At 39.4% G+C, this 144,179-nt stretch overlaps 4 protein-coding genes across 5 annotated transcripts; 2 read left to right on the top strand and 2 right to left on the bottom strand.

The window, feature by feature from the left end:
* Positions 1-24,988: 24,988 nt before the first annotated feature.
* Positions 24,989-30,907, top strand: BET1 (Bet1 golgi vesicular membrane trafficking protein). The gene is made up of 4 exons (XM_062494982.1): positions 24,989-25,122; positions 28,157-28,272; positions 30,170-30,226; positions 30,743-30,907. Exons 1-4 carry the CDS (start codon positions 25,104-25,106, stop codon positions 30,896-30,898), a joined length of 348 nt encoding a protein of 115 aa, XP_062350966.1. The 5' UTR covers positions 24,989-25,103; the 3' UTR covers positions 30,899-30,907.
* A 1,318-nt stretch (positions 30,908-32,225) lies between these two features.
* Positions 32,226-109,025, bottom strand: LOC134053088 (probable acyl-CoA dehydrogenase 6). Its single transcript, XM_062507921.1, has 9 exons — positions 108,903-109,025; positions 96,988-97,108; positions 62,290-62,419; positions 57,650-57,756; positions 51,501-51,668; positions 46,175-46,348; positions 40,129-40,290; positions 39,851-40,001; positions 32,226-32,996 (listed from the first exon to the last, which is right to left on the bottom strand). The coding sequence occupies exons 1-9, from the start codon at positions 109,023-109,025 to the stop codon at positions 32,906-32,908; spliced, it is 1,227 nt and encodes a 408-aa protein (XP_062363905.1). The 3' UTR covers positions 32,226-32,905.
* A 149-nt stretch (positions 109,026-109,174) lies between these two features.
* On the bottom strand, positions 109,175-112,802 carry LOC134045272 (guanine nucleotide-binding protein G(I)/G(S)/G(O) subunit gamma-11). Its single transcript, XM_062494971.1, has 2 exons — positions 112,479-112,802; positions 109,175-109,577 (listed from the first exon to the last, which is right to left on the bottom strand). Exons 1-2 carry the CDS (start codon positions 112,572-112,574, stop codon positions 109,452-109,454), a joined length of 222 nt encoding a protein of 73 aa, XP_062350955.1. The 5' UTR covers positions 112,575-112,802; the 3' UTR covers positions 109,175-109,451.
* Positions 112,803-116,030: 3,228 nt separating this feature from the next.
* On the top strand, positions 116,031-122,148 carry TFPI2 (tissue factor pathway inhibitor 2). 2 transcript variants are annotated; one of them, XM_062494959.1, is made up of 5 exons: positions 116,031-116,267; positions 116,370-116,549; positions 117,022-117,201; positions 118,419-118,592; positions 121,047-122,148. In XM_062494959.1, exons 1-5 carry the CDS (start codon positions 116,186-116,188, stop codon positions 121,145-121,147), a joined length of 717 nt encoding a protein of 238 aa, XP_062350943.1. In that variant the 5' UTR covers positions 116,031-116,185; the 3' UTR covers positions 121,148-122,148. The 2 variants fall into 2 exon arrangements, with proteins under 2 accessions (XP_062350943.1, XP_062350934.1); XM_062494950.1 differs by having other exon boundaries at positions 121,044-122,148.
* Positions 122,149-144,179: the final 22,031 nt, after the last annotated feature.

Below are 144,179 nucleotides of genomic sequence, written 5' to 3'. Positions count from 1 at the left end.
GTGAAAGCATCATCTGTCAGCCACTGGAAAACTCAAAACTTTGCTATATAAAGACCAGACTAACACAGTTCGTGGTGCTATTAACAGCAAGGAAAAATCAAACACTATCTTCAGTTTCCACTAAAAAGATTTTTCTCCTCAGCTGAACTTTAAACAAAAGCTGATGTCACACTTCACAAAGGCTTAAGTGGGAGGTTTTTCTTGCTGTCAAGGTTACCAGTAGTAGACTTGTGCTTCAAATGAAACTAAGTCCTGGAGGACAAAGAAGATAAAATCCAGAAAACTAGCAGAGTTGTACTCTATATTTTACCACATAGTGCAAGTTTTGATGTCAAGGAAAACGAATAATTCAATTCCAGTGTAGACATAATTCTAAATTCCAATGCACTGAAATTGTATCCACAGCAGGTGTATCACTGGCCAAAATATTAGAAGCTGCATTGCAGTCTGCCTCCACTTACTCCCCAGCTAGATGTTTCTTTTGCAAAATGAAAACATAATGTAACACAGCAGAAGGAAATTATATTACAGTAAGGAAGTTGTTACAGGTTTGTTTGGGATAGTTCAACTCAATGAACATCCAAGGAAATTAAGAATCCAATATTCAAGATATATTTGACCACTGTACAAACTTATTTTGATGCAGCATATGTAAATACTTGTTTTCTGTCAGAAGAGTGGCTTATTTCAAGATTTTTATCCACTGACATAAATCCCTCTTTTCTGCCTACGTAGTCAACACTATTAACTTTTTATTGTTCTACTTGGAGATTAGGAGTCAAGGAAATGAAATCAAACACAGGAACAATTCATTTTACAAGGATGCAAAATATGAAGTGCCAGTCTCCGGCATTCAAGTGGTATTGGCGTGGTGCATTAAAGCAAAGTGTTTTGGAAAGAGAGGAATTCTAGTCTCAAGAGCTCATGCATTTTCAAGTAGAAAATTCAGAGAGCAGTCCCCAGGTTTCTGGCATGCCTGGATGCAAAGTGGGCTGCTGAGAAGTCAGCAGCAGCCTCCTGGCTCCCTTTGCCACCTCCAGATGTTTCAGCATGTACATTTCTGTGGTGTTCACATTCCAGCTGTGCACTGATTCCAGGCTGCTATAGCAATTCAGGATTTGATCTTGAATTGTTGGAAGCAAATGTTTTCTGTTGGATGGAGGCTTCATTGGGCAGCAATGCAACATTAATATAAAGGTTAAAAATGACCCTTAGATCTTTATGTGCTGTTAACTTCACTTGAGGCTGAATAAACTTCAGGGGCAAATGCAAACATCACTTAGGAAGCATGTTTAAAATAAGGCACAGTAACAAGTCAAACACAGTGTCTAAAATATGAACAAGTTCAAGTCAGATGTTTGTCTCCATTAAATCCATGTTATTTCAACTTTCCAGTTAGATACTTTTATATCTTGGCACCATAGAAAGGCCAATATTTTTGTATTCCCTAGACCTGCACAGAATCTGGATGGATAAAGCAAAGGCTATATAGTTCATAATTACAAACTCATGCTTCCTAAGATAAATAGTATGAGAGTGCTTCAGTAATATATAATCATTCACTTCTCTGAGATTTATTGTAAGCTGCCAGAAATAGTATCTCAAAGTCAAAGAAGACATACTTACTCCAAGTCTTCATGTAAACAAACTTCTACCAAGTCAACTGGTAGGTTTCTTACCATTGTGAATGGACAAAAATGGCATTTCAGAGATCCCAGCACTTTAGAATCATTACATAAATTAGGCAACAGAAGAACCTGTCCTGTCAAAGACAGAAAGGTTAAACCTTCCTGTCAAAGCAGAAAGTTATCTTTCTTCAGAGCCAACAGGAGCTCTTTTCAGAGTGTTCCTCCTCTCCCCCATCCCAAGTGACATCAGATACTCCTCAGTGTTAGGCTCCCAAAACTAATTCTCCAAGAACCGCCTAAATAGCTCAGAAATTGGTTTACTTACCTAGGACTGATTCAAGCCACCAGTGCCCTTCAGGTGCAAAATTAAGCCCAAATCTCCCACAAATGCCAAGCTGCTGGCAGTTACAAGCAATAGTTGTTTGATCAAGCTTCTTAGAGGCTATATAAATGGGGGAAAACTGTAATGTAATGATTTCTACACATATTTTGAAACATGAAGTTAAGAGGTTCCTAATTAAAAATAGCTTTTAATTACCTTTGTAGGCATTACATAGTCATTTTGTAGCATCTCTTTATGATAAATACTCTTGAAAATATTCCTGAGAACATAAAGAACACCTACTGTTAAACACATCCAACATACAAACCAGGAGGTTTCTCTGGATAGTTGTAAAATAGTAAGCATTGTAAGATTTTCCTTATTCTGAGGCAGTGCACTCTGTTGGCTGTACTCTGAAGTACCTGGGAAGATGAAGCATTGAAACAGAGCCAGGTTCATAGGCCTGCATTCCCTTCTCTGCAGGCATCTTCTGGAAGGAAATGGTTCCTGCAGTGAGAACAGCTGTCCCCATCTTGGAGAAGCACACCTTGAAATGCTCTAACACATGACAGAAAACAGCCTCCACATGTCTTTGCACTAACTAGTTTCCATCCAATTTTCATCAATTTTCCTAGAATGATGCAGTGGAAGAGGCCAGAACAATTTCATACATCTGACGTCCTCTTTTACGCTTCATTGCAGTGCAAAACAGCTCAATGTACTGGCACCAAGCCACAGTCAACATTCAAATTAAAGAGAATTTCTCTGCCACACAGAAAGCGTCTTTTTGCTTATGCATTTCCTTCAGCTCAACTTCTACAGAAACACTGTAACTCAAGGCAGATGTGGAAGCATTAAAACTCAAGTTTCTGGATAAATGCTCATGCTTTTTAATGCTCTCTTCCTAGAAGTTAAGCTGAATCACAGGAAGCGTTGTAAGAACAGAGTAATACACCACCAGAAGGTACACTGGATCCAGAGCTTCCTTAGAAAGCTTACAAGCACAGGATTTAACAGATGAAGAAAGGCATGAATATCACTAAGATGAGAGAAAGGCAAGAAGAGGGAGACAGGAATATACAGGCAAGTATCAACAGAGACTACTGAACAATTTCAGGACTTACCTGGCTTGAGTCTAAAATTTAATGCTTCATAAATCTGTAATAATTTAATGTGAGTTGCAGTTTTCAAACAACAGCAGACTTTCCTTGAAAGACAGAAGAGTTCATTACTCATCATAGAACCAGAGGATTATGGAATGGGTAAGGCTGGAAGTGACCATAGTGGGTATATGGTTCAATCTCTCTGCTCTAGCAGGGTCATCCTAGAACACATTGCACAGGATTGTGTATAGATGATTCCTGAATATCTTCAGTGAGGGACACTCCATAACCTTTCTGGATAGTTTATTTCAGTGCTTGGTCACCTGCACAGTAAAACAGTTCTTCCTCATATTCAGGAGAAGATTCCTGTGCATCAGTTTCTGCCCATTGCCTCAGGCCTTCTTTCCTGGCAGCAGGGAAGAGCCTCGTCCATCCTCTTGACAACCTCTCTTCCAGTACTGATAGACATGGATCAGGTCTCAGTTTCTCTTGTCAAGGCTGAACAGACTCAGTTCCTTCAGCCTTTCCTAATAAGATAAAAGCTCCCGTCCCTTAATCATCTTTGTTGCCTGCTGCTCAACTGACTCCAGGAGCTCAATGTCCCCTTTTTACTGAGAAGCCCAGAACTGAACACAGCACTCCAGTTGTGGTCCCACTAGAGCTGAGCAGAGGACAAGCATCACCTTCCTTGACCTGCTGTCGATGCTTTTCCTAGTGAACACCAGGCTACCATTGGCCTCCTTGACCACAAGGGTACTGCTGGATCATGGACAGCTTCTTGTTCACCAGGACTCCCAGGTCCTTCTCTACGGAGCTGAAGTACGACAACATAACTCAGTCAATTCTACTCTTTGACTGAAGTAGATTTGGCCTATTATGAAATAAGACATTACAAAGTGTGGGATTTAGCAGGATTTAGCACCTACTGCTCACCATCAGACATTCCTTTATGCAACAGGAGAATCACCTGTTCCTTTATGGAACAGGTGGGCACCATATCTGCCCACTCCCCACTTTTCTCCTGCTCTGTATGCGTTATGACTTACTTGAGGGCCTGTTACTTGACTTGATTTCATTTGAAACTATGTGTTGAGAAGTATTAAAATCAACATTATTGAAGTTTTTTCTTCAAATGAGAGATTTTCAGTAGAGATCAACTTTGGATCCATTTCATGCCTAAGAACCTGTACTCTTGTGTGCAATGGATACATTCCATGGACTAGTATTATTATTCCAGAGCATCTGGGCAGTCCATGTGTAATGGAATGCTGCAGCAAGAGCTCTTCAAACAAAATATACATTGAACCTCTCATAGCTCACAACCAATAGTAGGCTGGAGAAGAGCATTCATTGAAACAGGACTACAATGCAGATGCAGACCCAGGAATCCTGAGTGGAGACAAAAGGTCCTTACAGGGACTCCTTGGTGCTTTGTAGAACCTGCACCTCTGGTTCTTTCTTTTGCTGTTTCTCTACTTCCTAATAAAAACTGAAAGTACCTCTTTAGAAAGACTGCTCCAGAAACTACTGGAAAATGGGAACTTAGTTATCAAAAACAGGCAAATTGAATCAGGTGGGCAAAAGTTGCAGAGAGTATCAAACACCCAGTAACATGAGGTTAATCGACCTTCTCCCATGAGCTGAGAGATGGCTGAGGAAAAACCCTTTGCAGAGGTTGCACAAATATGTTCCTACCCAAAAAGCACTTACTCATGCAAGATACATGGTTTGGTAGATAACAAGACATTACCATACATAATTATCACTTGCATGCACAAGTGCCTATTTGTTTAGGCAGTCATTACACGCACAGAAATAATTTGCCTGCATGCAATTGAAATCCTGTTATCTTTGCTCTTATTTGTGGAACATTTCAGATATTTATTTGCTTAAATTTCTGTGAGGAATCTTAAACAAACATTTACTATTTTATAAGAAGCATAAGATTAAAATACCAATTTTCTTTTGAATGATTTCCCTTAAAACTCTGAATGGTGTATCATTTCTAAGATGTTCCAGCTGGTACATGTCAGAAAGAATAAAAAAACCTCAAAACAAAAACAAAAACAAAAACAAGCAACCCCCCCCCAACAAAACAAAACAAAAAAGCCAAACAAACCCCCCCCAAAAAACGACACAAAAATAAACAAACAAAAAAAAAAAACCCCCAAAAAACAAAAAACCCAGCCAAACAAAACAACAACCCCTTCCCCCAAATATTCTGTCACCTGTAACACATAACTAGGGATGAAGGATCATGACTTTATTATTAATTGATCAGGAACTTACTAAAAAAATATGGAGTAGTAATTCACAAGCAGGAATGACTTTAAACTGAGAGAAGGTAGATTTAGAAAAGATATGAGGAAGAAATTCATCACTGTGAGGGTGATAAGACCCTGGAATAGGTTGTCCAGGAAAGTTTTGGATGCCGTATCTCTGGAAGTGTTCAAGGACAGTTTTGATAGGACCCAGAGCAACTTTGTCTAGTGAAATGTGTCACTGCTCATCATACAGTGACAATTAATCAACAACTTCTCCAAGATGTGAATGAGGTAGAGTATATGGGATTTTGTTCTACAGCTGTCTATTTGATATATTCTGCTGAATTTACAAATACAACAGTGCTCCAGTATAAAAAAAATACTTCAGTTAGTCTTTAAATTTGGCATCACAACTATTTTGCTGTTCTACAGTGCAGCTAGGAAGAAAACGGCTATTTAAATTCAAGAAAGAGTCAAACCAGGAAAGCAGGGCAAGTTAGACAACTTTTTAGCCACTGGCAGAATGACACTCTATATCCTTCTAGTTCCTGATGGGGTCAAAACTTCTACATGAGAACCCACTGAGTTTGCACAAGGTCCGCAGCTCATGCTGCTCTTAGCCACCCAACAGTGGGTACTGGTATTTGTTTAGATCAGCTAAGGAACATAGTCTGCTCCTTAAATTACCCTTGCTACCCTTGGTTGCACCATTAGTATCTATATAAAGCAGTTCTGGGATTAGAAATACTGGAATGACTTTCATTGACAGTGAACATCTAAGGTTTAAGAATTTGGTGAGGAAACAGAGCACTGCTTTTGTGTGCACAGGTTTGGAGTAGGAATTTTCTTTATGGAGTATTTATTTTGCTGCACAGTTGCACTGATCAGCCCTGTTGCTCATCCCCTTTTTGATTGTCTTTTGACTGACCTATTAGATCTGGAGTATTTTCAACCTTTTTTGGAGAATCAAGTTTTGTGACTACCAAGACCGTATTTTCAAGTCACATACTTTGCAACCAATAGTGTTCCTATCTAGATAATGTTGACTGGAAAAAGTAATTTTGCCATAAAATGGTGTGTACTGAATCAAAGTAAGCCATTAGTGATTATGCACATTCCTAATTGGGCCTGCCTCGCCAAGATGTTGAGCACCTTAATCTGTTAGCTATGCTTTCAGTGCTTTGCATTTATAAACCAAAATTGCCCAGATAATTCTACTCTAAATAGACAACAGCTTTTTCAGCCGTCAATGAATCTCAAGGGTGCTTTATCCTGACGTTGTTGGGGCTTTCTCAATTGGCAGTGAAATTGAGGACTTTCTGGTGAAAGACACTTGGGCTATTGTTTGGAAAGCTTATTGAAACAGACAGCCACAAGGGACTATTTCCCAGAGACATTCAAATTGTTTATCTGGAATACTTTGGAGGAAGCTATTAATCTCAGTAACTTTTTTTCCACTGATGGCCACACTGTGGTCATGAACTCTGTAAATAATCAGTTACAATTGCCTTGCCAAAGTATGTTTTGACATTTGAACTCCTTCATTTCTCGAACTTCTCTCTTCTTTGTCCCATAGGTGAAAGAATGAACCTGAGACTGATCTCTGGGGAAGTGCAGTTCAGGTGAAACACAATGAACACAAACTCTCTGCTGAGAGCACAATCAACCTAATGCTTTTAGTCAAGGTTGCATTTGTTACAGAGTGGTGAGGACAATGAAAAATCATTTCTTCATATAGGTTTCAAGCAAGGCACCTTTAGAAAGCTATAAAACCCAGATGATGAGTTACAGCAATCCATGCTTCAGCACAGAAGGGGGAAGCACTGAAAAAAAACACGTTTCATCACAGCCCATGCTGATAAACAAGCAAGAAGTTATTTGTTCAAGTTGTCTACAACAGTGTTAGTGAGAAGTAGGTTAGCACAGGATGATGAAGTTCTGCTCTTACTGGAGCCTGTGGAAAGTCTTGAATTTGGATTTGTAGTTCATGATATTGACTGGACTGAATTGTGGATTGCAGCTGCAACTGTGTTAACTGTAAAACTCTACATGGTGAGACTTTTCCAGATCTGACTGAATACCAAATATTATGAAAATTAGTATCTTTTGAAGTAGGAACTCTTAAATTATAGTTTTCCATTGATGTGTGCTGAGAAGAAATTACAGCAGAAGAAACAGCAAAATTGTTTACACAAACAGTTAAGTACTACTAAAAATTACCATGGAGATGCAAAACATTGCTTCCTTAATATGAGCTCAGTAGGCTATACATAACCATTCTTCAGAAAAATAAAAACATTCAATTTACGAGCTCTGCAAGTTCAGCAACAGGCCATACTGTCCAATACTGGTCCAAAACCTACAACAATTAATTTTCAGCACAGCACGTAAGTGAACCAATCTGAGTACATGCTGATTTCAAACAGTCCAATTTGAACTTTAGCCTCTGTGATCCTCTGGATTTGAAGGTAACAGAGTGGTGTTTTGTTAGGAGCTCTGTAGCAAAAGAATACACCTGGTCTTTCATGTGTAGAACATACTCCAACATACTTAGAGTTCCTAAACCAACCTATTTCTAACTACAAGTAGTTTTAAAATGAAAAATGCACCCATGAAAGCTGATGCACTTTGCTAAAAGTATTTAATTCTAGTAAAATAATAAAAATGAAAGAGATGTTTTGTGGTTATCCAATACATATTTTTTGACGTTTCTGTAAACCAGAATTCAGCAATTTTTATGTTTCAGTTCTTTCTTCTGTAAGTCAGACTATAATTACAATTTACTTAGGAACAAGGTAAAAAGGTCAAGTATTACATAAGGCAACATTTTTAAGGCAACAGATCCCAAATAATTTTTTTCCTGCCTCTCAGTTCCAGAAACCCTTATGCATCTCTGCCTCCAAAACAAGAAAAGGAATTTAAAAAAAGAAAACTTCCCTCTTTAAGACATGGTCTGTTCTGCTTCCTTATATGTCGCTGTGGAAATGCTTACCCTACACCAGTCTGTATCCAGAGTTGGCTTAAGAACCATTTTCTATTTGCACCAGTGGCTCTGGTCCTCTAATTATCCCTTCCTCTATCCAGGCTCCTGGTCAAGACAAGTTTCTGCCACACCTCCTGGATTTGCCATAACCTTAATTTACCTTTGATTTAGTTCCTTCTGGCTTACAAAGCATCCAGTACTTTATAATTATTACTTTACAATTACTCCCAGGTTTAACAAGAGCTAGAGTCTACATGTTTTCTAGCTGAGGGCTGGCAGAGTAAGCACAAAGCAGATGTAGAAGGAGAGGATGATAGAGGACAGCAAAAGCCTTCAGTATAGCAGAAACACCAAATCAAAGCAAGGCCACATTTATTGCTCTGTCTTAAGTAACAACAGAGGAAACCACTTTCCCCTTGAGTTCTCCCCAGAATAATTCATCAGCTTCTTGCTTTGTTAATGTGTTTATAGACAGTACATAGAGCTGAGTCAGCCATGGTCCCACTGCTAATCTTGAGGATTACTCATGGGTTTTAAAATCAGCAACAGAAAATTCTCCTATGTATCACGAGCTTTTCCTTAACACATTAAGCAATTAACAGTCATCTAAATTAGGCCTCAAACCACACTGGATTCAGAGCCATTGTTGATTAGAGCAAACGAAACAGATCTCTTTGCTTGCAGAGGGCATGTATGTCTCACTGCAGGCACACCTCTGCGTGCCTGAATTATCATGGGGTGTACATTTCTAAGCCATTTTTATTTTTTATTAGTATCTAGTTGAGGTTAACAAAGGACGTTTGTCAGCTAAAATGAACAGAGAAAGACTTTATGAAAAGGCAGCTAACAATGTCCTGAATTAAGCCTCATTAGTTGAACCCTTCATCCTATACTCAGTATTCACCTTTATTATTTTTACTGGAATCTTAAGATATAAATGCATAAAAGATTAACACCTTTCAGTTTTATCCAAGAGTACACAAATTATGATTAAGTAGTACAGAAAAAATACCTGGTTTGAGGGTAGTCTTTCTTCCCTAATAACAGATAATTCAGCTTATTTTGTAAAAGATAGGAATTCTCTGTTCCTGAATTTTATTTTTTCCCTGTGACATTTTAAATGGGCCTGAACAAGTGATTTGTACATTATGTGCCTTAACTTACTGCATCCACAGAACTCATGCCAGATACTGTCAATAATAATCCAACAACACACTGCTTGGACATACTGCAGACATTAATCAGGTTATAAAGCTGTAAACTCTTCAGTCCAGGCCACAACACAACTTCATGAACACTGAAAGTGTGAGTCCAGATTTTGTATGATTTTTGTTTACATCAGATTCTAGAGTCAGAATTGACATCAGCTAGTAGTCAGCTGAATCTAGTCCAGACTGCAAGTTATGAAATATGGCAACAACTCATTTTTCCTATATCCCATACTGTTTTCTGCTAATAGAGAGGGAAGCAGTACACCCAGGAGGGGAAAAAATATAGAAAGAAAACCCAAATAAAACAGGGTTAAGGCTTCGCCTTCAGCCCTGGAAACTCCCACCCATAACCAGCTGTCTCAGTTTTAGACAATGGTCAGGAGACTAACCACTTCTCACACATTCCTGTGGCAAAAGAAGTGCAATCATAACACAGTCACCAGATAATCACACACCTATGGCCACTGCATGGGTAAAGCTGGAAGGGACCCAAACAGAAGTTTGGTAACACAGTAAACTTACCACTTCTAGACTTATGCAGTATTATTTTCTGTGAGTTCTTGAAGCATTGCATTTTTCCTCTCTAGAGCAACTGTGTCAAGTAAATGCAGAACCATGTGGCTTTTTACATGAATTTAATTTATCTGCTGTTAGCTCATAATGACTTGCTAATAGCCCCACATTGGAAATCATAAGCACATTGATGAGAAAATAAATGAGCTCAGTAATCACAAACATGCACCATAATACTCAAAGGAAAAGCAAAAGCTATTTTATGGATTCATAAAACATACACACAGACAAAATCCCAAACTCCCAAAAGCTGGACTATATTTTAATGCTTTCTCATTTGAGCTAGATAACAACAATTTTTTTTCTTTAAAAATAAAAATCAGGTCCTATTACTATCTGGTACTTCTACTACGTTTTAAATCTACAGGAGGATGCTTCAATGATAGTACTATCTATTTAGAGTCAGTCATCTGACAGAAAACAAAAGCACTATCTCTATAAGGTTTACCAATGCCTGTTTCCAAAAATAAGACATCTCTTTTGAAAGTGAAGGCTACCCATATAGTAGCTTAAACAGCAGATATTTTTTTAACACTGTTACACAAAAAAGTATTTTTAATACCTATTTTCACATTTTTCTTCACAAGTGTCATACCGTAAGAACTTCCCTTACCCTACGGTACAAACATTTATCAGAAAAAAAACACTTCTGAGTCACACTTCAATTAAAATTTTTTATACACCCACAGGTCTTGGAAGGTGTTCCAGATCGTAATATAGAGAGCTGTCAAATTTAGTTAGAAGGAAGTGGAAAAAAGTGGTGGAATCAACTAAATAAGTAAATGTTATTGCCTTTCAGTGTCTGGCAGAAATATGTATTATTTTTGTGGAGGATATTTCTAACTTTGGGAGAAGTTACAGTGTTCTTGATCTTAATTAGGATTTTTTTTTTTTTTGTAATTCAAACTTTGACGTATTTTTATGTATACTCTTCAAAGCATTTTTTTTTATTTGCTGGTATATATCCCAAATTGGAATGAAGACTATGTATGAGGGGACTTCTACATCTAGGATTTATGCAGAGTGACTTAGATTTCACCCTTCCAGCAACTCACTTTTTCATAACTGAAATCTGCTGTCTTCATAATAATTACTCCCTATGTTTTATTCAGCTTATTAAAAGTCAGAATACCAAAAATGATGCCTATAGTCTATGAGCAAAACTTCATCAATACTAACAAGATTTGCTAAGAAAAAGGTGGGAGAAAGGAACCTTTTAGTGAGCTCTATACTATATATCAGCTAGCATTTTCAAACTGCTGAAGAAGCAATTTTATTTTATTAAAATATAACTCTTATTGGTAAACATCTCCAGAAATCATTCCAAGGATAAAAACACACAAAGGCAGATGGGGAAAAAAGTAATTAAATTAGATTTGCTATAAAACCTATGGGTGATAATATGAGACTAAATAATCCATACAGCAATCAAAAGAAGTAGCCACATCAGGGTATTGGCTGCTAGTCACCAAAAGTCCTATGTATGTGATGTCTAAATTGAAATACCCCAAGGAGGTCAGCCTTGTCCAAGCAGAAGTGTTTTTGAGTCTGTGTAGAAGGACTCAAGGGGCTAGAGGACTGGGGGGCTTAGGAGATTAAGTGTGTGCATTATGAGACAGAAACTGTGGAGTGGTTCTTAAAATTGCAGTTTGGGATTTGAAAGCTAAATATTGCCTAAATCCCTCTTTCAGAGACAAAGGTTTTTCTCTCTCTCTCTCTCACTCTCTCTTTTTTTTTTTTTAATTTCCCTAATTAAACTTTCAATTTTTATTTTCCACCACAGTACAGAAATACCAGAGTTTCTTGCATTATTTACACAATGTGAAGGAAATTATTGTTTCAGACAGAGCTGCAACCTGCCCTTTGTAAGAACTGAAGATGAATCAATTCACCCCATAGCACTTCCAAGCACCTGCAGATTTAGACACTCACTTCAGTATGTGATAATGCATAAACAATCCCGTGTGCAGGAAACCTGATGGTCACTCAGAGCAGACATTTAATACTCCACAAAATATTAGAAAAAAGGCCTCAAAAGTAGTGAACCCTAGAGAAATAAGGTATAATTTACATTTGCAGTTGAGAAAAGCAGTGGTCTTTCTGACAAAATAATTCATAAACAATTATATGAAATACATATGTCCTTCTACATTATTCATCTGTTCTGAGATTGTTTCAGTACAGAATAATTGCCCTTGCATGTGGAAGCTGACACCAAGAAGCACACTGCAATAGTTCTGTAAACCACAGAAGAGATTTGCAGCCTGGGCCCTGAGCAGATACAAATAATAAATCAGCTATGATTCCTGAATTTAGTGGACAAACACTGAACAGACAGTGAAAAGCCACACAATGTAAACGAACAAAAAACCCCAATATCTAGTGGATTCTAACAACACATCTATGCATATCTCTGATGTGTAAAATAGTGAGATATTAAATATTAACAGAAGAAACAATGTATTTCCTTTTTGACCGAGTAGCAGTCAAAAAATCTTTATTCAGCATAGATGAAAGGATTAACTTTTTCACTCCTCTGTCTAGCATACTACAACCTAGGTTTATAATTACTTCTGTCTGTAATTTTTTAGGACTTTGTAGCACACTTGAAGTTCCACATCCTTTCAACTGTCCATGGGTAAATATATCACATTTGAGGTTCTCATTTTCATAAACAATTATTGTTGCCCTTTCTTTATGGAATACTGACCTGAAAGAGATTTTTTCATGGTTTTTGTTAATTCTCTCTTCATCATCCATAAGACTACTTCAGAATATTATCAATAAAATTCAGTTGTTACATATGCAAGTACCAGTTTGTGGATTTTTCTTCATTTTAAATGAATTTTTAAAACTAAATTATATCCATTCGTGGTTTTTTTTGGGAGTGACCTGGCAACAGCCCCAGGAACACTTTTCACTTGCAGGACATACAGCCATGCATATGTTGGTTTGCAGACTGCTTGAATGTATAGATCACAGCTATGGGAATACAAGCAACCCTTTTTTTTTCAGAGCATGGAAACTGCTCCCAGAGCCTCCTATTTGGTTTCTGTACAGTCACTGTTGCACCCTCCCTGCTGCTGCTGGGTCCAGCATTGCCATCTCCTGCTTTGTGTGAGTCATTCTGCAGCACAAAATGAACCTCTAACTTTCTAATTGTGTGTGATAGCTCAAGAGATTGCACTTGTGCAAATTCAAAGACCAGTATACTCATAACTATCTGAGAACCTAGCCCTTAATGAGTTAAATTAGATGGTCAGTGCTGACACAACCACAGGATACTCCACCTCATTCCCTAATCTTCGGACTAGGGTACTGCAAAAGTTCTGCCAGTTTATTCCATAGGAGGCATGTGAAAAAATGTGATTGTGAGTTTTCAGCAAGTTTTTTACTTCTACCTCTTCCACTGACCATGTGGATCTTTGTGGTCTGTGGATCTTTGTGAGTTAGCAGATGGCAATTGAACAATTATTGATGGGAGATGTCCCTGCTGGGATACTATACACAGGGTATAAAAGGTCCAAATCTGTCAAATGTAAGAAAAAGTGCTCTAATTCAGTGCTAAGAAACAAACAGCCTAACAGCCTGATTTCCCCTCAATGTGCCATTATTAAATGACAAACTCAACTGACATCATTTGAGAAAAGCAGAAAATAAACTACATACAATAGATTTGTATATTAAGGGCTATTCATTTCTTCTCATTGAAGACATTCTCTGCCCTAAAATCTGTGTTATTTCTTGATGCTATCAGAAATTGCTGCTAAATAAGTTTTTGATTGCCAGATTTGCCTGGTATAATAGATGTGTGCAAGCTTTCTATTTGTTGCCCTATTGACTAATACATACTCAGTATTAAGAAAGCTTTTTGGTATCTCAGATTAAATGGTTTCTAAAAAATAGATAAAGCATCCAGCAGAAACCAGGTGATAAGTGGAGCATTTGAAATGAAGCAGTGAATTCTGTCAGCAAACTGCTGTGTGTTTGATAAAAAGGCTGGACTGGAAACACAACTGAAAACTCAAATTAAAAATATGACTACTTTTGAAATTCCTTAGCAGATTTCTCCCAGCGAAACATATGAAACACAGTAGGAGGCAAATATTAAGATATAACTGAACCATACCTCTGTGTTCACTTGAGATTCCAGGAATCTCAATGCAGACTCTCAGGTAACCACTCTGTACAGCAGTGTAATCACTGCGTAGTTCACAGCTCTGAAGTAGTCAAAAGTCCTTGAGGCTTTCTCAAAAATGCTAAGCCTGCTTTCAGAGTTATCAATACATTATCCCCTTCCTTGGAGATATTCAAAACCCTTCTGGGCATTGTCCTGGCAGCTTTTTGGCTGCAAGGCTCTTTGAGCAGGGGGTTGGACCAGTTGTCCTCCAGAGGTCCCTTCCAATTTTGAGACTTAAGGAAATTCAGCAAAACAAATAATTTGTAGTACTTGATGCAATATCTCAGCTTATCTGGGAAATTTTCATATTGAAGATAAAGAATGCATCAACATGACATATTTTAACAGTGAACTGACAACTTCTTTAAAATGCTAACAAAAAAAGTTAGAAGATAAACATATTTTATGAAATAATAATTATTAATAGGCACTGGCCTAACAAAGCTACTGTAATTTTCAACCTCCAAAATGGCTACAGTTTGCTATTTTTATGTATCTTGAGAGAAACTTTGATTAATTTAACAAAGTTCACAGCTTTTCTGAATCAATAGTTCAAAAGAATGAGTAAATCTTTCAAGAAAGCATTTAGGACAGAGTCATTATTCCTCACAGAAGAGAAATGTGTCTGCTAGAATTGAGGAAGGTGTATCTTTTCATCTATGCTATTACATGTACAAGCCAAAACCTAACACCTGAATCTGTTTCACATTAGACATCTTTCTGGTCCTCTTTTGGAACCTCTTTCAGCCATTTGTTTTCATTTCAGGATCAAAATTCTGTGCTCTTTAAGGTCAATTATATGTCTTAATACCTTTTGGTTCAGAAATTCCACCCAAGTTATATGAACACAGGCTAAATAAAAACTATCCAAGGAGGAGTACTTACAGATTTTACTGAGTTAAACCTACTGAAAGACATTGAGTAATGACATCTCACAAGACAGCATGTGAGAAATTAATAATCTGATGACTAAAGCAAATTCAGAGCAGATGCTCATGAAAAGTCTTTATTATAATAAAGTAGCAAATATTACCAAATATTAAGGACTTTTGAAGGGAAGAAAAAGATTTACATTTCTTTTTGCCAGTCTACTAGCTTTCAAACAATTCAAAGCAAAAGTTTTCAAAGATTTTTATATTTATTTCCAAATCTTTATAAGAGCCAGCTACCATGAAGGAGTGTGTAATATTAATATCATCATTTAAAATCTATTTCTGTTTGTAGTAGAGTTTTTCCAGTCAGTGAGGATACATATAAAATTATTATTCTTTTTACATGAGAGGACACATGCTGAGGATTAAAAAAAACATACTTTACAAGGAAAGAGAGTGAGCAGAAGAGATGTCCTTCTCCATCCCTGGCACTCCTGAAAATGCTAGTGAGGTCTCTTTTCCTGCCTCTGGTGGAACTCAGCCGATTCTTCAAATCATGTTTTTCAGTGCTTCTCAACACCACTGAGTTATTTATTTTACTTCCAATCTTGCACACTGTGGTTCAGGTTAATTTGCATAAACCATTTCCATTTTTAGGACATATTTATAAAGTCATCTACATAGCTGACAACTGCATTTCAGTGAAAGATTCAGAGTGTGGATGCTGGTCTTCTGCTAATTGAGGTTAGAAAGGCATTACTGATGTAAAAATAATATGATGTAAAAATAATGATACCCCGTAACTCAGTACAAACCTACGAATAATTCAGCTGTGGAAAGAAAATAATCTTTTCAAATCCATTAAATGTTATTTAAAATCCTTGTTAGTATTCCATTAAATAAAATCTTAACTGTCGGTGCATTATGGTCTCCCAGAAAGAGATTTAATTGTTTTGCTGATCACTCACAGCATGTGTAAACAGTTTTATTTGATTTCAAGGTAATACCCTCCAGAGTCTCAGGAAAAAAAAAAAAAACAAAAACAACAAAAAACTCTAAAATTATTGAAGGCAGTTAGATGGACTATTTTAAAAGCCTTGTCTAGAATTGATTACTATCCAAGTTCATATAAGAGATGCCTGAAAACCAGTTTTGTATAAAACAGTTCACTGATGTAACAACTGATTTACCTCTTAGCAAAAGTCACCCCTACAGGAACCACTCTCATTTTCAGCTGCCTACTATATTCACATCCCTTACGTGTGAGTGTCCAGCAGGATTCAACATCTTTTGAGAATTCTGCTGGGTAGGGACAGTTGAATATCTCAGCTCCCTAATAAAATAAATAAAAACCCTAATAACACACCAGTGGAGGGAAAGGTTTTACAAGTTCTTAAGATCTTTAGGCTACAAAACCAAACCAAACCAAACCAAACCAACAAAAAAAAAAAAAAAATTGGAAGAGAAAGAATTAATTGCCTTCATTGCTCACAGGAAAGCCTGAAGTGGACTACACATCAGGCAGCTCCCAAGGTCCCTCTCTTGCCCCTTCCTTCTCTCTCTGTTCCTTGGCATCAGCACCAAGGCTGCTCCCTGACTTGGCCAAAAGTGGAGACGATAGGTGTGCTCATCCCAGCACCCTCGCCATGGGCTCCCAAGATGCTGAAGAAACTCAGCCTGAAACAGCAGAGAAATGTGCAGCTCTTCTGTCTTCAGCTCTCCTCAGGCAGGAACCCCTGTGCTTGTGAACACATCAGGGTGCAGGGATCCTTCTGAGTGCTGCTGGCTGCTTCCCTTCCTGCTGGCAGGGCCATAAGGGAGAGATGGATTTTCACTTTGTGACAATCACTAGGTGCAGGATGCAGGGAAGGTCAAGAAGAAGTTTGGAAAAAAACAATTCTTAGTATACAAGAAAAAAAAAATCTGCTTATTATCTGTCTCCATCTAAATTTTTTAAAAAATTCTTATGAATCTGTTAAAAGGTGATTGATATCAAATATTTCTCTATAATTCCTAAAATGAGCTCTTGCTCCATAAATTATGCAACTCCTAAGAGTAGATTCTTCTTGACAGTAAGTGCACACACAGAATTTGTATTTATTCCATAATAAAACATGGCTTTGAAGAGCCTCACACGAAAGCTCTTTGTATATAGCTGTCTGGTGATGGATTTGAACACGATTTTGCAAACTTGTCTGCACATCATGTGTTTTTTTCATAAAACTGGAAATTCTAGTGCAACAACATCAGAACAAAGCATATAGCTTCTTTTATCAAATATACATTATTCCTAGCAAAAAAAAAAATCTACTTTATTATAAAGACATATATAACATATATATATTTTATATACTATGTTATATTCCTGTATTTTTATTCAGTTTGCACTTCTACATATATTTTCCTTCAGATGGCTTCCTTGTTGCTAAAATGTGGCATAAATTTAATGTTCACAGCGGGATAACATACTACAGGAATCATAAGAATTATATGGCATCTAGGAGAGCTGTCGTGCCTTTCTATAAAACAAACAAGATGAACCATATCATCTGACTCTATTGTAATACAAAAAAAAATAGGATAATTCCTCTCCTACTGACTCTGAGGAAGGAATCATGTCTCCCTATGTAATCTACATGATCGATCAGGTCATCTGTTTCTACTGCAACACAAATTGTGGACATTATTTTCTCACTATGAATAACACTTTTCTAAGCTACATTTCAAGGCATTAGAGCATATCAGTAAAAATGATTAAATAAACCTCTTGCCATCCTTGGCAAGAAATTAACATTTTAGTGACAGGGAAAAAGAGGAACAGAGATGTTTTTCACTCCATCCCAGAATTTATTTTCCAAGTTTAGCATCCAATCATCCTTCCTCTCCGTCTTGCATATCGCTTTCTAGAAACATTTTCTGAGCTGTCGTTTGCACTTTGTGCTGCAAGAGAAATGAGGAAATACTGTCCCTTTCCCAGCAGCAGCATGTGAGCACACACTGAGTCTCACTTCTCATGTACCACCATGTCAGGAGGCACAAACCTAGAATTAGAGCCAGACCTGCTCTTGGCAGGTCACCAAGACTTTCTGTGAGACTTGGCCCAGGATATTTTGTGTTTCCTACCATTAAAAAAGACCGTGAGTCATATCCAGGAGAGGCAGATTCAGTGCCATGTGCACACACACATTGCCTTGCACACACAGCACATGCTGGGCATGTTACACTTGCATCAAACCAGCTGCACACCAGCAGGGGCTCCAGTCTGGCATCTGGCACAGGATGAGCTGACCTACATGTGCCAAACAAAGGCCAGGCACGAGAACCTGGTGCCTCAAATCTGCCTTTTTCGCTGTCTGTTTTTGCTGTTTTTTCCAGGCTTCTTTCTGTTCCTAATTTCTTAAGAACTGTAGTCTCTGGAATAGGCCTGAAGCAATTTGGACAATGCATTTGGACAATGTTCTCAGGCATGTGGTGTGATTCTTGGGACTGTCCTTATGGGACCCTTTTAACTCAGGATATTCTGTGATTAATACACAGTCAGTCACATTGTAGTTTCCATTGATTTGTCAAGATACAGAAAACTGCATCTTGTAAATTTGAACGTGTGGCCAGAACTTTTGCTGTGGTCTGTGATCTATGCTGACCTGTGAAGTAGGAATGTGGTATAAAGTTTATACTGCTGACATCAATGAACAGGAAGCCATCAGAGGAGCTTTTGAAGCCAGATTCATGACTGTATATCCTGTCAGGAAATAGGGATTCTAACTGGGGTACTAGTATGCTTCATTTAGTAATTCCTAAAGTACAGCTTTTAAACATACATGGAATACATAATTTAAAAGACAGTCATATTGAATAATAACTTTTATTTTAATGAATGAGGTTATCCTAGTAATCTCATTTACAGAAACATTATCTTTTTAACTAAAGACTCATTAATATAAAATTCAGATATGCTGTCTATATTTTCTTTTACACCAATGGAGTATATGGACATTCAGCATTGCTCTAGTAAACTAATATTTGTATTTTAACTTCATGAATTTCCAACAGAAGTACAAGTAATTAGCATTTGGGTTCAACTCTGAAACATCCCTCTGAGTAGCTTGTTGTGTCTAGTGCCCTCTCCATCATTCCTGAACCCTTCCAGGAAAAGACATTCTTTAGAAGCCACCAGCCAGACTCTTCCCCCTGATTCAGAGCTTCAGGGAAGAGATTTGGGTAAGAGGGTTCAGTTAAATAGTTGGATTCTAGGTAAAATTATTAAAAAATACCAGCCCATATTTACTTGGCTATGAAGAACTACAGATTATTCAAGGATTATCTGAGCAGCAGGGATATCACATAGTGTTGACTAGGATGGACAAACTTGAATAAGGTCTCCTTAGCAAAGCATAAAAGGGGAGGAAAAAGTATTTAAGAGACCTGCTTAATTTGTCACAAGTCAAAGAGCTGGGAATGGAGTTCCAACAGGCCAAGGACAGCACTGAGAGTAGAAGACAGAAGAGCAGTCCAGCAGACTTTGAGACAATCCCAACCAGGACCCAATCCACAACCAGCTAGTGGACCTTAAACCAAGGAGCAGGTCTCTTAAATGCTTTGTCCTTCCCTTTTATGCTTTGCTAAGGAGATCTTATTCAAGTTTGTCCATCCTAGTCAACACTATTTGATATCCCTGCTGCATCACTGGATATGGGCTGGCGGACCTCAAGCCATCCACAACAGGATGCCGGTTTCATGCACTTGAACTGGGGTTAAATGGGGTAGAAACCTTTAAACCCATCTCTAGACCTTTTGCCTAACATGGTCGCTGAAGTGACAGAGGATGGTGGTTATTGTCCAAGTATGGGTTTCCAAGTACAGTTTGTGTCAATGCAGATGGTTTTGCATGTGGTGGCATAGATGTGCAGAATATAATTTAATTCAAGCTCATAAATCATGTCTCTTTTGACCACACAAGTGAAGATGACTTTTCAAATTCTTTTCAAGTAAATATGAGTTCTGTTGGTGAATGGTCCACAGGAGATGGAATCTTTCTTCATTGTGTAGCATAAAATATAACTTAAGTTTCATTTTAGATAGATTTACAGAAAACCATGAAGAGAACCTAATGGCTTTTAATTCTGAGACACAGTGATTCTTTCTAAACTATAATTACTTCAGTCTTTGATCCCATGCCATAAAAATGATGTAATTTTGTTAGTAGTTTCATTAAAAAGTTAGATATTGTGCTCAGATTTTCAGTAGGTTAAATTAGCTTTTTTTTTAGAATTGTGTTGAGGCATTTTTGTGGAGAACAGTGTTACACTTTCTTCCAGTTTGCTACACTGCATCAAGGAAACAACATAAATACAGAAATTTGTGTCCTTGTGGCCCAGTGTAGTGCTATGCAGAAACACACAAGAAAATTCAGAATGAGCCACCACGGGTAAGGAAGTCACACTGTCCCATTAGCACTGTGCTCTGTCCAGCACAGGTAATTAACCCAGCTGCTGCAGTCTAAGAAAATTATCTTTATAAAGGTGCTTTGAATGGGCAATTTGCTTATAATGGTCTTTCTGGAAAACAGGTGCTTGCAAGACCTTTTCAGATTTATATTCAGGCATTAGCTTCTGTAATTAGTCATCAAATAAACCGATTTGTTATGATTTGTCGACTTGTGAGAAAACTAAAGAGAGTTCTCTTAGAAAGGAAGTACATGATGGTTTGTTTTTTATTTCTTCAGTAATTCTTCAGTGGCCAAGCACAAAAGTAGAACAAAGCTAGCTCCAATATCCAGGAATCCTGATTCGCATTCTCAGTTTTGCCTTGTTGGACAAAGAAACAAGCATGATGTCTGCTTCAGTTGTCTTGAAAAATATCTTGTAGGAAAATGCTCTGCAAGTCTGCAAAATAGCACTCTCTTCACTGAAACTCATCGTGCTCAAGCTCTCTGTTCTCACTGGATTCTCTGCTTTAACTGGTGAAAGCCTTTCCCACATATTTGAAAGGTCAAAATAAGCATAGCACAGAGCATCAAATTACTATTTAATTGCATGTTATGGAGGATTGGGGTTGTGTGTTCCATTCATCCCATACATTTTTTTATTGAAATGAAAAATTACTTTGACTTCTATTTTTTTATTTTAAATGTATTAGTCCTCCTCTTTAGACATTACAGTTATTAATGCTCAGGCTGCTGCCATGGCTCTGAATTCTTATCACTCACTCAGCTGATATTATTACCCAGTCAAAGCTGACATCAGAAATGGTACCTTAATATTAGAGAAAGAAATCATGACTGGAATTATTCATAGATTACACAGCATACACTACTTGGGAGACAAAGAATCAGCAGAGGCGGTTTTTTAATAAAAATTTATAGCTTGGTCCAAAGTCAATACAAAAATTCTCCATGACTTCAGTAAATTTTGACTCTAGCCCTACATAATGAAATTTTAGGAGGGAGACAGCAGTTGTGTCCGTAGCCTCTCTTCTCTATTTTGATGTAATTTAACAGCACTGACAAGAAATTTATAAAAATACAGCAGAAATTTCTGGGTGTGTTCCCTCCAGAATCAAACAGGAGCCAGAGCAGTTTACAATAATAAAAAGCAACTGAAAGAGAGAATACGAATAATCACAGTATTTTTCAATTAGGTAAACAATAACAATAATTAAATTACATTGTGCATGAGCTAATATAAAGCTCAGTATTTCCCTAATACAACTTACACCAAAGTGAGAAGAAAGATGCCTTCACTGTTAATAAATTTAAAAAGTGTTGTAAAGGTGAAAAAGACCATACTTTCTCAGTAGACACTTTCTGCTGATGCATGTACAGATACTATTTCTTTCCCCCAGGTGGTTCTTTGCTGCTGATGTGTGTCTGACAAACTAAACTTCCTGGGGGACCTCTACTGTGACTGTAGAATGGACATGATATTGAAATCAGGAGCTAGAAAATGGTGTGGAATTTGTTTCGCCACAACTTTATAGAAATACAAACTGGAAATTTTGCTCTAAGCATATTTACTGAGTTGTAAAATCTTATTATAAGTTTATGTGATTTTTTTAAGCCTGTAAGCATACACATATGCAAAGCTATGAGATGGGAAGATTTTATAGCTACAAAGTGTTGATGATCCTCTGAACCTGTGTATGGAAAGGCTTAGGATGACTAGGCAGGGATAAATATGATTACGTATATTCAAAGAAGCTCCTCTGATTCCCAGCAACATGGTTTTATAAAAGATTACAGGAGGTCTCAGAATCTTGTCCAGACAGATATCTTCTTGGTTATCATCTAAAAACAAACAAAGAAAAAAACAAAACAAAAACCAAAAACAAACAAAAACAAAAAAAAACCCAAAAAACAAACAAACAAACAAATAAGAGGCTATTTTGGCAGATACTTGATAGCTCTCTTACTAAATTAACATAAAAAATAATTAGAATGCAAAATGAGATTCAATGAGTCCAAACCCTATTCCAGAAGGAAGGTGCCAGCTACGATGGAAGTGCTTTAAGACCAGAAACAGTGATGGCTCTCTCTGGCAGTATTTAATAAAGTTTTGAATCATCATGATGGGTGACACCAACAGGTTTGTTGGTACTTGCAGTGATTTACATATGGTCTCATAATTAAGAATTTGAATGATGACTGCACAGACTATTAATCCGATGATTTGATGGTTAATTCTTTGCTTGACAGTCCAGGTGGCAATGAGAAGCAGCCTCTTCCAGCCACTTAAAGTCTTTCAGAAGGTGTGGTTTTACACAGTATTTGGTTTTCTTGACAGCATTATTTGGAGAATACAACAAAAGAACAAGGCTGATGACATACTAAGCCCACTATCAGTTTTGTCAGCTTAACAACATGGGATCAAAGTCCTAAATTATTTGACTGGGTTTGTTGGAACAGAAGCACTTTGAGAGTTCTCATCTGATAAAGAGCCTCAGAACAAACCAAGAAATTAATTGGCAAGGATACTGATGAAAGATGCTGACATTACTCTTTCTTGAAGATATTGAGCCTAATTAAAATAGTCTGTTGTTTTGTGCTGTTTCTCTGTCAATAATATTTTAGTTTTACTTAGAAATGTCAGCTGTTAGTTAACTGCACAATGGATCAAGATTTAATTAGCAAGTGGGTTTTTTTAATAATTGAAGCTTACTGCTTAACAAAACATTGATTGAAATATTTGATACTGAACATTAAATCATGTGATATCTGCTTTTCAACTTGCTAATGATGCCTGTGATTAGTCAGGCTGTTTTCACAATCTGTATTTGTTGAAAGTAGCAAGTTAATAATGAAGACTAAATGGTTTTTAAACATGTAAAAACAGTGAAGTCATTGTTATTTATTTAATAATTTAGTTTAAATCATGTCATTATTATATTATGTTAGTAAGAGTCATGGGTTATCAGTTGTACATTAGAAGACTGATTTTACAGGATATTTGAATCAGATTCCCTGTGTTTGTTTGTTTGTTTCCTTTTTATTGCTTTTGCAGTGGAGTCACGGAGTAATCCACTAATAAAATCTATGGGATGTTTGCTATATAAATGTATTAATCTAGTTTAGTTTGAGTCATTAACGGGAACCAGTAGAAATCAGTAAAGAGTCTGTAAAAATGGTAGCAGTGATAGGACATTTGGTAGGATATGTGGAATGATCTTGTTATAAAATACATACCTTTTGGTTTTTTAAACAGCAAAATGCTCACTAATATTTTGGAGAAAGGAGATTGACATGCACATTGCCTCAACAGGGTCTCTGACAATGACACACCTGTAGCAGGCTACAATGAAGAGTGTAAAAGCATTGACAAGACATGTAAGCTTGAAGGCTTTATTTATTTATACTTCTTTAACGTGGTTTTTCTTCCTGTACGTTGTCACTGGTTAACAAAACACTGATGAGCCCCTCATTTAAAACCATTTGCTGACTACTCATTTAGGCTTCCTGGCAGGAAGAACTGCAGATGCTACGAAACAGCTGCAGCCACACCTGCTAGCTACTCATGCACAGCTGGTTTGCAAGGCTGAGGAGTTCAGGGCACGGTCTCCATGCAGGGAGCTGCCAGGGAATGGGCCAGAGAGCCAACAGCAGTACAGTTAATCACATCAACAAAATTGTATTTATTTCACAGACTTGTTCTGTGAAATCATTAAGATGAATACAAGCCGTTCCATGGAAATAGAACATAAACATTGTGAATATTAATGACACCCATTTGACCTCTGTGTCCAGCCTCTGCTGTGACATGGAATCATGATTTCCTTTTTGTAATGCCAGGAGATCTGCAGAATTAACTTTCCTATGAAGTACTTCCAGTGTATGAAAAAGCTATAAATTCAGTATGACTAAAATGGATTTGGAGCATTAATCATGTCAGTATCATTTTCATGCTTTGCTGTAAGAAACTGTGGAATTAAATGTGATATTTATAAATTGCATATAGACTCAAGATGTTATTTCACAACATTATAAGGAGATTATATATCTATACTCTATGAGTTGTGAACAGGTTACATGTGGTTATATACGGTACAAAACCCATATGTGCTAAAGCGTTGCAAGAAGTGAAAGAATGAAGGCGAAATTATCTTCCAAAGAAAATATTTAAATGATTCAATAATAATGTAATCTTCAGTCTAAGTTTCTGTATGCTGCAGTGGCATGCCTGTTTCTTCTAAATAAACGGTGAAGGGGAAAAAAAGAAGTGAAAAGCTCCCGTCAGCAGTGATTTTTAATTTTTTTGGAAGTGTGTTTCGGCCCTCGGCCGGGACTACAGCTCCCAGCAGCCCCCGCGCGGCCCCGTCGCGCCCCAGGCGCGCTCCCAGCGGGCCGCGCGCGCAGCGCTGTCGTGGCGCTCCCGGGTGAAGGGTCCGTGGCCGAGCCCCGCTCCCGCCTCCTCCTCATCCTCCTCTTTTTCCTCCTCCTCGTCCCGCTCGTCCCGCGGCAGCGTAGGGCAGAGCCATGAGGCGTGCGGGGCTGGGTAAGCGCGGCGGCGGGGCCGGGCCTGGCCGGGCCGAGACACGGGCAGGGCCCGGCCCCTGTCAGGGCTGGGGGCGCGGGAGGCCTGACAGGAGGTGCGCCCGTGGTGCGCGGTGGTGGCAGGGCTCGGAAGCTTTGGTGGGGAAAGGTCATCGCCCCTGCCTCTTCCTCTTGCCCAGCTGGATTTACGGAGCAGCGCTAGGGTTTGTGTATTATCATGGAGTTATAGGATTTAGATTGGAAGTGGCTTCAAAGACCATCTAGGTCCACCCCCCGTGCCTCTAGACCAGGTTGCTCAGAGGCCCGTCTGGCCTTGAACATTTCTAGGATGGGGCATCCACATCTTCTTTGGACAACCTGTTCCAGTGCCTCACCACCCTCACAGTAAAGCCTTCTTTTCTAATATTGCATTTAAACCTACTGTCTTTCAATTTGAACTCTTTAACTCTTTCCCCTCGTCCTGTCACTGCATGCTCTTGTAAATACTCTTGCCCCACTTAGTTGTGCTGTTGTTTGCTTGTTCTAACACCATGTTAGTTTGAGCTGTGTTCCCATGGATAGGCAGATCTGTTGCTCTTCTGCCAAGTCCTTTCTAAATTTAGAAATTGTTTGGGATTTTTTTAAGTACTTCTGTATGTTTTCCTACCATGTTTATAGGAGTGAAAATGCAAGAATCCCAACTTTTATAAATTTATTACGGATATAATCTGGTGCAAATTGAGAAATCCTTGCAGAGTTCCTGCTGAGTGTTTTGAGCAGCTTAGGCCTCATTTTTCAGCCAGGAGTCATGTTGATGACTAGAAGGAAACTTTGAACTCCCACGTCATGTTCTACAACCATGTGGGTGCTGTGACGGCACTGTAAAGCTTAGGAGATGTTTACACCTCTGAAATGCATGACTGAGTTCTGGGGCTTCCTCCTAGAAAGTATTCATGGCTAAACCAGGTGTGTCTGACACTACCCTAGATTTACTCCTACACTTCTGGTATTTTCATTAAATAAAACAAGTATTGGGAACACTTCTTAGTGAATCAAGAGAGGTATTAGGATGTTTATTATTAAAAAGTGTACATCTGATAGTGCTTAGGTCTTCAGTCCTTTCCTTTATCAGACTGATGGCTCCCTCTTGGTTGGAATGGAGGCCACCCAGCTGTGTGTTGTTTATGAAGAGGGGATAGATGCTTACGCAAGGAGTTCTGAAGAAGGAGCATGCCTGTTTTCAGGCTGTCTCTGGAAAACAATGCCTTAGGGATCATCCTGAAACTGCTTTTTTAAAAACTTCTGGAAGGTTAAGCAGACTTAAATATCTGTTATCAGCTGTAGTAAAATTTTCTGCTTTACCTTGACATTTTAGCTGTCACTTCAGACCTGTTTTTTATTTAATAGGCTGGAAATCGAAGCTGAGTACCAGCACCTCTGCAGATGTCACCAGCTTGTCACCTGGTACCTCTCTCTTAGCCTGCAATTATATTGGATCATGTCCCTGTTACATGTCAATGAGCAGTGTAGCAGGACAGCCAGTAGAACTGCCACACTGAAGTTTCTGTGCTTCCCATGGATAGTTGTAGCCAAGATTCTTCTTTGTGCTTCCTGTGACATAGAAAGAAGCATCTGTGCCTGTTGAAAAGCTTTGGGGCACTTGTTCATGTCTGCATTGTCACAGGCCATTTATGAGACCCAGTTTTGGTGTTTTGGCATGAAGCTGTATGGTATATTAACTTATAATCAAGATCGTATGTCACTTGGTAGGAAGCACTGTAGTTAGATTCACTTGTAAAATCAGACACAGTGAGAACAACCCTGACTCTATAAGTCATAACATTTTACTTACATTTCTGTGTTAGGCATTTGTACTTTTAATTTAGGTCAGGGTAAAAAGGCTTCTTGACTCACTGTGGTGAAATAAAAACATGCATTTCATTGCAGTTACATCTTCCTTGTAAGGGGAAGAGGAGGGGCAGGCGCTGATCTCTTCTTTTTGGTGACCAGTGAAAGGACCCAAGGGAGTGGCCTGAAGTTGTATCAGGGGAGTTTAGGTTTGATATTAGAAAAAGGTCCTTCACCCAGAGAGTGGTTGGGTACTGGATCAGGCTCCCTAGGGAAGTGGTCACAGCACCAAACCTGACAGAGTTCCAGAAGCATTTGGACAACACTGTCAGGCACGTGGTGTGACTTGTGAAGATGGTCCTGTGCAGCACCAGGAGTTGGACTTGGGTGATCCTTGTGGGTCCCTTCTAACACACAAAATTCTGTGATTCAGTCTTGTTGAAGATCTCTCTAGCTTAACTTAACAGAGTAACAGTTTACAAGTACAGATGAAAAAATCTTCATTACTTAGATCTAAAGTCTTTATCTCTCATTGTTTTCAGTTCTTAGATTGTAGACTGATTTTTGTCTTGACTGGACATGCCTAATTCTCCTGTGCCCAATGCTGCTGTCCAACTGCTGTCTGTAGGAGATCTTTATTAGAGGTTGGAGGAAATGAATGTGTGAGGCTGAGCAGCTTTCATTCCCTTCTCCCGCTCATACTGTGCTGACTCAGTTGTCTGGGTGACAGTCCTGAAGCTCCATCACCCAAAAAAAGGCAGGAGCAAGAATAAAATTGCAGAATGGTGACTAGAATAGCAGTGCTCTGCTCAGAGGCTTGGCTTCTGCTGTAAGGTCTTGTTTATAAAGAAATTCACATTACCGTAGTATAGTTTCTCCTTTAAAGGTGATATTTTGAGTGATGTTTTTCTTTGTTAGAGAATGATCTCAACTTTCCTATTTTCGGTTTGATTTACCACATGTAATGGCCTCAATGTTTCATTCACATCTCCATGTAGTGCCTGGATTGATTTCCATAGAACTCATCTGAAAACACTCTCAAGGACAAAGAAAATTACAGCCATTCCTCAGTTTCTCTTCTTTTATTTGCATATTGAAGGGTCGCTTATGCATTTAGAAAAAGGTTGAGTCCCTGCTCCAGGAACATGCAGAGAACACTTGCCCCAGTGGTGTTGTCTGTCTCTGACTCCTGACTATTGTGTTTACAGGTGATGGAGCAGCTGCAGGGAGCTATGGCTATACCAACAGTGGCTACAGTGTTTACGAAGAAGAGAATGACAGGTTGACAGAAAGTCTGCGTACAAAAGTCAGTGCCATTAAATCGGTGCGTATTTAACTACAGCGCTGTCACCACGTTCGTTGAATTCTATTATACGAGTCAGGGAAGCGGTAGACTGAGTTTAAAACTGAAATTTAAAATTGATGTGTTAACCTGGTTGGATGTCAGGCTACCACCAAAGCTGCTTTATCACTACTCAGGTGGATGGACAAGGGAGGAAAAAGTATGATAAAAGGTTCATGCATCAAGATAAGGGCAGGGAGAGATCACTCACCAGTTACCATCATGAGCAAAACAGACTCGACTTGGGGAAATTACTTTATTGACAGTCAAATCAGTAGGGTAATGAGAAGTAAAATGCCTTGCTACGTTTCCCTTTTTCCTGGGCTCAACTTCACTCCCAGTTTTCTGTTTCTTAACACTAAGTGGTGCCGGGGAATGGGGAATAGGAGTTGCAGTCAAAAGAATATGTAATGTGGAAACAGCTCTTAGAAATAGCATGCTGACTTCCTCTGAAGGAAAAGTTTGGTGTTCTGATGATTCTGACTCAGATTGAGGACTTCTTTCAAGCAAGTCTAACTGAACAACTTTAATCTAACTGAGATTAAAGTTGTGCGGATTTCTTGTTCTTAAAAGCTTGAAGTTTTATAAAACACATTCCAGGGAATGTTTTAGTCCCGAACCCACTTGAATTCTTACTGCTAATACTGTTGCTTAAAATTGGTTTAGTCTCGGAGAGAAATCAGACAGGTTTAGAATCAGGATATGGAGCAAGTTAAAGGGGTAAAAAAAGAAAGCTGTGACCTTTGTTATCAAATTTCATTTCTTATCTTCTGCTGTGGTATGTTACATTTCAAAATCCATGTATGTCAACAGAGCAGTTCATGGTGCCCCAAGGAACTCTTTCTGGAGTTGCATCTTTTAGTGCAATGGGATAATCTTGGCATATGGAACAGCCTTCACATAATCTTCCAAGAAGTCTCATGTAAAATCAGTTTCACTCTTGATTGAAATGCATCAGTACAAGATAATGAGATTGAGGTTTTGACATGTGAAAACAAACAGGTTTTGGCTAATCCAAAGCATGGGGGCCTGGAGTGCATCTCCCTCCATCCCGGGAGTTGAGCAGGTTGTTCAAGGCCAGTGTGCTCATACCAGAGGAATAGCTGCTAAGAATCAGGCTCAGTGCCAGTTCTCCCCTGTTTAACTCCAGAGCAGCTTTCAGCCAAGACTCGTCTGGCTGGCTCAGAGGCATCACCTTTGTGATGCTGCTGCTCCAGCTGTGCCTGATCTCATACCTCCCTAATTCCAGCCCTAACCTGACTTCACTTTCTGGCTTGGACATGTCTCAGGCTTCTGCCCAGGCTGTTGCTGCCCATGGTCACTGTCTCAGGACTGGCTCTCCCTGGCCTGTGCAGCTTTCCTCCATGTCCTGCAGTGCCCTTGTGTTCTGTGGCACAAAGCAGAGGAGGGCTACACAAGTTCAGTGAAGGAAGTCCCGCTTGTAGCACAGCAGCAGCTTGGCAGTAGAGATCTATTTGCAGGTTACAGGTGTTAACTCCGGCAACACTTTGAGTCAAACCAAAACTGCCAGCAGTTTTAACAGTTGTTCCAGGAAATAGGTAATTGCTACTTCAGGCTTACTAGGTCTTGAGTTTTTAAAAGTCCATGCAATAATTCAAATAAGACATTATCTGGAAAAGGGGAAGAGGAACACTGAGTACTTTCTGTGACTCTTTAGACTCAGATGAAAAATCTTTATTTCCTTAAGTGTTTATTGATAAAATACTGTGCATGTTATTATGTTTTTTGAAAGTATCAGGTATTACTTTCACTGAGGAAATGCTAGTCATGTAATGTATTTTCGATTGGGTTCTCTATGTATTAACTGATTATTCATATTTAATACTTTTTGTTTTTTGTTTTTGGGGTTTATTTATAGCTTTCTATTGAAATTGGAACAGAAGTTAAAAACCAGAATAAAATGTTATCAGAAATTGTAAGTATCAAATAACTAACTTTCTTTAAATACAGGTCAGGATTAGAAGTTAATAATGTAAAGCATCCTGTCTTTTAGAATGAACATTGGCATTAAAATGTTGACAGCTTATTGTTGTAACATGTGACTGATTTGTCAGCAGTGTCAGTATTTCTGTTCAAAAAGATAAGATGTGCAAGTACATTATGCTTCATATTTGAGTATAGGTTTTCAATTAGCAAATGTCTAATATCATTAAATATATTTAATTGTATTCAAGAATAGAAGAAAGAAGCAGAAAATAAGGTGGTCAGAAATGACTTTTTTGCTTACACTTTGCTTTGGCTTGGGGTAAAAATAGCACTAGATAAGTGGGTAAAAGTTTTTCCTGGTTAATTTTTGCCTGTAAAATTATTTTAGTTTTGGAAACTTTGAAAAAACAGGGAAAACTATATTTAGTGACCTATAAGGGTATTTCTTTTCTCAGAATAACATGTTTTTTGTTCTTTTCTTTGCTTGTTTTTTTTTTTAATGTAGGAGAATGATTTTGACTCTACGGGTGGACTTCTAGGTGCAACTATGGGCAGACTGAGAACACTTTCCAGAGGAAGCCAGACAAAGCTGTTATGCTACATGATGCTCTTTTCATTATTTGTTTTTTTTGTAATATACTGGATTATTAAACTGAGGTGATGCATATTACCTCTGGTTTACATTGTATAATTTCAACAATAGTCTTAGTTAATGAAGACATTGATTTGAAGTGGCACATTTTGTGGATAAAACACAGTGAAATCGTTGTAAATTGCATTAACAATTAATGCGAAGTTATATATAGTTTTCTCAATATATCAGAGTTTTTCCATCATCCCCTGTTTTGGGGGGATTATATGTAAATATGCAGAAACTGCTAGCGTAGAGGGATGGATTTTTTAGGCGAAAATTGTTTTTAGAATTGATTGAAAAAATTCAAAGAACAATGGTTATTTGAAAATGAAGTAATTGCAGAATTTCAAGGCTTTCATTCTGCTTTTCATTCGGGGCCATGCTCTAAATTAGAGCTCCAGTTTCAGGCATAAAGTAATTTTGGTTGCAAGACCACAAAGAATATGTGTCTCCTTCTAAATAAATCTTACCTGTGGATTTTTAAAAGGCTGGCCTGAAGCTAGAAAATGTAATAGTGATACCCCCAAAAATTACTTTTGTGGTTAGATGTGATAATGTTTAAGAAGCTTAAACTTTGTGTTTTGGCAAGAAGTTACTTAAAACTGGATTTTTATTTTTTAGCTTAAATGTGACAGATCATGTTTACACATCTACTCTTTTAAGCAAATGCCTTTCATCATTGGGACCAACCAATATGGACAAAGTACAGATGTTTTCTTTATATTTAAAGTATTTCAAACTGAAATGATTCCATTGAATCACTCGAACTTTTACCATTAGTATGTTTACTTTTCAGTTAGTGATAGTCCCTAAATCTACAGTTCATGATGTCTGAAACACAATGGCAGATAATTTGAATTTTATATTAAAGTGTATTATGACACATTTGTTGGAGGTGCAGTTGCATTAGGACACTTTATTTTGAAGACTTAGCTTTGGCCCACCAAGTAGTTTCTAATCATTGAGGCTATTATATTGCTGAGTTTAAAATTTTTAAAAAAATTAAGTTTCCTAGATATTGAAATTGTATCCACAATTCTTAAAAAACTTTTCTAGAAATACTGTATGATGTCTTACCATTAATAATCAATTATGAACTTACAAATAAAGTTTCCTGTAGTATTATCCTAGCTAATGTTGTTTCTATCCATTTTTTTTATACTGTAGGATACCAGTGTGGTTTTTTTGAAATGGTGCTGTATTTAAGGAGCAATTTTTATTCTTTTAATCATTAACACAGGCTGCCTCTTCCAGCTTAAATGGCTGTTCTAGGAAGACGAAGTAATTAGGCACAGTTTCCATATTAATGTGTTTATTTTTAATACGTTTCTTAATAATTATGCACAAAACATGATACATTGTTGCTGAGGTTCAGGCCTCCACAAGCTTCAGATACACTTAAACAGTTGTTTGTAGAATTCTGCAAATAAAAATTTAATACTACTCCCATCACCAAAAGTCCATGACAGAGTGGAATACAAATTGATACGGATTTGGCAAAGATGACAGAGCTAATTTAGATGATTGCTTGCTAAAAGTGAAAGATAGGGAAGGTATACCTGTACTTGAGAGGAAAGGCACAGTTCTGGGGTTTGATTAGGGCAGGGAATAATTTGTACCATAATTGTTCATCTTGAAAGCAAAGTTAATGCTGAAATGAGATTAAGCTATATAGCTTCCATTCATATGGAAGTTCTGTTTCATAATTGTCAGCTTAGATGCTCTAAAGCATTGATAAAGCTTGATTAATGAACACATTTTTTTCTGTGTTCTTAGCATGGGTCATTGGAAAACTTAAGTAACCACTGCAAAAATGGAATGCACGAGGCTGCAAGCTTTCAGAGTGCTTCTTATCAACAAAAATTTAACACCGGAAAACACAGAGTGGTAATGGTGAAAGACCCTGATGTGCATTTTGATGGCAAAATTACTGATCTGTTTTCCATTTGAAGCATTCTGGCTGCTTGTCACCTTCAGTGTGCAGCACAAGTCATGCTCTTGCTTCCTTAATTTTCAAGGAAGAGCAGAGATGCCTCACTTTCTTGGAAGTGTATCCAGGTATTTGCATATGATGGAAAGCATGGTTTCATCTGTGCCACCTCCTATTGACATCAATCTCAAGTCCCTGCAAAAATATAAAGGGTAGATTTAAACATTTGCATGTTGTTCTGATGGTGCTCTGCTTGCTCAGAATTACTTACACATTGCATGCAAATTCCACATGCCTGCAGAACACCTCATCCACTGGCTCCTGGGCAGGGGATCTGAGATGCTTCCTACAACACCCCTGCTGGGCCTGTCCCAAACCTGTAGGTGCCTAAGCCTAGAGTTGAACTGTAGGAGGGGAAGGAGCTTTCCCAGGAACAGCAGCAAAAAGTGATGCAGCACTTAAATTTCCTTAACTGTGATAAAAGAGTTGACCAGCACGATGTATTGGAGAATTGCACAGAAAGGGTACAATTTCCATTCATGGTTTTTAACCAGTGCAGGTTTTCTTAATGGCTATGTAAGATCTGGTAAAAACCATATGAGTATTATGTAATACCTTAGTGTTACATAGTAGTATATTACAAGTAGTGTTGTAAAGTATTCTAGTATAGTTTTCTATAGTCTATAGAGCTTCTGTGCTTTAAAAATGAATGGCTGCTTCAAGAATATTTGCTCTTTGATTTGGTATTTCTAATCACACTCATTTAAAACCTGCCATTACCACCCCTAAGTCATCCTAGCAGCATTGTCTAAGTTCCCAGTGCTAGCCAGTGCTGACTACTGCAGCCTCAAGCAGTTTTACTCTCAAATATTTTACCAATGATGAGAAGAAAAAAACACCACCAATAAAACTACCTGAACAATTCTAAACTACCTCTACTTCCCCACCTTCCTCTGGGCCTTGCTGAAGGCAGCAGACCTGGATCAATGATAGGTTGTTTGTTCTTAAGCACTGTGGTGCTATCTGCTTTGTCAAGCTGCAGAAAGCCCCTGCCAACGCTCAGCATCTGGCACCTTCACTGTAACAACAGCAAGTAACTAATCCTCAGAACTCCTCTGTGATGTCAGTAGAAATCCTCTCTCTGCAGCAGGAATCCTGGACACATGGGGCTTGTTTATATAAAGGTGTAAGCAGGCAGTGGTAAAATCTGGCTTTGGTGGTGTGTGTGTGATGGACAAGTCAGGATGTCATGTGTAAAGACACATCTCAGAATAACAACACCTTTCGTATGCTTTGTGCTTGTGTGTATTGTTACAAATTTGCTGATAATTATATTTTTGTCTCTATGGGTGAGATAAGGAATATTTCTTACAGAATCTACAGCCAGGTGACCAGCTGACCTCTCCTTCAGGGAGACAGGACAGAAAGTTTTCCCCTAATTTAAGAGGATTAAGATGACAAAAGACGCAAATGATTTTAATAATAACAGTTCTCTTCTGGGAAAGAAACTTGCTTTCATCATAAGAAAACAAAACCCTGGGATTAACTATCCTGCCAGAAACTCTATAAAGAAGCTGGGGAAGAGGAGAACATAGGAAAGTCTGCTTGTATATCAGTTATTTAATGTATGCTTATGGTTTAGTAATTCACATTATATCAAGAATGCATTATTAATACACCACATAAATATTTCAATATGTAAAAATATTGGAATTTAATTGCTTTTGTAAGGGACATTGTTAGGCTACTGCTGTAAAAGCTTTTGATCTGGCACAGTAACATTTTGCTTTTGATTTCTGCATCCCCTTTTTGTTGCTACATGACAGAGCAGCACATCCTGAACTACCTGCAGCCCTGCTGAGGTGAGCACCAACCTGTGGTGGCTTCCCCCTGACCAAAGAACCATGAGGAACCAGCCTGCACTACACCAACCAGTTTGTAAAGGTGTCATTTTGAGGAAACAAACCTCTAGCTACTCACTGAATGCTGTTGAATGCTGTTTTCTTTAGAGAGTGGGAGGTAAGCTGAGGAAAGAGAGAAATCCAGCTATTGTGTTCTATCCCTCTAAAATATTCCCTGCGAAGAGTTTCCTTCATTCAAGAAATCCCATGTGTCTGAAATGCTCACTGTAGATTCTAAGACTTTACTCAACCATATCAAGAGACATAAGTGGTAAAAATTAATCCATGTTTTAATGAATAAAAGCAAACAATGTCAAGGTAAAAAACTGCTCTTAAGAGGGAGGGTGTGGAGCCATTCCCACCCACCAAACTCAATCCAGGTTATCAATAACTTCTAGTTAGGTAGCAACAGGAAAAAACAAAAAAGCCTTCCACACTGTCAAATTGTGTTTCCCATCTTTACAGAAGTCATGTCATATAGCCTTCAGAAATGTGTCAAACAGTGCTTCAAGGAGAAAAAGAATGCTCCTTTTAATCTTGGACTACCCTAATTTGAAGGTTATGAGATAACAAAGTTGTTCAAATTATTAGGAACCTTCTAATTAATAGCCTGAAAATGTATTTCTGAATAGTGCAATCCAAAATAGTCTGCAGTTTAACATCCCTCTGTTGGCTGGTGTTGACCCCTCTGCAGCCTGAGTAACATTTGGACCTTGTTTTGCACAACCTAAGCCATGCCTATTACCCTGCCCCTAAAACTTTTGGTCCCAGTTTTCCTGAAAATCGGGGCTGGTCCTTATCCCAGTCTGAGCTCTCCCTTGTGTGCTATTTCCCTAGCCATAAAGCAGAGACAAGTACCTATTCACAGCACAAGCAAAGTTTTAGATCTTGCAATGTGCTATATGGAGCTCATGGCACACTAAATCTGTCTGTAGCCTCAAACTGGCAAAATGCTATTGTGTTTGCAGTTGTGCCTTCCAGTACCATTTATTAGAAGCTGGGCCTGCTCTGAGAGCTGCTCTACACTACATTTTCCTCTGGAAAAAAAACAAAAAACAAACAACATATGGAATTGGATTGAAGTCCTTTCTGTTCCCAATCAAGAGAGGAGCCTGCTGCACTATCTATGATGCAGGTATCTTCACAAAACTTCAAACTCCTGCCAAAATAAAGAAAAATTTACTTTCCCTTTTCTGGCAGTGATCAGTGCTGGTCAGATATGGGAAAACAAACAAGTTTTGGTAGCTTAAGCCCTGGTTAACCCTAATAGCCTGGCTTTATGGCAGAGGTCCTTCAGAGATGCTGCTCTCCACTTCCCTGGTTAGAAATCCTTACCAAGGATTACCAATTAGTAAATCCTTGCCAAGGTTTGCATGGCTCAGAGTAGCGCTGCTTCCCAGGCCATTAATACACTGCTTATTTTCAGCACAAACGTGATTACAAAACCTTTAACCTTTTTTTTCTCATAACTAACCATTTTTAGGTTTTAACTGCTTTAAGGTTTTATTCCTGGCAAGAATTTTCTCCAAAAAATGTACTGATGAACCCTCAAGCCTAATATTTTGTGACTTCTTCCATCTTCAGACTCAGCTCGATTACCTACAGACTGTCCAAATTAAGCAGAATCTGAAGGAGGCCTTGTTCTAGAGTGAAGAGTTTGAGCTGGTGTCACCCAGTGCAGCAGCCATGCCTGCCAGCTCCCATGACCCTGTCCCTTCCCCCTCAGGCACATTCTGAATGTCAAGATGAGGGAATGGACATCACCTTGGCCTACTCAGAGCATAAAGCGGGGTGTAGAGCATAGCTCTACTTTAAAGTCATCACTGTACAGTTATCTGCTTTGATTTGCTGTCTTAAAGGTAGATGTCATGTGCTTCATCTCCTAAATTCCTTCTCAAGGTACTCATAAAAGTCAAACAAAGTGGTAGACAGGCATCTGTCTCAAAGCCTCTGCAGAAAAAGGTGGAAACTGCAGATTTCATTTCACAGATGACAGGGACTGGTATTAAGTCTTGTCTCAGCAGTTAGCTACAGACTTCAAAGCAAATTGTTTTTGTCAGCAGAAATGGATAGGTTTCATTTTGTTTGGTACAACTATAAATTGCTAAAATGAAAAAAAATCTGATTAACCCCTCCGCAATTGTCCGGACTCACTCAAGTTTAGACATGTTTTGTAAAGAATGGAAGATTATAAACAATGAAATAAAAAATGAAACTGAATGAAGTATTTGAACTAACTTTTTAAATATGTGAAGCAAAAAAAAAAAAAAATCTAGATGGAAATATATTATTTACTTTAAAAATCCTCTTTAAATTATACAGAATTTTTTTAAACTATCCTCAATTACAAAAAGACCTTCGTATTGCAATAACTATGCAACAGTTGAGAAAAATGGAAATGTGTTTCTGTTTCACATGAGTAGTCAATATTTTTTCACTACTTTCTTGAGTCTTTCACAATGTAGCAAGTAAAGAAATGACAGCATTTTCCCCATCACAGCCCACAAGAGTAAAACTTGTAAGAACCGGAAGCAGTTAGACATTGTGTATAATAGTTTGTAACAATCTTAATTTTAAAAAACCCAACAAACCAAACTCTTTTAATAAGACCACATAAGTTCTTTCCATAACAACTGAAGTGCACATAGTTACTATTAAAATATATGGATCACTACCTGAAATTTTTTAAAACTCATGAAATCTGAAAAATTGCAATAAACTTGATACTAAAAGGTTTCTTTCCTGTGATCTCTCATAACCTGGGTTTTCCATATAGATGACGGGTTTGTTGAATAATTGATTTTTGCCAAGTCATGATGCCTTTAAGTCCTTTCAGACAGAGGAGAGAAAAATAAACAAGCATGACTCCAGGCTAGTGCTTTCCTTCTTCAGAATCCTTCTGTTAGGGTACAGCTTGGAAAGTCTTTATGGGGTCTATATTGGCTTGTATTTTTCTGTGAAACCTTTAGATATTTGGGCTCTAAGGCTTTTGCTTTTTTTTTTTTTAACCTATTCCTATTAGAATCTGTACAAGTGAGACATTTACATATATAAAATCAAGCCAGTATAGACACCTACATGGAGAAGCAGTTCTCTTTATGTCTTCTAGAGAACAGGTGCTTAAGAAATGCCAGTTGTTCTACAAAGTTTGAAATGTCTATGATTAAAGGACAGATATGAATAAAGTAATTTGGCAAACAGTTTTGTGCCATTTCTGTTCATGATCTCTAACTGACATTAATAAGTGAAATTCAGAGACTTCATGCACTAACCATGCATTGTGCTGTGTGTTCTTTGAGGAGTGACTAACAGCCCGATGTGTCTGAGACTAACCAATATTTATTTGGAAACTTCATAAAGATTATGCTACAAAAATGTTTGTCCATTAGGACTAGATGTCCTGCTGTACAATTATACTGCTGCTACTGGACAAACATCACAGTGACGTGAACAGTTACTCAGACTGCTGTACTAAAAAGAGCAGCTTTAGGGAAGTTGCTGCTTTGCTTATTATTACAGTTTAACAAGATTCTGACTTGAACCTGTAATTGTTTATTTAGGTAAAACTCTCCTTGTCCCTTCCTGGACCTTTGATTACTCAATGGTGGAATTTTAATGATTCATAGAAAATTTCAGTATATAAATATCACACTGTCTTTAGCCTTATTTATAACAGTGTTTGCTTTAGAGATAGAAAGAGACTTTTTTTTTTTTTTTTTTTTTTTAGCCAGCTGACTGTGTACACCAACAGGAAATACTCTGGATTTCTTCTAAGGAAAAATGTGACTGTGCTGGTGTACTTGGAAACCACTCTGGAATCCACACAGAAAAGCTCACAGTTAGCACTACTATATTGGGCTAGAAAATCTTAAAACTACGTACACATTAATCTGTACAGACTACAACATTTACAGTAAGTGCAGCAAGACAGGGATTAATTTTATTCAGAGTGCCTATTGCAGGAGCTCTTAACATTTCCATCGCCAGTGACCATTAGTTGTTAAAATAAGGCTGTGAAAAAAATAACTAAGGAAAACCATTAGATTGACAGCTGGTTTAAAATTACCATCATAAAGTAGTCTGTATCTTTGTAAGAAAGCTTCAGAAGTCCACTTGTCAAAAATATTGAGGATCTCTTGACTTACTGCAATGGCATTCCTGTTCATAAAATTATTTTAAAAATAGAAAAGCTATCTCAACCTACCTGAGGAGAAACAAACTTTTTGCAGATTTTCTCAAGTGTTCTGCTCTCACTTTACACAGACACCTTTAGTAAAATTTCCAAGTAACTGAACCACTGATTTGGCTAACTTTGGATTAGGTATTGTCTATGTAAGGGCTTAACAGAAAGCTGTTACTGCAAGAGAATTCCAGATCAATTTTGGTACTTCTACAGAATGTAAGGCACTGAGGCCAGCTACCAAGAAAACTGTTTCCTTAAGGATAATTTTGCTCTAAATAGATAAGAGATGAAAATTTGAAGGGACTTCAGTTGATTTGCAAAAAGGCCTCTGTACCATTTTAATTATCTAATGACTTTCTAGAAGCAATTAGATCTCTCATGTTTCTCACATGGTATCTAATGTGACTAAGAGGGTGGAGACTGCTACAAGAACAGACAACTGCAGAAGTGGGGAACTCCAGTTTCACACATATCTGGGGGAAAAGAGAAAGCTGATTTTCATTCACCTTAGAAGAAAGCTTCTGGTATTAGTTCTGTTCTTGTAATCAGGATTACAAGCAAATAAAAAGCAAAGAGAAAAAAAAGCCACTGGTTGGCAACTCAGTTCTCCCCCCCTTATTTTTTTCTACTCTGTGGTAGATACCAGAGGACCATAAGGGAAAATACTGAGTTTTCTGCTTTCATTTGACATTTAAGCTAACCCTTGGGTAGCTCAAACTTTATACCTATAATGCAAAGTGAAGACTTGGCAAAAGAATAGCAACCTTTGACACTTGGCGTCCAAAGTTAATTGCACTGGGTGTCCTTGCATCCACAACCCACTGCAGTGACATGCTATGAAGTGGAACAAGACCATTCACACTGGTGAGAAGCTGGTGTTCTTTTTAAGTAGGTGATTGTTTAACAGGGCATTTAAGAGGCTAAATTTCAGTTAAAGCCACTTTGTATTTTCATCACTCCCTTACCTGTAAAACCTAGTCACAAGAACTTCACTGGTGAATCCCATTCCTCCCCAAAACTGGAGACAGCTATCAGTCACTTCACGGGTCAGACGTCCTGCCTTTAGCTTAGCCATGGAAGCAAATTTTGTCACATCGTTGCCTTCTACGTAGAGAGCTAAATAAAAAAAAGGAGAGAGATAAAAAAGCAGTCGCTCTGGAAATCACCTCCACATGTTCCTTTAGCCTGAGGAGGTTCTTTGCACGAAGAGAAGCCCATCTGGGATGCAGATGTGGGAGCTCACCCACGGCGCGGTGCAGCAGCGAGCGCAGGAGCTCCACTTCGGTTGCCAGCTCTGCCAGGCGGAAGTGCACGGTTTGGTTGTGCAGGACAGGCTGGCCAAACACCTTCCGCTGCCGGGTGTACTCAATAGTTTCCTGTATAATAGTTTCCATTGGTGTCAGGGCTGGAAGAAACAAAGCACAGAACAAGACATCATTTTAGCCAGATCTGTTTAGCTTCTTGTTGAAAAAAGTGGTTTTTTCACATTGAACAACCAACATACTAGGTTTTTTTAAGCAAATTGTTCTGCACACTCCTTTTGGGGTGAAGCTTCAATTCTGAGAAGAGTCTGATACCTCCTTGTACCTTGAAGACATCTATCTCACTTTCGCCCCAAACTGCCAAGACCTGGAGGAGAAGGAAGTGAGTAGGAAAGAGAGAGAGTCATAAAAGCAGTACCAACATGATGAGGTAAACTTTATGCTTAGTTTGTCATTTGGAGCCCTAGCAAAAGCTTGGGGCAACTCCTACTTTCTATGACACCTGTGTCCTGAAAGTTTGTTAAAATCCTGGAAAAAAATCTGAAGGCAGACAGTGTAGTGTGCTTGTGAGGAATGTTGTAGAAATGTAAACTGAAGGAAGCCTTGAGGACAAGGCAGAAACCTATTCTGAGATCAAGGAATACAAATAGACTGCTTATTACGTCTGCATTCTGTGATCAGATCCCAGCACAGAGAAGAAAAACTTCACATCCACTTTAAAAAAAGCATTAAATAATTCTCCTAAAGGAAACAGAAATAGGGCACTGCTATGAAACAGGTGAGAGAGGCAGCAGATGATACTTTAAAGCAGAACTAGTCTGCTGCTTCTTTTTGTGCAAACTGAGACATAGCCCGTTTTAAACAAGAAAAAAAAAGGAAACGTTTATTTTCCAAGGTAAACCAACCTTGAAGTAAATGAATAAGCTATCAGTCTCTTGAGGTGTAGCTGGGATAACAGCAGGTACAGAATGTGTGGAGAATTTTGTTTGGAAAATGGACCTATCTTACTATGACAAGCAGCAGGACATGATTTCACAAATATATCTGTATGAGAAGGGTCACATTTCCTCTTTTCAAAATACACATATCTACATCCATTTGCATTTAGAGTCAAAACCACAAAACTCTGAATGTGAAAAGCAAAATAAACCCAAGCCTTGAACTGCTATGAAATCTCTTTTCCTACCTGCCAGTTACACACGACAGTTCCTTGCAGGAACCTGGTGTGGTTCCACGTACCTTTTTGCTTTGTTTTCAAGATCATTGCTATTTAAATTTCATCTCTGGACTGCTCTCCTGTGTAGATTCTGCATCCCACCAATTCCCCCTGCCATGCTTATTCACCATCACTTTCATAGAGCACCACTTTTCACATGATGTCTCCACATTCCATAGGGTGATCAGCTTTTCTCATTACCTAAATATTTTCCCCTCCTTTCTCGTACAACTAACCTCAATGCTTATTTTTCAGAAGAGCATATACAGTAATGTCCTCATTTCTTCTGTGTTAACACACTATATTGTCACCCAAATGCTGGCTTTCTGGACAGGAAAATAAATTTCTGTTTTCAGAAACATCTCTTGGATAGAAATAAAAGACAATGTCACACAACACTGTAGCATGTATAACAGCAACAGCTTTTTTACTTTTTTGTTCATGGTCTCCAGCTTGAGAAATGTAAAGAAAGAGTGAGGAGTATCCAGGTACCACTTGTCCCTTTCCCTCAAATTGAAATCTGGGAAGAATACAGTGAAGTCTGAGCGCTGGGTGGGAAACTAAACAGTACATGCCATTGCTAGGAGAGCAGAGGGGAGGTGGAAGGGATAAAGATGAGGGATTAATCTTGTGTTGGTCTGTCAGAGCAAGGTGCTCCAGCACAGCTTGTGTGGTTCCCAGTATCCAGCACCAGGGAAAGAGGGGATGGGAAACAGCAAAGAGGAAGCAGGAACAAGATCAGATGGGAAAAAACAGGAGAGGAATTGTTTATGTCCTGCTTGCAAAAGGTCTAAAGAATGTGAAGGCACTTTGGCCAAACTCTACTCAGGCTGTCATCACACATCATGGCTCAGACTGGGGTTCTGGGAAAACTCTTACAGCGTACACCTGTCCAATTCACTGCCTCCTTCCTGCCCCTGCTGCTCCATCCTCCTGTTTCCTTAGCTGCCATTACTACCCTTCTTAGTTCAGGAATTGTCATTTGCACACAGAAACAAACAGAGGAAATCTAAGGACTGTCCTGGGCTTCTTCAAAAGAGGCCATTAGGTCAAGGGTCATGATTCTCTCCCTCTACTCTGTTCTCCTGAGACCCAATCTGGAGTACTGCATCCAGCTCTGGAGCCCACATTACAAAACAGACATTGATCTGTTGGAGCAGGTCCAGAGGAGGGTCCTGAAGAAGATTACAGGGCTGGAGCACGTCTCCCATGAGAGCAGGCTAAGAGTATTGGGGTTGTTCAGTCTGGAGCAGTGCAGGCACTGGAGAGTCCTTATTGCAGCCCTTTGATATATAAAGGGAGCTTATAAGACAGATGGGGACAGAGTTTTTACCAGACCCTGTAGTATCAGGTCAAGGGGCACTGATTTCAAACTGAAAGAGTATAGATTTAGATTGAACGTAAGGAAGAATATTTTGGAATTGGAACTACATAATCTGTAGGGTCCCTTCCAACCCAAATCATTCCATCATTCTATGAATCTAAGAAATTCCTTATGAGAGTGGTGAGACACTGGAGTTGTGGGTGCCCCATGGCACATCCATTCCCTGGCCATGTTCAAGGTCAGAATGGATGGGGTTTTGAGCAACCTGGTTTAGTGAAAAGTGTCCCTGCCTGTGGTGGGGGGGTTGGATGCGATGAACTTTAAAGGCCCCTTCCCAAACCATTCTGTGATGCTGACGACAGGAATTCAGGGCTCTGAGCACAGCTCTCATATGGCAAAGCTTGGCTGTGTAGCAAACAGCACCAAAATGTAGCACATTATGAATACCATGACAGCCAACAGCTGTGTTCAGCAAGATAACAGCATACAACACTTTGCCAGTCATACAAATTCAGAGAAATGCCATTCATAATATGGAGCCTCCTTCTTTTTCTGTGTATTTGTTTCCTTTTTTTTATACAGTGTTCCCCACATCCTCAGGCAAACTTAGCCCCATGGGTTTCAACTGACAGAACATGCAGGAAATGTCGCTCTAGAGCAGGAATAAGAAATGCGTGGCCTACCACACAGCTGAGAATTGTGAAAGCACTTGAAGTTGCCAAATGCAGAATAATCTTTTCCTCGTATCTCCATCCAACTTGAAATTTCTGCTCACTGTAAATACACTTTGTCTTGTTGCTATGTCTCCTCTCAAAAGAAAAGGAAATTAATATATTTTTCTTAATGAGTGAGCTGTAAGATGAGCAATCTGATTCTTAAGAATGTGTGTTGCCCATGCAAAAGGATCTGTCTTCCTGCTTACTGGCCATGACTCAATGGTGCTCATAAAACTGAAGTCTCAGGAGCAAACAGAAGTCAGTGCCATTCTGCTCTCACATGCGCATTGAATTCCCTCTTTGTCTGAGTTAAGCAATTCACATAACAACTGTTTGCTTTTTTTGCCACAGCAACATTCTTCTCCTGTGATCAGTGCAACAGGTCCTCAAAAGGACAGCGTTCACCAAGTATCACAACATGGGAGACACATGGCACCTCTCTTCCTTCAGTGAAGCAAGAAATACAGTGACTTTGACCAATGCCTTTGATAATGTGTCACTCAGAAGAAGAGACCACACCTGGAACCAAATTTTGCAATTCCAGGAAGTTAATTTTCCATTTGTATTTTAAACCTGACTGAAAACAGATTAAAAAAAAAAGAAAAAGTGAAGAAAGATACTGGCCACAAAGAAGATAATTAATAAAGAAAAAGAAGTCTGTGAAGCATGTGATACTTGAAACTAAAAATACATAAAACCCCCACCAAACAAAGAGAAACAGAACAAAATACCCCAAGCACAACACAAAACACCTAGAAAGGAAAAACAGACCAGAATGGCAGTCAACTGCCTTTTTCAAGTTAAAGGAAGCAGTGAAAGTGAGGATGCCAGGACATATCCCTAAAACATTTAAAAGCAGACTGATGATTTTCAATGTCACAGTTATGAACTGGGAAGGAATAGAAATGTCCTACTGAGGGGCAGAAGGGAAGACCAGGATTAAAAATGCAGGCCTAATCACAAAACTACTGAAGGCACTTACATAGTTTCACACATCTGAGCCTTCAGCAGAGCAGTCGTGGTTGATCATATGTGAAACCATTTGCAGGACTGAAAGTTAACACCTCTAGATACTGTGGTACAACAAACTGCACCCATCATGTGCTGGGCTCCCTTCTGAACGCTAGTCACTCTTTTTCTTGTTTACCACAACTGGTGATCCCTGAAGTTTGCAGCTTGGCCCAAACCATGGACCCATTGTCCCTGCTGCCAGTGCTTTTATGTATTTCATATCAGATAGTTGATAAAAAGCAAACCCAAGGAGTCCAGCAAGGTTTACACAGGAGCCACTGCAGAAGGCAGCTCCGTCTCTTGGGTGAGCTCCAAGATTCTTCCTCCCTGAAGGCCACTGCCTGGCCATAGCAGACAAGGAGAGATGCCCTTCCCAGGCTTCTCATCCAGGGTAAGGGTTCACCTGCTCCTGCTGCATTGTTTTGGACAAAATAAAAAAAGTATTGAAACCTGGTGTTCCAGTTCCTGGCAGAGCACAGCAACAGCCAGGCAGTTGTGCAAGACTGGACAGTACCAAGCTGCCCGTGGTTTTAGCAGGAATGATCTAACCTGCCAGGCCTTGTGTATTGATGTGCACACGTCACTTTTGCCTGGGGCATGACTAAGGCTGCCTGGGGAGTCTCACTGCAGCCCAGAGCTTCTGATGGTTTGTTTAATTTAGATCTCAAACTGAGCATAAAAATGCACAATGCACATCCTTGCAGTCTGTACACACCTCAGTTAAAGCAAAAGCAGTGGTAGGATCACAACTCCTTCTTGCCTGGGTCTGCAGTGACATCCTTGGCAAGTTTAACCTCCTGTCCTTTGCTAAAACTACTCTCACATGTACTTTTTATCTCAGGCTGAACTAAGAACTTTGTCTCAAAAACCAATTTTTTTTTAAGAAGGCATTTGAACTCTGAAATATTTGGTCTTGGATGAACCCAAACCAGTGAGTGTTTTTTATTTGTTCACTGAATCAAAACACCACTTCTTAGAATGCTCAATTCTCCAGCCATACACAGACAGTGACAGACAGAGAGTGCACAAGAGCATGAATACAGTGACATCATTTAGACAACCCTGGAATCTGAATAGGACCAATCTTCTTACAGTGAAACACATTAACTTGAAGAAGTAAACACGAGGGGGTAGGAAGAAAGTTTGCAGACTGAAAATAGACAATTCAGACTTCAGTGTAGTTTCCTGGAATATCCAGAATCCATATAACCCAAATACATGGATTTGAGTACAGCCTGAATTCTGAATAACAAACTCTGTGACAACATAATTTCAGGGAAAGGAATGTGGTGCTGTACCATTTATATCCAAAGTGTACCAAGGTAAAGCAGATCTGCAAAACAAAGCTCTGACATCCTGCAAGAGCCACTCCTTTACACAGCCAATAAGTTAATTTTCTGAAATCCATGATAAGCATCATAACTCACTGTACTACAGGAAAAGTCACCATCCTTCTATTTCATGCCAGTATTTTGATAGCCTTTGCACTATATTTGTAATGTACATAACATGATGCTGTATTTTCTTACCACAGAGAAGCACCAAGAAAAAGAAACAAGGCAAAAAGAGCCTCTGCAATGGGTCACAAAATATTTCCTGCTTCAGGTTTTCCTACAGCCTGTCGACTGTGTCCAGGCTATGATGGATTTCAAAAACAGATCCTAAAAAGTCATCACAACTTACAAGAAAAGTGCTGTTTGTCATGGGAAGAGTGACCCCTGTGTCCCTGCCCTGCTGCAGAAGCACGAACCATGACTTACCGGTGGCTACGCCCCACAGCCGCTCCTCTTGGAATTGCAACATCTGGTACGTAAAACCCTTTCCTTCCTCACCGATGAGGTTTTTGCAAGGGACCCTTACATCTTCAAAAAAGATCTGAGCTGTGTCCGATGATCTCATACCCAGTTTGTCTATCTTTTTAGCAATATGAATGCCTGAAGAGAAAGGCATATGAGAGAGATCACAAAAAACAGAAGCACTATGAACAAATACAATGTTTTCAGAAAGAAAAGTCTGCAGATATGAATGCATGTTCCAAGACAACAGTGAAACCTATGTTTAGGAAAAATATAACAGTATACTGGAGAAAAATATTTTTACTATTTTAAAATGTTTTTCCACTTCATTAAACCAGAAAATCCGAAACTTTAAATGTAAAAGGCCCATTTTTTCATTATGTCCCCAAATAATAAATACTTAGAGTCGTAATAATCCCACTCCACACAGGTCTTCAAACAATGCAATATTTTTTTTTGTTTATATTTGATTTTATCTAGCATTTCAATAAAATGCTGAAATCCAAGTTGGCAATATTTGCCAAGTGCCTGCACTGCTATGAAACACTACACAAATATTCAGTAAGGACAAAAATGGAGTTACATTTTAAGTTGCAGCTATGAGTATTTCTCCTCCTGGAAATCCTCTTCTTTCCCTCTCATCTTCATTCATCCTCCCCTTCCTAGCCTATGCTGCTTTTTTCTGGTACAGTGATCACTCTGAGTTTTCATGTGTGTATGTGAGGAGGGTTTGCTTCTCCACGGACCTCTCTACACAGCACTGACTCTGACCCCACGTGCCCTGGTGTGTTGAAGATGAGCCTGGTTCCTTCAGGTCTGGCAACACAAGGGTTCAGCTACCTCGTCACAGGACTCCTCCCTCAATTCCTCCAAACTGTTTTTTCATAGCTACAAAGTTCTTTCTTGCTGTTGTTCAGATGCAAGCATGGCTTACCACTGTGCCATGAGAGTTTAGCAGGCACCCAATGTTTTCCCATGGCAATTCACCTGTCTTCTTTTATCTCCCTGTTGATCTGGAGCTAATTCAAATAATCAGGGTGAAAATCAAGCACGTTTCAAAAGCAAAAGAAAGACAACAACCAGGCATAAGGATTTGTGTACAACACTTTAATTACATCTGACAAGTCTGTATATGTAGCAAAGCAGTCCTCCAACTCAGCCTATGTATCTTTGCCAGAAAACCAAAGCTTTTTACTACTCACGTACATGTTATTCCAACCAGCTTTGTGATGAGCAGGTATTCTGTTGTTATTTTCCTCTTTTTTTCTTTTTCAATCCTCTACTACTCTCTGGCATGGCTCAGTAGAAGCTGATTGGTCACCACACAGATTGTTGTGGTCCCTCTGTACTTTTTGTATCTTGTTATTCTTCACAGCTTTCAGAGAACATCTCTTTCTGAACTAATACAGATGTCTCAACTTCTACTCGCAGGAGGCCTTCAGCCATATGGAAAGGACTTTGGTTTTGTAGGCAGAAGTTGGCAGCCATTTCCTTCAAATTTACTTTCTCTGGCTGCACTAAATAAGGTTATGGAAATTTTCATCTCTTCACAGAGATGAAATACTGACAATATTTACAGATGCCAAGACTGCTCTGAGAACAAGGTCCACATAGACTTCCACAAGTTCTGCTCAGATTTTTTTCTCCACCAACCAATCTGTAAACAGATTATGTATTAGGAAGACTTGCTTTGATATATGTTCAATGCAGGAATAAAACCAGGCCAGCTGTATAAAAATTCTTGACTCTTGAATTGAAAATTATTCAGCAATTTGTACTCAGCCAAAAAAGCATTTGTGGTTTGTTCCCATATTAAAACCAGAGCTAAATAACCACACACTGAGCAATTTACAAGCCCAGATGAAATATGGAACATTGTTTCCCATTGGAATTTTGCTATTTGGTTTCTTTGAGAGTCGCAGAGATCATGTGTGGTCTAAAGCCAACTGGCTTTATGCAATCACTGCTCCTCACCCATGCACTTACTGCTCTTATTAGTGGATGGTTTAAAAGGAACTCTCCTCAAGAAAGCACATCTGCTGCCAGTTTATTATTTTGCTAAATCAATCCTGTTGTTTACTTTCCAGATCCACATACAGCAACAACTATTGAAGAAAGCTCTCACAGTCTTGGTTAGAGGAGCTAAATGTGCTACTGATTTCTACCTGCAATTGCTCCAGACTAGGCTGTGTGTTCAATTTTCCTGGGTCCAGCAGCATCCCCCTGTGTCATGCCCTACCAGTTTCACTCACTCTTAATTCATGGTTCTCACCTACAAGGAGACCAAGCTGCATCAATCTCATGTGATACTCCTTCTGAGACAAGCATGTGCTTCATATCATGGAAGAAAATCGTACATAATCATCTCTTTGGCCACTGTGGGGACATCAAAATCTCCCTTCTTTTAATTATCTTCCTTCTCTTCCTAAGGGGTACTACAAATGAAAAATTACCAGAAGCAGTAGAAATTATGGGCCCAGATAACTCCTGGAGTTTGTGTGTATTAAATAAATCACACGTAACAACTCACAAATCTCAATTTAACAAGGCCAAGCCCCTGACTTACTAAAATCACTCTATCAGCCATTTGAGCCACTTGCACCAGTATCACTGAGATGGATTGCTACTTCTCTGCCTGGGCAGTTCCCAAGTGTCTTTGATTTTTAATTTTCCCCCATTCCTCCAGCTTTCTGACAATCTCGTTTATTTCCTATATTCTGTCTTGAGACAAAGGCAGTTGCTCTCTCCTGACACCATTTAGTGCCATTACAAATGGAAACAGGCACATTTTAAATTGCAATCCAAGAAACACGCTCTTTCTGTTTTCCTGGTTGCTCTTCTCTTTATTAACTCCTCTTTGCTATCTTCCCTAGAGCTATCAGAGGACTCAGAGGACAAACCAGAGGACAAACAGTTACCAGATCAGGGCTGTGAGCCATTTGTCTATACACCTTGCACACAGACATCTTGCAAGTTGTTAGATTCTCTTTCATTATATGAAAAATTCAGCTGCTGTTAAAATACATTGTTATTGCATGAGGAGTATTCACCTAATTTGTATATCTATTCTGGATCCAGGGTGCTATTATCCAAATTTCCTTTATGAGAAATGTATTCAGCAGTGTCTGTCAAATCTAGACCGTTATTTATTTCTGGCTAGATTAGAGAATATATATACCTAAAATTAGAAGAAGCAAATCCTACTTTGTCAGTTCAATAAACTACCAATTGCTGAAATTAATATTTCACTTTCAGACTTGGAATCCTTTTTTGTCTCCTTTTTTTCTTTTTTTTTTTTTCTCCACCATACTATATAGATACAAAACAACTTAGATTTTAGCAAAAATACACCACAGATCCTTCCTTACCCAGCCATATAAGCTGGTGCCTGCAGAGGTGAGTCACACATAACACATTTGCTCCCCATTGCAGTTGCTTTGAGCTTTGACACACATACATCCACAGATGTTGGAGAGCACATCATTCGGTGATGTCCTCCAGACAGTTCCTGTACAGCCTTGGTCTGCTGGTCTCCACTGAGCACAATCTTTAGCAGACAGACATCCTTAGGATGTATCAAACCAGATGGAGCTTCCTGAAAAATCTCACTTCTGATATGACTCACCCACTGAGCACAATCAACAGACTCAATGCTTCATTTCTAAAGGTCACCGATCTTGGTACTGTGACCCCTTTGGAGGTAAAAATGCATATCATCACAGAATTAAAACACATGCATTTTGAAGAGCACAAATTTTGTTCCTACGAAGACTTCTACACTCCTGCAGATCAGCTTAAGATGTCTCAGGCAATTTTTCTATTCTAAATCTATTTAATGCAAGTAAAGAAGGTCTGTGTATAGTCTGTGAGACCTAACATCTCCGCTCTCTTAGAGCTGAGAGCTTGTGTCTTTTTGGAGTAAGCAAAGTTGCTGAAAACCTCTAAGTCAATTTCTATATACCTTATCTGCCACTAACTGTGGCTGCTGGTTTGTTGTTTTAGGAAGGTTGATCTCAGAGATGTAGTACTGCATTTGTATGAAAAATCACAAGAAGGACTTCATTCATTTATCAGCAGATAGCTAATAAGTGAATTCTCCTGGAAATTCAGAGAAATTCTGGCTCTAAGTTACATGTTTGCTCATCACTTCTCAATAAGGATGAAGTTCACAACTAGTGAAGCAGCTCATGTTTGTCTTCTATGAACGCCCATTCAAAGCCTGTCTTGCAGGACCAGAGGTAGTAAAGCTCACAGTTCACTCAGAACCTGCTTGATTCCCAAGGCAACTCACTTGCTCGACTTACTCCATGCTGAAATTCACTTAAAAGACATTCCCTTAAAAAGCTCTCATCATCCTCTTTTGCAACACTGGAAACCTAGGTTTTGTTTTCAGTCTAATCCCTTTAGTGAACATAGACATTAACTTCAGTGCCTTGGTGGTGTTACTACATGTGAAATGCCAATAACGGCACATATTTTGTGTGTAAAATACTCTGAACTGAATGAAAAAAAGAGCCCAGAGTATAGATATTTTATATATAAATGCATTAATATACACTCTTCTACATTTAATAAACATTAAATTGTATTAAACTGTTTCTTTGCATAAAAGAAATATCATTATTTTTAATTAACTATTAAATATACTATCTATTATATAGTACATAAATTAATGTGGCATATTTAAATATTAAAATGAGTGAAAAATGAAAAGGTTTAAAAACTTCTGAACATGTCAAAACTGCAAAAGATCGCCACCAGCACAATCTTAACTGCATCCTCTCTGGCTGATGTTCTTTATGCATTTAGCATTCATGCATTCTGCAAAGTCTGCAGATTACTTATGAACAGACACTGTGTGGATTGTACCACTGAAACTGCTACTTATAGTTCAGGATGTATTTCTTCCATGTCTTCACCTGAATTGCTAGTCTTATTCAAAACCAAATCCCTACTTCCAGGATATTTGAATCTTTCACTCCTGCCCACGTTTAACTCTTAGACTATTTTTATAATTTATCTGGTAGTATTGCCCTGGTGAAAGGATCCCTTTGCACAGCACAGCCATGAAACACTCTGAAATATGCCTGCAATTCTCTTCAGCAAACCACTAGGCTTGAGAGGTACTTCCCAAGTTTGAAATCTCTAAAATCTTTATTGCCATGAAAATGTATCTTCTCTAAACAGGTTCTCTAAATATATTTTTGGTTAAACATATTCCCTTCTTGCATTAGGCATACAAAAACCACCAATAAAATCAAATTAGAAGACAAGAGTTCTGTGTTATTACCAGGAAGGTTCATTGGCAGACATATGAGAGATTTATTTTGATGGCGAGGTCCTTCGCTGGTGTTTGCCAGGAGGCACATCCAGTCTGCCTGGCTCCCGGATGTAATCCACATCTTACCACCATTTATGACATATTCATCGCCTTTCCTCACAGCCGTTGTCTTGATATCTGTTTCAAAACACAGGAAATGAAGGGTTATTCTTGTGAAGGAGGGGTATATTGGTCCAGGTATGACTGGCAGGTCACTCCCTGGCTCTCAGACAGAAAACTATTTGCTTCTCCCTTATACCCCCTTGTCCAATAACCCTTCCAGGCCATAAGGCAAACCAGTCTGGACAACTCTTGGAAGGGAAGCCAGGGAAACAGGACCACTTCTCTCACCTTCTTTTAGACGGAGTCTTCATCACAGTGGATGAGAGCTGAAAACTTCCTAAGTAAATGTGGTGGTCAAAAACTTGGGACAGAAGCATTTCACTGTGAGGTGATCAATTAGAGTTTCTCTTACTGTGTACCTTAGTCCTGAGGAGGCCATTAATTCCAGAGTCATGACTTAAACAAACACAAGCCTCAGTATCTGTGAATGCATAAACATAAACCAACATGCACCTCCTGCATGCCCTTGGTCACGGTGCTGCAATACCTTCAATGCTGGTAACTATTAAAGGTCAAGTATGAATGCAACAAGTGTCTGGACATGAAGGAGTTCTAAATACCTTCTATTTATACACCCTGGCAAAAAACAATCTTATTTTCATCTGTGATGGTTCACATTATGCTGCAAGCAGCCCTAGCTGCAACAGACAGCCAGAGAGAATCATTAGTTATTATTTATTTTCCAGCAGAGTTTCCAAAGGGCTGCCTTATTTTCCCCGCAATTGAACTTCTTTCACAAGAACCCCAGTTGATGAAGACTCTCCAGCAGATATCCAGCTATAAGTAGGTGATGATATAAGAGAACCCTACCACACTCCTAATAGCACCTGTAAATCTAACAGGTAAGACTATGAAATCCATAAGAGACCATCCATGGAAGGGGGATCATAGACTTGGAGGGCAGGAGCCAGACACCAAGCAGAGTGGGCAGGCAAGTTTAAGTCATCTGTTCACACTTTCATACACAATCACCTCAGTCTGCATATGCACATTCTTCCCTAGGACTCTAAACATAAACCAAAAGCAAACCCAAGTGTCTGATCTCCATTTAGGAATTAAACTGGGACTGAGGTCAGCATGGCTTAAAATTAGTTTTGTTGATGAAGGCACAGGAGAAAAATGATGGGAGAAAATTGTATAAGGTATAAAATAAGGACGTATGGGATATAGCTATAGCTAAAGGAATGTACTAGCTGATAATGATGAAAAGCAAGGGAAAGAGATAGCAATCATGTGGGTAAAATTAGCAGACACAGAGGAATTCACCCAATGAAAGGACTGGCAAATTTGTCCAAGGGACTCAACATGAAAACTGTATAACAATGAATGCCAAGAAACTTAAGTAATCTAAAGTACTGGCACTCATAATACATGGACTCAGACATTGGACACTCATATACATGGAGACTAAATAATAAATGAAGGACACACAAGTGCTGGAATAAGAAAGAAATACGACTGTACTGAAATGGTGTGACAAGGATGGGAACATACACAGTGATTTACATCACATATCCCTTTGTTGTGGAACAGCTACTGAAGAGATTAGATAGAAGGCCCATAGAAGGTCTGCAAAGGAACAATGAGCACTGTGATGTTGCCACAAATGTAAACAGTTCTTGCAGGCATGGCGTCACAGGGGCCTAACCACACAAATACATATTCAAGAACAAATGCCTTACTAATGAGAATGTTCAAGTACTCCAGATTCAATTGTTCACCGTTTGCTTCAAACACTTAAGAAACAACTATTTTAAATGATCTTCTGAAGAATTGATTCTATTTAATTAGAAGAAAGATGAACAAATCAATACATAAGTTTTATGGCTAAAATATAGCAGGCTTTGAAAACCTACTTAACAATTTACTATGGTCAAGTGGACTCAGGAATATGGCTATGAAGACAGTTTTGAATATTTGACTAATTATTTTTCCTAATAGAGCATAGCTCTTGGGAACAAGCTGCTTCAGTAGGTGCTCCACGACTCATTTTTGCAGGCCCACACCACTGACCCTCACACAACACACTCTGAGGAGCCCTTCTAGGAAAGAGCACAAGGCATCACCAGAGGTGAATGATACAGCTGGTGCCATATAAGCAACCAGCGCTGGCCACATCACTGCTCAAATCACACATACTCAAGCCTCAATTTCCTTCTCCACTGCACTCGAGTCCAGCCATGCATCTAAATAGATTTGACTAAAAGTAAGGTTGGCTTCAACTTTAAAGGTCAATATTACAGTCAAATATAGCCAGCACACATCCTTAAAGTAAAAGATGAAGAACACATATCTGAAATTCACGTCATCATTGTAGGAAAAAACAAAACAAAACAAAACAAAACAAAAAAACCCCCAAAACTTTAAAGAAATACCTTCAAGTCTAACAGAATGAATAATCACTTTAAAAACCAGGAAATTACTTGCTGGAAATGAACAAGATTAATCATGAAAGTAAGCTACAATTTGGAGGTCAGAAGATAAGTACTGCAAAAGGTTCAACTAAGTTAAGTCATGCAGATGAAAACCAATAAAATCAATTAAGATTGTGGTGGCAAACAAAACTGTTTCAGCCACAGAAATGAAAAGAAGCTGGGGAAAAAATGAGGCATACAGAGGATACCTCAAAAAACCAAATATTTCACAAGAGATTACAGACAGATTCACAATATGGTTGACAAAGCAAAACACCTACAAGAAGGACTGCACAGAAACTGAAATTAGTGGAAGTGAAAACAGAGGTTGCTGGTTTTGGCAATCTGCCCAGCCTCAAAAAACATTTGGAAAAGAAAGAGAATTCAATTTACCCATGGTTTCTTATTTAAACCCAACCTGATTTATTATGAAATTGGATTTTCTAGAAAAAAAATCCTGTTGGACCCAAGCAAGTAAAATTGACACTACTAGGTAACTATGAGTTAAAATTTGGAAAGACAAGAATTAGAGCAAAAGTGGAAATTTGTCAAAGCAGAAATTGCATCACGTTACATTAAAAGAGGAAGTTCTGATGTGCTGGGAGAGTATTAGTTAAGCCCCTCCTTGGACACCAGCCTCTGGACGAAACCTACTGAATATCTGCATTAATGATCTTTAAAAGGATAGGAATACACTAATTAAATTTGTTTGTGATAGAAACGTGGGAGACATCATCAACACAGACAACTGAAGTATGGCCCAGCAGGAAAGGAATGATCTTGAATTTTCAAATTCAACATGCCAAGTACAAGTACTCAGACACGAAGTATTGAAAGTAATTGCTAAATTTTGCAATGTTTCAATAGTAAACTGGTAATGAAAATGATCCACAGGAGTCACAAGTCTGTGATTAACGAAGGTAATTAATTAGTGAAAGTATGAGAGCCTTAGAAATCACAGGATTCACAAGTCTGCAAGCTGTTGTGTAATGTCATGTATTGGAGAGTAATACTTCTACTAGGCTTGGAAACTTATTTGTGCCGTTATAGACACCATGTGAAATTCTGGGGCTTTATGCTCAGAAAAGACAACTTCAACCCAGAAGAGCAGAAGGGCTGGGTTCCACTGAGACAAAATGGAGCCAGATATTTATGTTGAAGAAGTAGACATGAAGAGCATTACTACTGCAGATACCTGGACATAAGTTGAAGAAAGAGGACATGTTTTCCATTATGTGTTTTTATATAGCCCCACAGACTACATTCTATATATTGTGCAATTGGAATGAAATATAATGAGACAGTATCATTCAAACTGACACAAATGTTTATGCTTTGTAGTACCAGAATCCTCACAAGACACTTCCTGAACCATCTGTACTGTTCTGTTTTTTTCTTCTCAAGCCAACTCTGTGCTAGTTTTGGTGCACGTGGTCACTACTATGGACAATATAGAGCAACTACTCCTGAAAGCAGACAGGTGTTCCTTCAAATTGACATGAATTTTGTATTAAACTAATAGACACAGTCCTTTGTGTTCTGCTGAATTCTGAATAGGTTAGTTTGAGGCACATTTCAGTTCTCATGTAAACATTGTTTTCATCTTCTGTGCTCGTATCACCTTCAGTAATTTTGGAACTGCAGGAAAAATATGTCAGAGATACCTTACTCTGTGTCATTGTTAATTTTAAAATATACTGGTTCACATGGCAGATGCACATCCCCAACATTCTCATGTGAATGGTTGCTATGTCCCTTCACTTCTCTTAGGGAGACAAAAATCCCAATAGCATGCGCAACAAAAGGAAGCACCAAGTGGAGTTGCTACACACAGCTCACTCTACTTTACAGCTGGGCCATCTGGAGATGGTGCAAAATGGTGCAACTCAGAACACAAGCTACTGTTGTTCATACCTAAGTTGCCCATTTAATTGCCTTTAAGAAGCACTGTAAGCTGAATTTGGCATTTATATGAGGGATCAAATCTTCCAGGGCAGGGGAAGAAGTATTTTCATTTCATCCTGCAGTATGCCTCCAAGCTGCAGCATAGGTTCGTTAGATAAGCCCTTTTTATTACAAATTTGGGTTTAAGTGTATCATATCACTTTAACTAGATGATAAACAAGATGCTGCTGAAGGAATATTTACATTACTTATTATCCAGTATACTGCATCAAAAAAATTAAATTCCTATTTAGAATTTTCTAATAATTATCTAATTAAACTAGAGGGATGTTTATTAAAATAAATGTTGTTGTGTTTCTTACATTAGCAAAATTCAAATTTATAATTACTTTAATAAATAAATTATTAAGTACTATTATAAGATTTATTATTTACATATTAATAATATTTAAATTATAAAAACAATAGTGCTAGTTTAAATAACATTGACATTTAATATTTTATATTTATTATTTATAATTATTAAGTATTATTAATAAGCACTATTCAATTAAAAAGTCTACTAAAAGTATGAAATTTTTCTTTCGAAAAAATTCAATTAAATCCGAAAGGAAAACAGCAATAAATGATGCAGGAATATTTAGTTCCATTATTTCATTATCCACATTAATATTCTGAAATCTACCTGCTGCATCCTTGCTCAAGCACTAGATATTTGTCTATTTGCCATGAAAAAGCAACAATAGTTTGGTCAAAGAGATGGATATAAGATTCCTCAGATAAAAAATGTCTGTCACACTTGGCAATCTGGTCTGCAGGAAGATGCCTCAGTAATTTGTAACAACATGATGTGTTCAACTTAGCCGTGCTCTGTCCAACAACTAAACCTCTAAAAGTGGCCACTTATCATTCCCTTTTCATGATTCATCATCAGAAGAGACATATTTTCTTTTTTTACCACATCTGTTTTGATTTAATTTTTCTAGTTTTCTACTGCCTCAGGCACTTCATAGTAATGGTTTCATTTGTCCTTGTTTCTAAACATATACTTGCACTAAACCAAGAAAAACAGTTGCATGCAAAGTAACTAAATCATAAAGACAATAGAGTTGACATGGCAAATTCTTCATTAGCTCTAAATAAAGCAATCAGCAGTTGAGAGACATTTTTGCTTCACAGGAATGACAGAAGGGGCTCAGGTGAACTAAGGATGAACAAGAGGAAATAATTGTGAAAGTGATGCCTTGACAAAGTAGTCCAAGTTCTAGGACAGCTGAACAGGTTATGTTCCCTGCCATTACATCCGGAGTTGCACGACTGACAACGGCTGTGCAGCTGATGAGGTGCTGGAGTGCTCCTGCCAGTCGTAAGCCTGGACAGAGTAGGCCAATACTAGAAGAAAACTGGGGCCAGCATAAAAGCAGAATTAATTTGTCATGCTCAGCCTATACAAGGTTAATCCACTGATTCACCTAACAAATACGTTAAAATTGATTGCTTTTGGATGCTTGAGAAGTATGCGTTATGCTCCTGGAATGTTACTTTTTGCCCTCACCAGACTTTCCTTCCTTTTGTTCTTTACAAAGGATGGGGGCAAAGTGAAGGGTCAGGAAAAACAGATTCTTCCTACTAAAACATCAGGCAGTCTAAAACTGGGAGTTTGCCAGGTTAACTTACTTGCGACATCCGACCCAGCTCCAGCTTCACTGATTCCCAAGCAAGCCACAAAATCACCAGCTATAGTTGGTACAAGGAATTGTTTTTTCAACTCATGAGAACCAAACCTGCAACAATACAATGAAAAATATTGGACATTACCAGCTTATGAAGGTAAATTCTTTCTAGAAGTTAGTTAGAAATTCTGTTCTACCCACACAGTGTTCTATTTTCCTACGACCAGGTAAAAGCTGTCCCAGAGCCAAACAATAGAATAGACACCCTCCAAAGCTGTGACTCAGAGCTTTTACCAGTAGTGCAGTCACAATAATTTCAAACTAGTTTTAAAAAGTATTCAGGCATCTTACTCCCACAGAAACTCGTGGTCTAGATGCCAAAAATCTATCTTTATGACTGTTGCTTTAAAAGATCCAGATGTAAATAAACATAAACCCTGAGGATTTTCCTCAATTCTCCTGCACCACTATGCAGCCAGTCAGGATGGAGGACCTGCTCTCTGTTTGTCTTCCGACTTTTGCACCATCTCTTCGCCAGGTTTTATTGGTGACTGAAAAGTTTTGACATGTGATGGCCACCATCTGCAAATATGTGTATTTAAATTATTTATAATTCCCATCTGCATTTAAATAACACAGTAAAATCCATTAATGCCTCTTCTCAGCTGCTTTTTTTATCTCCACAAAAATAAAAAAGGAAACAGCAAACTGTTGATGGTATTTTTACTCTAAAATTTCACTTGGCTGTATTTCAGTTCAGTTCAGTTAAGAGGCACACACTATTTTCCCATTGTTTAGAAAATCGTATCCATTCAAAATATGGTCCATCTCATTTTATGATTAACATTCGCTGATTTCTTGCAGTGTGAATGGCGACTTCATGGTCTAGTTCTCAAACCTCTCTTGTGTGACTGAAAACTTCCTTGGGTCATGAAACGCCCCCTGTGTCCAGGAATCCATAAATTCAAATTTCTCCTCAGCCTCCTCTTTGTTGTGAGGCTTCTCAGGTCATCATCACCACTTGCCCCCTTAGGCTCACTGGGTGGGGCCTCCTTCTAAAACCTCATCCCAGTACTTCCAAAGGAATGGTGCCATTCAAGCTAAGACTAAGCCATCCCCTCCAACCAACCCTGACACAAAGGACATGGACAGCCAGAGAACAGACTGGGATCTGGCAGACACTTCCACTTGGTGTGCACAAGGAGCTCAATTCCTAGTCCTGTCCCTGCTAAAAGTCACAGAAGCAATCTCAAATAAATACAAGAAGAAAGTCTGGAGTGCCTAGTCCTTCCTCTGGCATACTGGAACCAAGTTCCCATGTCTGTTAGGCAACATACTTTGATTTTTAATTTCCCATGGGACATGATCAAGTAGGGCTAGCTGCACATTCATTTGTCAAAAAAAAAAAACCAAACAAAAACAAAAGGCCCAAACAACAACATGGAAAATCAGATTATGAGAGCAGATAGTGGTGATTTTTGGCAAGGCCTTCTCATGCTTGAAACTTTGCTAACCGTTAGCATTTCAACAGAGGATTGTCACAGCAAGCATTTTGCTTAGAATAATATTTTTGGTTTGATGTCTTTCTTTGTTTTGAGCTCCAGAAATCAGTTCAGTTCTTTCCAAAAATGTGATTACAGATGTTATTTTGCAATAAAAAAAAGTTGGGCAACACTACTTTTAGAAGATGGTGGGTCTCTGTGCCTTGCAGGAGACAGCTAGCTTCTTGCTCAGCTGCTAGCTTTTGTGCTAGATATATGTCACTTCTGTAAAATTCTACCCATCTCAAAGGCACCCCTGAAAAATCTCAGGTTTGCACAAATGCAAATACTGACTTCTTCCCGGTTTAACAGCTCCAGAATTAGAAAAATCTGTTTTCAAGGAGATCATGTTCTGGCTCAAGACAGACCCGACCATGTCTGCTTTCTGGTTGGGGCGTACCCCAGAGGATAATTTCCCATGTGATTAACTGGGCAGTCTTAGCATCCCTATAAAATATATTTCTATGCATTTGGGTGTCTTACACACACACACACACACACACACACACACACAAGTCTACAATGAATCTTGTTGATCCTGTGTAACACAGAGGTCCCAAGTGTGAGATTCTGACACACTGACTCGCATGAAAGTGGTTCATCCTTTCTTGCTCCATACATTGGTGGAATGACATGAAAACAAAGACCAAAATTCCTGTGGTATACAATCTCGTAATTAGAGGGTAAAAGGAAAGTAAAACTAAGGCAAAATACAGACATAACACTTCTGTGATCCACACAGTTATGTTTATATGTTTGAATTGTCAGCAGCAGCTTCTCTCCTTTGCAGCAAACAATAAATCAGATAGTAAAACTAACTTTTTTGATATTAATTACCAGCTATGCTGTTAACAAGGGTGAATAAAGAATTAGTGATGAAATAGAAAAGCGCTCTCTTCCCACTAAATAATAATTATCCTTGTTATTTGCCTATAAACAACAGGGTGAGGGGAAAGTAAAGTTCACTGCCTACTGCTGAGATAAGCAGCACTAAACAGATCTGGTATCACTACAGATGTGACACCCTGCAGGTTTGTCTATAAGCTCTGGGAAATGAATATCATTCACTACCTCAGCTGGGAGCTGCTTTCTCCACTCTATTTGTAAGCAAGCAAGGGAAGTATTATATCTTTATTATATATAGCATTTGAAAGACCTGGCAGAAAGTTATGCTCTGAACCATCAAAGGTCAGATCACTGCTGACAAAGCATTTTGAAGGCTTTGTTCTTAAATTTAGAAAGTCCTACTCTTTCACATAGGGGATTCTGGGAGGAATCACATTCAGATAGTTTGTAGGTATACTCAGTATGTGCTGGATGAACGTTGAACAAAACCCAAAGTTATGAAAGCCAACAAAGAGCTACAGAGGCTTTCATAGAGGCTGATGGTTGATTCCCACATAGCTGTTTGATTTGTGCAATGATGCATAGTCAAGATGTAAAATTTGATTTATCTCTACAAATGTGCTTAGAATTTCCACAGTACTCAGATATTTTTAAAGAAACTATCCAGGACATGGGTGCCATTTGAATCCATGACCCAGGACAAGCAGCTGGCCCTCCCACTATACACCATAAGGTAAATGTGTACACAGGCAAAATTTCCTGTAGAAACCAGCTTTCTCTTTTCATTACCAAGTTTCACTTTTACGTGTGTGTGGTGGGCATTGTACTGTATAAATAGCCAGTGGAATTGGCTTAGCAGTGAAGGAAAAATTTGACAATGCAGATACAAATTCAGTTACAGTTTCCATCAAGTTAACAACAAATTCACTCTTATTTTTGAAGAACTTCCACTGCAGGATTTCACTAGCACAAATATACAAACATTCACTGTTTTACTACAGCAGAACAGAGTAACAGAAGGCCAAAAAAGTAAAATGGAACAAAATTCCATTTTCTTTTACCCACAGATTTTCTTTAAACCCCTGAATAAAAGGCTGTCATGGGGGAAGGTAGTACTGTCTGAAGTCTTTTAAAATACTATTCTTATTCTCAGTTGGACTATAGCTAAGCCACTGTTGCAACAGACATACTGAACTCCATGCATTTATCAAGCTTTTGGTACATTAAAAAAAGGAGAAGAAAACTTCAAGAAAATTTTGTTGTAGCTGAGATCTCTGAAGTCACACATACAGCAGGATAAGCAGATGTCAAGGGAATAGAACTTATATTCCAGACTCTACAGTAGAATTACAGGCATTTTTCTGAGAAACTGAGGGGGAAAAATTCAATCGTCTTAAAATGACTAAAAAAAATCCCGAAGATTTACTTCTGAGTAAAATTTCCCTTCTTGTGTATCTGTTTAGTGCAGAGAAATTCCCAATTTCAACATAATTAGTAGCATTTAATTCCCACCCTTATCTTCCAGAATTTTAGGTGCACCCATATTCCAGAGGCAAACTGCTGGATCAGCCAGGACTTCTGGATCAGCCAGGACTGCTGTTATGACACAGAATGTCTGCAAAAACATGAAGAAGTTGGTAACTGTCACTTTTATTGAGGGAGGAAAAAACCCCAACATATCAGATTAAGAAAATGCAGGAGCCTGAATGGTAGTAAGTGATTAAAATGGGAACACAGACATAGCTGCTGAGAAAAAGAAAAATGATAAATTATCTAGAATGGGTGTATTTAGGAAGCATGATATATGTGCTACAACTTCAGGACCGACACCTTGCAAAGCTGGAAAAGTAGCAAGTAAATTATAAAGCAGAAGTAGACTGATCTTAATCATTACAACTAATTGCATCCTTAGTATTACTGCACTGGGATATAAGAAAAAAGACACACATGAACAAACTGGATTCAGGAATTAATTTTTTTTTAATTGGTTGTGGCACCAAGATTCTGTGTTTGTAAACGTAACATCTACTACTCAACAAGGTTTATGCTTTAACATATAATTAATATATCTCTAGCATTAAAAAAAGAAATTAAATGAAAAACTATTTTCTCCCCTAAAGCAAGCTGAGAGAAGTAGAGAGTAGTTTTTTTCTTCAGGCATTACTGAATAGCAGGTAGATAGTAAATCTACACAGTATTGTTTTTTTCTACTCATGACAATTGGGTTTTAGGCTAAACCAAACTTTCTGAAAATTACCTTGTAAGAGCAGGGGTAGCCATGCCAGCTTGCACTCCAATAGCCATGGGAATACCTCCACAACGGATATTTCCCAGCTCTTCTGCCACTGCAATATTATAGGAGAAGTCCAAACCCATGCCGCCATATTCTGAGGAAAAAACAAATCTGTGATTCTCATATTCTAGACTGGCATAAGCAACAAGAAAAACAACAAAAAAAGATGTTGCTACTGCAAGGACATGCCATCTGCTATTTAACTGCTAATTTTTGAGTATTTGACAATTACCAGCTTCCCTTTCACAAAAGCAATACCACATTATTCTCTACAATGTTGAGAATTGAATTGAGAATGACACCTGTTAGAATTATCTATGTGCACATCAGTCACTGAAGAGTATCCCAAGCAGCCTCATTAATTTTCCTGAAAACAGCAGGAAGAAGCAACACGCTATTGAGAACGATACCAGAAGGCAAAATTATTCTTTCCAACAGCAAGGTCATATGAACAAATCACACCACAAGGTAATAAGTGCTTTTATTTCCCCATGATAACACCTGACACCCGTTCTCATCACACAGTGCAATCATCTTTCTCAGACACAGCAGTCAAGTCAGCACGGAGCGTGACCACATGCAGGTCATGTTTCTATTCTAAATTATTGTTGTAGCTCAAAATTCATGTTAGACACAACTAACTGAGTACTGAACACGTTTATTCCTTACCCTGGCACCTGGTCTGTGCAGTGATGAAAGCACATTTTGTTCACAGGGAGTGACAACTTGGGCTGCTGGCCTGGTGCCAGCACAGCCCACTGCTCCCCCTTTCTCCCCCCTACATTTCAATTTGCAAATTCAATTAAAGAAGAAATTATTCTTCAACTCATTCCCATGCCCAGTGCTGATAAACCCCCTGCATAGTGAAACACAGAAAAAGACTACATTGCTATGATGGATGAGGTAATTTTTAGCTGTATTAAATAGCTTACAGTCGAAAGGAAATCTGGTGAGAAAGTGAAGGTTACTACTTGACGTCATTAGTTGACTGAGCAGCTTTGATTAGATAATGTTGCCTCATTTTTCTTTTTTTTTTTTTAGCTCCTTTGAAGACCAGCTAAGAAAATTTCAAATAAATAGATACAAACCCTCACCCACACACACAATAAGGGGCATATGACCCTCTTCTGTTTTCACTTGCTGACCTCAAACACTGAGTATGCCTCTTCACTGACCTGCTATGAAGTTTTCAAAAAACACCATTAAATAAAGGTCAAAACACCAAAGTGCATATAAACATGGGGCTTTGCATGCTATCATCTGTTTCCTAAACCCACTGAAACTACCTTTGTGCATCCTTTCTCTGCTGAAAGGAAAACACAATAGGAAAGGCTAAGCATAAAGTTTAGTTTCCAAAAGACATTTCTCCTTAGGTCATAGTGAATAGTCCGGATAGTCAGAATTCAAAAACAACTCCTTCTCCAAACCTTTGCTTGAAAAGAATGTTTTTTAAAAATATGCACAAAATTAAAGTTCCTACTGGGAACTTAAACAGTACAATCAACTAACAACAATATGGAAATTGGGTTTTAATATTTTTAACATAACAGATAATCTAATTTTCTTGCCTTGACACAGTCCCCATCAATAAATAAATGCTCTGAGGAGCAGTAAGGAATGCATGTGCATGTAAAGATGTAAAGGCAAGACTATTTAATGATAACTGGCATGAGAGGTATTTTGCTAATTTGGTATGGATCTATAGCAGAATTATAATAGATAACCTCAGTTTTGGCACTTCACAAATCCTTTTCATGAGATTTTTAAAAATTTTAAATTATAAAATATTTATTAAATACTTCTATATATAAAAATACTTATATTGCCAAACTTCTGTTATTTCTGATTTTATCTTTAGTCTACCAGACAGTTATATTCCCATCTTTCACTTATATTTCACACCATAGTTTCTTGATTTATCCAAAGTAACTTTCCAGGAGAAGTGGTATGCACAAAACTGAACCAAAGAAGGGCTACTTCATGTTATGGTCTGGCTGACAAATCTTAAGGACAAGGATGCACACAGAATCATAGCCAAGAAAGAGAACTGAGCCAGATATTTTCAGCTCTAGAATGCAATTTAAAATGTTTATCCACACTCCTTAAACCAAATCAAAGTACCAGTCTTACTGAAATATTGACTTTGTAGGAGAAAATAAAGGGAAAGACATTTGTTCTGACATTGCAAAAATGCTTTCATTTTTACCCCAGAAGTGTTTTTTACCATGATCTATCTTTTGTGTATCTTTAAAAAAAACAATGTCACCTGACAGAAGCATGCAATTTAATGTTATAAAAACACTCATATTTTTAATTTTTATTTTACTTTTGTTCCCAGTTTGAGATCAAACCCATTGCCTTTCCTAGAAAACTGCAAAATTGGGTTTTGTCTCGAAGAGCTCACCACAGTCCCTTGCACAGATCTAGAAATACTTTTTTTATTGCTTTCCTTTTGCTAACAGAAAGCAGTTTCAAAAACAGTCAGGTTTCTCAACAATCACAGATACTGAAGATGGATTCCTTTGGTTTCTGTTGTACTTGGAAACTGAAACCTCTGGAGATTCTCCAGTGGCACAGTGGGCTGTCCTGCAGAGTGAGAAGTGGGGAGCTGCCAGAGACAAGGGGCTGTGGAACTGGTGGTCCCAGCCCTGCCCATGCTGGAGCCTGTGTCAGTGTGCAGATGCAGATGTTGCCAGCTGAACAGAATTTGTAAACAAGGAAATTACCTAATGACAGGGAGGTGTGCTTCTAGCTGCAGGATTACTTGATAGATGTCTCTAATAGTCTATTGTCTGTGGCTGTGCTGAGACTATGTTGACCTGCAGTGTGGCAGGCATTCCAGGATGGCATGTTACATTTTACTCAGTATCTGAACCAATGTCTCAAGGACTTAAGCAGTCAGCCACTGGAAATTAATTTAGTCCTTAAAGTCTGTGCTAATCAGAAATTCCTGTGGAAACCTCCTGCAGTGCAATTCTGTTCTAAGTTTGGGGAGCTAATACCCCTGTGCTGACCAGACTAGCTCCAGAGCATGTCTGAAGTTTATTTCATTATTCACTGTACACAAGTTAAAATCCATTTTTTCTAAAAAAAGTTATTGAAAATTAACATTTTTCAAAGTTGTCCCCCATGCCCAAAATTTCAATTCTCAATTTATAATTCCATTTATAGATTGCAATTTTTGAAAAGTGCAATCTAATAAAATTTAAGTCTTTGGGTGTGACATATCAAATTAAGTGTCTAAAGCTCTTCATGTCAGACAAATATGAATTTCTGACAAGCTATTTATTAGCTTGGACTGGAATAAAAGATCTTGTAGGGAAGAAAATTAAACACAGCTTTCGGCTGATAAATATCCACTTTGTATTAAATCCGAGCAGAGAAATTTTAATAAATAGCAAATGTAATAAATCTTTAATCCTTAAATCTCTTAGTATTGCTTCTCAGTTTAATTATTTATTAATTTGGAACTCAGAAGAAACAAAATTATATTTTTCATATTAACTGTATATCCTGACACCTTAAAGAAATTAAAGTAATTGGATACCTTAAAGAATTGAAAGCAGTAAGTCTGCTTTATACTCATAGAGTACAAAACTGAGTACAGTGACTCCTTGTCATACAGCTTTTAAAAATTCCTTACAAATGCACATATTTGCATTCAGTCCTGTTATTCACTTCTCTCTGTTGTGTTTAAACTGGGGTGTCTTGGTTCTTTGGGATATCTCTGTCATTTACCCATTGATAAGTCAATTCCCATTTTCTTTTCCTGTTGACCAATGGATGGTTGAATGTCTGTACATTACTGTATATTCCTTATAATATCTATTTGTGTGCTCACACTTAAGATCCTACTGGAAAATTTGCCATGATGCAGAGTAGCATAAACTTTTTGTAGGAGTTTGTGGCAGTTCATGTGAGAGGACGAGTCCTGAATAGAAGAACCAGCAGCACATAAAAGTGACATAGTTGCTACATCCTTGCAGGTGTGGGACTAATTGTTACCTGTTCAACATTAACAAATACATTTAAGATAGCTGAGCAGCTGTTCATACATTTTCCTGGGAGGAAGAGTGCATTGTATGTGGGGCTGGCAGATGCTGATGATGGATGTCAGTGCCTCTGAGGACCGACTTATGGTTGTGTCAGAAGAACTGCAGGGTACACACACGGTGCTGAAGGATTTGGTGCAGTGGTGGCCTGACCATCAGAAGGGTGGATGCCTTGAAGCTGGAGAGAGCCAGAATTCACTGCTGGATACTCCTGACTCAGAGAATTTGCTTGAGCTTCCACAAACAAAGCTTGGAGCAGGTGACTGTGCACGAGCTGGTAGCAATGTGTGTGTTTGATGTATGAGAGGAGGTTGGCAGCTGTTGCAAAGGTGATGTCCTTGAAATCCATTCTATGATCTCTTTATGAGCTTGCCCTAAGAGAAGCCCAATGAGAAATAACATGAAGCTCAGGAAAAGTGATATTCAGCCTTTATGCTTCTTGACTTCATTTTTCTATGTGTTTGGTGTTTATTTCATTTTCTTTATGCTCTGGCATTTAGTTTGACTGACATTTTCAAATGTACAGTAATTGAGATCTGTGCTCTTTAACCTTCAAGAAAAAGCTGTAAGGTGGTCTAACTATTTCAATTAAATTCCAATTTCTTTGGAACATAAGTGGGATCAGAGCTGAGGGGTTGGGGGAGGGGGGGGGAGAGCAGGGAATAAACTCCATTTGAAACTCCAGGCAAAAGACAAGTGAGCAGTCTATGACCAGTCATTGCTTAAAGTTTTTCTCTGACTTGGAGCTGATGCAATAGCTGGTGCCTGGGGCTGTGTGCACTTTGGAACTTCTTTTTTCTCTTTTCTTTTTTGACTACTGCATCTTTTGCATTGTTCTTGTTTCTTATGTTGCCAAGTGGACATTTTATTCTGTTGTACTAAGCAGCTTCACTTTTCCTTCCCCATAAATTGTTTGCACACAGTTTTGGGGGTTTGTGAGATATCGTTTTTAAGAGCTCTGATAACCTTCTGAGTTCAAAGTTTTATGCAGATGTGATTACCAACTCAATGTCACTGGGTGATTCTGCATAACCACTTAAAAATGAAGAAAACTTACAAATTTTAAGGGATGTTTTAGAAATCAGAGGGTACAGATGTTGGCAACTTGGTGATTTAGAATATACTACTCTAGCTTTTTTTAAAATGTCCAATACAGCTTTGAACCCATTTTAAATGTGTCCATGCTGTCCCTAGCTGGGGCCAGGTCTATGTGGTGCATTTATCTACTTAGTGGCAGTATTTATCTGCTCAGTGCCAGGCACTGCCAAGTTCCTCTGTGGTATTTTGTGGCAGTGTAATAGGAGAGTTTTTATATTTACACTGTGAGAGAAGTTTCTCCTTTGTTTTAGAGTGTTGATCTGTCAATCTGAAACAGTCCTAGACAGACCAAATCGCCTTATTTGTATCAGTAAATTTAGTTATTGTGGTGGCAACTGTGATGACTTCTGTAACAAGAAAGAACAGAATAAAGAATACAGTATAATACAGAATACAGAATGATACAGAATACAGAAAGAGTTTTGCAGGAACACATGTTTTGCATTGTTAATTGCTCTTGGGATTGTACTTGTGCTGCTAACCATGAGTGCCTGTAAAGTATAGAGAAGCCAATCCATATTTTTTCCTTTACCAAGGGCTGCAGTGATACTAAAAGTTTGGTTAGTAGAGTAAGTCCTTACCTGTCTTGAAATTTTTGGATGAAGTAGTATCTGTAAGAGAGCAAGTACTGAAGGTGACTGTGGTTTTTCTAGGATCAACCAAACAAAATAATGAAGCCCTATAATTTTTCCTGGTTTGGACAAAATTTCATTCAAACTGAGGGGTTTTGGTGTCTCTTACTAAGGTAATCTGTTAAAAGGAACTTTGCTCTATTACAAGCATTTATTTGTGTCCAGAAATTTGTTGTTTGGGGTTTTTTGTTTGTTTGTTTTTTGTTTTGTTTTGTTTTGTTTTGTTTTGATTTTTTTGTTAATTGATCGGGGTGGGGGATAGCCCAGAAATACTTAATTTCAACAAGACTAAAGTGGACTCACAGTGTTTCTGTTACATTTAATGAAAGATTTTTTCCTATACACCCAGCCAGAAGCAAGCAACCAAGAAGGCAGTAGGTGTTTTCTGAACTTCATCAGTCTCAGCTTTTCAGAATGGGTTTATGGGATATTGTACAAGACAAAGAGTACACCCTTGGTAATTCTTTAAATTCCTTCAATATAAGGCAGAGGAAAGGAATTATGATTTCTGTACTGTCCTACCTGATGACATTTGCAGTTATGAAGCTTCAAGGCTCTTTGTACTTCTCTGGAGTTGAACTTCTTGAACCGTATTTGTGACAGGTGAATAAGGTTTGAACACTTAAATTTTGCTTCTGTTGATTTAAAATTGTGGGCTGTAATGAAAACTGGCAATTAACTTTGTCATCCTGGTGTCAAATATAGGAGTCTCTCAGACCTATCTTCAAAATGCTTTGAAGATAGGTCTTTGATTCATGCTTTATTTGTCTTTCTAGTCACTAGAAATGAGAACACTTTTTTTTTTTTCCTTGCACTGTGGTAGACACCAATAGTAGTAATGATGCTGAGTGATTTTCTTTGGTGCAGATACATTTCATTGAAACTTTGGAAACTATATAAACAAGCGAGTTAACTTATATAAGTATAAGCATTTAAAATGGAGTTCTGGGTACAGCTGCATTGTCTTATTACCTTTATACAGGCTCACTTACATTTTTAAAACAGTCTGAGGACACCTATTTCACCATGCTTCAGTACCCTTTTTCACTGCAGATACTGTCATTCCCACTAGCAGATACCAGATGGATTCAGAAACAAATTCCAAATAGAGACGCTTGGAAAGTCTTACAAATTGTTGACTAGAGACTTCAAGCCTGTCTCATCATGGGACAGAGTCATATTTGAACAGGGATCTTGAATAAGTGGCAAGAAACATTCTGGCCTTCACAAAAGTGAAATTATTCTGAGAGACTTCAGCTTCTCATTTCCCTTTATTAGTCCCTTTTCATGGACTTTCTCTGCCTTTGTTTTTTCAACTGATCATCTCAGCAGTGTTTCTGTTTTGACATGCTGCAACTGAATCATGTCTTGCTCTAGTTTTGAGCATCATCTGTGCTATCTGTCCTATATTCATATATAAAACTCTGGATACCCTAAATTGTCCAATTTAGTAGAATGTACACTTGAATCTTTTAAAAACAATGGTTTTTTAAGATTCACTGTGTTCTTTTGGATTACTACTCCACTTCCATGGTCTACAAACATGACATGTAAAAATTTTCTGGTCTGTAAAAATTAAGGAACTTTTGTGGGTTGGGAGTCTTAATGTGGTGTTGATGATTAATAGAAAAGCAGAAAGCAAATTTAAATGAATAGTTTAAAATACTGACCATGGTGAGGTGGGTTTATTTTGGCCAGCCACTCACACCCCTTCTTCAACAGGACAGGGGAGAAAATACAATGCAAAGGCCTGGCTGTTGAGAAAAGTCAGGGAGACTGGTCACCAGTTACCATCATAGTAAAAAGCAGACTTAGCTGGGGGAAAATTATTTTCATTTCCTGGCAACTAAAGTAGATTTGTTTAGTGAGAAGCAAAGGCAAATTGAAACAATTAAAAATTCCACCGTCCTCTCCCCCTTCTTCCCAAGTTCAGCTTCAGTTCTTCATTCCTGACTCATCTACCTCACTCCCCACCCCAAGTGGCACAGCAAGATGGGGATGGGAGGTTGTTGTCAGTTCGTAGCACATTCTTTCTGCTATTCCTTCCTCCTCACACTTTTTCCTTCCTGCAGCTTGGGTCCTGCCCCATGGGCTGCAGTGCAGAATCTTTATTTACTCATGTGTTTCTGTGCTCTCTGCTTTGGGCCTTTTATTTTAATTGCTTTGTAAAAGAACCTTAAAGCCAACAGTGGATAAGATATTGTATTAGGCCATTTAACAGCTGGAAGTTGTGCTATTATCATCAAAACTGTAACCATTTGAATATAGCTGAGTTGCCTCTTTCTGCCTGTTTTCAACTATAAAAGCAGTAGTGCATTAGACTTTCTGGCTAGTTTAATCTACTTTGTGCTTTGTTCTTTTAATTTTCTTTCAAATTAAAAATGGTAATGTAGCCAAACAATTCTCTAAAGGTCCCTCATCTCATTTTAATGTAAAATGAAAATTTTACCCCAGAAATGTTTTACACATGAGTGTTTAAATATAGCTTGCTATTCTTGATGTGGAGTCTTTTTGGGGTGGGTTTTTTTGCTGTTTATTTTTTGAGGTTTCATGTGTGTGTGTGTGTGTGTGTGTGTGTGTGTGCGCGCGCGCATATGTTTGTTTGTATGTTTTGTAAAGCAACCAGATCTGGAATTGATTTGGTTTCTTTCATTATGGATTTTTCACCAAAAATTTCACCAACATTTTCACTCCTATGTTAGGCAGGGTGTTTGCTCTTCTGAATTAAAATTTAATTGACCTATCAGCATTACATCATAGAACAGATACTTCCAGGAAGTGGTGTTTGTTGTTGAGACTGGCAAATACAAACTTGCTACCATCAGCATATTGCCTTTTTTTGCAAATAAGAGTTATTCCAAAAAGAGTAAGTTCTGTTCCAGATAAAAATTGAACTTTAAGTCCTTAAAACTTCTACCATCATCACTGAAGCAGATGGAAATAAGAATGGCTTGGTGGTTTTGTCTGAGATTAAGAGCTGAGTCCCATGACATGCAGGGAAATGTTCTCGGACCAGCCCCAAAATCACTGGCTGGAGTACTGGCAGTGGGTCTGCCAGTGCTGCCAGTTCCACTAGGAACTGAGGAAAAAAGGAAATTTCTTTGGTGCTTGTAGTTAGCACTGCCTGCTAGTGCTGGCAGCCTGGCTTGGTGTGGAGGGCAAATTCTCCAAAGAGGTGGGACACAACTGTGCTTAGCCACTGCCTAAATTGCCTGAATTACCAGGGATAAAACAGCACAGACTGCACTGACAAAGCCATCTCCACCTTGATCAAGTATTTGGGGCTCAAAAAGGCATTGCCTATCATTTTCCATCAAATCACTCACATTTCTCCATGGCTCTTGAGTTTCTTGGCTCCTGGAACAGAACTGATGAAAGCTTAGGTGTGGTCTGAGTAATGGTTTTACCATTTGCTTCTGCCCTTCCTGCCTGCATCTGTGTTTGTCTCTAGCATTATCTTTCCCCAGATTATAAAATCTTGGGATTTTATCAACTCTTTGCCTGGCAGGGTTTCCCTCTCTACCACCATCTCCCAAAGTTTCATTCTGCTCCTTTACTCTCTTTGGTCAGAAATTCTTTCATTGTTATCCCTTTAAAAGTTGGCCTTTTACAGTATTTTGTTTTTAAAGTGCACTATTTAGTAATTTATCTCAAATGAGAGCAAGAAAAGTCTGTTATGTTGTAATATACAATGGATTGTGGTATCGACAAAGAATGTCTCTAAGATAATTCCTCTCTGTTTGTAGAAGAGCTGACACAGCAGATTTCTAATCTGAACTGCAGTGTCCAGTGTGAAATATGCTACACTGCTATTTTTTATTTACGCTGACACTGGAGGATGTGCCTTGTATGTAGCCAAAAAAGAAATGATTTTCAGTATAGTGCAAACATACCACAAATAAAATTCCCCATTCAAGCTTATTTTCTTCAAAAGAACCTTCTACTCAAAGTATTGTATTATGTTATTTCTATAAGCATTCAATTACACAATGTTGTCTCTTCCAAGAAATCATTATTGATCAGAATTTTTTATTCTTACACATATAGCTCTGAAATCAGTAACAAATCTGCTCACAAAAAAATGAAAAGCAGGTTGTTCCAAGGGGGAATAGCAGCACAGCTGCAGAGCAGATAAAATTATAATACAGTTTGCAATTAAAATCACATCAAACTGCCTAATACACAGTTACCAGTGTGCCACTCTGAGGTCCATAACATACCTAGAGAACAACCCAGAGCAAAATGGAACAATGACATGGCTAAAGGTAGCTGTAGAAGACTGAGACTCAGAAATAACAAAATCTCCTCCCCAGAATATCCCTGTCACCTTCTTGATTCCCAATACTACCTGAATTATAATTAATGATCTTATTAATTCATGCACCCAGTAGTATAAGTACCCTTTTACTGTACAGTTTAGCTGTAATTTTTTGCAATAGAAATATAAATTAGGTTTAGCCATAGTAATTAATATTAAGGTCTACAGTAAGGATGCATTTGCACCACTTGCAGTGAAAACACTTAGGACTAAACTCCAGCCTCTCCCATTTGTGAATACTACCTGTTATTTACAGACCATTCAGGAACCCCAGAAGGGTTCACTACTCATCCCAGTAATTTACTTTTCATAAGTAGCTTTATAACAAATTTTATTCAAATTCTTGCTCTCAAAATATCGCTCTAGACTTACATAGCAATAAATGTGTTTTTCAGGGCAATAACATATTGAATACATGGTCATATAGTAAATTTATAAAGGAATTAAATTTCATTGCATTCTCCAAGAAATTCTGAAAGGCAAATTATATTAAATGAAGACTTGTATTATATTGTTATGGGATGTCCCTGAAACTGAATTTTGAATACTTATATTTTAAAATAATAGAAGCAAAAATATTTTTACTGGTGGAAAAAACCCCCCACCTTCTTCATAGAAATTCAGAAATTATTCCAGGAGATATTTAATAAGTAATCTTGGAAGTACTTCCAAATACCTGAATTATTATCTTCACGGCTCAATTAAAAAAATTAAAAAAAAAACAACAACAAAACACCAAAAAAACAGGGAGGCTGGAGTCCCCCTCACCTTCCACCTCCCAAGGACACAGACTTTCCAGAGTCATCATGCTTCCTCTATCTCTCCCACACATCTATATGTAGACAAAAAGTGGGGCAATGGGGGAGGGAAAAGTAGCCTTTTCATGCAGGAAAAAGCTTTTGGCAAAACTACATATTACTACTATTTTTTTTAAATTCATCTTTTATGATGGACTTTCCATTAGATTCATCTAATTGCAAAGAACTTTTAAAGCACTTGCAACCATCCATCAGACACCAGGTGTTTATTACAGTGTTTTGTGTACTGTTTCAAATGAGTAACTGAAACATCTGAAAGAAAACCCAAAATCCCATGCAATTTATTGGCAAGTAGTGCAAGAATCTCCAGAAATACACACAATTAGAAAATTATTTTAATATATTAAGGCTCTTTGTCATGTTTTCAAGTCATATAACTTTCCATCTCCTAAAAGGCACTATTTTAAAAGGACACTCAATAGTCACAAACTATTTGCCTAATTTTCATGCATCCATCTATCACAGCAGGTTTCTGTGGCCATGAGACCCCAGCAGGCAGCACAGGCCTGTTCCCCATAAAAAAAGGGAACTGGAGGGGATTTTATTACCATAGGCACCTTTTATCACAGTTAGACATCTCAATGTGCAGCCACCCTAAGTAAGATTGCTGATGAATCCTTTGTTTTGTGTGGTCTCCTGGACATTTCTGTTCAGAGAGAAATATTTTCCACCACCTCCTTGTTCCTCTTAAACAACATTTCTAAAGAGCTTGCTGATAAGCTTTCCAGTATTTCAGAGTCACCCTAAAGAGGTGTTGGGATAAATTTGTTTTCTCATTTTTGGGCAGCACATGACACGGGAGGTGGCTGGGACTGCAGGGATTATCCTGATGATGCACAGAGAGCCCCTGGCTGCTGAACCCCAAGAGTTCACCAGCAGCTGAGACACTCTGGGCTTTCCACACCACACAACAGAGGCAGCAGGTGTGCAGATGTCTGCCCTGGAATGGTTCTGGCTTAAAATGCATTTCCAGCACACATCTTGTATCTCACAATCATGCAAAAATGTAGCACGGACAATATTTCTGAGAACCCTTGGTGTGGTGGGGACACCAACTCCATACTGGCTCTGTCTTTATAAACTGCCCAAGAGACAGGTCAGCTGTTCAAAGGTGAGAAGCAGCTTTTCCATCAATGTTAGCATGATCAAAGCTCACAGCTAGATGCTGGAGAAACAAGGTGATATATAAGCATCTGTAATGTGACTCATTTTGAAGTTTCTGCAATGTCTCAGACAAAATTATAATAAATGTATTATAACTTATAAGCTTCGTGATGGTGAGCATACTGCACATCCTTTCAGTGCTGCATTATTATAATCCTTTTCCTTCTTATGTACTACAACTATTTGCTAACTCATTAAGATTAGTCCAGTGCACAGCATCTCTCAGCATCAGGTAGTCCCAAACTGAGTTATTCTGGCAACAGCAAATTAATGGTGAGCAAAGCAGCAGTGCCTCCTTTTTCCCAACTACATCATTATACAGAACCATAAAGAATGAGAAAGCCCACACCAAAGACATCCATTTACACTCAACTCTTACCCCATGTTTAAAATAGTTGAGGAAAGGACATATATATTATTCATTGAATACTGAACACTCTAAATTAGCAATGAAGTTTAAGACCATGCTATACATCACTGAAACAATGAAAACTTACATGTACAATTCCTCACTTGTAAAGCTGGAACACAAACAAACAAACAAACAAACACAAAAAAACAAACAAACAAACTACAAAACCAAACCAACTAACCAAGAAAAAAAAAGGGGGGGGGGGGGGGAAGCAAGATAAGTTATTCTGTCCGCAAAAGATCACAGTATCTTCTAGGCTATAGCCTCACCACTTCAAGTCAGCTGATATAAAACAAGTAAAACATGAATTAATGTGTATCTTCTATCTCAAAAACACTCCAACAAAGAAGCAAAGGGGAAAAAAAGAGATTATTTATTTGGCTCTCATTTATGCAAATATGGTATAACTGTAATGACTGAGCTTCTGTTTTTCTTACACCTCTGAGCATAAATAAAAATTTTTTCTTGTTTGAAATCCATCTCACATTGTGGCTAATCCTGTTTCCTAAATTTTGGATTAGCACTGATAAAGTATGGACTGAGAGCAATTAACTAAAGCACGACATAAAAAAAATGCAGCAAATACAAATTCACCTAAACAGCATGCTAAAATTACATTTTCAAACCAAATCATGTCACTATTCTCTGCATTTTAAGGAGATTTACATGAAAAACTAGATACGTATTCTATTGCACAGATTTTTCTTACGTGTTAGAAGTATTGCCATGGAAAGAAATAGAAAAAAACACAACCTTTTACCATTTTAGGGAAATTGCTATTTGGAAGCTCTGCTGCTGCAGACTGAGGTCAGACACACTAATGTTTTACCACTGGAAAATATCTTCCAATTGCAATTTAATTGCAATTCACTCTGTGAGATTTGGCTTGCTCCTGACTTTGTGTTGGAGTGGTTAGTGTGGTTGGAGTTCTGTATAATCTTGCCCTAAGTTGAAAAGATGTGTGCAGCCTGTCAGCTTCCAGAAAACTTCAGGCTAAAACTTTAAGCAAAAGATAAGAACTACCAAGTTTTACTGTGTTGGAACAAAGAGAAAGACAAAGAAACTGGTTACTCTTATTTGAAGATGAATATGCTCAAGTAATCAAACAACAAACCTTGATATGATTTTTGTTGGTTTTTCATCTCTCAGTGTATCCTTGCATGCCAACTTTCCAGAGCTAAAATGTGTCTTCAGACATATCCCATTCTCTGGTTTGTGTTTTCCATCCTAACTTGGGGTGAAATTGCTCCCTAATTTCTTCCTCTATTTCTTTATCAGTGTAAATGCAGCTTTGGGCACTGTGCTTCATTCAGTCCTGTTTCTCATACTAATGAAGATTTATCTTCTTTATCCCACATTCAAGATTGTTTTGGAATATCTTAGCAAGATGAATGGGCATTATTGATCTGATTGTTTTGTTGCCTACAAACACAGAAAAGATGGAAGAATTCAAACCAAATTCATACAGATTTTACATGTGGATCAGGAGACCTCTTTGTTTAGCCTGCCAGCAATGGAGAATGTGCTGCAACAAGGTTATATAAAAACTAATCATATTGGAATTTAATTATTCCTGATGTTTCCCTCTTGGCTCACTTTATTATTTTTTTTTTAATCTGACCTCTAGCTAAGTTTCTCAACTGCTGTCAACAACAGCCACAGTGCTGTGCTCTGCCAACTGCTAAGCAAAAAGCCCTTAGCTCCCTACACTGCCCTGCTGCCTCCCCATTTCTTGATGGTCACATTTCACTTAGAGATACAAGGCACTATCTGCTAACAGGTCTTTCCTGCTAAGGAAGAGAGAGGTCTAACAGTCATATTTCTTATCTTTCATTCACCCATTCATCTACCTCAATTTTCTTATCTCCTTGTATAAGCACAGAAGCATTTCATATGTCTTCAAATAAATGGCCAGTGAGGCAATAAAGCCCTGATATTGTACTATGAAGTTTCTTTTAAAATGCCTTACTACTTACTGAAAAGATGAAATATTTTTGCCCTTAATGGTGACAGCAGGATTTACAAAACTAGTAAAAAACATGGAGGAGGATGGCATGGAAGGACAAAGTAATTTAGAAATAGTGGATTGCCTGCAATTTACTACTGTGTTGTTTCTGGTCTCTATGACAAAGTAGATGCTGCAAGATAACTAACAAGTACAAGGAGTAAGTCTCTTGATACACAAGTTACGGGATTTTATCACAACCTTGAAGAAGCCAAAGGAGAATAAAAAAGAAACCCTGAAGCTGAGAATAGTATAATTAATTAACAAGGAACAAAATAGAGGAGCAATTTCAGGGAAGCACAGGGAAAGGAAGGTGGACATCTGGGAAGAGTGATGCTCACCATTGAAAAAACAAAGGAGAAGGAAGTTTAAGAATAAAAGCATTTTATTTTTAAACCTAACTCAATGAAGCAAGAGGTGGAAGGAAATATGAATCCTCACAACCAACTCTGTATGGCTTTAACTGAAGATTCCCCCTGGAAAAAGTAAGCAGTAAGAAAAAACTTTGGAGGCAGGTAGAGACTGGAGAAACCACCCAGGCCCACCACTCAGAGGAACTTGACTTTAACAGACTAAGGTTTTTTATTGCCATCCCATAATCTTGTCTGGTATAAGAGTGGCCTCCATGGAAATGGGCATGAACAGGACAAACCTAACAACTGGGTGAGGGTTCACAGCTCTACAGAGACTGCAGCCCAAACAGGAAAAGGTAAAGGTTTGGGACTTTTACCAGCTGGGACCCTCATTTTCCTTAACCCACTGTGAGGACTGGTTTGAAGATAACAAACTATCCCTAAGTGTGAACCACTGCCCCATCTGCAAGCAGAAATCAGCAGGAGAATTTCTGACTCCTGGAGCAGCCATGGCCATCACACTGTGGTGCTGCCAGCAGCTCTGCTGTTATTCCAGCCTAAGCATAATTTGTCTCTGGCTGTCTTTTTTCCTCATCCCTCAGCCACACAATCACAACTGCCTGAAGCAACAGAAGAGTTAGGAAATTACCAGTACTAAAAAGTGGCTGATTGTTTTAAATTATACCACAGTGTACTTCACTGGTTATACTATCTCCCTGCACAACACAGCGAGTCCTCACTTTTAATTATTAGAAGGATACTTTTAAAAATCAATTTGTAAAATTTACATCAGTTCTTTAAGAACCTTTGTGGCACTAAAGTATGCTTCCACTTTAAAACTCCCATTTTTCTAATTCGAATGTCCACTCTACACACTCTGTAATGAGTATCACAATCCCAACAGGGCTATCTGAATAATGCAATGTCCTCGTTTGAAAGGCAGGTGTTTGCCAAGGAAAGCAGAAGCTTCCCCTTGGACTGAAAAAAAAATGTGATTCTTCCGATTATTATAAATTTGGAATTAAGAGAGCTCTCAGGCAAAGATATGGGGGTAGGAATAACAGTTCTTTACTAGTATATCTAACAAGACAAACAAGAACAACAACAGCTATGAAATTACCCACAAACAGAACAGTAACTCAGTCCCAGTGTTTTTTGGCTGCAGGCACCTTTTCCCTGAGCTGCAGTTCCCGGTGCTGGGGGCGGGCGGGTCCCACAGAGCTGCAGGAGGGCTGGGGGTGATGGCAGCGCTGTCCCAGGGGGAGAGAGAGATGGAGAGAGAGCCCTCCGCTCACGGTGTGGGTTCTGGTGCTCAGCAGAGTGCTGGATGTTGGTAGTTCACAGCGAGAAGACAGCCGGGCAGGGTCTGACAGCAGTGAGGATGGCTCCCGGTGCTGGGATGGCAGGGATGGGGCTGAGGTGGCGTTCGTCCTTCTTGTCCCAACTCCACAGGGGAAATGGGCCGAGCCAGAGCCTTCCATCTGCTCTTCTGGATGTTTGGATATCGAGGGGTTTCCCTCTTCCCTCCCCTCCCCCTTGTCACCAGGGCCCAGTCAACAGGTATCTTAGCATGACAATGGGGAAAATTCCACAGAGGGATAAAAGGGAGAGAACTAACCCTCAACATGCAAAACCAAACTAGATGTGCATGAAAAACCTCCTGTCCCATACCCAAACTCTATACAGAAGTTTCATATTTGTCTGTTTAATATTCTATCTGGGCTTTTTACATGACATAATAACAAAAGACATGAACAAAATCATACCAGTTTTGGTGGTTTGTTTCCCAAAATTTGCTTGAGAAGTCTTTCCATGGCATACACTCTCTAACTTCAATGTGACTTAACAAGCTGTCTAGAGGGAGCAGCATGACAACTGAAGACTGATGGTTTTCTTACTTATCTTTTTCTGTTTACAGTTGAGATTATTTTCTCATTAGAATGATAAATGACTTAACATTTTTCACTATTTTCAATGATGACATAAGCCAGGGTTTTTTTTACACAGAAACAGAGAAAAACTTTTTTAAAAATAAATAAATATATATGTGATTGAAATGTGTATAGCAAATAATTTGCAGTCAGAAATGGTCCTTTTGCCTGTTTGCTAATAGACAAGAAACTTATAAATATGCTTGAAATTGTTTAATAAACACTTTTCCTGAACAAATGTAGGAAGATTCTGAAGACAAACTGCCTATTAGCAATACCAACATGATTGTTTTTGCATTATTCATACTCTGGCATTGTTCACTGAAAAGAGACTTATCTGTATTATCTATAAAGATGCTCTTGATGATTAAAGACTTGAGGACATGAGAAAGAAAGCAAAGAACCTCTACAGAAGTCCCCAGAAAACTGAGTCCCATATCTTCTCCACTAATATAACTGATATGTCTTCACCAGTAAGGTTTACAATTTCTGATGAAAAGTGATAATCTCAGCATTTAATTTGCTTTCAGTTTTTCTGTCTACATTTCTCATTTTCTTCCACTGTCCTAAACAGGTCCCCATTTCCTTGTTTATGCCAGACACTTACATTGTAATCACATGACTCTAATCACTCCATACCTTAACTAGAGAGTTCTTAAATTGTTCCTACAGATCAATCCTTTGAGTTTTCTTAATTTCTTCCTTGACCTCATTAGTTTGCCAAAAACTTTCAGGCCAAGACATGCCCAGCTAATAGCTTCCATTCCAAATCTGTCCTCAGAGTCAGTAAAATATGCAGTTAATTTAGTTTTTGTCCTAAGAGTTGTAGATGAAAATTCCCTGAAACACAGAAAAGACTGATTCCCTCTTTTTTGAGGTTTCACTGGTAATTACAATGATGACTTCTGCAACACAAGTGGTAAACAGATGCAGTAAGAAAAGCAGCCTTGTAGCAAAGAGAAAAAAGAAAACAATTTTTTTTAAAATAAAGAATGGGATCAAATTCTGCTCAAACATAAAGGATAACTGCAAAATTCTGACAGCAGAATATGGTTCAGTGCTACTGACTGAACTTAGGTCTTTTACTGGCAGAAGCAGTCCAGCACGACAGTGAAGTTATTCCAACAGTCAAACAAGAAGATGTCTTTCTAAAATGTCTTTGTAGCTGATTAACAGACAGGTAAAAAAAACCATCAGAATCACAGACCAAATGAAACTGGATACAATATATTACTTGTCTCTAGCAGCATATAAAATGGTAATTTTTCAGTATTTTGTATTTGGGAAAAACAAAAGAATCATAGGAAACTAAGGTGAATTAAAATATTAAAAACAGATCTAAGTTTTTTTTTATTATTGCCACTAGACATGGCATGTGCTGGGAAGAGGGCTCTGCTGTTTCTACAGTTTTAAATAAATTAACCACAGCTTTCCTAGTCAATCACATATACTGCATTAACTATAGATAACAGAGTAAAAGACACCTTACTTAAGAATATTGTCAATTCCTACTTGGGATTTAGAGCAACTAAGTACATGGAGATCCAATTTTACCCCAAGTAAGTCATCTTACTGTTATCCAAATATCAAGGGTGACAGCCAACTGCAGCTACTACTACAGACTCAAGTCATTCAGTCTTCAGCTCCTCACAAATATTCTCATGAAAATAGGTACACTTCATCTTCTATGTGTTTCAGGAGACAGCACTGCTGCTTTTGTTACCTCCTGCAATGGGCGGCTGGGAGACAAGCATGAAAGCAGGCACAGTTTTGATGTCAGTGTGAAGAACAAACACTGAAAGTCACAGTGCATGACTGCGACGCATTTACAGCAGCTGAGGGTGTCTGAAAACACAGGGCACCTGCAGCAACTCATTTGGAATACCTACTGCCACCACATCAGGAATAGTTGTACACACACAGAAATAAATCTTGCTAGTATTTTCCTATCAGTTACTGCTGTACTGACTTCAGTCAGGCAGAAGTGGGGTTCATGCTGCCATTTGAACCAATGATGGACAGAAAAAGTCTAATTCCCACTTTGTTGCATAACCAGACCCCACAGCCACACAGTGGTTTCTCTGACAGGCTCTCTGCTCTGCCATCCACACCTTTTGCTGCCTGGTAGGGTTGCAGGTCTGTGGGAAAAAACTAGCTGGGCAGGATCTGCACAGCACACTGCAGTAATGCTTCCATGCCTGCAAATCCACTCCTAACAAGTCACATCCAACCACTCAGTAAGACGCAAGACTAAAAGTCTCCAGTGAGAACCAAGGTACCAGCAGGAACAATGGACAGCATTGTTTAGGAAAATGTAAAAAAAAAGAAACATGATTTTCCTTTTTATTCTTCTAAGAGTGAGATCTAAGCTTCTGTGTCTTTACTGAAGTAACAATGAGACTTAGGTGTATGCTCCTTATGACAACTTGAGACTGCTTAAGAAATGTTTAAACAAAACTACAAGAGTTACGAAGGATAAATAAACTTCCTCACTTCAATCAAACTGGCAAGTTCACAGATTTCAGAATGACACATTTATTGCAAGCTTACAGTAATGCCCATCTGCCCAGAAGCAGGAATGGAAAACTTGAGGGTTTGTAATGCTTCACTGAAGTTTCATTTGCTGATTAACAAATGACCACCTCCAACTAGCAGTAGGTCTACTTCAGGATGTTGAACCTATGAAAAACAAGACCTCCTGCACAGATTCCATATTTGTAAATCCAGTCAGGAAAGAGCCTCAGAAAACTATGATCCACAAGCAATACAATTATTTCACCCTTTAAACCTATGGCAAAATAAAAATTGTTAATTAAAGATTGGAAAATACATAAGTCTGGGTGATGCTCTTAGTCATATGGTTTAGTTTTAGATAGCCCTGAGAGGGGCAGGGAGCTGAACCCTATGATACTTTGTGGGTCCCTTCTATGACTGTGTGATGTGTCACGACATGCATGTGCACACACAAACATACATGTACCGTGAGACACACACACATGTGGTATGCACATCTCTACACCAGCAGCATGTCTTGCCACTCCAACTCATGTTCCAAGACACCATGACTGAAAACGCTGCTTGGGGCTGACCTGGTTCTCCTTGCAGGACAAATGCCAAGCAAAACATTGAGGTTGTTTTGCCACTCCCCTCTTCCCTCTTCCAAAGGACAAAAGGGATTCAGTGAAAGCTGGAGAGATTTGCCTGAATCTGTTCAGCCACACCTGAGATTCAGCCTCGATATAAAACTGCACCCCGTGTTTTCACATGGACTGATCTCCTACCATTCCTACATCAGCAGGTTTGGGTAATTGATAGTCACAGAATTGGTCTAATTTGTTTCAAATTAAATATTTTTAAAACTCACTGAGAATTACAGTGAGTAAGCCATGTTAATTAAATATTGAAGGAATAAGTGAAAATAAGCATCAGGAGAGGTGCCTCTGTGCCCCACTCCCAATGCACAAAGGATTTAAGGGCATTTACTAGAACTCATTAATTGGATCTGTGAGCTTCTGCTTGACCCCTGATTTTTCTTCAACATATTAAGGCCGTGTAAAATATGTATAAATGCATGAATATGCAAAGCACAGCTACTGAAAGTGGATTTAAAAAAATTTTCTTAGAAAAATCAAACCAGCAAAGGCTTTGATAATATATCCAAAAGGAAAAAAATACACTCAAAAATAATAATGTACCATCTCAAAGCAATACAGAAACACTCTACTACCAGCATGCAAAATGTATGGCAGAAAAGCACTCCTGCAAAAACAGCATAGTAATTCTTCTCACAGATACCTGAATATGTGCAACATTACATTAGCCCACAAAAGTAGAGTGATGAAAAACTAATCAGGTGGATAACCTGACAACAAACAGAGAAAGAGTGAGGCTAAATACCTCAGTGAAAGTGGAAGATGGAATGGAATTTTTCCTATAAATATTTATGGCATTATCAGAAGATCACTATTCTGCCTGGTGATCCAGAGAACAAAAAATAGATTGTGGGGGTTTTTTTTTCCATCGTATAGAGAGAAATCCTGTCTAATCTCCAGGTATTCTGCTCCCCCTGTTCTGTTCTGTTCTGTTCTGTTCTGTTCTGTTCTGTGCTCAGGCTTTGCACCACCTCCTCCCCACTCCAGGCCCTCGGGCTGCAGCCAGGAAAAAGGCTGGGGTGTGTCGGGTGAGCAGCTCTAAATGCAGCTACCCCAGCTGGACCAAGGGAGTGGACAGCTTCAGCTCACACCACATTTCTTCTCTTGGTGGCACACATTCTTGTCTCTCTCCTCTTGCCCATTAAGGACTTTTTCAGACACTCGGGAACTGGTTATCTTTGGGACCTCAAAATTAAAATATTAATTTAGCCTCATAATTAAAAAAAAATAATCTGGATAAGCTTTGTAATATCTCAAAGTATCAAAGGAAACTGAGCACTTAATAAAGCAAGAGGTTTTTTAGGAAACCAACTCAAACTCCACCACAGCTTCATAAAAACAGCTTTCAGTGTCCCCCCTTTGCTTGCAAAGACCACTGCTGCAGACCCGGCAGCATTGGTGTTATTTCATCACAGGAATCCCTCTGCCCAAATTTTATAAACTGTTGTGTTCTGGATAAGAAAGGGGCATGGTGATATCTGCCCATCCCCTGGGTGACATGTCCATGAGTGGCTCAGGGAGCTTCCCTTGATTACAGAGAAGTTACATCAGACGTCTCCTGCCCTTTAATCCAGGGTTTATTAAAGTCAGTGAGGATGCTGCCTTTAAAATAAGTGCAAGCAGTACTTGTCACCTGTCCCATCGTTCCTTTGCTCTGCCTTCCAACACTGCAATCATTCTGGGAGCCAGGGAAGCAGCCCAGACACACCTGGGACAGCCTGACTGATCTGGTTACGTGGTTCCAGGTAGCTTCAAGGCTTTATTAGAAACCAAGGAGTTCTAAGGAAGCACTCAAAAAAGAAGCATATTTATCACATCATGTCCTTTCTCTCATAACAATCTTAGTTTTCAAAAAACTAAAATTGCAAATATGTCCCCAATTCTTACTGATGTTCAACAGAGCAAAAACCCAATAACTATCACTCAGGATTTTTACTGCACAAAGTTTATTTTTTAAAAAAAGGTGGTATTTGCCCCATAGCAGCTAAAAAAAGACAGGTAAGCAACAGGGAAGCTATATTAAATTATCCAAGTCTCAGGCAGCAGCCCCAGTGTTGAAAATACTGTTGCAAGAAGAAGATACATGTTGACATGTGATTTTAACAGAGGATCAATTTAAAAACAATCTTGACTATAATCCCTCCAGTTGCGTCCTTTGCAGATGACACAAACACACACACACAAAAAGAAGAGCAATGTTTTGATTGTGCTTTTTACTAACCAGCTTCACAAACATGGTGAGTTCAAAGCCTATGCTGAATGTTGAATGATATTTTCATCTGGCCCTGTGCTTTAGAATGACTTCATATCACTGAGATATTTTTCATTCTAAATGATGCCCTGCTTGCAATTTATTACTTATTATTGAATTGCAGCTAACCATTAAAAATGCATTTGTGGCATTCTTCAGATTCTCCAGTCAGTTGAAATAAACCACCCCTGCCAAGTGGTTTCACAGCCTGATACCTGATCAGCAAGGACAGTTTCTACTATGCTTTTAAAACATTCCCCCTTTTTTTCTGAAATTTACCACACTCACAACTAAAAAAACCAAACAACTATGATTCAGAAACATCACAGAAAAGAGTGGGAAGGATGGTTGAAAGCTGAGGCATGTTGTGAGATGCTGGAGGTAAACACTACTTCACAAAGTTCATCTTTTGGGAGCTTTCAAGTCTTAGACTACAGTAACTTCCTCAAGATTTTTCGAGAGCAAGAACAAACCGTCCTGATCAGGAATCTCCTGTCTCCCACATTCATCACAGCTACCCAGACTCCCAAATTTAGGGTTCATTTTCTGGCTCTGCTTCAGACTTTGCCATACCTGCATTTCAGCTGCCAGCTGTGAAGCCTGGCTCCAGGTGGGCACCCACCATCTGCCCAGCATCATGGCCCTGGTTACACTGGTGGCCCCCAAACACAGGCAAAAAGAATTATGACCATTGTGAGGGTTTTCGTGTCACTGTAATAACCCTGTAAGTATATCTCTTGGAGCAGATTGTTTGGGTTTTTTCCCTTTCCTTTTAAAATAAGATGGCATAATTAAGAGATGAAAAGGAAACATGCAAGGCCTTGTGCAGCTCCAAAGCCAGGGATAATTGCAAAACACAACTCTTACCTCATCACTGTCTATTTCACATTTTGCAACTTTAGCCACAGACAAATCAGTGCCTATGTAATATTTCAATTTTCCTCGTATTTGTTGCCTAATTTTCTTATTTCTTTTTAAACAATACATCAAATAAATGACAATCCTTACATTTGCACGCCTGTGAAATTAACTATGTAGAACCACAGAATGCTTTGGCTCGACCTTTAAATGTCATCTAGTTCAGCCCCTTCTATGCTAGCCCCTCCTGTACAGATTCCAACTAGATCAGACTTTTGTCTAACCTATCCTTGAATGTTTCCAGGGAAGTGATATCTACAACCTCTTTGAGCAACCTGTCCTAGAGCTTTAGCACTTTGATTGTAAAAAAAGTTTTCCTTGCATCTAATCTGAATCTACTCTCTTTTAATTTGAAACCATTACTCCCTGTACTATCACTACTACTGCTGAAGAGCTTGTCCCTACCTTTCTTATAAGCTCCCTTAGGGTACTGAAAGACTGAATTTCACCTTTTCTCACCAAGCTCTGTTATGACCAGAAATTAATTATTCAATTATTCCCTTTATTATTATTCATCAGAATTTGCACTTAAATTTTCTTTCCCCCCAAACTTACTTAGTGTGCTTCAACAACTACCTTTAAGGATACTCTCTTACAAGAAATTAAACTCCAAAGCTTTGTGATTCTTTCCGAGTGTTGTCAGTTCAAACATAGTATTAAATTAAAAGCTGCTTCATTATGTTAAAAAGAATGTTCTGTATAATAATCTACCTTCTGATGGTAATTTTGTATAATTAATGCCACCTTGCCATGCAATCTTTTGTGTTCTAAAGTTTATTCTGTATTCCCACATGGAAAATTAGATCATTCAGCATGTGGAGGCATTCACAGAACACAGCTCACAACTACCCATTGAATAAATAAAATAGTGAAACAAATGGAAAAATATGTTAAAATATCAGCTACTTTTTCCTTCAAGCACTACCAGTGTCTTCATTCAAATGACAGGGAAGGAGATGATGGTAGCCACTGTTAAGAGTTCACCACCCTTCACATGTGCTGCTTCATCTCCCATCAGGACATGGAAAGTCCCTGCTGGAGGTTTTTTCCACCTTCCATCACAGACAAATTAATTACAGTGCTCAGTGGAGTGGTAGGAGAGGGAGCAGGTTCAATCCCCAGATCTACCACAGATGTCCACATACCCACTCTCTATTCAGTTTCTCCTGACTAAATCCATCGGTGGAAAATTATGCAAAGTATAAACACAGATCTACCCAAATCCAGGCAAAATCTTTTAAAACCATGCTGGGCAGCCTATCCACAGAACTCAGCATGAATCCCACACAGCTTAAAACTCTAACAGAAGACCTGAGGATGCTTCCTGAGTGCCCATCATGCAGGCACAAGGTACCACATAGAATGCGTCTCCCCTCTCCACCCTCCCCACTTTGCTGTGCATTTTTCCTTGCAGAAACCACACTATGCTATAGATCTAGATAGCGGTTGCTGCAATGGCTAAAATTTCTTATAATCTCATAATTTTAGTTTTTGCCTCTTAGATTGTTTCAAAGTCCGTTGTCTGAAACCTAGGTGCAATTAAAACCTGTTAAACCTTTAGCAAGATCAAAGTTGGAAGATTTTTCTAATTCTCTGCATTTACATGCTTTATGTTTCTGACACCTAACTTAACTGCTTGAAAAATATCTTTAGAGAAAGTCCAATTCATTATCTTTCACTGTTTTTCCAGTTTCCTAATAGAAAATGGGTTATTTTCCCTCCTTCCCCTAATTTAGAAGGCAGCACCACAAAATCTGTGCAGTGGCCAGATTCTGACCCATCTCAAAGAGGTGATATTCTCAAATCCCTGGAGCTGCTTATAGGTTACACCATGCAGTGACTTTACAGATCAGGCCAGTTCTTGCATAATCAGTTTGCAGAAGCATGTTCAGTGGACACCTCCAAAATTGAGGGTTCCTTCAGTTTTAAATGTACCATCCAGCAGAACATGTAGCATCTTTCATGTGCATTAAAGATCTGTTGGTCACTCTAGGCTGATGAGGAACCAAGCTTTTCAAAGACCAAAATACTCATCTATCTTCTAGGATAAAAGAAACTGGATTCTCAGCAGAAAGACATAAATGCAAAATTGGAATAAAGTGAAATTAGTATCTTGAAAATAGTTACAAAGTTCTGCCGGAAGGAGCAGAACATTTCCTGTCAAAATGAGCTGTATGTAAAGAATTTTCCTCCTGGTGTTTGTTTCCTCTGGTATTCTCATCTTTCCACATCCTCCTCTGGTGCTATGGGATATGATGACACACAGTTTCAACCTGGGCAGAGACAGAGGATGGGATTTCCAACATTGTGTTGTAAGGACATAGGAAACTGCCTTTATTCTTGAGAGAATCGAGTTTATCTGGGCATCACATTAGTGCGGTGCCAGGGAGTCCAGGTAAGACCTGTCCAAAGATAGCATGTGGATAATTGTTTCCTTTATAGGTCCAGCAGCCCACAGGTTATACAGGAACAACCAGAACATACAGCTTACACAACTTTTCCCATGAAGAAGCATGTAAAAGAATGATACAATCCACAAAAAGGTCAGAGGATGCATTGTGACCACTTCCAATTACCCCAGAATGCAATGATGCCAAAATCTCCTCTTCTGAAATGCAGCAATGCTACAGGTATCAGCTGCCATAACTATTTTTTTTTAACAATGTAGAACCTGACATGTGCAGAATATGAATTAGTGTAAGGCTTTAAAAATAAACAAAAAAACGAACAAACAAACAAATAAATAAAAATATTTTACATGGCCCCTTTTGTTCTTCCAAACAACCCCAAGCACAGTGTCACTGTCCAACCAGCAAAACTGTCTGTCCAGGGTGCCAAAGGACCTGGTTAAAAGCAAAATAAAAAGCAGCCTCAATGTGATTTTTTTTTCTTTTTTTTTTAATCTTGTGCCGAGTATGACAGCAGCCTTGTGTACAGGAAGCATCTGGACACACTGGAAAGAATTTCCTGACCAGGTTTGAGTGACAAACTCAGCTAACAGCACTTTTACACCAGCTACAGAAGAGCAAATTTCTCCCATGTTATTGCTCCCAGGAAAAAGAAAAGGGGGGCGGCAGGGAGGGATGCCCCTCATTATTCTACCTAAAACAAACAAAAAATCAAAGCCCAAGAAGCCAGTATCGTGGATTCAGAGGCTTTTTGGTTTGGTTTGTGGACATGGAATTCCATTATACCTGATGATTCAGCCTGAGCTGCTCAGCTATGAGAAGAGAAGCTTGGCAAAGCAAGGGTGAGAACAGTCCTGTTCATTTCCTCTGACAAACAGTATAGGAAACAGAAGAAATGCTGACTCAAGTCCCCTTCAAAGAATTTTAAAGCATTCAATGATGCCATAAAAAACTCAACTATCTTCCCCTGTGTTACACATTCAAGGACATTTTTCATTAATTCCATCTTTGTTCCCTCTTTCAGGTGTAGGAGTGAAGCTGATCTGTAAATGGTTGAGGTTCTGGGCAAGTGCTCATTTTCTGTCTGTTCACAGGCTCAAGGGAAGTGCACATACACAGGTCATGGTGTTCCAAAGGTCCTATGCAAGAAGTTCCTGCCCTCCTCCAGAGTCATGCCACATTCCTGACTCCTGCTACCCAGCACTGAAGGTATCTCCCAGGGCAGGCAAGACCACAGAGTGGGTTTGTATTCTTAAGGAAAACTATAGCTACTGCACTAGAGATAACAGAAATCAGCTATTCTAGGCCACCCAGGAAAGGCACAAAGAGAACAAACAGACCCATTCTTCAGGAAATACATTGTCCTGCAAGAAATACTTTGTTTATCACAAATAGCCTCCCGTGCCTCTGCTTAAGAAACAAAACAAAGAGGGAAAACATAAAACAGAAAAAAACCCTGACACTGAGGTCTTACTTCAAAACAGAAAAATTAAATTAAATGTCAGTGTATGTACAATTCTGATGACTGGAAGAACACTTTCCTTAGCACTTTGTCTCTCACAGTTGGTCCACACTTGAAATACTTAAACAGATACTTTTCACAAGTCTCTGCACTCAAAAAGGCTCCAACCTCTTCATGTTACTGAAAAATCTAAAAAGATTAAAGTACTTAAAGGGTTTCTTGAGTGCATGGAAGGAAAATAATTTTTAAGTTGTATTTCAACTTATTTTTCACATTTCTTTTACTGACACACTTCTCCTATTTTTTTCCTCTGCAAACAGGGTGAAGCTATATTTCCTCCAGATGATGGTGACTTTGAAAGGACAGCACAAAACCAAACACAACTGGAATAAAAGTGTTAAACAAATCTTCACCCTGTCTTGCAGCTTCTTTCCCATTTCCTCCCAAATCCCATGCCAGCTCCCCATCCTCAATCCCAATAAATTTCTGACACCTCTCCTCCTAATGTTTCTGTCAACAAGGTCAGCTGCAAAATAACCAAAAACACCTACTCCAGTTTCACTGGCATCACACTGCAGAAGCAAGATTCTCTTTTTACAAGAAATCATGCAAAGGAGACGAGTGGTAATGGGTACAAGGAACTCCTGGGGAGATTCTGATTGGAACAAATGGAAAAGTTTTCACATTACAATGAACAAAATTCCTTATGTTACTGTCCTTCCCTGGCATCTTTTTGTTGCCGTGTAGCATGTGCAGCCACTAAGTGTTGTGTGCATTATTATCCTGTTAAGCAAGCTGCCTGTCACCCCCAGATTCACAAATACCAGCTCCTTGCCTTTGCCAGTCCTCCTTTCTACAGGATTATAGAATGGTTTGGGCTGGAAGACACCATAAAGATCATCTAGTTTCAAATCTCCTGCCATGAGCGGGTACATAACTTGATTTTCAGCTTTATAAAAAGGCACTTTTTTGTTATGGGACCTCTGAATTTCCTTACAGACAGTGGACTGATGCCTTATGCAAGATACCAAGGGATTACATTAATAATAATGCGTAAGATTTTGCATGAACTGTGTCACTGGGGATTAGAAATGTTAGAAGGAGAATCAAAACTAAATGCATTTCTTGTCTGGTTATTTTTTTTCCCTTTCATTTCTTTTCATTTGTCTAGGCACATGTTTAGGCTTGCACAGATTGGACTCCAAATTATCATGCTCAAATGCTGGGAATAGAAACACAACTAGGAAAAATAAACTTTTACTGCAGTCTTTGAGAATTCCCTCTTCAAGACAGATGTCATTCAAAATTTGTATAATGGGATCTACAGGTGTTGACAAGTCAACATCTTTTCAGAGATTTTCCATGTCAACATCAAAGTGACTGTTTAGCAATATTCCTCCCCATTTCAGCCCCATGGAAGAAACCAGCCTTCACAGCAAGCAGTTCAAAATGCAAAAGTGAGTGGGTAAAATTGAATCAATCCTACACTTCATAAAAATAATTTTCCCAAAACCATCACAATTAGTGTACTGACAGGGAAGCATAAGAGGTGCATTTATACTTTTCAGAAAGCTTTTAAATTACACCACTTATGTTTATGACAGACATCAAGAATCTTGTGACTGGGAAAAGACAGTTATGCATAAATTAGAGAGATTTGTATTACCCAGGTTGTTTTAGAATAAGCTCATTCTTGCCCAGGCTTTATCAAGAGACAGTCTGGCTATTTGATCCACAGAAGTAAAGAATAAACAAGACTCCTCCAATAAAAACTTCCTGAACAGTATGTGTTACCTGATAATGTCTCAGTCCACATATTCTTTCCAGGTGTTATATTATTTCATACTTCTTTAATATATTCAACTGTTCTCTTTAGTGTGCATTCTTCTCTTATTCACAATTACAAAATCAAGAACATCAGATTCTTAGCAGATATGTCTCTTTGAAAATCCCCAAGCCAAACAATTTCCTAGAAAACTGGAGAAAAGTCAAGTACGATAGAGGACAAACTCTCCTGCGTGACCCAGAGTAGAACAGGTGCAGAACAGGGACAGAGTAGTGACAGCTGCTTGTAACACTCTCATCTCTGCAAACAGATTCTAAGTGCTCCTAGTCAGATTCAAGACACCACGTGGGTTTGGCAAAGCCTGTGACACACAGAAGTGAATTTGGTATGGCAGGTCTGCTGTGAGAGAAATGTGTGTCAAGAGCTCAAGCATTAATTGCACATACATAGTATTTGCTCCCAGTTAGATGATTCCAACTTTCTCCAGGAGAGAGACATTTTAAATTGCCTTCTCAATATAATTTTCACGTAACCTGTAACTACCTGTACACGTACCAGATTTCAGAAATTCCTAAGTCTGACCCTGAAGATAATGTTATTAGCACACCTGAACAGTATGAAGTACTGCTGTGTTCTGCATTACAAGCCACAAGTGTGAGGATTTGCCTTATCTGAAGCACAAAAGCAGAATCCCAGGAACTAATCTGATCCTTCTATCAACAACATATTTAAAAGAAGATTATCTCTTCTGCAAAGACTGAGTGTCCTTCAGTAAGTCAGTTCTCTGCTGACTGTTATTGATAGCTGAACAAGCTATTCCCAGAGGTACTACTGCATTTCCCAACCAGCCATGAAGAAAAGAAGCACAACCATTTCCCAAGTCATGTGCACAGCTGAGCGAAAAACCAAAGATGAACTCAAGTGCTCATTTTCCTGTCTGATCAGAAATACCTGATGATCTCTGAAATTTGGCCAACAAACTCTCCCCCTTACCATTTTCAACTGAATTTCATCATGCACTTGCAAGATAGTAGATGTGACTTGAACAGGCAGCATTTCGCAACAGTGGAGGAGGGGAAAAAGTCTCAACTACACAGAACTCAGGTGTATATACACATAGAAAACTCTGTTTTCCTGAGATGTCAATCCAATCCACCAAATCAGAAGGTCCAATAAGCACCTGAAATTTCTTATCTGATCAATGTTTCTAAACCCCTGCCAAATATCACAGATTTTGTCATCAAATTGATTCAAATGAAGCAGTGACTGATTTTATCTACTGATTTTTGGAAGCCTATCAAAATTATTTCTTGATTGCAAAACAGGTATAAATTATAGCTGGTAAATACTTGAGAGTGCTAATTTTCCAGTTCAATGGTATCTGAAAACATGGACAAAAGGCTTCCCTTGCAAACCTTTAGAGTGCAACTATTGTTTATTAACTTTTATTGCACTCTTTTGTAAGTGGGAAAAAGATCAAGCAATTAATTCAGCTGACTATATTTAAATCTACTAAACCAAGAACAAGCAGTATAGCTGATCCACTACTACCATACAGAAATGGTTTGGGGCAAACTAATTAACTTCTGACAAATATATCCCTCCTAGTTCTATCCACAGAAATACCTGGCCATCTTCCATTTACTTTCTTAGATACCATCAAGCCCTGTTTCACCTGAACTACTGAATCGCTTTCTAGTTATTGCTCCTCTCAGGTCCTTCTATGCTCATTCTATATAATAATAAGATTTAGTACTGCAGAAAGGGGAAAAAATTACCCCATACAGTCTTTCCAAGTAACTCTCCATGCCCAAATTCTCACAAGGTCTCATTTTACCAGACAAATGTATACTTGTGAAGAAAACAACAGAATTAACCTTAGAGGATAGCACGGACCTACAGTCCCTCCCCACGTTCAACACAAAGGCAATTGTAATAAACAGGCTTTATGAAGGAAAGGTATCATTTTCTAATTGCAGTGCACCCAATCACTTGAAACACTATTTTTGTTTTATTAGATGCTTCTCTGTCTGAAGTGACACGAAGGTAGTGATTATTACTTTCTCCAGTCCCAAATCTGGCATTTGTCCCAGCAGTAGGGGAAGGGGACAGACACTGTAGAACTACACTTTCCCATCCATGTGCAAATCATACCACAGTTACCTAACTTTCCTGAAATATATAAGAACATATTTTCTAAGTTCACAGCTAAGTTTCTGACAGTAATAAATGAAGGCTGCTATTGGGACAATCTTGTCATAATTATTTCTAGATGCTAACACATTCCACTAAATATTCCTACAGTACTGCCAGTGTAAATACTAATGAAACACCCGGAGCAGGCATCGTTATCACTCAAGTTTCACAATGATGCTATGTGAATATGCAGGAGGGCAGATACTGCCCTCCCACAAACTTTTCTCTCCCATCTTTTACAGGATTCCTGTGCTTTTACATAGCTGATAAAACAACTTTTAATTATATGCATTGGCATATGCAGGCACGCAGTACATTTTGAGCCTGCATTTTTGGCAATGTATCCTAAAATTTAGCAACAGCCAAGGCTTTGATTCATAAACCATAAGATCACAAATAACCACATAGATACTTCAAGCTTTTAATCCAGTATCTAATCTGCCCATAAAACAGTTCAAAGAACATGTCTTGCCCACTTCCCTTAGCAAAACAGACAATGGCAAAATACCAAGACTGGTTAAATATTTCTGCTGCCTGCCCTAATATTTTCTGCCCTTAGTTTTGGGACTGGCAGTAGCTCAATAACTCAGAATTTTATAGTTTATGGAGAAATATACAGTAAACGTAAATGAAGAATAATAAGTATATAGGAATGTTGTTTTTTTATTCTAAATCCTGAATGGAGCAATTCTGTAAAACACATTTTACATAGAGCAAAAATACACTTTTTATGCATAAATGATGTTCACTTTTCACCATGTATTTTACTAGTAGGAAGAATCTTGCAATGGGACAGAACACAAACATTTTCCTAAGGAAAACTAACATATGCACTATTTTTGAGTCATGTAAAGAATACCAGAGCAGAAAAATGGTTCAAAGAGAAAACTCTTTCTCTGGCAGAGATCTGAGCAGACAGTAAGTTAAATCTACTGATGATCTTAAAAATTCTCTAATTATGGGTACATGTCTGAGCTTTGCCCACAGTGTTTACATGACCTCCAGTGAACATCCTGAACTACAGCCAATATTCACTAGAACCAACTACTGTGTAAACAACTGTGAAAAAAATACACAGGAAAAGCTTTGTCACGTTTGTAGCCCACAACTGCATACGGTGGGAATTGATGGAACCTTTGCAATACAAATAGTGTCCCAAATCAGTTCACCACACAGAGAAAGTTTCTAGTGATAAGGGACACATGTAAGGCACATTCTTTTAAAAACCTGACTCCCATTTAGCCGCTCATTGTTCATAAAGGGAATGGTGCCTACACAGGAAAAAGTACACTTTCAACAAATCTGAAATCCAACAGATGTTTCCTTCTATCTAAGCAAAACAAGTTTGTGACCCATTTCTACCCAATGAGAAAGCTTCAAAATGACTTCTGGAAAAAAACCCCTCCATATTTTACAGAATAATCTTGGAAAACAAATTCAATAAAACTTTTATTTCAAAATTGCAACTATTACTAAAGTGAATTAATTTTAAAAAATCAATGTTGTTTAAAGAGGGTGTCTTAAGATCTGGATTTGAAGAGATACAAAAGGATAATTTTGGTTTGTAAAGAGAAAGTAGGACAGACTGTTAACTCACAAGTGCTCTGCATTGCAATTGCTCTCCTCAAATCAATTTAACCTCCCTTCTTCAGACCACCTGCAATACCCCTCCAAAGCTCCTGCGTGATTCTGGCTTCTTCAAATCTCATAAAACTTCTCTTCCTCTGCAAACAGCAAATAAATAACAGAAGTAGCTGGGCAGACTATATAAGGTGGATCTTTTTAATTACAGTATACACTAATCATACAGCAAGTCTAAGCACTTTGTAGAAGCATTGAAGACAAAGAATTTCAGGGTTTGCCGAAGTTGTGCAGTTGAGGCTGTGCTGTTGCACCCCTTACTTTGACTTACCATCAGGAGAAAGTTTCAGGACTTTCAGGACGTACCTGGTGGCATTACACCATGACAGAGCAAAGCTGGATCTGGTGACATTCTGTTGCACAACTGAATGCTGCTAAGACAGCACCTTCCAAGGAGTTGGTGTGCTTTCTGTGGCCAACAGTACTGAACTGAGATGGATCACATATTGCTGAGGATTTTATCAAACTTTTCATACCTTTTATAAAATGTAGCTGCAGAGTATTATGTATTATTGTAAATAAATTGCATTCACAGCTAGATATAAACATCAAAGCCAAAGTTAAAATAGTCTTAAACATGAGTATGAGAGATGTAATCAAGCACGTGCAAACTTCTGTGCCACCTTTACCTCCACAAGTCCCTTCTTCACTAGATTTCACTCCAGTTATTTCTTGTCCACCTATTTTGTGAGCATTATACAAAGCTCCCACCTCTGTAATGTTTTATGTGCAGTAAGTTCAGCATTGAGGTTCCTTACCCCAGCTGAAGCCTCTGCATGCCCTGAGATGAATGTAAGAAGGCAGAACTGACATCTGTCAGCCTTGCAATGCACCATTATTACAACCAACACGAATATCAGCAATGCAAAGGAGACCCACTGAGATGCAATTCAAATCTGCCTATCAAACAAGTACAGCAGAAAGTAGAAGTGGTTTTCTCTCCCCCCCAGTAATCCTATTTGTCCTTTAAATAGATCTTAAGCATAATCTTGAACTGTCTGCATTTCTGTAAAGAAATACCAGCTCAGACTTAATTGGATTTGTCAGACAATCACAGTCCAACAGCTCTCTGAGATATAACAGCCGAACAGCTGTGGGACAACCTCCCACATTGTAATATACAAATATGAGTTCATTTCAAGAGGGAATATTTCCTCTGAAATTAAGTGATAAAAAGACAATTTACTGCACAGAACTCTGTGCCTTAGCTACATCATGATGTGGTGTGGAATAGCTAAGGTTATGTGAGCTGCTCCATATAGAAAATTATCTGCAGTTAACTGCTCAAATCTGTCACTTCAGGCTGCTCTGAATGTAGGAAAATGGGGGTAAAAAAATCACTGAGGAGTCTGAATTGAACATGTAACAACAGCATTTGGAAAGAAGGCATGTATATCACATATAAACACAAAAAGATAGCAGAATATGTATCTTAGATGAAGAGCAGAAATACTTCCTATTCCTCTGAACTTTTTGTGTCACCTACACAAAAATTTGTTCTCTTTGTCCTCAGCTTCCAGTTTTCTTCAGAATTCCATGGGCTGGAATTTTTAAATACAATCTAGGGGATAATGGCCTAAAGGCCACACTAACCTCAGCCTTTGAAATGATGGAGAGGTTGCATGTTCAGGAAGTACAATAAGTCAAATCTTAAAACACTTCCAACACCTTCCAAAACCACAAATTCTGAACTTCAAAACTTCAAAACAAATGCACTTCCAAACCACATATTGTGGTTTCTTTAAGGAAGATATGGATTATTTCATATGTATCTGGACCCAGAAGAAAATTTATTATACATATTGAAAATCGAAGTGATGCTCATTTCCCTAATTTTAAAATAACAGTCATAGAGGTTTTAACATTTGTATTTAGAAGAATATCATCTTAAGTGCTCAACAATGTTATCCTATGTGTTTGCAGAGTTGGTAACCAGCATGTATATGACTGAGGAATAGAAGTCAACTTTGCACTGAATTCTAACCCGTGCTTAGACCTGGGGCAAAAGTGAATTAATCTCTTGAGTCTATCGTTTTCAATAGCCAGGAGCTATACACTCACCTACCTGTTGGCTTATCCACACCAAGGAATCCAGCCTGTCCCAGGATTTTAAACACTTTATGTGCTGGGAACTGTCCTTCTTCTTCCCACTTGTCCACAAAGGGATTAATCTCCTTGTCAATGATCTAGATTTGGAAAACAAATTGTACAAGTTACAAACACAGGCATCCTACACAAAAACTTTTGTCAACTTTCACCTAATAACTAAAAAGTAAAAGAAAAACAAAATATACAGGTTAAAAATTGAAAGCCCACTAATTTTCTTACTTCCTGTTGGATATCCTTATTCTTTCCTCACTCACAACTATTACAACAAATGCAATGAGGCAAATGTAAATAATTCTTTTAGCAATTACTACTAGAACAGGCCATCATGGCTAATTTAAGACTCTCCAAGGCCTATGAAAATGGCTGTTTCCTCCATTATTTGTTACCTTTTTGGGTACAGTTTCCAGAAAGTGACAGGAAGGGAAACCTGAGTTGTCTTCAAAACAATCTTGGAAAAAAAGGTTGATCTGTTCTTGATGACCACACACAGTACCAAGAAAGTCAAGCAGAAGAGATTCATTTCCTCTCCCTTTTCCTGAAACATTCTCAAAGAAGTCAGTGCTCTTTGGGACATTTACATCTAGTCTGTATTTAGATTTCCCCACAAGTCTGACAGAACCTGTACTGGAAAAGTGTGATCTTCCAGAATTTATGATATTCCCAAATCTAGTCCCTGAGCAACTATTGACTGTGCTACTGCTAGTGCTGCACACCTTCCAAAAGTCAGTGTCCTAAGCTGCCTGACTACAGCCCTCACACTGTTCAGGCTGCAGCGTTCCCTTCCAGCCTTTGCAAGGAAAACCCATCTGGACTACAGCCACTACATTCAGCAACACTTTCAGACTTCAGGGCACAAGAGCTGGACATTCCACTCCACCAAGACCCAGATTTCCATGGCCAAGTGAAAGGAGCAAAGTGGGCAGCCTGCAAGTGTCTTCTTGCTGCTTACCAGCTCATCATGAAGCAGATGGATATGCCCACCTCTGCCCACCTCTACAGCCCAAACCAGGTCTTGGCACAGGCTGCTTCTGCCATGCAGCAAAGGGCACCATACACCCCAGTCAGCCTTACATGGGGGTCCAAATGGCAAACGCCATCCCCCCAAAATGAACCCTACCAAAACAAACACCAGCTCCCAATAGAAAAGTAATGCTTTTAACCTCTGACCGTGATTTCACTACTACACTGTTTCATGAAGAGACAATTTGTTATTTCAAGAACTTATACCTCTTAGTCTTCTTTCTCCACTAAATAAACAACTTCTGTGGTGCTAACTATTTCTTGAGCTGGAAATAGAATCCTCTCCCTTCTAGACTGCTATGCTCTTAAGACCCTGCAGAACCTTCTTCCAAACTATCTATTTATTGCACATTCTTTGGAGAATTTCAGCCCATATATGGCTGCTTTCTCCCTTCCAGTTGGCCACAGAAATAAGCATACTTGAATGCTGGTAACAGAAAAATCAGTTTTTCACTTCTCTCCCCAAATTCTGAGAAATTCGTATACTGAATGTTCAGTTCCTTCAGTAATTATTATCTCTCTTCTTCTGTTATATTGATTAACACAGGCCTAAAAATCAATTTAAAAAAAAAATATGTGGCAGAACTTCATCTAGGAGAGCTCACGTTTCTCACTCTATTGCCATATCCCATATGCTCACATCCTAAGACGTTGACTCCCAATGTTGAAGGTGGTGAAACACCTTTTTGTCTGTAATATCATTTGGTAATGCTCTCTGGATAACACCAAGGGGAATACCTGACAAAGGATACAAAAAGTTATTCCAATGTTTTGATGAATCTTGGCAGAATATGTGGTGAATATACTAACAAAGAGTTTTGTTTGCTGCAGTTGGAACTGGGCCAAGTGTTTTGTAGCCTACATACACAACCACCTTTGAAGTTGAACAGATTCTGAATGACTAAGCCAAGATTTCTGCAGGTTTGCTCCTGTGCCCTTGAGTAAAAATCAGATTTTTAACAGAACTGACTTATTACCAGGTGAGGTTTGTCATGTTGAGTAAAAGATCTTCCTTGCATGACACAGCAACAAAACCCCCAAAGAAAACCTCACTGCACAAATAAAAAATTGTGCATGGCTTCAAAAAAAAATATTTAAAGAATCACAGTCCAGATATTGATAGACACAGTTTCTTCTTAGATACTGGATCATTCACTGTGATTTTGCGAAGATATAAATAAGTCCTGTCAAAAGCTTTTGTGTTTCAATCACAAATTGCTTGCAAAAAAATCACACGTTATTTTATAATCATAAGGGGATTGGGGGAACACCTTCCCTTGTACTACCATATACAAACATAATCCAAATTGCTGGAGAACTGCAGTACTGCTCAACTGGCTGGTGCTTCAGTACTGATTACTAGGTATTGTCAGTCCTTCCAAGAAAAGCTAACTGAAACAAGGAAATGTATTTTTAATGGGACAAGCCAGCAGTGACTGAACAATCACAAAATTTAACATTTGCTTAAAACTTTGCAAAGACAGGTCAAATAATGCTTTGTACTTAACCATCTGATTTGTTTGTCCCTTCTCTTGGCTTTAGCAATTTCCTCACATTTATGCCCCCAGAAAAATATTTTACACTTGAACTGCAGACACTAATTATGTAAGCACCTTGAGTTAAACCCTAAGATATCCATGCAGAATTTGTCAATTATAAAGAAGTGAACTTTCAACAGTATGCAAGTAGCTGGTCTGCTTATTTATATATGCTTTATCATGAGAAGCATGGAAATCATGGGTGCCAGCATTTAGACTTCCATCACTAGGATACCAATAATAACAAGATCTAAAACTTCTAGCAATAGAAATATTTAGCACTGCATACTATGGATGCCATCTGCCAGATATTCCCAGCCACAAAAGAAATCTTTCCACCTGATCTAGCTTGCAAATCTCAGTGGCATTTGGGGTGTAAAGTTGATTAAGGATAACTCTCCCACCTGTTGAAGTACCACTGAACCACAACAAAAACAGATTTTCCTGACAGCAAGGGCACAGTAAGTTTCATGTATGAAAACCTGTGTTTTTCTCAGGCTCCTTCATCCAAACACTGAAGTTGAAAACCTAAAGGATTAGGGTCTGGAAGCAGCCTTGGTTTAGCCTGCATCCCAGCATGAGCTCAGGTTGCTCTCTGGAGAGCCTCCAAAAAATGGCCTCAGGGCTGTTATCAGCTGTGAATTTTTTATTAAAAACAGCCTGGATACTTGCCCAGTCTGAAATAGGTCAAGCCAACAAACTCACTTCATATTGACTGATGGTAAGAAAAATAAGTGTTTTCATTAGAAATTGTCTTGACAAAGTTTTGTGAAAATATCACCTGTAGCTTCCTGCCCATGGCTGGGGAAATGCCATGGCAGGGTTGGAGAGGGGACAGAAACCTAAATTCAGATTTCTTTAGAAACAGGTAATTTTAATTTATCTTCAGAAAAGAGTAATGAAAATATCCCCTCAAGTCACTGCCATAGTTTCAACTATTTTCCACTAAAACTTAGTATGCTATTTAAATGAGAAAAGAAACAAAAATACATGATGTTTACGCTCAGTATTTTGTGTTGTTATTATACTAGCAACAACCCAAAAACATTAGCAATTGATATTTAATTCTGCATTCTAAAATAAATGCATTTCACAACAGTAGAAACTGTACTTGAAATACTTCATATACTGAGAGTATGTACGGATGTCCCTTACAGGAATTAAAGATTAGTTTTCATTATTCACCAGTATGTTTGCCTTCTATCATGCAATTCAGGAATTAAAGACCATACCAGTTCTACACACAACACCTCTTCTAAATACCCCTTATAAAACTGTACAACATACAGTTTCAGCACACTATTAGTAAGATGATGACTTTTGAGAGAATAAACTTAATTCTTAAAAAAATTACACAATTTTTTACTAAAGCTTCCTGTGAGTTATACCTCTGCTGAGATTAGACTAATTTACTGGAGAAGCAAGAGAACATGTCTAAGAAAATGTATTTTGTATTAAGAAGATTAAATGGAGTCAGTGGGGCCAGGACTAGATTAGGTGTTAGGAAGAAATTCTTTACTCAGAGAGTGGTAAAACACTGGAACAGGTTGCCAAGAGAAGTTGTGGATGCCTTATCCCTGGAAGTGTTCAAGGCCAGGTTGAAAGGGGCCTTGAGCAACCTGATCTAGTGACCAGTGTCACTGCCCATGGCAAGGGGGTGGAAATAGGTGATCTTTAAGGTCCTATCAAACCCAAACCATTCTATGATTCTATGATTATGTGACATAACTGTTCCATATTGTGTTGGGAGCAGCATTTTTTTCCCTTCAAATCAAGTTACACCAACTGAACTTAGCTCTATTAATATAATGACCAAAAATGACACAGTTAATAGGGTCTTTAATGTAAAAAGCAAATAAATAAACTACAAACCACTAATGACAGTTCTTGTGTGGTTATACCTAGACATTAGCACAACAATGACTTGAACAGGAGGCAATAGACCAGAGATGTCTTTGCTTTCCATATCAGCAATAAATAAAGGAAATAATTAACAGCCTTCAAAACAACATTTGCCCTTCAGTTTTAATCAAAACCACAAGCAGCAGTGACTGCACAGTGAGACAACTCAGCATTGTAGAAACCCTGTGTTGAGGTCAAGGTAGTACTTTAGAAAGATGCAAGGCAAAGCTGAGGTGGGCAAACCCATAGGCCATATGTGGGTGCTACCAACCTTGGACACCAAAAGCCACCCCGAGGGTGCAAGGCAGCCAGGACCCCACAGGTGAGCTCCTGACTGGCCACACATGCAGTCGTCTCAGCTGCTCCCCAGGAGGGCCTGAGGAAGGTTTACCATGATGATATGGGGTTGAACTGAAAAAGTTCACAGACAAGAATGTCTACTGCACGTAGTATGCAAATCCATGTCCCGCTGCCCCTCCTGCATTTATGATGTCCCTGCAGCACTGGCAGGATGGATGGCACTGCTGTACTTCCAGTCCCCATGGCACATGCTAGGAGACCCTAGTAGAAGCCAGGAGCTGCCCACGTGCATGGATCACCCAGCATGGTGGTGGCAAGCCTGACCTGAAAGGCTCAGTGCCCCAGCAGAAGAGGCAATCATTCAGTCTGTTATGACATTGGGTGCAGAAGCAGAGGCAGTATGTGACTTAAAAGATCACAACAGGCTAAAAATAACTCCATTAAACAAATATGATTTAACCACACAACAGCCAGAAAATGTTCCCTGCAGTGCTAACCTTGCCTGCTCACACAAAGTTATTTACTGCACTTTCTCCTGGCAAGCAAAATCCATTTTTACAAGCTTGCCTGTGATCCACAGTAGTCTAGAGAGGGAAACTGCAGCCTACTGCTTCCTCTTTCAGGATGCACCACCAGTACAGGGCAAAGGTCTCAGGAAGTTTTGCAGGACTGTCTTCTGGGGATTGTTTCCTTTGTGGGTGTTTTTTGTTTTGTTTTGGTTTGGTTTTTTGTTTTGTTTTGTTTTGTTTTGTTTTGTTTTTATTATTTTTTGGGGGGGCGGAGGGGGTAGCTTGGCTTTTTTGTTGTTTCTGTTTCTGTTGTTGGTTTTTTTTGGGTTTCTTTTAATACTAATTTAAACAAGGGGTATAGCCCTGACTCCTATAAAAACATACACTATTATTAGTGAGGAGCTCAACTAGGAGATCTACTTAAAATATAACTCACTGTTAGGCAAGGGGTCCTGTCCAGATTGCAAATGTCCCAGATGTTGCCAAAACACTTCTCTGTTTCACAGACAAGTCTCCTCTCGCCCTCAATATAGAAGATTCGGCATTTGGATACAATATTCACCTTTTACTCAATATTCCCAGCTGGATGCCCAGCCAAATATATCATGTGACACACCTGGGCAAATGACCAGCTATGTAAGTTGCATATGGGATTTGAGGTTGAGACTTGATGAGGTGGAATCTTTTGTACTTTGAGCTGTCAGACTGTTTCTGGAAACAAGCCAAGAAAACGTTTTCCACCATAATATGGGGTTGTACTGAAAACAATAAAAAGTAGACATCCATTCCATGACCCTGTGAAAAACTTGGCGGAAAAAAAAAGTCCTAGCAGCAGAATACCCTGATAATGAAAACCAAGAACAAAAATGAAGTAATTTTGACTTAAGCTTTTCAAACATTTGATCTCCCCCAACTTCTTGTACATTCCATGTGCAGAAGCCAATGGCTCTGCTTGGTGCCTGCAGGACAAGATGTAGCCCACATAGAGAAAAAAACCTACTGGATGAAGAGAACACTTCAAGCCAGTTGTAACATATCACTGAGAAGAAAAAAGAAAGTGGGTTTCTCCAATGCTGTTGCACACAGCTGTTGCTAGAACTGACCTTCCAGAGAAGCTTCCAATGGATTTTAAACCAATATTGAGTAGGCTTATATAAGGAAAAAGCCAAGAAAATTTTCCTAATAGCTGGAAAACTTAAGGCTTAAATGGGAAATACATGTATTTAAACTGATTAATTAGAGCACCAAAATTCCTTGTTGTTCCTTCAATTAAGTTGTGCCACAGGCAACAAAGTAATCTGCAATCTGCTACTACACTGGGTACCAAAGACTGCAGTGATCACCAAATACAGGAACAAACAGTTACTAAATGAAATTTTCCCTTTCTCAGAAGAAAAAAAATAGCAGAGGGAAAAACCCTATAATGTAAGAGTTGGCAGCTTTTCATTGTGTAATAAAACATACCTGCCCTCATCTATTTTTACAAAATCAGATTTTCCATGGGAAAAAAAAGTGTGCACTTTGTAGGTATTCTGCAACTGTGCCTGGTCTATTCATTTGTCAGTATCTAGACATACTTCTGTTTAAATCATTGTGTTTCTTCCTTTTCACTGCAACACAGTTCCTTGCAACAAACCTAACAGAAAAAGCAAGGCAGATTACTGGTTCAGAAATTTGAATACTGATTATTTTTTGGTCCCATACATTTGGCTACAGTTTTTACTTTGGGAAACCAAAAAATCCAAACCCTGAATCAGCTACAAAGTTTTTGCCAACACTTACTGAAATCTTAAAATCCTGTAAGTTCACCAGGGAAGCATGTTCTGCCCTCCACCCCATGCAGCTGCTGGCACATCTGGGAGCCCCACTGCTGAAGTAAAGAGGGCACACATCATCACCATACTAACAAAATGAAAGGTTTAGCCCACCCCCCTGAATCTGAGCCCTGCTTAACCATTTCCTGAGGAATGACAGGCTAGAAGACAGTTCCAGATGGGAAGGAGCACACATGATCCCAGCCAACACCTTCTCCCTCTTTATGTCATTTTTCCAAAGACAGTTGCAGAGACAAATCCCTCCTGTGCAGACCTGAATGTCCTGGCAGTCCCTGCATGCTCACAACCACAATCCCTTCAACGGCCCTATCGAAGAGTATGGCAGAAAAGGGAGGATCCCAAAATTTGTGTAAAAGTGAGTGCTGAGGACACAGCTGTTCCTAGGATCTGAGGGCAGATTCTTTTAAACCAGGGTAGTCCTACAAGATCAAAAATGTGTGCTGTGCCAATCTAGGCACTGATTTGGGAAAAGTCTTTTGTATGACAGGGAGCTCTGGCCACTGGAATAGTATCCAGTCTCCTTGTATCGAGTTATGAAAGAGATACAGAACTGAGCAAGTGACCATCTTTTTTTACTCCTGCAAATCATGCTTTTCAACACAGAGATGCTGATGAAATATAGCCTAATGTCCACCAGAGATTGGGATGTTGGGGTTTGGGTCCTCCTTCTGACTGTGGGTTGCATCCCTGTAGGAACAAAACAAGTTCTCTAACTGCAGGCAACACCATCACGTCTGAACTGTCAGACAAAACCTGTATCAACCCCAGGTGTTTGCTCAGTCATAAACCGCTTATTAAGACACAATTTTAGTTGTCATAGCTGTATTGCCTTATCAAATATGGCAATGATAAAGCAATATAATAGCTAGAGTTGAGACACAAAAATATCCACTAGACACAGTTCTACTAAAAACTGTTCACTGAAAAGTCTAACTAGACACAGTGAAAATTTGTTGCAACGTTGATATGGGGTGGGGAAAAATTTCCAGCATTAAGACACAACAACCACAATCTCAGATGTATGCACTACTCCGACACCAAGTAACAAATAGGAGCACTGATTACAAAATTGCCTTTATTGCACTTTTGCTACATACTGAAGCATTTGTACAGAAAGTGACATTTTTCCTATTATCAGAAAAAGTTTTTACAGGCTTCCTTAAATAAGCTGAAGCTAATTTTTTTCCCCTCCTGCTCTCCTACACTGATTTAAAAGCACTTCTTGGTAGAGCACTAGTAGGTGTACTGGATGGTCTCTCACATAACAGTGGTGCATCCCAGCTGCCTCTTGCAATCACAACAAAATTCAGTTATGAAGATTTCCTCTCTGATAAATTGCCACCAAAAATTCTTTGCACCAGCAAGAGAATTAGCCCCTAAATGTTTGTGTGATGTTTCTGTCAGACACAAGATGAAAAAGAGAACTGTAACACAAGAGAATCTGGTAATACATTTTGCTTCCCTCACACAGAAGAGCAGCCAGTGCAGAATCTGTGAGCCTTACAGGTGTCACATCTGTTTTCTTCCTGAAGCTTTAAACTCAAATGTATGATAAATTAGGTTTTAAAATTACAAGTGCCAGTCATGTATTGCTCAGATTCAGCTGTGTGTTTTCTCTCTTCCAACTTAATGACAAACTAGCATTTAAGTGATTCTTTGTAATACAAACAAGTTATTACTTCACCATCCTGTGGAAGGGGTTTATGATTTCTCATAAGGATAAACAAACCAATTCCATCCAAGGTGCTCCAATGCTAACTGTGATAACCCTTCATTATTTTGCAGGTAGTCAGTCAGAAAGAGCTATATTATTTTGATGGAAAATTTACAGAAATTTTACCAGAAAGTTAAAGGAAGTGTCAATATTGAGATTCTGCATGCTCTAATATGAAGAGACATTAAATACTGCAAAAAAATATACATATATTAATAAACAGAAAATCATTACATGCAAGCCAAGAGTGGCAAAGTAGCAGTGTCCTTGGGTGGAGTCTTCTTGTCACAGGGAAAATTCTCATCCTAGACACACAACACAGTATAACTATACCCAGTCACCACTGGGCATAAAATGAAATGTCATTTATATTACATGAAACTCTAGCAAAATATATGTCAAATTTCCCAATTTCCCAAAGTTTCTTATTACTAATTTCAGAGAAAAGGAAGAATAGGCAGCCCATATACATTCTGTATGCGTATGAATACTGTTAGACATACACACACAGAAAAAGTTAAACCATTTTTCTTCAAACTAGTTATACTAATTACTGAGACAAGCTGTAGGATATCAATGTACTGCAAGCATTGTTCAACAAGTTAAGGAAAAGTTACATTTTCAATTTCCAAGAGGAAGGGTGGTGACCTATAAAGCTGCAAAGGAAACCACTCACACGATTATTTCAATACCCTTGCTAAAAACAGCCCCCTGGAATTATAAGAGTCTCTTCCTCATCCTGCTCAGAACAATTGGGAAATTATAGATCATTTAAAGTATGTTAACTTAATATACTAAAAAATAAAATTAATGCAAACAAACAAACAAAAAATCCATTTCTCACTCATGGAATTGCACTGCTCATTTTTCTGATTTCTCTGGTACTCACATCTGGATTTAGCTACTGGAAAGGGCACCCCAGAGTATGTAACAGGTATACTTAAAATGTATTGCAGATACTTAATGGTAATTCTCTCCCAAAGACTCTGTGGACAATTTTCAATTTATCCTAAAATCATTTGGAACAGGCTTAGCTTAAGCTAAAATGAACAATGATTGCTAGAAGCTTTACATGATCAACATCTGACTGGGTTTGACATAAATAGTGATTTTTCTTTTTTTCCAATATGATCAGAGCAAACCCAAAATAAGTGCTACATAAGCATTTTTTTAAATGCAGGATAATGAAAAAGCAGATTTATATTGCCTACTACATTTAGATTTATTCTACATAGATTTATTCTATAAGATATTCATCACATGGCCTTATGTGATAAATGTAGCATCACATTCCCTCTTATCCCATGATGTAATAATCTGCACTGAAAAAACAGCAAGGCAGAGCATTCTGGCATAAAAAAGGCAGTAAAATACTAGGCATAAAAACTAGGGAGGTGAAAGTTTTATAAAAAAAAGCTTTGTGCACACAGCAGAGCAGCAAACACTGCACTAGCAGACATTAATATAGCTACTTCCTTTGTCCTCAATAAATACACAGCTGCAAATACCTGAGATACAAAACAATGTCTGCCTTAACCTATCCATGACAAAGAAGTGGGACTTAAAATCTTCCAGATCACCACCTTCACAAGGTCTGGCCTTGTCCTCTGTGTTTCAGGACACCAGATTTCATTGATGCAGTTGTTGTCCCTGGGCGGGTAATGAGCAGCAGTATGCCAGGGAACAATTTCATCAGGCAGATAGCTCTGGAGATACACAGATATATGAAGGCTCTCAACAGGCAGAATCATCACAAATTTGACACAATGGTGTTAGCTACAATCTGGGTGAGAGAGGAGGATTCATTTCCAGCTTCTTCAACTGGTTCTTCCTGTATCATGTTATTTCTCCTTTGCAAAGAGTCCAGGAATGTAGAGTAATGAAACTAATTTACTAAGAAAGTGACAGGTCATGTATCTCTTTCCCTTCTTGCTCGGGTTTCTCTTTTATAACACAGAAGATGCACTCCCATCTCTCAAAACTCAATGATAACAGATCTCAGTGACAGAAAATGTGATTAATTACATTGAGTTTGGGATATTTTAACACTGGAAGTGTGAAAGATAGTGCCTAAAAAAAAGAAAACCTGAGGTAGATATCACTTCACTGAGAGGTAACTCCACTATCTTTTGTCCACAGTGAACTGGAGGAGAGGTGAAATTTGGAAATGAATAAGTTTATCCAGGGATATATAAGATTCTGCAAGTAATTTTTAAACGCATCCATAAAAGACAGGACAGCATAGCTCCAAACTCACATAAAAAATCAGTATCTAGCAATCCAGAGCATACTGTTTTAAAAAAAACTATAGCAGAGCACTGCATGACCAGCTAGAATTTGGAAACTTGCCTACAGGTCAATCTGAGGTAAGTCCTTACATTCCCTTCTTCTGAACCCATTGTACGTTTTTTGTTATCTGGTGGCCACAACAACGCTGTTTGGGCCTTGCAGAAGGTACTGACTGAACTGCAGCACTTTCCTCAGCGGTTCAAAGGTTAAAGGTGGACTTTCTTTAGTCTCTTTCCCACCGCTGCTCGGCCCCGCACCAGGGCTCCCCGCAGTCGAACCGGCTGACTCTGCCTTTGGCAGGTGCCCTTAACAGCGCCACGGGATCTACAGGTGACATTGACCTTGCTGACGGGAATGCACAGAGCTCGCCAGCACTTGAAGGTTGACCTTCGGTATTCAATTCACACGCTACGTTACCAGAAGCTCCCCGTTTCCTCTCGATTTATGATCTGGTTTTGCAGGAGGCTCCCTCCCCAGGATGTGTCTGTCCATCGTGCCCCTGTGGAAGGGGCGCAGTGCACGGCTGACTTTGCTCTGCAGGACCGATACCCCGCTTTGCCCGGGGCCGCACACGCCGGGCTGGGCTGCGGGTCACAGGCAGGGGACACACGGCTCCGTTTCAGGCCTCGGCAGAGGGAACTTTTACTTCTTTAAGCACACGCACCCCGAGCCGCTCTGCCGGCTCGCCGCCCTGGCCCCGGTTCTCTCCCCGCACGGGGCCGGGTGTTCCCAGGGTCCCGCCGCTCCCCGGACCCCCTCGGTACCTTCCGCAGGACCTCCCGCAAGTGGCGGTGCTGCGGGGAGTCCCCGGTGTCCCGCGGCCCCGAGCTGCGGCCCCGCAGCGCCGAGCCCAGGCGCGCCCAGGGCCCGCCGCCCCTCAGAGCCATGGCCGCCGCTCCGGGGAAAGGCCGGGGCCGCCGCCGAGCCCCGACTGCCAGCCCGGGGCAGCCTCCGCCCCGCCCCGTCCCGTCCCGTCCCGTCCCTCCTCCCGCTCCTCTCGGCCCCGCAGCAAGTCACGGCAGCTCTCGAGTTACGGGCAGGTTTTCTTTAATGCCAACGAACAGCCATGAAGCGACCGACAAGCGGGTGGCGAGCGCAGCGACAGGGGCACAGCCGGCCCTGCCCGGCGGGCGGCGCGGGGCCCGGCGGCTTTCGCGCGGGTTTCTGGATTTTCGTAAGGAGAAATAGAAAATAAAAAGAAATCCGCTCCTGCTCTTGTTCGACACGGACCGGCGGCGGTGGGGATACGCTAGTGACTCCCTAGGGGTACGGGAGGAATGTCTGCTCCAGGGGCAGGCGCGGGGTCCCTTCTCCTAAGCGATGACACAGCCTCCCTTCTCCTTGAAGGGGTTCTTGTCCTCGGGAACCCCCTTCACCAGCGGGTCCTCTCCCGACCGCTCCTCGATGTAGTTCTTGATCTCTTCGGAGCACTTGGACACCTCGAGGGAAAGGACAGAAAAGTGGCTGCGTTACGGCCGTGGGAAATGCTCGTCAGAGGAGGAAACGTGAATTTACATTCTCTCTCATTCACCTCCTCACCAAGCATAAAATATCTGGCTGGAGAGCACTAAGCACGTGCAGACTCAGCTTCCTTCCTCTCTTTTCACAGCCCGATACTGACAGAACATGTGAGTATCTCTGAGAATGTAAAGGCCATTCCAAGCTGCAGCTGCTGCACAGTTAAACTTGTGTTCATAATTCACCAACCTAGTTTTATTAAGCTGGGGATCACACTCACCGTCAGCACCAGCATGACTTACAGTCAGTAGTTTCAGGGTCAGTAACTTTCAATTCAGTTTCAAAGTATTTATGGTTTTATGTGTTTTTCACAAACAAAACATTCAGCAATGATTTTTCAGTGGTACTACAAATTCTTACTTTGCAGCTCTGCTATAGCAATGATGCACCTTGAATAAGAATCTAACTGGGAAAGACAATTTATTTACTGGTTACTTGGGGTTATTTCGAACAATTGTTAATAAAAGAGCCTATTTTATTATGAGACCGTAACACTTCCTATAGCATTTATACCAAACTAGAGCTGATGTAGGTGAGCTTGCATAGAACCCACCCATGGAGAAGTGTGTTTAGTTTCTGTTCGCTGACAAAGGAGCACACGCAGCACATGTGGTAATGGTGTCTGTGGAGTCTAAGAGTGCACAAGTGAACATCTGGGGCTCCTGAGCTTCCTTGTGCACACACATCTTTTGCTCCCTGTGTCAGCAGAAACTGTCCCTTGATGCTTGAATACCTGATGTGCCTGAGGATGCACTCCTGCTCTGTCCCCTCCTCCTCCCTTCCTACCTGCAGGCCCAGCAGTGGTACAGCTGTGCAAAATCAGGAGCAAGAACCAGCTATTGGCCAAGCCACTAGATGATTAGTATTTCTATTTTAAGGGCCCTTGCCTCCTCTGTTAAATTATACTTTATTTCAAAGGTAAAACTACAAAAGAGAACCAATGACTTTACCTGCTGTATCCCAGACAAGAGAGCATGGCCTGTGCAAAATTAAGCTTTAAGCCATCAGAAAGAGCAGAGTTAATTCCCAATTAAACAGTGCATAAAATAAGATCTAGCTGCCTTAGAGCAAAGAAGCTGGAGTACAAATCCCATTACATGTGTCTTGTTCTTCTGTGCCTTTCAAACTTTGCTCATTCAAATTGGAGCACCTAACACCACAGTAAAGCTGCACACCGAAGTACATGAAGGACCAGGGTTTGTTTTACTTCAGTCAGCACTGCCAGGATTACTTTCACTTATTAGAAAAAAAGGCTGCCTAAATACACATTCAGAAATTTTTATTCATTCCAAAGGACACTTGCTTTTTATTCCATGAAGTTGTTAGCGGGGGTCAAGAAAATTTTGGCTGATGTTTTATTTTGGTATCAACAGTAATGTGGTTTCTGCATTTCCCTGTCCCTGTAACACCCATACAGGTACTAGGGGACTGTGGCAACTACAACACAGATTTCATTCTCACAGTGAAACTTCTGTTACTATGCACTGGTAAAATTGAGCATGCCGTCTGTGCTTTACGACAGGAAAATTGAAAAATATACATTTTCCTAAAGTAATGAGGGCTTTGGTTTATTCCAAAAATGTAGTTAAGTATTTTAAATTAATGTAGTTATTTCAAAAACTTTACACCCTGCAGAGTGTATTTCAGTTTTCTAAGAACCCTCTGAGAAATGATATAGCTATCTACACTAGTTGGATGTCAAGCCCTCAATACTGCTGGAGCTTTAGACTATAACGTAACATCTACAATCACTAATACCTAACTCACAGCTAAAACATAACTCTGGCATTCTTATTTTCTCAGCTAAAACCTAGACCTTCAACATAATCAACATGACTAATGTATTTCCGGTCCTAACTAGGACCAAAATCGAGTTTTTAGGTGTAATTTGCTTCTGCTGGCATGCAGAACTAAAAAAAAAAAAAAAAACAAAAACAAACAAACAAACAAAAAAACTTTAATGTTCGTTTCATCATGGCGCAAGATCATTTCTGCACATTTTCATGTATAGAAAATGTACAAAACCATAAACCTTTCAGGGGAAAGTACTCGTGGGAAGGAACAATCCGTGTAAATGTCTAAATGTTTCTATGTAACACGGCTGGGTGGGTCACGGCTCGGCACGGGTGATGCTCTGGCTCCTGTGGCTCCTGCCCTCCGCCCGGGCACTGCACAGCACGGTAAGCGGGGCGGGGGCGCGGGCGGCCGAGACCCAGCTACGGGCCAGGGCAGGGTGTAGTGCTGCCACAGGGCTGCCCTGGCCTCTCAGGGGAGGACCACCCCTCCCCTAGCACCAGCATATCCCAGTGCGTTCTGCCTACAGAAGAGAGGAACACAGCGCGACGTGCTCCTCCCTCGCCTGGCAAGGCTGCCTCGTGCCGGCCTTGGGCGCCAGGGACTCACGGGGAGGGGAAGTTAAGGGGTGCCAAATCCACCGGGAACATCCGCGACGGGCGGGCCCGTGCCAGCCCCTCGGGGCGCTTTATCCAGAGGTGGTGTGCGCTCCTTCCCCCGGGCTCCTCGGTGTCCCCCGGGAAGGACCGGCGCTCCTACGCGGTGCTGTGCCGACAGCGCTGTCCCCGGCCCCTGACCCAAAGCGGCGGCAGGACCCGTCGGTGCGCACCGCGACCGTCCCAAATCAGCCGGGGCTCTACGGACGAGCGGCTCCCGCAGCCCCGCCGCCCCTGCCGCTCCCGCCCGACGTTCCCCTGGCCGCCGCCCGAGCCCCCGCACCGCCCGGGCAGGAACGGGCTGCTCCCCGCTCCGCGCCCGGCCCCGCCGCCCGCCGGGGCCCTGCGGGCCCCTTCTCCGTGCCCGCTCACCGGCTGCCTTTCCAGTTTCACTTCTTTCCGGAGCTGCTCCACTTCCATTTTCAGTTTGTCCTTCTCGCTCAGGTCCTCGATGTTGATGGCTGGCATCGTCTATACTACCGAAGCGCGCAGGGAGCGAGGACAAAAGGTTACGTCTGGGGAGCGAGGGCGCCGGGGCCGGAGCCCCCGGGAGGTGGCGGGGCTGTGGGACGGCCGCCCCCGGCCCGCCCCCGGCTCCTCACACGCTGCCGGCCGAGTTGCCCCGCTGCTCGGCGGCCGCCGCTTCCTCTCCGGCGCGCCTGCCCCACTGCCCCGCGCCGCTCCGGCCTTTAAACCTGCGCGCTAATCCCCTCTAACCGGATTAGAGCCCTCCGCACGGCCCGGCCCCGATGCCGGGGCGTTGACACGGGCCTTGCCTGCGCAGGGAGGTCCGGCCGCCCCAGCAGGAGCCGGGAGCTGGAAGACCCTCCTGCGCTGATCTCCCCGGCATCGCCCTCTGCAACTCCAGTGCGGGGCAAGGGCAGCGAGGTCGGCTGGGGCTTTTGGCTGGGGCTTTCTCCCTACCATCTTCTCCTCAAGCACTTCCTGGCCATAGAAATGACTCATGCTCTGTACCACCAGCATCTTTGGGCTCTTGTGCTCTTCTGCCCAGCGGCCAAGGCAGAAGCAGGTGGTGTGCATGAGTACATTCCTCAATACTTGTGCATTACAACCGCAGGTGAACTGGACTAAGGTAGAGAGTGGGAGAAACCACTCCCATATAAAGTGCTCCAACAGGTAGCCAGCCCATCAATGCCAGAAATTGCAACTTCTTGGTAGGTATGTCTGAAAAGCAGAATTGCAACACTGTGTAAAAGGATTGTAGTGCCTGGCTTGCACCAAGGGTCTCTGGACACATGGAGTTATGACCACACTTGAGGTGGAGTACTCAACATAAGGAAAGTGATGCATTCAGAATATGCAAGGAGTTAGGAAATTCTCCTGTGGTTGCATACAGTTTTGAGGTCTAAGATCCTAAACAGGGTTCTATGTTTTTAGGAACAGAGTGGTCCCTCCATGCATGTTTGTACAGCACCTAGTATCTCTCATCCTAGCAGCTGCTTTCAATAGCAATGGAAGTAATATTCAGGACCCCTGAGACTGAGCAAAGCCACAGGCCATTAAAATGGGCTTGCAGTCCTTCTGTTATCTGCTACTTCAAGGATCTTTATAGGCAGCCTCCCTCTTTCCTCCTCTGTTTTCTCCCATTAAACACATGCCTTTCTCCTCCTCTCCCTACTCACCAGATGTAAGCAGCTGTCAGCAGCATGCAAAATTTACATGTTCTCCAGCACTGCTCCTATAGTGCTCTTGGGGTTTGTATTCATTTTACTTTAGCCAGTTCACTAAAATCAGTTTCTCTTCCTGTTTCTGTGGCTACTATCTCCAGCTCCTGGTATGCACTTTCTACACCCCTCCATAACCTACACTGACAGCTGCATTCCCAAACTCCACCAGCTGCTGGTCATGGGCCAGTCAAAACAGGTGGAAGGAGCTGGCTGGCCAGTGTCCCAGAGGAGCCCGGGCTGCTGGTGGGAGCAGGAACGTTGTGGTGTGGAGAGGCAGAGAGCATGTGATGTGGTGGAGGCAGGTGCAAGGCGCAGGAGTGAGCTGAAGGTGGGCTCTGGCACACCACAGTGAGGGTGGGAAGCATTTGGTATCCATGGCTCTGTAATGGAAAGCTTTCACTGACCTGTCTGCTGACATGACTAACTCTGCAGATGGAAGTCAATAATGGACTTCCTACCACTCACTGTGTTAACTTTTATTGTGGTCTACATATTTTTACAGATATTTACCTGATCCAAGTAAAAGCAAAGGAGAGGTCGAATAGCAGCATTGATGGATAAATGGCTTAAACTCAGACTTTGATTTCTAGATGTGTGTGTATGGAGGAAATGGAAACTATTGAAAATGGTGTTCGCACTGCAACATTCACTTTGCTGCTATTGTTTAAAGTGGTATCTAAATTTCTTTCTTTACAATTCCAAAAAAATGTGATGAAAACTAGAGGACATCCATCTAGGACAACACATTAAAGAACATCATATTAAAACCACTTCAGTTTCCCAATATCAGAAAGATGACCTTTTGGTTTCTTTTGGAAATAGAAAAAGTGTGTTTTTTTTTTTTTTGTTTGCTGCTTCTTTTATTAATATTGCTGCTCTGCCTAATAAGCTGAACAAAATCTCTAAAAATGAGGACACCCATTAGTAACAGTTGTAGCTATAATAATCTAAAGCATGGGAGATATGTCCCATCATGATGACTCAATCTACACCTGCGTTTATTTTCCTGTCACTAAAGCATGCACTGATCCTTTAGCTATTGGAGATTCCAAAAAAAAAAAAAGGAACAGTTCTGAAAAAGGAGGGAAAGAGGTGCCATTCATACCCTGTCAGAAGTCACATAGGTGGCGTAGGGATTAGACTTGCTCCTTTCTTGCCTTTATGAAAAATCAAACTATGGCACAAAACTAGATTGCAGTCCTCCCCAGCATAAGTAAAGCAGAGAAGCCGTGGAGAGAAAGTCAGTTCAAATAATTAGGGTACTTTGACGTGCCTCCTGCCTACAGCCCATGTAGTCTATGGCTTCTTTCCTACAGGTCACAGATTTCCAGGGCCCTGTATTGTAACCCCCATGGAACCTGCCTGCAGGACTTCGGCCCAATGGCACTGTAAAGGGATCAGAGAAGAACAATAGGAGATCAGATTAGTTTGTTGTTATCTATGGAGAACACACCTAATTGCAGCCACTCTTATCTCTCTTACTATATTCAGTCTGGGGTAAACACTAATGCAATGTGTCCAACAGATTAGAGAGGGAAAGTATACTGTTTGCTGCTCACCCCCTCCTCCCACAGATCACACCCCATTGCCTGGTGGGGTTAAAAGCTGCAGAATAAACCAGGTCATATTTCCTGAAAACCCTCTCTCTCTGCGCTGCCAAATGAGTTATCCATTCTGCCCCTAGGTTTTCCCCAGAGTCCAAGCCCTCTGACGATGCCTCGATTTTCTCAAGTTCATCTGCGTTTGACACTACGGAGGTAAACTAATGGTCCGCGTTTGTGTCGGCGGCACTCGCTAAGCAGCCTCTACTCCATCCGGCTGGACCGGGACCTGCGTCAGGATCAGCGTTTGATTTTCCGCGTCCTCACTGCCCTCTACCCAGAACTTTCGAATAGGGAGCGGCCTGGGGGGGGGGCGGGGGGGGGGGGGGGGGGCGAGGACGACGTGTGGAAGAGAGAGGGGCCTTTCGCTAAGTGACCTGTCCCGGATTTCGCCGCGATTTACAGGAAACGTTCTCTGAGCATCATCCCGTAACGTGAGCAGGGAGGGGGGTGGACCCCATCCAGCTCGCCGCAGCCCCGGGGCGGAGGCAGTCCTGCGGGGAGGCAGCCCCGGCGGCGCCCCCGGCCCGGCCCCCGCTGCTCCCCGCCACGGCGGCGGGGCGGGGCGGGGCGGAGGCAGCCCGCTGTCCCGGGCTCCGGCATCGCGCAGCGTTCCGCACCCCGGTGACGGCCGGGCAGGGGCGACCTCCCGTCCCGCTGAATCAGACCTTCCCCTCCCACCACCTGCGCAAGGAGGCGGCCCGGGGAAGCCGCCTCGGCGCATATAAAGCGCTGCCGTCGGAGCGGGAAGCGCCGCTCGCTGCCGGGACATCGCTGCCACCCGCTCGCCATGGCCACCGGCCGCCGCCTGCCGCTGCCCGCGCTGCTGCTGCCGCTGGCCTGCGCCGCGCTGGCCCAGCGCCCCCTCACAGGTAGGAGCGGGCCCTCGGGAGGACCCCGCGGGGCAGGGGCCGGGGCCGGGGCCGCCCCCGGCGGCTCGGTGGTCTCAGCCCCGCTGGCTGGTGTCTCCGCAGAGAAGCAGCGCGCCTGCCTGCTGCCCCCCGACGACGGGCCCTGCCGCGCCCTGGTGCCGCGCTGGTACTACGACCGGCACACGCAGAGCTGCCAGGAGTTCACCTACGGGGGCTGCTACGGCAACGCCAACAACTTCCTCACCTTCGATGACTGCGAGAAGAACTGCTGGACCATCAAGAGTGAGTCCGGAGACAGGCAGTGCCCCGGAGGACTCCGGGGTGGCAGGGGGCTGGAGGGGACACCGGGGAGGCTGCTTGGCTTTGCGGGACGCTTTGCACCCGCTCGATATATCATAGGTCTTAGAATCATAGAATTGTTGAGCTTGGGCAAGACCTGTAAGATGGTCGAGTTCAACTGATGACCCTCCTGCTTGTTGTGGCTTCTTGCTGATGTCTGTTTTAGGCAGAAAATGCAGAGTGAATTGACCCAGAGATGGCATATGGAATTTATCTATTAGTGCTTTAATTGTGATTTAATATTGTACTTACTCGCTAATTAATGGCTTGAATTCCTCCACTAAAAAAAGCAGATGGGACAAACTGGGACTGGCCTGCGGCTGAAGTAATCCCGTTTTGCCTTCGCTACTGTGTTGTTCTGTATGCAAAGCATGAAGGGTTGGATTTACAGAGGATGAAATTATTTTTTCTGCAGAAGTGCCCAAATTATGCCGGATGGAAGCTGATGGAGGACCTTGCAGGAGTTACCTAAGAAGATATGCCTTTAATTTGAGCTCGATGAGGTGTGAGGAATTCATCTATGGTGGCTGTTACGGAAATGGCAACAACTTCAGAGATTTGCAGTCTTGTGTGGACCACTGTCTGCCAGAAAAAAGTAATGGTTGTTCCAAATTTTTAATAAAATAGATGGTTTGAAAGTGATATGAAGATGATACTTCATTTGATATCTTCCTCTGAATACCCATACAGCGGTATTTTTGAAGACTTGTGTAAAGCAGATGTTTATATTGTCCACTTTAATTTTAATATACTATCTTAGGCTGTTACTGGAAGAACAAAAATACTGAGATCTTAAATACACCCACAGGTATGCCCAACCAATTTCTTGGCTTCTAGAGAACTGTACAGGGGTATCTGAAAGCAAATAATAAGATTGAAGATCTCTGTTGAGGCAGATGTGTCAGATTGTAGCAGTCACATCCAGGGAAGTGGGAGTGTAAAGCAGAAGCACCTTTCTATAATTCAGGCCTGAGAGGTGGTGGTAGGCGACTCAGGTTTTTGGCACTTAACAGCTCAGCTTCTAACAAAAGTGGTTTTTTTGCCTGATGTAATTCTTCACTGTCTCTCCATCTGGGCTTTAAATAAGAATGGTGGTAATTATGAGCAGGTGACTATAACTAAGTTTTGACATGAACACCAGATTAATAATCCAGTTCAAGATAGGCTCTTTGAAGATCTACCAGAATGTATAAAAGCTGTCACTGTCCTAAGCTTTATTAGTGCTTGATGACATTTATTTGTGGCTGATGACAGATTGTCAGAATTTTCTTAGGTGAAAGCTGAATTATTTCTGTTGCACATACAATGAGTCAATAAAGAGACTACAGTAGGAAATATAAATTTTTGTTGAGGCAAAAAGAAACATGCTCTTGAGGAAAGTTGTTGGATTTGTACTTTTTGCTGCAAGCAGAATTTGCTGGCAAAATCATAGCAAAGTTGTGCCTTTTTTTTTTAATAGAGGTTGTTCCGCCAAAATTATTGCTCTATTCCTTTATATATGGAATAAGATTATGTAAAAATCTTAGCTGCCGTATGTATAGCACCACAAATGGGGAAAGCTGACGAATTTCACTTGTGGGATATAATCATGTTTTCTAGGATGGTCTGTTACTTTCTCAAATTCACAGCTCACAGGAATAAGATGTAGAAGTCATCAGTAATAGTGTCAATTCAAGGGGAAAAAGAGCTGTTTAGACACAAAATTTATTGCAGGGTCAATTTTAAGGAGCCATATACAGAGACTGCATTTATGCAATTTTTCTTGCTCTCTCTCTTTTTTTTTTTTTTCCCCTTTGTCCTTTTCTCCCCAAGCTGGCCCCTTGCTATGCTATAGCCCAAAGGATGAAGGACTGTGCTCCTCTTCTGTGCCTCGATATTACTACGACACTAAGACTAAATCATGTAAAGAGTTCAGATATACTGGCTGTGGTGGAAATGCCAACAACTTCGTCACCAAAATGGATTGCTACAATGTCTGTGGAAATGGTAAGGGTTTTTTGTTGTTTTGGTTTTTTGTTTGCTTTTTTTTATTTATTGGTTTGTTTTTTTTTTTAGTTTTGTCAGTCACAAGCAGTTAAAGCAATCCACATGCCAGTAACAAGTGTCCATAGTGTTCTTTTACTCACCTTGGCTTGCTACAAGGGTATGTTTTTTGCGTTTTGGACTTTTATGGTTTCAAGGGCAGGGAAAATTGAAAGGCAATGCTAAATCCTTCTGGTAAGATCAGTGTGATGTGAAGTGGTTGCACCATATTTGGATGAAGTGTAGAAAAGGCACACAGAAAGACTAAGCCGACTTTCTAGAGCCCACAGGGAGTCAGTCTTTAAACTGTTCAGTACCTCCATGACCACTATTTAAGATATCCTTTTATTCTGGATAGTTTTAAATAGGATTAAAGTCAGTTGTGAAATCAATTTACTTTTTCCTTTTCATTTTCAGAAGTTACCATCCTACCTCAATTCCCTGTTGCCTACTCGCATTCTGTATTTCCATTACTAAAGATTTCTGCCTCATCAGTTGTTCTGTGTCAGCTGCTTCTCTGGCTGTGGGGGAAAAGCTTGGAATGATAACTGATTTATCATTTTTAATGATAACTAATGCTTTTATTCAAGCTAGCTACTGGCTGTGCTTGTAAATCAAAACAGTTATGATTTTATTTGCAGTCATATGTTCATACCAGCTATTGCAGGTTTTAATACTCTAATTGATATGAAAATAAATGAGATAGAGAAAAGCATAATTGTATGTTGTTGCCCAGAACATTTAGAAAGCAAACATAGTGCAGGATTTTTAAAAATGATACTAATGGGAAGAATATTTAAGGCTGTATGAAGCATCCTGTACATTGTCTTTGGGAAAAAGAAGGAAAAACTAAAAAGTAGCTCTGCTTTGAACGTAATATGCACAAGGTCCAAATACGTCAGTATTGAAGTTGTGTAGTCAGAAGCCTTATGCTGGGAGATGATGCTTCAGTTCTGGGCTGGAAATCCAGATGGAAATCTGGGTTGGGGCAAGGATACCCTGAGCATAGTCCTCAGAAATAAAAATATTGCCTGCCAGTTAGTCATGACAGTAATATTTCTGTGGATGGCAAGCCTGAGTGTGTCTCTGCCATTGTATTATGAGAGAGTCTCTAATAGTATGTTAAGTTTATCTGAGATGCTTGTGATTATCTAATTTGCATCCATTACCACCTGTGAAGTGGTAGGGCCAGGCTCCTGCGTGGAGTGTGTGGCCAGAGGAGGAAGGAAACTGCTTCTTCAGCGTCTCACCTCCACACTGCCCCTGCCCACACCCAGCCAGATTCACCTGGGGATTCCCTCTTCCTCACCTTTTTTGTTGTTGTTGTTGTGGAGGAAAGAGGTAAGGAAATGCTGTCTGTCTTGTAACTAGAGCACCAGACAGCCACATGTAAAGTGTCAGTTGCAACCTTTTTCATCAACTCGTGGATTTCGCAATTCAGTAAGGCTTGGTACAGCCAAAGACCAAAGTTAAGGGCATGATTAGTGCTAATTAATGTTGTGTTATGCATATTCATTTCTATAGCTCGGGAATGCACAGCAACATTAGGCAAATAATTCAGATACCTTAAACCACTCCTCCTCTCCTGCTTCCATTATTTTCTCCTCAGCATCTTTCCTGTTACCTCTTAGAATCTCAAGTTGAATTCCGCTGACGTTCCCTGTGCAAATGTACAACTGCTTGTTAAACTGATCTATAATGTTTTGAGTGAAAAGGTTTGTGGTTAATTTAATTTTTGAAAGTTTATACTGGAAAAGAAGGCAAATGCATTGGCATGGCAGCAAAAGAATTGGGAACTGGCCACAGTGGCTCTATGTGCTGATAAATAGGTAGCATAAAGACAAAGATTTTCAGTCAAGATTGCAGGGTACTTGTTTTCTGAATTCTTCTCACACAATTCATGCAGCTTTTGAAAGCATGTGTTGAGTTAAGTCTGACTGCCTTAGGACACTCTGCAGTTTCTGTGAGTTTTGTGCAGAAACTCAAATAATTTTATCTTTTCATTTCCCACAAGCACTGACTATGTTTTAACGTTTGCCTCATTGTTCAGAGAAATGTAAGAATAGGTTGTGTGTGGGTGTATTTTTTTTGTTTTTATTTTGGTTGGTTGGTTGGTTTGTTTTTTTTAATAGAGGGAGTGTATTTAGTTCCATTCTGCTGTCACTGCAGGACAGCTAGATAAGGCTTTGGTACCTGCTCAGGAAAATGGCAGCAAAGTAGGATTCCAGTGCCAAAGGTGAACACACTGGAGACCTTACAGTGTGAGAACAGGGAATGCAGAACACGTTTCAGTTTATGGTATGTTTGTTATTATTGGACAACTGCTTGAACAGCATAACATGAAAAACCCAAACAATAGCACATAGTATCAGTTTTGTCCTTCAATTTCCCTAACTGCTTCCTTTGTTTTGTTAGCAGGAAATCAGAAACCGAGAATGAAGAAGCCAACAAATGTATCCCGCAGAAAATTAGTGAGAAAATTGATTAAAAAATCTCAGCTGTATAAACTGAAGTCTTAAAGCTGATGTGCACTTGGATGTTTGAAACACTTTTTGTTGATTCCACTTTGCTCTTTTGTAAGATATTTTTCACTAAGTTTTATACTGACATAGTTCTGTGTTTCAGTGCTGCTTTTATGCAATTTACTTTTTTATAATGGACTGCATTTAATAGAAGAATGAACCTAAGTTTGGTTCTTTTGCTCTGTTGTCTTTGCAAGAATATTTTGGAAAGACTTGTTTAGATTTCCATATTTTTAATGGGGGAATGTTACTACTTCCTTGGGAGAAGATTTCAGCTGTTGCAAATCAATTAAAATTTGAAAAATCAGTTGTCTGTTATAACTAAGGAGAGTCCAACACTGAAAATCTACCATGGATTTTTAATTTTTTTTTTTTTGCATCCTCTGCTTGCTAAAGAAAAAGAACTTCTCATGAGTATGTTCAGAAGTTTATTGCCCTGTCATTTAAATAGATTGTTATTTACAGTTAATGTTCACAGTGAAGGCTTCCAGAAGCCTTCATAACAGTAAAAAAGTATAAATTTAAATGCAGATCATCCCACAGGAGGGAATTTGGAATAAGGATGGTTTGATAAACACTCTGACAAAGGCAATGAATAAGCTAGTTGAGTATTCAAATAAAAATGTAGCCATTACTTTTTCATGACATTTGATATTTTTGCTAACTTACTCCAGATCCTCATATGGCATTAATCAGCACAGTTTTACTGATTTTAATGGAGCTATGCTGATTATATCTGCAGAGGCTCTTGATATTTGTAATAACGCAATGGCTGTTGAAGCAGAGCAGCAGAAGTTTCTGCAGATTTTATCTATAAGAGAATGATCCCTCTTTTGAGGCACTTCTATATTTCTTATGGTAGGTTATGCCTATGATGATACTTTTGCACATTCTTTTATATTTTGTATTTCAGTCATGTCTGAATTTCAGTTAATTTCACGTACAATATTTTCTAAGTATAAATTAATAAGTAATGTTAATAAAATGTTTTTTCTGTGAGAAAAAAAGCCTGTTCTTTCATTATCCTGAATGAGTTGTATAGACCAATATGTGTAATGTAACCTATAATTTGTTAATTATGACTCTAACAGAGTTTAGTTGTCTCTTCAATTGTTTCCTTACACTGAGGTCTTCATTTAAAGAAAGCCAATAAATTTCATTGGTGTTATTCATCCCCCAGTTTTGTTGCTAAGATGGCTTTCTCGAAAGATCTGCTCTCAAAGGGGTGCTTGGTTTAGCTTATTATTTGCTGCTGGGTCTCCTGTTTGATGTTGCACTCTCTGAATAGCTTCTGTGTGTGTAACAAGCTATTTGTTTGAAATTACATTGGCTTTCAGTTAGAATAATTCAGATGTGTGCTGTAAACCTGTTTTGGAGAAGGAACATGACGGACAAACTACTCAAGATCTGGTTTTCTTACTAGTGTTTCTCCCACTGCCAGATTTTTGATGAAAGCAGTTGTCTGTGCTTGCTATTGTCTTTCTATCACTCCATTTCTGGTTCTTGGTCTTAAAACCCCTTTTTGTTTTAATAATCTCTTGCTTAGTGCAGATGAATGAGGACACTGTGGCAGACAACTGCAGGTAACTAGTGACACAGTTTTATGTGTCATGCCAAACCTCTTGGTAACCAGCCTTCAAGCAGAAAGGGGCCAGTATAAACTCTGGGGGAGCCAGGCCACAATACCTGTGGACATTGCCCATAACCCTTCCTGTTGGTTATGAATTTTGGCTGTGCTGTTTAAAGCAGCAGTCCAGAGTTTCCTCTGAATATTTTTTTATACCTAACACTAACATTTAGGGCTGTGGTCATTTCATGCTCTGACCATGGCTTATAAAAAGATGTAAGTCTGTTTAGAAAGTCAAAGTTCAATTTAAACACAGTTTGTAACTGTAAAGGATGGCTTTCTTTTAAGATCAACACCATGGGGTATATAATATATATATAATCTTTGGGATCCTGTGAGAAATTACTATTACTCCTTATCTCTCTGTGTCTTTGGCTTTCATAGGAGTATCTTTGGATGGGATGCAAAAGCGGACCAAGGATTTAAAGGGAGGTCCAAATCTGAGGGCAGCTACACTCTAGTTTTTTGATCTCAGAATTGGGTGCCTTCTCACACATCATAACATGCCCTGCTCATGTCTTGGAAAGGATCCAAGAGTTTGGCACTCTTCTGTTCTTCATGCCAGCCCAGGGGCTCAGTGAGAACTGTCTTGAAGGACCAGGGTGCTGCAGTGGTCACTTCGTAATGCACTTTCTTTTCTTGCATAAAAACATATTTTGAAGCCTAAGGGCTTGCTGCTGAAGTACTCAATGAAATATCACAGTCTTGGGTTTTAATCCTGTATCTACCTGTTCTATATAGAAATTCAATGTAAACCATGGTTTTCACAGGGTTTCCTAGTGAGCAGGCTTTAGAGTATTCTAAGGGAGGTGGGGCAGGGAAAGGAAGTGCTCATGGAAGATTTTTTTCAGTTCCCTGTTGAAGCTATTGAATAAATGGTACCATATTTCCAGGTAAATGCCTTCATCTTTTTTTTTGGCCACAAGGAATTTCAGCCATCACTGTGCTGCTCTGCTTTGTGTTCTTAGGTTACTATAATATCCCTTCAGACTACAGTGACTTTGACTAATTCTAAACACTCGTCATCTAACACCCCTTTTATGATTCATTACTTACTTCCTTTTTCAGTTTGCTGATGCAACAACACTGGCCCAAGGTTGGGCCAACTGTTCGTGTTTTGCCATGTTGAAAATTAATGCAGCCCACACCATCCTGCAAATTAGCTTTTATTATAGTAGCCAGTGTCCAGCATCTGGTATTGTGTGTCACAGTGCAAATTTCTACTGCAGAGGAGGGAAGCAGTGATTATAATCTGTTGGGTTTGCATAGGCAAGCTGCCACTGAAACTCCTGACTGGTGATTTGCACAGGACAGTCATACCTGCCACTGAAAAGTAGTTGCTGGAATAAGCAGGTTTGAATAAACTGTATTGCAACATCTCTGCTCTTTAACTTTCATTGTGACCCATAATTCCAGATCATTTCTTAGTGATATCTTGCAAAGAACTGTATAAAAGTTATAAAAATTAAGCTACGCTGATTCTTCATCACTGGTCTGTGACAGTACTTGAGGATTTGCTTTGTAAGTTATTTCCAGAGTAGAAAATTGGCTTCATTATATTTCAATGGAATTTTAAATGTCAAAAAGAGAAAAAAAAATCTGTGTGGAAGTACATAGTATTTTTATTGATAAGTTACATGATGGCAAACAGAATTTCACCACATACAATTTTAACAGTGATTTGCCCCAACAAAAGGCTTCTCTTAATTCCATACTTTAGTAGCAAACTGACAATGAGTTCAGCTTGTATGCCTGGAGTTAGATTTCTGTTTATTGGAAACATTCTTGTTTCTCTGTCACTTCTCATCAGTTGAGGATGTAGAAAACATGGAACTTTTTTTTTTTTTTTAAGAAATAAGCATTTTTTTTAGAAACAATGGACCACGTTAAAAAAAATAAATTAAAAATCTCTAAACTTGTGTCTCAGGTCAGAGGTGAGAGATTTTATCCTGAAGCTTGCAGTTAGCCATATGGCTGAGGGCAGCTGTTCTGACCCAGACAGGGACAAGAATTCTGTTCTACTGGAGAAATACAGTCCAACTATAATTGTGTGAATCTGGAAGAACCACACTGTGGATGTGCCAGAATTGTTATATATTAACAGCAGTGTAATTGAAAGAAAAATCTGTCTCATTATCTTTCTAGTAAGAAAGTCTATCACTGGCAATAATTAGTACAGCAATACATGCTTCTGTTGAAGTAAGCCTCATTTTTCAGTGTCTGGTGGTTCCATATAGTAATGTCTGTCATCTGATCAATTCAGTAAAATAAATCTGTAAAAATAAATCTAAAAAAATAAAAATGCAGCCTAATGAACAGCAGTGATATTTAAAAAGTAAACTATGCAAACAAGAAGCATAAAAGCATTAACCACTGGTGTGATCGTGTGCTGTGATTTCCAAATAAATTCCAAAAAAATGAGTGTTCCTAGCTCATGTGTGAACTATTCATAAAAGAGAGATAGTTCAAGCAAGTTAAAGACTAATCTGTGAAACATAGAGCATAATATCTATTATGTGGGAATAAAAGAAGTAACTTTTAATGAAGGTTCCCTTTATACTGGTAGTGCTGACCATAATTTCAGATGAATATGGACAAAACTGGTGCCCTTCCAGACAAATCAGATTAGATGCCTAACTGCTGTTGTGTGTAAGGTTTTAAATGCAACTGCAACTCAAAGCACATCACATTGTCTGACATGGTGGGACTAAACTTCGAGCTGGTGAGCATACAGGAATCTTAAGCCTTATTTCTCAGCCAGATTCTCGTGAAAGGCCTTAATATATTAACTACAGGTTAAAAACTTTATCTGCCAACTGAATTACAATGGTTTTGCTCAGTGAGCTATCTTGGAGGTAGGGGACTACTCAGGAAGTTTGCAGCAACTTTTTTAAGATGGCAATGCATGTTTTTTTTAAAGCTTAGAGTGAAATGCAGTAATAAAACTCATAGTATCTAATAAATGCATATGAACACTATTGTCTGTGACATTTTTTTTATGTGCGTTAGGAAGCAAGATAAAGAGGATTATACAATTAGATTATACTAATAAAAGCTATTTAAATTTAGAGTCAAGAGAGTAGAGGGTGAAAAATATGCCCCACAACCAAATCAGAAAGATTTCCATTGTTACAGTAATTTTCAACAGGGAGAATCTTGATTTTTACTGACGTTGAAAAAGAACACTTTATAGAAATGCCTCCAGCAGAAAGTAGCACAACTGGCAAGACTTCTCCCCCACCTTTTTTATTTTTCTCTAAAAGTGGGAGAGAAGTCTAATGAGAAAAACAGTGATGACAAATGGTATTTACTGCTCTCTCATGGATCCAGGCTGCTGCACTGGAGCACATGGAGCCTCTACAATTTTCCCTGTGCCAGCCAGAGGGACTCTATCATGATTTCAGCAAGAGCTGGAGTGAATCCAAAGACTTCAGTAACCTCCTTTTAAGTGCAGAAACATGATCTTGCACAGAGCAACATTCCCTTGAGCACATGCATCATCTTCACCTGAGATCTACTTCACCAGAGTTCATGCGTGGGTGCAAGCAAACAAAGCCTAAACAAAAAGTTTCCAATCTTTATTTCAGTGCTCACAGAGTTGCTGGTTGTGATTGCTTGATCTGGTGGGGCAACTAAGTAATTTCTTTACTCCAATATGTCATTAAATAGGCTTAGAACTAAAACTGCTATGAAGCCTATTCTACAAAAACACTGTGAAATACCTGTTTTAACATTAAAGGAATTTCCTTGATTAGATTTTATCCAGATTTGCTTTTTCCACCTTTGTCAAGACTTCTTTTAAAATCTAAAATAATATTCAGATAGTTAGAGATCAGTTTATGTTGAAGGAGGAATTTAGTATGGTTTAAATTCATCAGATAGTTTAGATATTCTTCTTTCCAATATATTATACATTAGTAGACACCTAAGTGCCCCTTTGGTACTGGGAATTAAAATGAGCTCCTTAACTGGTTTCATAAGAGCAATTTTGCATCCTTCTAGTGTGAATTAACCTAAACAATACTCAAACAAAACTGTAAAGTATGAATCATGTAAGTTCTAATGATCATAGAACTTTTTAAAGCCACAAACACTAAAAGGTAAACTGAGGTAGTGCTCACCTCATTTTTTTCCCAGTTTTCTATTTATTTAACATGAGACTGAAAAAAGATTACAGAGTTTACTCTGCAGTAATGCAAATGGAAAGCTCTTGAACTCCATATGTACAGTAAAGAACCTCTTTGCAAAAGTATTGCAACAGAGCTGACAGAGTATTATTCGACTCTTTATTGCCTCATTTTTGTACAGACACCCACAGTTTTTCTATCCCAGACAGAATTATGCCCTTAAATATGACAGTGAGCACTCAGTAGCATTTAAGTCTGATGTTTTATTTTTTTTCTCAGTTTTGAGAAATCTGATTTCTCAAAATAGCTTTCTGATTTCATCCCATAAAGTGTTAGGGAGGAGTGTGCTGACTCTCAGCTGTAGAGGGTGAGGCTCCAGATCCCAGAGCCTCAAAATGCCCTCAAACCATTTATTGCTGAAACCCCTAGCTCTGTGAAGAAGCCACTGGCAAACAGTTCAAATGGCTTTCTGCAGAGAAAAGAGGTAGGACATAACTTAAGCGCTTGAGAAAGGTAAATCAGAGGAAAATAAAACAGTCCCAGCTCTTGCATGCTCCCTCCTAATCACAAGAGACATTTTTGCAAGTTATGTGGTGATGATCATTCCCTGGCTAACGAATCCTGGGCTGGAAGGTGGAGGGGAGAGCATTTTTTGATTCACTGCACTTCCTTCTGCTTTGCTCTCTTGAACAGCCTCTGCCTGCACCATGCCCTTGAAAGAGCCAGGAGCCACAGGACCTGACCATGTTCTCTGTGCTTATTAGCCAGATGGTCTGAGCTCCTTACACTCCAAATTTTCCTACGAGTGTGAGTGACTGTCTCGAGTGAAGAGTAATGTAATGCTGGAAATGCAAATAAGTTTTCTGAGGATATCACAGAAAAACAAAGGACACAAATGAGTCCATCCACCCTTCTGGGCACCAGGGCACTTAGGATTGCTGTTACCTGGGGAAATCCCTATTCCCAGGGCAAGTCCCAGCCTGTGCTAGAAGTATCATTTTGATTTGGGGAGGACATCTGTCCCAGTGCTGTGCAGAGCTAGGTGAGCTCACTGCCAGGGATGTGAGCTGAGAGGTGCAGAGCAAGAGGAGCAGGACCTGAGGAGGGACACAGCCCTGGGTGCATCACTCGGGATGGAGATGGGGATGGGGTTATGGGGAGAGCGGGAGCAGGAGTGAGCAGGGGGCTCCCACGACATGGCCTGAGACCTGCTGGGATGCTGAGGCTAGTTACAGAGCCCTCACCTTCTGGAAATTCCCCAAACTATTCTGTACAGTATGTGATAAAGGATGCATATTTTATTCCAAAAAAATTATATTCTTTGAGCACTACATTGTAAACTTGGTCATGTGGTCATAATCCAGCACTATCACATAGTAGCTAATGTACATAAACAAAAGAAATTAAAAAGTCAGCTGTCTGGACTCTCAGGTGGGAGCATAGGGTATTAGTAGAGTCTTGAAATGCATCAAAATACTGTACTCGGCAACAGCCTAAAATGTAGTATTTTTCACCATCAGACAACTGAAAACATAAAATAATCACACTTGTTTTCCAGCTGATGCAAAAAAATCTCAGCAGCAGTGAGAGCTCCATAAAACACACTAAAGCAAGATTTTCAGATTTTTGGAACTGGTGGATGACTGTGACAGTTTTCTCTATTTTATTGCTTTCAAACAAAGCAGGTATTAAGAGAAATTGCAATGCATAACTAAATCCATACCCAGCAGTGGTATGGATTATTGGTAGTATTCACTCTCTATGGTTCAATAATGCCTCTTTCAGGCACTTGTATGGTCATGCTCTGAAACATAATTAGGACTTACTTTTTCTGTGTGTTATTTCTGCTAAATTTCCATTTTAAAGTTAGTCAATATTCAAGAAAAATGTTTTTTTCCCTAACCAACAGGTATGGGACTCTGCCTTGACTCAGTACATGACCTTATGGGTTATGTTTGGGGTGCACAATGTCCCCTGTAATGCAGATTTTGCAGATCATACTTGGGTCTCTTACATTTCTTCAGCTTTAGTAAAGAAGAAGGAAAAGGAGGTTGTTGGTGAAGGAACTGCACAATCCTGTATCTGCACAAGGACTGTACAGCTGAAGGTAAAAAGAGATGGGATCAGGAAACAAAGACTGCATTTGCCAAGGTTTGATTTGTGTGGTTTTAATACGTGCATAGCTTTCTAACCGCTACTGATAGAGTTTCCAGGGATTTCCCAGGAGCTTTTAAAAAAGTGTCTTGGGTGTCTTATCTCTGTCATTGGACTTTTAATTTCTGTCTTCATTTATTAAGGTAAATACCTTTGCAAATCTGGCTCCACCTCCCGTTTTCAAATGGTTGAAGACCAGGTGATTCACAGCTCATGCTAAACATCCTGCTCAGAATCTCACAACTTGGCATTGCTGAACACAAGAATCTTTCTTTTCTTGTGTGCCAAGGGCCAGGATCTCACCATGCAGTGCTCAGCAGGTTGGATCACCATGAAAAGGATGTGCATAATTCTACCCATTAGGTGGGCAGTTGCTTAAAATGGGAAAGCTGAAAAACAGGAAAATAAGTGAAAAGTACACTGATAAATGCCTTACTTGTTGAACTGGCCAGAAATGAGTGGCCAGAAATGGTCAGAGGCTGAGCCAGATTGCAGTTGCTGCTGCCTTTTGCTTTTGAATTTAAATTTGGGGCTGTGAATTCTGCAATATTAGGAGTTGCCAAAATTTAATTGATTCAAATAAAGAAAAAAAAAAATCCATACATGTTGCAAAATGAGAAAGCATCAAAATGTGAATCAGTCCTGTTTTCAGATTTGCAAACCTGAAACCTGTCTGACATTTTGTGCAATCTAAACCACACCTTTTGCATTCAGCTTTGATTTCTTAACAAGAAAGCTCCCATATCATTCCCTCTTTCCATGATTGCTGGTACTATCTACAGTTTTAGATAACATAAATGAAAACTGGCTGTGCCAAAGATGGCAGTGATTGTAGTATTAATTCTTTAACATAGCTATCATTTTCACATTTCTATTTTATGTGTTTTTGAGTTCTGCAATGAATCATACATGGAAAAAAAATAAAACACTTTATATTAAATCAGTCTCAGAATGCCAAGAAAAAACATCTACCACACCCTGTGAATAATTCATTAATCCATCTTTCAAAACAAGCAATCTAATTAGCTTGCAAACAAGAACATGACGCACACGTGGTTCTTCAAACGGCATTGACATACTGAATAGTTTGGATTCCTGTAACACATAGCCTTTCACTTGCTACTTCCACTTCCAGTAAGACTCTAGACCGGAATATTTTTGATCTCAGAGTTTACTTGATGCACAGTATGGAATGAGCTTGTAGTCTGAGGATGGGACACAAAGAACAGATTCTTTGAAGGAAGTTGAAATTTCAAGTGCACCTTAGCAGCAGTCCTGAACCGGACAGAGTTGACAAAAAATATGCAGATGTTCAAAGACCTATTGTTTGCTATTGAGTGCTATTGTTTGGCCTTTTCATGGGAACTACAACTCAACTGATGGCTCATGCCATAGATATGTATTTGTGTACATGAAAGAGGAGAGTTGATGGAGGCAGGCTGTGACGATTGCAAAGACAGATAGGTCTGTCAGCTCAGTTAAGGGAGCAGTACCACATCAAGAGGCTTTGCAGTGCTATATAAAGTAAAGGTGGTAGTTTCAGTGGGGAAGGTGGGGCTGAAGCTGAATTTCATATGTGCCTCTCATCTAGTTGAAAGGCAATCCAGAAAGCCTACTGAGTAAAACCATCACCATTCCATTCATAATGATACAATTACCTTTAAATATTTCTATAAGATTGACCAGCGTAAACAGACTGGTTTTAATCTCTTATTTTTTGTCCTTAGGTAGTGGTTCTTTTTACTCTAACTGTGCTTATGTCTGACTCTGCTATTATGTCACTAAATCTCAGAATTGGGGCTGAGATGAACATGTGGTAACCCTCAAGGTCTCTGCCATGACACTTGCAGTATCAGTCCTTTCAGATAATGGAAGTACTGCTGCACTGAATTAGTCCCTGTCATCATCCAACAGGGCTTCTCATACTGACTTCTTGACTTTTTGCTAACATTTTTGGCATAGACTGCAATATAAGTGGAAAGATATAATTTTTTTTTAATGTTCAACACTAAAGAGAGAATTAAATCACTAGATATGTTACTCAATATTTTGTTTCTTTTGGAAATCTGTAAGGAACATAACCAGTTTCTAAGACTTAAATTCTCCCATTGGCTGCTGAAAAAAGAGGAAAGTTATAATCCTACAGCAAAGACAAGGAAGATGAATGATCTATCACATTTACCCATGTCTGACAAGAAGTCTTCTGTCACACTTAATATTTCGTTAGTGGTGGGATGGGTGAGGAGTAATGTGAGAAAATACACATACACCTTATGTGTTGTGAAATGGTTCTTGTGTTGGTTCCCTGCACCAGCTGAATCAGAAAGCTCTGACAGGGTGGACTTGCAGCAGATTATGGGAAAGGCCAGAGATTTGGGTTCATGTGGATCCAGTTATGCTAGTAAAACAGCAGGGAGATTCACAAATGCATTGATGGTTGAGAATGAGCAACATATGAGTAAACCATGAACTGATGGAATTTCTCCTATAGAAGCCACACTGTAAGGAACTGGTTTGGAAGCAACCAGAGCACTCAGTATGTGTGAAATTCAGGCCTGGTAAGCAGTGCTGCTTGTTATAACCCCAAATTTCTATCCTTTGGGTAATCTCCAAGTTCCAAATATTTTCTTTTACTTCTGGTCTGGAACAAAAAGAAAAGTATAAATATCAAGTTTTAATTAAATATTCTTTTTATGGGATTGAATTGCCCCTCAAATGTATCATTTTTAGTAAAAAAGTACAAGAGTAACCAAGTCTAACCAAAAAGTTCTTCATGTAAAGAAGTAAAATGCTTTGTCCCTTTCTGCCCTATAAAACATGTGGAGAAGTATGTTCTCACTAAACAGTCTCACACAAACTGATATTTCTTAGCACAAAATTTCATTCTTTTGTAATGTTTTGACAAATCTAAGTCAGAGATTTCATATATACCCTATGCATATAGAATTTTCATATCAATGAAAAGTCTTGGAAGCCTGATAGATGTAAAGTTGGTATGAGAAGTCACAAGGAAATACAGGCAAACCCCAGTGTTATATTTTTTGAAGAACTGCAAGACCTGGGAATCCTTTCAGGGTGTTTATACATCCACAGTGAACGTTTATCAGAGAAGCTTAATCTACAGAGAGGTGCCCTTTATCTGAGGCATTGAGGACAAAGCTGAGTGGGTAAGTGAACACACAGAAAGTGTTTCAGCTTCTGCAGCTGCCCAGATCCCAGCAGAGCCCTATCATCCATCTGTGTTGTACCCCCAGGGTGTCAGCCTGGAGATACCAGCCCAGTCTCAGCCTTGCATGAAAGCACCAAGGCTGCTTCTGGCCTGCATGACTTAAAAAACATTGTGAAGCTGTATTTTCTTGACACTGCACGTGAGCTGGGAAACCCATAGGAAAACTGGGAGCATCTCTGTAGCCAGCACAGTATCTGTGCCTCAAGGCACAGTATCCCAGGTTATACATGATCAGTTTTACTCATAATGCCCTGTGAGCAAGGGAGGTCCTTTCATGATCACTGTGCTGAGCAGGAAAGAGAAGTCATGTCCTGTAGTACAGTTAGATATTTCACAAAGTTAGTGAAAATTGCTTGCAAGTTGGATCATAAGGACCTAACTGATTTGCCTAAAAGACAACAGAAAGACTAGGGATAGCAGGGAAACTTCACTTTGGGTAATTCTGGCTCCTAATGCCAAGAAACCAGCTCTCAAACAGGCAGCTGTTTTTAGCACTAATACAGTCATGTAAAGGCAGACCACAGCATAAGCAAGGGAAGGCTGGGCCATCTGCAAAAAGAAAGTTGAACGCATTTTAGTTTGTTTAATCAAATTTTTATATGTCAATGCAATTTTTTTAATATATTTTGTTTTCTTCTTACATACAATTTTTCTGTTCCACATTAAATATTTGGATTCTTTCTCTTTAAACACAAAGGTTTGAAACCTAATATAATGAAAAGCAAATTTATGGCAGCAATATTTAACATAGGCAGACACCAGTGGAATGCTTCTCACACATTGACCCATTCCTATATCTCAAAACTGTTTCAAAAAATAAAATCTCACCAACTTTTTACAAGATGCATAAACAGCCATTTTATCTTCCAAAGTTAATACTGATCAGCAGTTTTTCTTGTGGCACAATGCTGTTTTTTTTTGACTTAGATGGACGGCTTATTTAATGTCTTGTAAAAGACCTGTTCCCTAAAACTTGTCATCTGAAAGACAGATGCATAGAGCACAAATTATACTGAGAAATGTAGGAGTGTGTTCACGAATTCCCTGTGTTCATCTTTCTAATAAGATAAAGTGGTACTAGAAAGCTAAATGTGGGTAATAGGCTATTCCTGCTAAGTCATAATCTTAGGTCTAAGCATTTATTTTTTCAAACTCAGGTTTATTATCATGCTGTAGCACCAAAAGAAGCTATTGTCTCCCATTTAGTTTACTACATAAAATACTGTCCAGTCAGAGGTATTTGGAAGAAACATAGATGTCTCCTTCACTTCTGAAATCACATTTTCCTCTAAAGTTAAAACAGAAGGATTGGTTTACAGTGTGTTTGCAGTTAGCTGTTATTATGCACTGCTGGTTTTATAGCCCACTATTTTATAACGTTCTGTAAAACTAACCCAGAAGCATCCCACATGCTCTTATTAGCCAAAAGTCTAGCTCTCCAGTCTTTTTTTGAGGCAATACTTCTACTGAAATTCACGGGAATGCCATAGAATTTGTGTTTAAAACATTCTTAGATAATTTGATATTTCCATTTGCTTCATCAGTTTTAATTTCAGGCATGGCCTGTCACAAACAAATATGATGACAGCATCTTTCAGAAAATCGTACTAGCTTTGCTCCACTAGTTTCCTTCCCTAAAATTTTGCTTTGCACTCTTGTACCCCCTCTAACTCCACCCCTTTTTTACTGCCTTTTACTCTTTTACTCTTTACAATTCTTCCCACACGTTTGGTAAATAAAATGAAAACCAGTTAGCAATGACAATTAAACCAGGAAATGTTCTTAAAAAAAAAAAAAACAACAACCAAACAACCAGGAAAAATGATAAAGTACCTCCTTTGTTAGCATGACAAGGATTTCTTTCCAAGTTCAAAAAGTCCTTTGAATTGTCCTGAGGACTGTCCATTTTATTTCCCCTCTTCCCCCTCAAAAAGGTACCATGTACAGTCTCAATAAACACAAATTCATGTCTATAACATCATTATTGCCTGGAATTGTTTTCAAGAAAACATTTTCATGGCTCAGGAGGGGGATAAAGTCACTTTCAAAACTTGATTTCCATCAGACTGTTGTCACAATGCTGGGTAGCTCAACCCTTGTGGTACCATTTCTTTCGTGGGGTCTAGCAGCAGACTGAGCTGAGTAAGTGATCACCTTCTGTGTTATTAGATACAAGGTTTGGATCACACTGGGCTGGATTTGGACAGAGAATTCATGTGGCATTGCAGGACAACTACACAATCTGAATTTCCACTGTGGAGCAGACATTGTCCTGTCCCCCATATAATTCCTCTTTTTATTCCATTCTGGTTCCAGGCCACACAGAGCTGACATACCCCACAATAAGTGAGATTCATTTCACTAATTACTGCAAAACAGAATGGGAAATTATTCTCAATAAGGTTGGCTAAGAAGTTTTTAAAAATACAAAATAGAACTCAATTTGAAAATCAATAAAAAAGAAAAGTTACATCATTGTTCACTGCAATCAGAGATTATTCTTTATAAATGCTGAACTGCTTCAAAGTACAAATTGTCTCATCTTTCAGGAAAGCCAGTTTTCTGTGAGACCCAACTTGCAAATTATAACAGAGCAAGAACCTCAGAAATATTTAACTGTCCTGTTTCCAGGCTAGACGCACACTTTTTGTGTTGTGCCTCCCTATCAAACCTGCAAGGACTTGGAAACCTTCCAGAGTGCTGGGTTGGGTTGTGTTCTTTCTTTCCAGAGCATGGAATGTTCTGGAAATGTGCTGTTTGCCACCTGGATAAGCGTGGTGATCACTGGCCTCAGCAGCTGCAGTATCCTCCCTCCTGACCCTGCTCTGCACTCTGCAAAACCTCTGATCTCCTCATCTCTGATGAGGAGATCCCTTCCCTACAGCATCCACAGTTCCCTGCTTGCACACAAGCTTTGACCAAAGCCCAAATTCACTGGGTCCTGAAGAACAGCACCTTGAAAATGGGGTTCAAAAAGGCAAAATTCTAATTATACCAAGGCAGAATTTTTCCCTCTTCTTCTTCTAGCCTGTTAGAAATACCAAGGAGTTTATCTTCAGAGCTCCCAGAACCTTTGAGGTTATTTTTGTCCAGATAAATAAATTTCCTCTTTTCAAGTGATGGATATTTGTCTCATATGCAGGTAATCTGAAGAAATAAATATTTCATAACCGTGAAAATTTACCAAGATCCTTGATCATGACCTGCTAATGCCATATAGCGAGTGACTAATTTTGCCCATCATTTAGCAAGGTACAGCATTTTTAGGCTGTAATGCATGCACTCAACAAGGCTTAGTTGCTTAAAAAATCACAGCTCAGTGTCCGTGACAGTTCACATCGATTGCTGTGACAATATTGCTGTGAAAAGATCCTTACAGCCACAAATTAGCACTGGTCAGCTGGATGGGCCACCTGAAAATCTGTACAATATCCTTAGTGAAATAGTAGGAGTGATACCTTTTTTAGCAAGTTTTCTAATTTCATTGCCATCTTTTACATAAGACCTACTTTTCTGCTGATGAAGAAATTAATGACCCAGTGGCTTAAAAATGCAAGGAGCTGTTTTGAACCATTTTGATTTCTTTTGAATTGGATATATACCTGCAATATCACTTGAGTTTCTGTCTGAGTCTTTTCCCAGATGTAAGCTACATTTTCTTTGTCTCATGAACCATGGACTTTCTGAGTAACTACACTGAGTATCTCAAGGAATCCCCCAAAGACAGATAGGTAAGAGGATGTTTCCTTGCTCCCTCTTCACCTCAACCTCTTGAACGCCTGTTTTGAATGAAGTAAAAGGAAAGAGAGGGAAATGTTTCATTAGAATAAGCTAACATTTTTAAATGTAATTTTGTGTGTAAATACCCCACCTGAAGATATTCTGCCAAGTGTGTGCCTGTTCAATGAAAAGTCTCTGCCTAGCTGCAGAGTCACTAATAGAGAGAATGAGAAGACAGGAAAATATCAGATTAGAAAGGAACAGTGAATGATTGGGAAGGCACAAGAGAAAAGACACTGCTCTAGCTAATGCCAGAGTACCACAAGTACTATGAGCATGACATTTGCTTAGAGGTATTAGCTGCATCTCTGTGCATGCCACTTCAATCTCCTTTTACCTGTAGCATTTAGCCTCAGATCTCATCATTGTACTGAACAGATAAATAAACATTTAGAAGGATATTCTACCTGAACTGGTAGAAAACATAATTTCAAGCTGTAAAAAGACCACATAGAAGCTCAAGACAAAAAAAAAAAAAAAAAAAAAAAAAAAAAAAAAAAAAAAAAAAAAAAACCACCAAAAAAAACCAACTATTTCTGGCTGAAGGGCCTTGTGACAGGCTGACATATAGAATCCTGTGGGAGTCTTGCCTTTCAGTGTCACCAGCAGATTTCTCCTCCCCACGAAAAAGAATCTGGCAACATTTGGAAGCTGTTTTAGATAGTTTCTAGAGGGATGTCAAAAACACATTATGGCCATGGGCCAAGCAAGTGTTGGAGCACTCTTGGTTGTTGCTGTTGTGGGAGTCTACACATCCCAGCCTCCTGCCAGGAGCAGGGTGCCAATACCATGATGTATGCTTGTCTGGGTGCCAGCAGAAGATTAGAAGTGTACAGGAAAGACTCAGCTATGTTCAAAATTCTTATGATTAGCGGAAGATGATTCACCAAATGAAAAAATAAATTCAAGCATACTTATTCAGCCTCCTCACAGCTGAAATGCAGAAACCCATAACCTCCAATGGCATTCTTAAGGCACCTGCCTTGTACATGGGGAAGGTTAACTGAGAGCAACTGGTGTCTGTCATAGCCAAGACTTAAGGTAACCAGTAAAAAGCAGTCTTCAAGTGGGCCAGTGGGACACAATTCAGTCTTAGCAGAATACTGGCCTTGTCATTCTGACAAGGAATCCCCCACTAGGCTCTTCCTTGCAGGGAAGATTGTGCTAAATAGTATTGTTCCTACTGAATAATATTGTTCCTACTGTTCCAGCCATCAGCTCGATGGTTACAGCCCTTGCATACCTGTGAAGACCCAGAGAAGTCCTTTCCTCTGCTAAGATGTTATAAACCTACACATTCCTCTTATATACTCTGGCCTCACAATACAACCTATCTCTTCCAATCTTTCTTATAGAAATTATTCAGTAATTCAGTATTCACTGAAAGAGAAAGATGTTATTAAACATAACTATATTCCAATGGAATAAATCAAAATGAGAGAGCTGCATTCCAGAAACCTGTAGCAGGGAACATTTATCATGAAAAATTTAAGTATTTCCCACCTGAATTTCTGCCTCTTCAAAAGAAAAGAAACCAGCTTTACAAACAGATTCCAGCACCTGATTAATCTCCCATCTCCCATAACCCCTTTGTGGGCAAGGCTTTCTCATGTGTGTGCTCTAAGTATGCCAATGTCTACATGATTATGGGATGTGTAAGAACAACAACTTAGTAAATCTCACCAGGGTGATTATGAGAGAGCTGTTTGTTTACTTCTGACCATGTTTGAAAGATCTTTATTCACTCAGGTCTTTGGAGGAAAAAATGTAGGTATCTACAGAATTTACAATCTCCTAGTTTAGCGGGAAATCTGAGGACCAAAATTTTGAATGCAGATAGCTGTAGAGCACAAATGAACAAAATATTTTGTATGTGCTCTTTAGTTTTGCTCTTCATAACAATTTCCTGGGCTGCTTTTCCAGTGTTACTCCTCTGAAGCCAGTATTGTTACACCAGCATGCTGTGCTGGTGGGATAGGTCACAGCTGTTTCAGTTGTGCTTCACCACCAGCCACTTTTCAATATTCTTAGGTTTTTATTCCATATTGCTAGTCAAATAAAATAATTCCTGAAAGTACCTGTGTAACAAAGTGCAGTTACAGACCCAGGACTAAATTACAGAAATTAAATGTTCAACATTCCAGATTAATTACTTCGCCCTAAATATTTCACATGTATTTCTAAGTAACTGCATGTTCCCTCTAGAGAAATGACTTATTTTTTCAAATGCAATAAATCCCATAGATTAAATAATTCCAGCTGCCAAGCAATCCTGGTTTATCTGTTCTAACTAAGCATTGCATAATGCAGAGAAATAGCCAAAGAAGTAATTCAGCTAATCATTTCCCTGTGGTAAGGACACCTAGGCTAACTTAAGTACTCCTCATCATGCTCTAAAAATCTGGATTTTATGGCAATATATCCAGACCAATTGATAGAACGATTCCATGGAAAGAAAAGTGTCATCTTGTGTTTTGATTTTAATTACCTTACACTGATACAGCACCTTTAGCACCTACATGAGTCCAGATCACTTTGTGAAGATAATTATTTTAACTGTTGAAAAAAAAAATCTATGTAAAAAAATTCTGATTTTGTGGGCCAAAAGAACCCACATCTGTGGGTTTTGCACTTAAAATTCTGTTTTCTCAGTGATTTCTTTTATTATACTTAAATCTGAGCTGTATTTTCTGAACAATCAGGCAGAGAAATTATAAAATACCTAAGAAAATAATTCTGGCAAATGAAATACTCCCATGATAAGTTAATTCCCTAGAAACTCCATAAAGATAGCACAAATTATATCCTCATTATTTTTTTTTCTCAAATGACTTTTAAAAATAAAATTTAGTAAAATAGTGAATGTATTTATTGATCCAGAAATCAGATCATGGATGAAGCAGTGTTCTTACTGGAGTCAGAGGATGAATATAATCTACCCAAACTGTTTCTAGTGTTCCCCTTCATTTCTCCCTGCTTCTTGAGAAGTTGATCCCCTTGCCTACCCAAGTAGGTTCCAGTTATCTTCTTGTAAACTAAATAAATTTTCATGTTAAAATTATTAACTGAACACATATGAATAAAGTCTCCAGTGATGATTAATCTATAGTAAAATACTGATTGATTCCTACTGATAGTGACTGTGTGTAAAATGGTCAGCATTTGACAGACAAAAACTGGTTCAGTGCTCATCTTAGGAGATGAGGAACGGCAGAAACTGAAATATCTTGCTAGAGGCTTTTTTGCACCTCCAAACCCTCCACTGTTTTTCTCCATACCTCAAGCCCCACAAGTTTCCTGAAACAGAGTGTGTACAGTACTGTTCCATGTCATTGCTCTGTGTACTATAATGGACTGCCCTGGAGGTGTGAAAGAAATAGTTTTCTTTATCCTTTATTCCTTGTTATATATACATTTATGCCATTATGTTTTTGCTGCAGCTGGGTCATCTGTTATAGGTTGAAGACAAAGAAATAGAAGAGGAAATGGCTTAAATTTTCGATTTGCGTCTGCCAACTAGACAGTCTTAACTAATGAGACCTAGCCTGTGGATTCAAATCTTTTGTGAAGTTTTGTCCTTCAAGAAAATTTGCTCTCAGCCACTAATAGACTTGTGCATGTAGAAAACCTTTCTCATCTCTTATTTTTTGCAGGAAAAAACAAGTTAAAATACAGCATCCTCATGTATAAAAAGAGGACAGAAAAAAAAGAGGATAAAAGGCTTAGAAAGATTCTGTTTCTACCAAAGCCTTCCTCTAAATGAAGAGGAACTTCTCATTTGCTAGACAAGAAAGGTCTAAGCAACCACTTCTAGCTCTGTGTCTCAAGGAAATAAACATTAATCCACACCAAACCAGACCAGGCTGTTTAAATACTCAGCATTGTACCTCACCTGGAACTCCTAATACTGTTTGCCAAATCTAAGTGGCATTCATTTCCTGTCATTATTATTGCTGGATAGATAGGAAACCAGAGCCTCCAAGAGTCATAGCTGCAAGCCAGGGTAGCACATTTGTCCTGTAAGGAGTCTGGTCTCATGACTAAACACAGCTACTTTTGATGTCATTCTTACTTTTGTTTCCACAACACTGCTGCCTTTCTATCCCACTTCATTTTCTTTTGGATTTTTTTTATAATGTCATCTTGATAGCTATTGCAAAAATGCAAACATAAATTGTTGGATTTCATAGTTCAGGCTGGACTACGGCAAGCCAGATATTTTGCTGAATGAGTTCATGCCCAGTATTTTGGGACACTGCTTTCCTTGAAGGAATGAATTCTTCTGTATCAGCTGGAATTTTATTTTGACAAAATCAGACAGAGCAAGGAGTAGTTTTACTTCAGCAATTACATCTATGCAGATCCCAAGTGGTTTATTGTGTGACTTAGTTTTTCAGATGTATTTTTTCCCCTTTGTTTGCATAGTCATAGAAATGTTGAATATCAAATTAATTCCTGTTTGGGAGCACAGAGCGATACATTCTTGGGCAGTTCTTTCTTATACTTGCTATGTCTGGGTTCACTTTTCTACTTCATTTTGATAAGTCTCCTGAAAAAATGCTTCTAGCAAACATGTAGAGGAGGTTCAATGTGTTGCTTCATGATATCCTAACAGTTTAAGGAATGAACTAGAGGAAATAGTAATATGAAATTGGAACACTTTTCAAAAGAGAAAGAACAGGTTAAAACACTTGTTTTCTTCTATAAAACTAAATAAACTTCAAGGCCACTATTGAAATAATAGAGAATAACTTAACATTTTACAGCCTGATTTTTACAGCAACACAAGACATAGGAAAGGGAATATAGGAAAGTGCTTTGGTACAAGCTTGGTTGTTTTGCACTCAGTTTTGCTCTGGAGAGCACTCAAAGGAGCCAGAAGAGCAACATGGCTTGCCAAGACCAGCAAGAATTATTACTTGGAGAGTATATGCACTACCAGGAGCTGGTAACTGGGGGAGTTAGCAGAGGAGATTTTGTGTTTAGATGTGGGAAAGGCTAACAGAGATAAGAGAAATACCAGCTCTGTTGTGGAATCCAAGAAAGGAAGGGAGGAGAGGAGAGGAGAGGAGAGGAGAGGAGAGGAGAGGAGAGGAGAGGAGAGGAGAGGAGAGGAGAGGAGAGGAGAGGAGAGGAGAGGAGAGGAGAGGAGAGGAGAGGAGAGGAGAGGAGAGGAGAGGAGAGGAGAGGAGAGGAGAGGAGAGGAGAGGAGAGGAGAGGAGAGGAGAGGAGAGGAGAGGAGAGGAGAGGAGAGGAGAGGAGAGGAGAGGAGAGGAGAGGAGAGGAGAGGAGAGGAGAGGAGAGGAGAGGAGAGGAGAGGAGAGGAGAGTGGGGGTCACTATGGAAAAGCTGACCCAGAGCTGACATTATTTACAGCAAGGTTAAAACTGAAGATGATCAGCTTTTAATTTTCTTAGATGAAATTTCAGAAGTTCATTTTCCTTTTTTTTTCCTTTTATTTTGCAAATAAAAAAATGTTTGATGTGAACTTTATTGCCTAGCTTCCTTTTAAATTTTGTTCTATGCTTATTCCAGTATCACATTTACATTGGATGACAGGTGTGAGTTATGTAGGATGTTTGAAAGCTGAAAAAAGGGTAGTTTATCTTTCAAAAAATTACATTTTATCTTTCAAAAGGGCATTTCAGTGGAAATTTCCTTCAGGTTCCTTAAAACAATTTGAACTAATAGAAGTTAAATGAAATCTAAACTGGGAAATTTACATGAAGATTAGCTAGGTGAGTATCTATTACCACTGTCAAGTTAAAGAGACTGTGAATTATGTTAAATAGAGATAAATTATTTTCAGCATTAAATGAGGTTAAATGAGGCAGAAGTAAGCTATCAGGAAATTTCTGAAGATTAGCAGGACACCTGCATAGTTCAGATAGAAGCTGTTGGTGTACCTGCACCTGTCAGCAAAGCCTTGGCAGCAAACTCTTCTCTGGGCACCACTTACCTTTCAGATCCATAATCTGCTTCCATAACCCGTGAGCAGGGAAAGATACACCCCTGCTTTAACACCTGAAAACTAGAGAATTTCACCAAAGATCCAAGACAGAGGTGATGGAAGTCCATGCTTAGCTTTATCTCTAAAAGAAAAAAAAAAAAAAAAAGGAAGAAACAATGAACTCTGAACTGTTCAACTCACAGCTATTGTCACTGGTTCTGATCATGGCTTCATCCTTTTGGGACGCTGACACAGTGTCCATGCCATATGCTCTCGGTTTGCAGGGTAAGTGGTGATCTACTGGATGCTTTACCCCCAGATTGCTGAGAAGGTTGAGTACTGTGACTCTTGCCTTCTGGACCAGAGGGTGTTGCATTATGGACCTTGGAAGAGCCCAAGTCCCATACGTGTGAGCAGAACCTACAGCATCACTCCTGAACTCATTTACAAGGGTTTGTTGGAGGTCAGGAGGAACGTTGTTTCCTTGGATTTGCAAGTCGATGAGTTTGAGCGAGCACCAGTGGTGGAGAGAAACAGGACTTACAGGGCAGGAACCATGAAAAGAGCAATTTCAGATGTCAATCTTGTGTTAGTAAAGGAATAGTATCCCAGAAGACAGAATTTCAGGTGCACAAGAAGCATGATAAAAACACTGCAAATAAAATTATAAAACCATGCAAGGAAAATCTGTGAAGAAATGCACTTCCAGACTTTTGAGTGAGAAAAACTAGGACATCTTAAAAGCACTTAAATTTCTAGAAGGCTCTGAATTCCAACTCTTCTGTAAATTAAGGCTTTTTATTGTGCAGCTTATTTCAAAATCAGACAAAATTATTCTTTAACCTTAATTTGTTTGGATGTTGCAGCAACCTGAGCAAAAGTAGAATTTATTAAGCAAACAATTTTACTGAGTAGTTATGAGTGAAATACATATCTGCCCATATCCCTAAATGTTTCATCAATATAAGATGGGGTTTATCAAAAGTAATTTTAATTTGTTCTTGAAAGGAGACAGTAGAGATTAAAAGATTGCTTCCTGTTGCATAAATTCGACCCTTAACAGCCTCCTGCTGGGAAATGGTAGGTCAACAATAGGTTGAGAAGCCTTAAGAGTTCCAAAATAGATTTTTTTTCAAAACTTGATTAAGAGAGTAATATGATGCATTTGGCTGTAATAGATAGCTGGGATTCAGAACATGGGTTATATTCTTCACTTGAATTTTGACTGTCACGTATAATGGTGTCATTGCTGCTCCCCTCATGAGAGGAAAATATTTTAAGTTTTCAGAAAAGGGATCAGAGTTGGAAGAGAATCGTCATTTAAACTGGCAGTAAAGGAGGTCCCCCTTTCTAGAATAAAAAGTTCAGTGTTGGATGGAAATATTGCTGCTACAAAAGGAAGATCTCTTGGGGGCTGTGGGTGCTGAACTTGCTCCCTTTGTGTCAGAAAGCAGCAAGGAAAGAAAGAATTGGCAGTGTTGTTATGATGACTCACTATTTCTCCAACTCTGGTTTCCCTCTGGCATCCCCTGGTCATTCTTCTCCCTCACGTGATTCTTCCCACAAAAAAACCCTTCTAAATACATGTCAGAGGATCTATAGCCATAGTGCCAGTGCAGCTTTTGTTTGGCAGCTGCTAGAGTCTTCTCTGTTAGCTCGGGTCTCTAAGGAACCACCAGTTCTTGCAGTCCAGTTCATGCTAACCTAGACAGGAGAGAACTGGGCTGCATGAGCATTTTACACCTGTGATACCCAGGGAGGCTACCTAGATCAGAGGCTAGACAGTGTTAAAGGAGTAAAGTAGGGATTTATTAAAAGGTCTTCAGAGGATACACCTTGGGCAGTACAAGAGCCCGGCCATGGATCCACCCAGGAAGGACCCAAAATGGATGGGGTGTCACAAGTTTTCACACTTTTATAAGTTTTGATCCATTGACATAGTGAAGTTAATTGTCCAATTACACCTTCAGGGTATGAAGTCCCATCCTCCCAGACTGCTCTCCTCTATTCACTATTTATACTTCTTGAGCCTGACACTTCAACAGTGTCCTTGCTTCTCAGGCTGGAAAAAGATTGTTTTGTCCAACTAAACTGTGACGAGAACTTGCTAACACTTTATATGAAGTTCAGAGTTACATATTAATGCAGTACAGAATCTGGAG

Source organism: Cinclus cinclus, chromosome 1 (genome assembly GCF_963662255.1).
Source record: "Cinclus cinclus chromosome 1, bCinCin1.1, whole genome shotgun sequence".
Lineage (NCBI taxonomy): Eukaryota > Metazoa > Chordata > Aves > Passeriformes > Cinclidae > Cinclus > Cinclus cinclus.
The sequence above is the reverse complement of the archived record's forward strand: the minus strand, read 5'-3'. Positions and strand labels throughout refer to the sequence as shown.

Excerpts from the sequence above, each read along its gene's own strand:
- LOC134053088 (XM_062507921.1), bottom strand. The coding sequence starts at position 109,025 with ATGGCTCTGAGGGGCGGCGGGCCCTGGGCGCGCCTGGGCTCGGCGCTG. Across the intron at positions 97,109-108,902 it reads TGCGGGAGGTCCTGCGGAAG|ATCATTGACAAGGAGATTAA; the intron begins GTACCGAGGGGG and ends TTCCAAATCTAG. Across the intron at positions 40,002-40,128 it reads GCTGCTGCACCGCGCCGTGG|CTCTCTACGTAGAAGGCAAC; the intron begins GTGAGCTCCCAC and ends TTTTTTATTTAG.
- LOC134045272 (XM_062494971.1), bottom strand. The coding sequence starts at position 112,574 with ATGCCAGCCATCAACATCGAGGACCTGAGCGAGAAGGACAAACTGAAA. Across the intron at positions 109,578-112,478 it reads TGAAACTGGAAAGGCAGCCG|GTGTCCAAGTGCTCCGAAGA; the intron begins GTGAGCGGGCAC and ends CTTTCCCTCGAG.
- BET1 (XM_062494982.1), top strand. Across the intron at positions 28,273-30,169 it reads AAGTCAGTGCCATTAAATCG|CTTTCTATTGAAATTGGAAC; the intron begins GTGCGTATTTAA and ends GTTTATTTATAG. Across the intron at positions 30,227-30,742 it reads ATAAAATGTTATCAGAAATT|GAGAATGATTTTGACTCTAC; the intron begins GTAAGTATCAAA and ends TTTTTAATGTAG.
- TFPI2 (XM_062494950.1), top strand. The coding sequence starts at position 116,186 with ATGGCCACCGGCCGCCGCCTGCCGCTGCCCGCGCTGCTGCTGCCGCTG. Across the intron at positions 117,202-118,418 it reads CCACTGTCTGCCAGAAAAAA|CTGGCCCCTTGCTATGCTAT; the intron begins GTAATGGTTGTT and ends TTTCTCCCCAAG. Across the intron at positions 118,593-121,043 it reads CTACAATGTCTGTGGAAATG|CAGGAAATCAGAAACCGAGA; the intron begins GTAAGGGTTTTT and ends TTGTTTTGTTAG.